General features: G+C 39.5%; 5 protein-coding genes and 1 long non-coding RNA gene across 8 annotated transcripts; 3 read left to right on the top strand and 3 right to left on the bottom strand.

Moving 5' to 3' along the window:
- Window positions 1-18762: 18762 nt before the first annotated feature.
- On the bottom strand, window positions 18763-25253 carry WDR92 (WD repeat domain 92). The gene is made up of 8 exons (XM_038132588.1): window positions 24994-25253; window positions 23916-24016; window positions 22771-22901; window positions 22190-22291; window positions 21338-21453; window positions 20862-20996; window positions 19968-20065; window positions 18763-19239 (listed from the first exon to the last, which is right to left on the bottom strand). Exons 1-8 carry the CDS (start codon window positions 25183-25185, stop codon window positions 19032-19034), a joined length of 1083 nt encoding a protein of 360 aa, XP_037988516.1. The 5' UTR covers window positions 25186-25253; the 3' UTR covers window positions 18763-19031.
- On the top strand, window positions 25235-30912 carry PNO1 (partner of NOB1 homolog). The gene is made up of 7 exons (XM_038132591.1): window positions 25235-25454; window positions 25537-25686; window positions 27298-27381; window positions 28940-29000; window positions 29489-29606; window positions 30101-30171; window positions 30625-30912. The coding sequence occupies exons 1-7, from the start codon at window positions 25281-25283 to the stop codon at window positions 30690-30692; spliced, it is 726 nt and encodes a 241-aa protein (XP_037988519.1). The 5' UTR covers window positions 25235-25280; the 3' UTR covers window positions 30693-30912.
- Window positions 30913-32343: 1431 nt separating this feature from the next.
- On the bottom strand, window positions 32344-71398 carry PPP3R1 (protein phosphatase 3 regulatory subunit B, alpha). 2 transcript variants are annotated; one of them, XM_038132597.1, is made up of 6 exons: window positions 71266-71398; window positions 47683-47722; window positions 38253-38429; window positions 36793-36852; window positions 35878-36062; window positions 32344-34491 (listed from the first exon to the last, which is right to left on the bottom strand). In XM_038132597.1, exons 1-6 carry the CDS (start codon window positions 71266-71268, stop codon window positions 34444-34446), a joined length of 513 nt encoding a protein of 170 aa, XP_037988525.1. In that variant the 5' UTR covers window positions 71269-71398; the 3' UTR covers window positions 32344-34443. The 2 variants fall into 2 exon arrangements, with proteins under 2 accessions (XP_037988525.1, XP_037988526.1); XM_038132598.1 differs by lacking the exon at window positions 71266-71398 and adding an exon at window positions 49891-49915.
- On the top strand, window positions 70989-73164 carry LOC119699312. The gene is made up of 3 exons (XR_005256391.1): window positions 70989-71124; window positions 72171-72271; window positions 72357-73164. It is a non-coding gene; the product is annotated as an uncharacterized LOC119699312 (long non-coding RNA).
- Window positions 73165-95564: 22400 nt separating this feature from the next.
- Window positions 95565-106714, bottom strand: CNRIP1 (cannabinoid receptor interacting protein 1). The gene is made up of 3 exons (XM_038132599.1): window positions 106312-106714; window positions 105487-105631; window positions 95565-100904 (listed from the first exon to the last, which is right to left on the bottom strand). Exons 1-3 carry the CDS (start codon window positions 106488-106490, stop codon window positions 100740-100742), a joined length of 489 nt encoding a protein of 162 aa, XP_037988527.1. The 5' UTR covers window positions 106491-106714; the 3' UTR covers window positions 95565-100739.
- On the top strand, window positions 105638-128550 carry PLEK (pleckstrin). 2 transcript variants are annotated; one of them, XM_038132585.1, is made up of 10 exons: window positions 105638-105876; window positions 114554-114665; window positions 115206-115361; window positions 120479-120660; window positions 121688-121779; window positions 122593-122777; window positions 124013-124117; window positions 125763-125846; window positions 126504-126573; window positions 127452-128550. In XM_038132585.1, exons 1-10 carry the CDS (start codon window positions 105863-105865, stop codon window positions 127589-127591), a joined length of 1140 nt encoding a protein of 379 aa, XP_037988513.1. In that variant the 5' UTR covers window positions 105638-105862; the 3' UTR covers window positions 127592-128550. The 2 variants fall into 2 exon arrangements, with proteins under 2 accessions (XP_037988513.1, XP_037988514.1); XM_038132586.1 differs by lacking the exon at window positions 105638-105876 and adding an exon at window positions 110908-110926.
- Window positions 128551-130246: the final 1696 nt, after the last annotated feature.

The raw sequence follows: 130246 nt of genomic DNA, 5'->3' as shown, positions 1-130246 counted from the left end.
AAGCCTTGTATGCAGGGGTCCAAGTTTTGTACATGGGGGTCAGGAGTTCTAAGATGGAGGGATTTGGGTGTGCCCTGTCCTCCTTCTTTCTCCTTCCTAACCTCCATGTCTTTGGTGATGTTGGCACTCACAGATTGGATTAGTGTAGAAAGTCACCATTCAATATAGATAATAGGCATTGGGGAAAAAGTATAAACACGTAACACGTAATGTATGATATAAAAGATGGCACCAGCCCCCTGGGAGGGCAGTGTGCCTTTGTCTGACCTGCTGAACGGGCCACAGCAGTTCAGGAAAAGAATCTTTTAGATAACCAACAATAAACAACCTTGAGACCGGACAACAGAGGACTACTGAGTCTTGCATTGAAGGCACGGGTTGGAGGAGAGACTTTTCCATCTTTTGGGGTCACCCCAATCTGGGGGTGAAACCCAACAACTGGCGTCCGCTGGGTGGGCTGGAAACGCGACATCTGTCAGCTGTGGCAAACCCAAAGAAGAAAGCTGAGCTGGATCCACACGATGCTGCCCACAGAAAGGCAAAGTACCAATACAATTATTTCTGATATTCACAATAACACTGTTTGTGTTTTGTTCTACCCTCCGGGCCACCTGCTTTATAATCTGCCATGTTAGGTTGATTAAAAGGGCTCAAAAAAATGTTTGTTGTTAACTTTTGGTCAAATAATACAGCATTAAAAACCCCTCAAAACTACAAAAGAAATTAGATTTTCCTGGTCATTAATACAGCCAAGTTTGGTTAGAAGGTGTCTGTCAACACATGTTCCCTACACTTACACAAACAGGGAGAGGGGTAATCCAATCCAACAATCACCTACAGATCTTTCCATCACTGCAGTGCTTAACCTACTATGGTGTTGATTTGACAGGCAGGCATGAACATAATGATAAATTCCAACTTCCCTCTCTCCCTTAATCAGTGTATCCAGCACCAGCAAGAATAAAGAAGAGAACTAACAAAAGCCTGTAGCAAGTATGTGTTACCAAAACTAATTTGAGCTGGTTTACAAGGATAAGCAGTCACACATTTAAAATTCTTTTCAGTATACCAAGTTAGACTTAAGGAATAAGACAGAAGAATAGGAACACAGAAGGAAAAGATAACAAATACAGTCTGAAATACATTTTGCTATCATTGCTGTCTCATGAACCAGAAAGAATTATGTTTATCCTCATATTTACTGAGTATTTACTCAATACTATTAGCAAGGAAAGGGAAAAATCTGCATCAGTGACTTGGCTTGAAAGGCAATTGTCTGCCAAGGAAGGCAGGAACCTCCCTTCAAATGGAAAAATATGACCCACTTCCCTCCAAATTATTAAAAATTGGAAATTAAGGGGATTTCAGGCAAAGATACGGGAAAGGAATAATAGATCTTTACTAGTATGTATATGGATAACAAGGCAAACAAAAACAACAATGGCAGAACACAAAAACACCAAACAGAACCACAAACCCAGTCGCAGCCTCTCTCGGCTGCAGGCACTTTCCCCTTCGGTGCAGTTCTGGTCACAGCCGGCAGGGGCACTGGTGGCTCCCAGGGGCGGATCCCTGCGCCTGCAGGGGGCGCTGCGGCGCGAGCTCAGCCGCGTCTCCCTCACGCGGTAACGGCGGGCGGGTGGGCAGGATGGCGAAGTGAGCTGCAGGAAGGACTGCAAAGGCAGCCACACCCAGGGGGCAAAACAAAACGTAACGGAAAGCCCCGCAGCTTTAGCAGGAGCTTCGGGGGGTCGGGTGGACACGGGGTGCTGGGTAAGAATGTAGCAAAAATGCCCGAGGCAGCGTCAGAAAAGAGGCTGGGCAGCAGCAGCCGGGCTTCTCTGCAGCAGCTGCCGTACGCAGCCGGGCAGACGCGCCCTCCGGGAAGGGGGAGAAGATCAGGTCCCGGGTTTTCCCCTGAGGCGCTCGAGTAGATGGTGACGGTCCATTCCAGTGGACCGAGTGTTAATTAACACTCAGTTCATCACCTGCTCTTACAAGCAAAGGCTCACCTGCAGTAGGAGAAGCAGTGGGAGGACAAAAGCTCTGTAATGGCAGCAAATTCTCCGGGCAGCGACCATAGACTGGCTGTCCCTCTGTCCCTCCTCCGATACCGAGAGAGAAAGAGCCAGGGCGAAGCCCAGCCCCTCACGCCCCAGCCAGAATCTCACCATATCTCTGCCCTTCCCAAGAAAAAGACCCTCAGGTAAGTGAGCAGCCAGCCGCACCCTTCCTCCACCTTGGCAATTTCTTTTGTCTCTCGTAAGTACTGCTTGTTACTGTCTCTTACAACAAATGGGACAAAATTCCATGAGAGGAAAAAAAAAAAGAAAGATAAGGAAAAATGTTAACCTCCAACAATCGAACTTCAATGGAACAAGGCTGCCCTTTAGCCTGTGTAAAGATCCCTTCACTGAAGTCTGCTGCTTCTGCCTGGGGAGAGGAAAGAAATTATTAAACTTGTGTTTTCTGTTCACTTCAACAGGAACTACCAAGTTCCTACTCCTGCTGTGTAGGGACCTCTGTCTTTTCATTACACTGTTGTTTCAGCATAACTGATCTCTACGCAGGACATACATGCCAACAATAAAGCAAAAGTCAACAGCCTAAAATAATTTTGGAATCCTTAACAAGAGCAAACTACATTAGAAAACATGTACACTAGAAACTCCACAAAACTGTTTCTGCCAAAATCAACACATGGGTTGTGTACTCACACCTGCACAATGACAAAGCCAAGGATAGCAGGGAACTCCATGACTCTCTAAACATAACCAAAAGCTATACTGCCCTCAGTAGTTATGTTTCAGTTATTAAAGAACAAACAAATTTTTCCTTAAAGTTCTTCAAGAGTTTCATTTTGTATTTTGAATAAGCAAAAACTTAAGTCAGCCCCTGAAGACAATGTTAATTAGACAGGTTTTCTGATTTGAATTTACCGACTTTCAACCAGATTTTATTTGGCACTGAGTTCTCACTTTAAAAATTAAGGATAGTAGAAATATTCAGATAAGAGAAGTAATGAAAAATTCTAGTTAGGTAAGTAATGCAAACAATGGGCAATTCTAAAGGAAGTAAGACAGAATTTTCATTATCAAGCAGTAAGACCTATGATGCACAACACATAACCTGTGGTTGTGTTACAATGGTAACACTTTAAAAGATCTTAAATTTTGAGAATGCAAAGAAAGGCGTAACCCATAAACATAAAATACAAAAGAAATTGACTACTTTGGTTAAGGACACTGAGGCAAAAAAAAAAAAAAAAAAAAAAAAGTGATACAAAAAAAAATATTATACAACTTCCTAACACCAACTTACCAGAAACGAGTTACTCTTTTAATAACCCTAAGCTGCCATGTAATTTTGGGGGGAAAAACCCATAAGAATATGCATTTGAGGAAGAAAAGGACTTTAGATTGCAAAAGTAAACAATTTTCATAAGAAACTTTATTCCATTTATTCCATTTAGGTCTGTTTAAAAAATGTTTATTAGTTTCCATAGGTGCAAAATTTCTGAATATTCCAAAACTTCTGAAAAATTCTGAATAAATTCTCATTTACTCAGAAAGATGCCTGCATTTTCTACTTAGAACACAAGGAACATCTTGTTCTCTTTGCAGTCAACATAGCAACATACTATAAATTAAAGTAGGTAATACAAACTGCAAAAAGGGAGGGAAATATCAGACATTATTAATGAACCACAAAAAAGACACAAATATGAAAAGGAGAAAGAGAAAATATGTTAACTTCTGCAGACTCTATAAAAACAACTACACAGTTAACACTCAAAAGCAGTTTGCTATGGTGTTAACATGGCTATTGATCTAAGACACAACCAAGTTAAATACCATATGAAGGTATTTTAAAAAAAAACAAACACAATACAGATAGATGGTTGTGGACAGTACTACTAGCAAAATTAGCTCTATTTATCTTCCAGGAGAAATAAGAGAACTACAGACCCCTTTTAAGAAAAGCACACCCAGGAAAAATAAAAACTGCAGTTAATTTTCAGGTGGCTTTTATGAATAATCTTTTAATACATCTAGAGGTGATTTAACACAAGCCTTTGAAATCAATTGCCAGCTGGCTTAAAAAGCAAAACCAAACTTCCCTTCCTGCTCACACCCCCCTCTGCCCCCAGCAAAGCCCCGACATACTGAAAGATACAAACTCCAATTAGGCCATAAGTGGGAGATTTTGCTGAAGATACATGGTGAATATAGTGGAAGCTACATGCATCTGTCAACATGGCAACAGGAAACCACTTAAGGAGAAATGAAAAATGCTCAGTGTTAGCATCATGCACGTGGTTTTCAACTGGAATTAAAACTGCAAGTTTGGGATAAAAATGGTGTATTTTAAATGTTTTGTAACATGTAAACAGAAGACAAAAAGCGATTTAGCATTCTGCTAAATATTGCAATTCACTCATCATGTTAATTCTCGTGTATTCCTTAAATACTAAAAATTCCTTAAATACTATTCCTTAATACTAAAAGGCGTTTTCATAAGGCCTTTCTTCATACTTAGCTGAGGTCCTTTATTTTTTTAGATTTTTCACCTAATAAAAATCAGATTAGGTAATTAGATTATTTCTTCTTTTCATAGATATTTACTGATTGCATAGAGGAAAAAAACAAACTAGAGAAAACAAAAACAAACCCAAAACCTTTTGGTCACGACACAAAACTGCTCTCAAATTCAAAATAAACACATGAACATTATCGATATGACAAACAATCTCTGTCAGCTCCTGAAAACTGCCACTGTCCTCCCTCTTGTGAGTTCTGACTCACAACCTGCAGTGAATGCGGTTGATGTGCAAGTGCAGCAAAGCGTAACTTCTACTCTAACACTGTAGTTCACTGCTGTGGCTGTAGGGCAACAGAACAACCAGCATTCTAAATTTAAAGCTACCAGAGATGAGGATTAAGTTCTTTGGTCACAAACCTCCTTAGGGCAGAGAAATCCATGTTTGCAAAGTTCTGAGTACGAAAGGCTCTAATCTGCGACAGATACGTATTATTGCCCATAATAAATAATTACTTGCCCACTAGTCATCACTGTGCCCACAGGCCTGCTTTGCTTTGTCCTTTCAAGCCTGCTTGGGGCAGCTGGAGAGCAAATCTAGTACAATTAGAGCACTCGTGCAATGCCAACCCACAATCCTGTTTGCAAGAAAGATTTCCATTGCAAAAGTAAAAAAGCCTACAATTAAATATCAGGTATACACCAGTAGGCTTATCTTGATCCCCTTCAAAATATCCCAACTCAAGCCACGGTAGTTGAGTGGGGCATAATTTGCACTACAGTACAACTGGTAAACAGCCTTCAAGAAATCCCTGCCTTCAAAGCCAGCCTCCGACCACCAAAAAATCCTGCACAGAGCCATCCTACAAAACACCTCACACCTATCAATCTTTTGCTGATGCCACTGAGTCACTTGAGCTTCAGAGGACTTGCAAAGTTTATTCTCATCTGTTTTAAAAGATTAAAATTTTAAGGGAGAGAATGGTATTATAGGCTCATTTGCACTAAGCCAATAGTGGATATCCCACGGGAAAACAGCTCGGATTAAACATCCTTCATTCACCACAGCCCCATCTATATCCACTGATGTAAACCTTCAACTCCATCTGCACAATTCATAAAACATTTTTACTCTCTGTAATCAACTGTTCCAAATTCCACATCTTGGATGACACAGTGGTTTCTTTTTCTGAACAAATCCAATATAACCTGCCTCTTGTTCAGCTCCAACCCATCAGTACAACCAGCATAAGTACAATAATAAAAACAGCTTTCTTCAGGTATGTGCAGAACGCTTCTTCGTGAGAGGTTTTTACAAAAGCTCCCACACTCAGATATGCTGCCACACTTCAGTTCAAGTTCACTCTAAAGTGATACTAAATTTGTGTCTCTACACTGGTCTTTAAAACATACGGTCTTCTTGGCACTGAACCTACCAGGAACTTCTTGTGCAGCAAAAGACTGTCTCCTTGGACAAATCAGTTTACACACAGTGGGGACAACAATCAATAATGAATAATTCTGTCCTACCAAATCAGTTTACACACAGTGGGGACAACAATCAATAATGAATAATTCTGTCCTACCAAATTTCCAGCAAACAGGAAATTACCTGCCTGCAGTTTGCACCTCCTGTATACTTGTAAACTATGGAGAGTTTACTACTTCTAAAACCTGCTGCCACTCTCCACTGATATCAGCACCATGAACACAAATATCCAGAATTAAAGCCAAGAGGTTTTTCCAATCCTTTTAAACTGCTGACCTAGTTTCCTTTAACCACTAGTTCCACAATACATGAAAAAGCACCTCCCTTTACTAGAATGCAATTTTCTTTATTTGCAATTTGTGTAGTGCCTCTCTGTACCATTTTGAACAGCAATTCAAATGTATTTTGGCTGATTTTTATTTTGCTGTGCTGTTATTTTTATTTGGCTGTTCACTATAAGAAACATGTTTACCCATTTTTTGGTTCAATATAATTTAGTAATTGTGGGATGTTCTTAGCATCAATTTTACTGATGCAGGAAAAAACCATCTACCTGGAGCTATGGTGGCCAGTCCATTCTGGTGTACTGTTTATTTATTTAGAGGAAAAGTAGACCACAGATGAAAAAAACATTGCTAAAAATCTTAAGCCACTTCAAAGAGAAAGGCACTTATCATAAACGTTTGTGTGACTTGTACACTGCTTTTATGACATGAAGCCTGAAAATTCTACAAACTACTTTCAAGTTTCTCACACTCTGAAGAGAGCCTTGGGTTGAGTGTTTTCTCATTTCTTTACCAATGGTCATACTGCCACAGGATTAGCAATATTCAGGTATTTTAGATTTGAAGTGATTCTTTTATACTTTGAAAACCAAGAAATGTGCCAGACACATTTCAGTGTTGATTCTAAAATCCAGTTGCTCCATTTTTGTCTCAAAAATGAGGCCTTTTAATCGGCATCATCTAAAGTTTAATTTGGTAGTGGAAGTCCATTCCACGATGCTGGCAGCAAGTAAGCTTGTGGTCAGAAAGCTGTGACAAAGTCTAAGAGAAGGGGACATTTTGACCTTTTGACCAGCAACATAGGAGCTACAGAAGTTTCATTACAAGGTACTCATAACTTTAAGTACCACCTGCCCTTCTGTTAGGCGCTGCTTAACTGTGCTCACGGCCTGTATATATATGCACGCTGTGCCTTCTCTTTGAAAAACTTTGCCAAGTTCTCAAGGCTCCTCAAGATGTACTATTTTCCCAGTTTTTAACAGGAATGTAACCATTCACTGCCTACAGAACATCCATCCTCAAAAAATGCAAAAAAAGCCTACAGCCCATATTCTTTTTCTCACGTACACGTAAGCAAGTCGTAAACATGTCATATATTAAACATTCAAGGCCAGGCCGGATGGAGCTCTAAGCAACCTCGCCTAGTGGAAAGCGTCCCTGCTTATAGCAGAGGGGTTGAAAAGACACGATCTTTAAAATCCCTTCCACCCCAAACCACGCTGATTCCATAAACCGCGTTTATAATGCTCACTAACAACGCCCGCAGTGCCCACAACGCATGAACAGCGGCGCTGCCTCCCGACAGCACGCCTCCCCGCTTCCCACGGCCTCAGGAAAGGCCTAAAGCCACAGGAAGTCGCTGGGGGACAGCCGAGGGGGTGGCCGCTCTTACCTGCGGCCGGGCGGCCGAGTACCGCGTGCGGCTCCTGGACACGGCGACAGCGGGGCGGGACCCGCGCTCGTCACCGACGGTGACGTCACGGAGCGGGATGCGGAAGCGGCGGTCTGGCGAGCCAGTCTTAAGGGGCAACGATTCCAATCTCCTAAATGCGCTTGGTCGGAAGGGAGCCAGGCGGTAGGGCCCGGAAACGACCAGAAGATTTGACTAGGAAATCATGCACTCGGCATAGGAGGTTAAGTTGGTGTAAATTAGTCCCTGACATGCACGAAAAGCGCACAGCATGGGGTTTTGCATAAAGGGGAAGGGGGACAGAGAAGAGAGGGAGAGAAGAATTAAAGGGGGAAGAGAGAGAAAGAGAGAGGGAGAGGGAAAGGGAAAGAGAAAGAAAAAGAAAGAGAAAGAGAAAGGGATCCTGCTGATGTTCAGGGCAGGGATACCTTTTTATGGATAGGTTTCCCTGCCCTGAAGACTCGTTTCTCTCTTCCAATGTACATTAGTTCTCATGCACAGTCTATTCTATCAAGGGTCTTGAGTGGCCTTGATCCCTCCTACAGCCCATGCCCATGTCTTGGCCTCATTCCTGTGCTTGCACTGTGGTTTGTTGTGCTTATCTCCAAGAACTTAAGCAAGGATGTTTGTCCAAGAAAAGTGGTGCCCTACCTCCTCATGGCTCCCTTCTCCAGTCACAACTTGTTCTTCTTCACAGTATGTTAATACCAACAGTCTATTGTTATTACCAAGAATTCTTGTCTGATGGGATTCCTGTCTGATGCATTGGCTCCACAGCCATCCAGTTATCACTGTTTGAGACACACATTGGGCCCTTATCTTCTGGGATTCTACAGTGGGGAGGGAGATGCTCTTTTAAAGCAGGAACATGCTTTCCAGCCGCTGGCTCCTCTGAGTGGAGAAGGTAAACAGTCAGCATGACATATCTCCAGCTGTTCCCAAGCTCTTGCAGTTGCTTCTTGGAAAAAGGGAGGCACAAACTGTGTGTAGAGATGGTCTCCTTAAGCCAGAGATTGCATGGAGTCATCCCAGGGGGTCGGCACTGGTTCCTGCCTTACACTGCACATCTTTACCTCACTCTCAAATGAGAGTTGGTTTCCAGTTGTGCTATTGGCTGTGTTTTCCACTGTATTTCTCCACAAGTCCAGACAAGGCTACCACAAAGATTGGAAAGACAGAGCACCTCTTCTACGAGAGAATTGGTTGTTCAGCCTGGAAAAGAAGTGGCTTAGGGGTGATCTATTTGCTGCCTCCAGTACCTGAAGGGAACCCACAAGAAGGATAGAGCAGGACTTTTTACAAGGGCATGTGATGACAGGACAAGAGGGAATGGATCCAAACTGAGCATAGTTTTAGATTAGGCATTAGGAAAAAATTCTTGACTGTGAGGGTGGTGAGGCACTGGAGCAGGTTGTCCAGAGAAGCGAATGTCCCATCCCTGGAGATGTTCAAGGCCAGGCTGGAGGAGCTCTAAGCAACCTGGTCTAGTGGAAGGTGTCCCTGCCCATGGCAAGGGATTGGAACTAGAGGATCCCTAAGGTCCCTTCCAACCCAAGGCATTCTAGAATTCTATAAGATTTTAGCAAATAAATCTAGGTTCAAAATGCAGTGGATTAATATTTCTTCACTGCAAGAGCTCACTCACTGGAAGATTGTACCAACACATCTGTGGCTCCCAAAGATAAGATCTGCATTTTACAGGTTTACATTCTGATAAATAGTAAAGAAGAAGTCAGTATCTGCATCAACAGTATTGGCATCACTTGCCAAAGACCTCTTTTTGCCTGTTCACAAGCTCATATGAAGCTTATTGTAACTTAGGTTTTGCAGCCTATCCCCTCCAAGATAAGATCACTGGAGTCCATCACAGTTGAAGAGGGCCTCCTCTCAGCTTTAGGTTACCAGGACCCTGCATGTGGCTGACTAAGTTGTGGCTGGTTGCCTGAAAGAAATGTGCTGAGCTGGCTTGCTCAGCAACAGAGTGTCTAGAGGAAGAGAAAAACAGGTCCTGTCTGGAGAAGGACAAGTTCAAGGCTGGGGAAAATAGAGTTATATCTCTAGGGGAAACAGGAATAGAACTTGGGGATCTTACCTAGCTTCAGTGCACTTCCGTGCACCTTCGGTGCTTTTAAAAATACCACAAAAGTGAGCTTCCTTTTAATAAGCTGGTTTACATCATCTAAGTGCTATACTATGTCAATTCTAATTCGATCAGTGTGTACTGCAAATGAGTCTTACTCCCTAGTCCCAGTTGGAAGCATATCTGAAGACCTTCAGATGACATTGTTACTAGTTTACATCTTGTCTCCTTTTCCTGCAGGAGATTTGAAGGTTTAACTTTTCAGTTTCAATCAAAAGTGGCTCCAAATGAATAAAAACTTGGGTTTTATAAGTCTTATAAAAGCAGCAAACACAGGGATTATTTAAGAGCCTTTCAGCCATATGTGGGACACATACAGGTGGTAGAATCACTGGGGTAGAGAATGGTATCCCTACTGTGTGCTAATATTTTGGTGTAATAATAAAAAATTTCACTGCCTTTTCCTAGACATTTCTTATTTTCAAAAAACACAGTCTTAATTATTTTCTTATGTTCATTTATACTAGTACAAGTACAAAATTATGCACTGTAAACAAAAAGGAATTTAGGAGAGTTTTCTTTAAAAAAATGTTCAGAAATGGAACAGTCTGAAGGGTAACAGAGAATTAGCAAGACCTGCACTCCTAAATAGAATAATACTTTGCAATTCTAGTATGCCAAATGTATACAAGGAGGGCAGAACACTTAACATATGTTTAGTTCATTCTTACCTCAGTATTCACATGTCACAGACCAGGAAATACAGAGAGAGGATTTGCTTGATAGACTAATTGATTTGCCAAATGTTAGGTAGAAATTGTTGCCAGAGCCTTATTTCCTAAAACAAATATTTTGTTTCAATTATAAGATTGAAGGAAAATGCAACACGTGCTGATCAATGTTCAGATTCAGCCAACACTGTTTGTAGAAGATCGTAACCATGTAGAGCATTAATGCAGTACAGATTGTGCTCTATATTCCCTGGTCATACATTCCCTGGTCATTCCCTGGCTGTGTCTCCTACAGGTTTACATTTGTTGTAGATTTGCTCCTACTGGCTCTGGACTTCTACAGATTTATACTTTTGTTCAGTTAACTGGAGTTCCTACACTGAGTGCCAAGTCTTGGAATTTCTCTAGGCAATTCAGTCAGGAGATTATTAGCTATAAAAGCATTCATTTTCTGCTTAAAATGGCTGCACTGCCTGTTTGGTTTGCAGGAGCAGTGAGTGAGGAATTAAGAATTCACATTTATCCCAGCCAAAATCTTATTGAGATACAGCTCATATAATTCAAATGGTTTATGCTGGTGCCATTCTGAAAATATATTTATTTCATATATGGATATCTATAGACAAGTCTACCCACAAAAAGCTGTACTGGTATCTGGTACTGAATAGAAACTATTTCATTTGAGAGGCCTGTGAATGATTATTGATTTTTCTCTATCATTCCCAAAACAAGAGCAAACAATCCTGAATATTTTTGCCAAAGTAGTCAAAGTGACAGGCATCTTTAAAATAATTACTGCATTATTATGATGCATCTCATCCACTGTACATACAACATAATGATTCCTGCAAAGTCAATGTTCTTTGTGGAGCTAAGTGGAGGCCAAATCCAGTAGTCTTGGCCTCACTGGAATCATTATACAGCCTGGGTCAAGCAAAGCACCACAGCCTGATGTACAGACCAGCCGTGGCAACTCCATCTCCCTGAAACAAAGCCACTGAAAAAGCTTTGGAAGATGTCATGCATAAGACAATGTAAATGAAAAAAATTAGCCTAGATTCTTCTGTTTAAATCTGGTGTGAATATAACAAAGATTACTAGAAGCTACTTGTAACAAAAAGGTTAATAAACCATTGGCAGGATAAAAATACAGACTCTAAAATCAGACTAAAAATCTGGCAAGCAGACCAGTTTGGGATATGTTTGCGTGTGTAGTACACATGTGTCTGAAGGGCACCTTGGGCCTTTTGGAATAGGCATTTTGTTATTGTGAGGCCCACTTCTTGGCAATCTAATGAATTTGCAACCTAATTTCTTTGCAGTGTAATCTAATGAATCTGCAATCCTATGTGTGGGCAGACAGCTAGTTACCAGAAGGTGTAGCAGGAATAAACTGAAGCACAAACATCCATCTGCTTGCCAGTATCGCCCGACGTGCACTTGTTCCTTGGTGGAAGAAGAGCGAGTACCCAATGTTTCCTCTGGTAAATCAGAAGACAAACATTCCTAAAAGGACAGTGACAGGCAGCTGCCTGGCTGAATGCCCTGTTTATGGGAAATTATGTCTCTACCCGAATTCTGCTGAGACCAGATGTATGCAGGGAGGGAGGGCAGGGATAGAGATTTTATAGTGATTTATTACAATGCATATGGTGAGACCAGAAAGAGAGACCAAGGTATCTATCTGGCTGTCAATTTGTTTTTTCTTACTTGCAAGATGGGGTGAGAAGGGACAGAGAGTCTTGAGGCTAACCCACATTTTCAAAAACTAAATATCCTATAGTAGTGACATTAGCACAGTGGAAAAGAAATGTAACCTCCAAAATTTTCCATGTTCTGTTACACATTGCTGAACTTAGGGGCAGTGTATGTGGCAGCCTGAGCCCAAGTGAACTTAGACTCACCTTTCAGTTAAAATGCTCTGGAAATGCCTTTTTTCTGCACTCAGATTAAATTAGAATGGCTTTAAACCTACTAAACACAGACTCTTTTCTCTTTTGAAAACATAGGATTTCTAATCAAAATACAGATGCAAAAGTACACAGAAATAAGGAAACTGAGATTGATGTATCTTTAGGGAGGAAAAATAATATAATTCAATAAGACTAGCTCTAATTACAGCTTTTTTAGCATAACAGATAGGGAGTATGAGATCTACACTGAGATAGTGATAGTTGATACAGATCAAAAGAGCTTGTGTTCATGCTAGCTAGATTAAATGACAGGATGTGATGAAGTACTGGGTTACTTTACGTACAAAACCTTATTTACTGAATATATATATATATATATATATACACACCTATTAGGTTAAATGCATTTAAATATGGAAACTAGAAATAGATTGAAAACAATCTCTCATGTGTAGAATATTTGTTCTGATACTATTCTAAAATTGCATTTCTTCCAATTAGTATGTAAATCTGTAATTTTTTTACAGCTATCTCTCTTTTACTAAGATTGGAAGTAAATTGTATTAGAAATTGAGGTTTATTTTTAAATGCATTAGAATTCCACCTGTCTCACTTGTTAGCTTCTGTGCCTAAACTCAATAGAATCATATATTTTATACTCTGTTTTAGCAGAAAGCCTAAGACGACTTAAGGAGTAAATTAAACTTAGGACCCAAATTGTAGTTGTCATTTTAAAGTGGTTTTTAATATTTATTTATCTGCACATGTCCCCTGATGAAGCAGGATAGAAATCTTTGGCCTAATCCAGTGTGGCTGCTGTTACATTCCTTATGCACTCTGCAACAGCAGGAAGTGAGAGAAAGGGAATGAAAATCTCAGGAAAGGAAAACACTGCTGGATATAAAGATGCCACAGGCCTGTGCCATCACAGTCTTCTGCAAGGCAGGAGTGACTGTCCCGCACATCCACTGAACAGGCCACAAAATCCTGCCTGGTTGAGCTGTGGTAGAAAGAAACAAAGAGGGTTTCTGTCGTCTCTGCAGGAAGACTGATGACCTAAAAATGAAAGGTTTAGCATGGGAGGTCACTGAACTGGTTTCATTAGCTGCATCTACCTGAATTTTGCCAGTGGTGGGTTTTACTGTAAGTAGACACTCGAAAAGCAGCTGGGACTTAGGGAGTTAACAAGGAATTTACTTGAAGGAAAGAGTAATTTCAGCTGCAAAGCTGTTAACAGTCAGCCTTAGGGAGCAACTGATACAATGTAATCTGGTGAACAGGCTGAGCTGTGAACAGGCTGATCCACTGTCACATGAAAAGGTCCCATCATGTCTCAATTGCTGTGCAGTTCTGTGGGCTTTTACTGCTCTTCTGCAACCCACACGTCCTCTGGCTTCAGAGAATGTTTTCAATGTTTCATAACCTTAAAATCACAAACAACCTAGGAGAGCTTGCTTATGCTTATTTATGCTGCTGATGGATTTTTCATAGTGATGAAAAATATTCAGCTTCACTGCCATGCTGAAGAACCATTCAATCACACCGTTTAGAAAGGAATCCTTAGGAAAGATCATCAAGTTAACCCAGCACTGCCAAGCCCACCACTAAAACCACGCCTCTAAGTGCCACATCTACATGGTCCTTTTAAATACCACTGGGGATGGTGACTTCACCATCTCCCTGGGCAGGCTTTTCCAAAGCTTGATTACAATGTCTTCACCACAGTGAACAAAGTTTTCCAAATATCCAGTCTGAACCTTCCCCGGCGCAAGTTGAGGCCATTTCCTTATCCTGTTGCTTGTTACCTAGAAGACACCAACCCTCATCTGGCTACAACCTCCTTTCAGAACAAAAGGTCTCCCTTGGGCCTTCTTTTTTCCAGAGCTGGGGCTAGACAACCCCAGCTCCTTCAGCTGCTCCTTGTAAGACTTGTGGTCTTCTACTCAGGACTGAGGCAAACAAGGCAAAAAGTACCTCAGCCTTTACTTTCATCCTTTGTCACTGTGTTTCCTCTGGCATCCAATTAAGGATGGAGATTCTCCTCAGCCCTCCATTTGTTGCTAATGTATTTAGGAAGGATTTTTTTTTGTGTGTGTGTGGCAGTTGACAGGTTAAGTTCTATCTGGGTTTTGGCCCTTCTAATTTTCTCCCTCCATAAAACTTTATGACATTTTTGTCCTCCTGAGTTTCCTGCCCCTTCTTCCACAGGTCATAAACTCTCTTTTTTTTCCCAAGTTCCAGCCAACACTCTCTCTTCAGCTGCACACTTCAGGAACTTTCTCAACTGTTTCCTCTCTGCTGTATTTCTAGAAGACATCTGGTAAGTTGAAGTCCCCTACAAGAACAAGGACTAGTAATTTTGAAATTCTCAGCTGCTTATAGAGTCTTTCATCTGCCTGTTCACCCTGGATAAATGATCTCTAACAGATTCCCACCAGGTTATCTGACTTGTTGGCCTGCCCCCCTGATTTTCACCTACAAAGGCTCAACCCTTCTGTCACCATCATTAAGCTCTAGAAAATCAAAACACTCCTTAACAGACATGGCTAACCCAGAAGGGAAGTCAGGGTGTGAAGCAGAGACTGTCAGCCTTGGGTGGTCTCTTGTACATTGACAAGACTGGAAAGAGCCATTGTTCTGGGAAGGGAACCCCAATCCATACATTTTGCACAGGCTATTTTTACTGCCAGGCATAACAGAAGAGGGAACTTACATGTGCCCTTACATGGTTTTGCACTTCAGCTCCCTCTGCAAATCCCCAGACATGGAGATGGTGGCAGATTTAACTAAGATTGTGGAGGCAGGGGAGTACAGGCAGGAGAGGGGGAGATCTCTTGGAAAGAGAGAAAAGTACTCTCTGAAGAGAAATCTGTCCCAGAGGTTGTAGTTGTACTAAGCTAAACAGCAGTGGGCTAAATTTTTGGCTCAGAGACTGACTGATAAAATGTAGGACCATACTGTGAAATTGAGCTAGTCTCCAAAGCAGGGCTGCCACACACATACTGCCTATTAGAAGCAGCTCCTGCTCATGCTAAAGTCCTGAATCACACCAGCAAAGTATTGGGCCAGTTGACCCAGATCAGCCATGTAAATGTAATACTGAAGAACACTATTGGGAGGAGATGCCCTACTGTGATCACCTTTCCTGCAGGAACCTGCAAAACTTTCGTGACAATTGCCTTATTGGTGGCTGAGGAGGAGACAGACCAAAATGTGGGGCAGCTACTCAGTGGCCTTGAGACCCTGGATACTCTTGCAGCCACCAGGAAACACTAATCCAGTGTCCTCTGTGGGTCAATGTTGTGCAACTCCCAAGGCAGGCTGTGCTGTGGAAAGCAGGTCCTCCCAAAAAGGCCAGAAGTAATGGAAACATTTCACAGCCAAGGCTAGAACTGGTCACCATCACCAAGTTGCCAAATAGCTCTGGCCTAAATCCACAGAAATCCCATCTGGTCTTTCCTCTGGGCTGAACCTGCACTGCCAGAGGCAGTCCCACAGCCGTGCTTGGCACTGCACTCCAAGTGATACAGATCTTGGCTCCTGAGTCAACAGCTGCCCTTGCTCAATGTACTGGGACTTGAGTTTGCTACTGCAAAATATTTTGCATGTATAAAGGCTTTAAATACATGCTAGACATACAGACTGTGGTCTGAACATTTTTGAGGAGTGGGCAATTCTGTTTAAAGTGAATGCTACTGAAAACTCAACAGTAACAGCATCACAAGCAAGAAAATGCAGGATTAATAACAGGGTAAAAAAAGAGTAAATCAGTGTATTTTCCTGGTGCTTTGTCAATACCAACTTTAGACAACTTCATTACAGAGTTGAATATGCAGGCCACAAGCCTCTTACTTACAGATCAGTCAGCTTAACCAAAAATCCCTCTCTGGTATCAAATCTATTTCAAAGGAATAATCTGGGGAAGATGAGCTGAACTGTATTGACGAGCTGTGTCTGCTGTCTCTGAAGCAATCACTGAAAATCACGTCTTTCTTTTTCTGTGCAATTCTCCATCTTCCTTCTTTGTACCAATTCCATGACGTCCCTAACAGAATCAGTGGTTGTGAACAGGTGAGAGCACAGCATTGTAGCTTCCCATACAGAGTTACAACTTGCCTTGCATTGCTTAAAATTTGGTCCAAGTCAAGCCTCAACTGTAAATTACCTTTTTTTTGGTGATGAAAACTATGTATTGTGTGCAAATACTGACTCCATGCACAGAAACCCTGGAGGCCTGTAATCTCCAAGGACCTGTAAAAATGGTGAAATTCAAAATAACTATACTGGTGTGAAACAGAAGACCCAAACCTGATCGATGGGGATTTGGGCAGCATCTCATTAAAAAAACGCAAAGCACAAACCCAAAAAACATTTAACATGTCCCTGTACATGGGCTGCAGTCATGCCTGTAAACAGATTTTTTTCTTCCATGAGCACACGGGGATGGTTTGCACAGGAAACAAGTGAGAGCTGCCAGGCGGATACACTTGTTAAATGTAGTCACTCCAAATTTGGGAACACATTCCATTTCCTGGCCTTGGGTGAGGCAGGGGGAGCTGTGTCAGAGAGCATTTGGTCTGGGCATGACATCTCAGATGCATTATGACTTTATTTAGAACACACTTCAGCTCTGCAGGCTGCAGAGGCAAGGTGCCACACTTCAGCAAGAAGGGGAAGAACTATAAATAGAGCAGGCTGGGCTGCCACAGGCAGCTTTTTCTGGTTTAGCCTCGAAGAAGCAGAAATCCAATCTGCTGAGGAGATAATGCATAGTATAGGCACAAACAACAGCTCTTCTCTCCAGCCAGTAATTGTCTTTCATTTTGTAGGTACACAGGTACAGCCACTTACCTTTAAGGAACAAGGACACACCACCTTTCATCTGTGCTTTCCTCCAGCTTTCAGTTTTTCGTAAGCTCCTTATATGCAAACTGTCATGTTTTCATGAAACAATATGTTCTCCTTTACTTACGAGGGGAACACATTCCTTCATTTACAAAACAAGGAATAAAATGAATCTCAAAATTAGGTGCACAGAGGTAACACACATTTCATATTTTTGAGGCCCATGGAGCCTTAAGAATTGTTGTTTAATAGTTCTTGATCTAAGTTGCATCCCACTAGGAGATCTCCCTGTAATAAAGAAGGGACATTTTTATTGCAGGACAAGTACATAAAAATAGCACCAAGAGCCCAGTCCTGTGCTCAGGAGATTTTTGTTTTCCCTTGCAGGTACCTACACTGAGAGCTTTTTCTTCCCTTACTCTGTGCTTGACTCAGTTACTGTTAAAGAGAGAAAACTTATTTCTATTTATTTCCACAGCCTTTCACACCTTTCAGTGAATGGAAGCCATCTTTGAACAGTGCATTTCAGACTCAAAGCACTTGAATTCTTTGAATTCCACACCCCCAAAGCTGCAGCAAAGAGTGCAGAGTAATGGTTCCCCCTATTCCCTCCTGCTGGAATGCACCCTAAGAAGGACAAAATTTAAAATAATTTCAGAATATGCTCTCAATATTACACCATGCACAAATGGAGATGGGATTACTTGGGTCAAAAAAATCAGATACTAAATATCATACTTGAAAACCAACCATCAAGTCTTAGGGAAGACAGGTGAATCTCATAAATATTTGTCTTCCATAAAATATTTAGCCTACATTACCTGTGTTTTCATCCCCTTGCTAAATCTGAAATACAAGAACCTAAGTTTGTGGAAGAGAGTATCAGCGACCTACTAAAATCAAGGACTTCCATTTGTTTATGGTCTACTGTAATGTTCCTCCTGCCCACCCTCTGCTACACAGGCATGAAGGATTTCTCCATTGCACAAAGTTTAGGGTTTAATAGCCTGTGAGATTTTTCTGTACATTACTTCTCTAAATCTCAGGACATCTGAATAATACACTTTGTTCATATTAAGAAAACACTACATATAATTTTATTTGTAGAATATCAAGTTGAAAACCGATATAAAAGCAACAGAACATATAAACTTAATAGGAAACCCAACTAAAATAATAAAATGGTGCATTTTGCTCTGGTTTCAGTATGATCTTCAATAAAAACCTTACTCCTTGAAACCTGAGTACTAGTTATCATTTCTCTATGGTAGTAAAGAATCCTAAGTCACTTTAATAAACATTCTAATTAATAAATCCAGTAACACAACAAGTTTCTGTAGTAGTTCCCACTGCATGAATGCACATGGATAACACTATATATAATAAAGCCAAACCATTTAACAAGTGTGAACAGATTTGCACAGTGAATAAACTGAACACAAACCCAAGTGAACTCTGAAATTACAGAGCTGTGTTAACACAAAGGCACATTTTATTTTCATTGTAAATTCACATTTCTAGGTTAAATATTGTGCTCAGGCAACTTCAAGTCATGACAGCACAATCAGCCAAACAACTCTGATTGCATGTATCTGAACTTTCAATAGAAAAATCTGGCTTCTATTTCTTTAATCCAGTTTTATTAAAGAAGAAATTAAACTAGAAATAGAAGGCCACCCCTCCCATATTTACAGACCGTGAACTATATTGTTTTCTCATCAGAAATTCTAGTTTTCTTGTCAAATTTTGTTAAGTTTTGTAACTATCAGCACCCTCACAGTTTGGTCAAAAGCCCCACAGACACAAAGTCCCTTTTTGTCAGGGCTCCAGTCCAGGCTAGAGATGGGCTGTGTTGACAGAGTCACATTCTGCAAGAGACTAAGAGACCCTGCCACCCCCATCTCAGATCCTTCCGAATCTTTCTTCAAGCGCTGGGCTGGGTACTCACTGCCAATGAGAAAATTAAACAAAAACACCTACTTAGAAATATATTAATACAAACACATTATCACCCTCTTTATTTCCTGCTCTACAGATAAGGCAAATAAATGTCTTACAGTAATGAATAATTATATCTAGTTATATCAACACTACATACTTTAGTAGACATTTCATGAAAGAAAAAAGGAGGTGGGAAATTTTGAATCCTGACACCCCTATCCTATAGCTCTTTATTTTTTAACTAGTTGGCTTTTACCACAGCCAGAAAAACTTCATCACAACTATGCTTCTGAAACTTAATGCACCAACTTCATTGCATTTAGGACTATTAAATTATTTTTCCATGTAACGTAAGAAAATGTAAACATAAGAATGATAAAGTCAAGACTTTCAATATTCTTCTCAGATGTAACTGCTACCATATTAGAATTTTAAGAAACCCATTTTTTTTCCATTTATCACCTTGTTAACCAAGGATATAATTAGGTCTTCATTACATGAAGACAACAAGGGCAAGATTCACCTGTGCTGTAACATTTTCTTAGGGATTAATTTAAGATTCCAGATCAAGTACTGACACTGAAATCACCCTTTCTACTGCATTTGTAAGCAGTAATTTTAACCAGATATTCTGAGGTTGGAAGCAGAACTCCACTCATCATTTTCAGAAAGATTCTTTCTTAAAACATTAAATGGTTGGTTTCTTACTCCTGGCTAGAGAAGTGATCACTTACTATTTCCAAAGATGAAGGCTCCCAGATCCTCCACTTGTCATAAATATATCTCTGTTCTGTGGCAGGTGCCGTACCTGCCAAATGGTAGATTTTTGTGCCTAATAAAAGGAAATCAGCATTGTACAGAAGTCATTTGGAGATGAACTTCACAGGAGAGGACACAGAATCTTAAAACAGAGATCACTTGTGTGAAAGGAGCCCAGCCTTCCCATAGTGGATGGTTAATTTCACTGTATGATATCTCTTAAAATCATTACTGGAAGGGAATATATTACAAACACTGTGCAAACAAAACACACAGTCAACAACTCAAACCTCAGCCAGGGCACTAAGATCATATAGCAACAGAAATCACTTCGGGAAAAACCCCAACACAACCTCTGACTTAATGTATATCTGTCTGCAAATGTCCACAAGGAAAAGCTTAAATGCGCTAAATAAACAACAAATTCTATTTTCACATTTCATTACAAAATTATTTACAAAAAATAAATTAAATTTATTGTTTTATTCTGTAAAAAAATTCTTTGATTCAGAATCAAGTACCTCCCACACCTTATCTGCTTTGAATGATAGTATGGAAAATACTAAGAGATACTAAGTTGAAACTCAGCCTTTTCCAAAAAAAGGAAGTCCTAAAGAACTTCACCACAGAAGTGCCTTCTCTTGAATTACCACCAGATTTTGTTCACTAAACAAAAAACAAAACAAAACAAAAACACAAAAAAACCCCAACCCAACATCAACCAAAAAAACCCCAAAAAACAAAACAAAACAAAAAAATTATGAAGTAACCTGGGCATTTCTTACCTATTTGTACTACACCTGTAGTAATTTGACAGCATGAATTTAGGAAGTTTGTCTCTTATTAAGAAATTCTCAGTCTCCCCATACCTTCTCAGAAACAGAAGCAAAACCTTTGGTTGGATGCTGAGTTCTCATATCAAAAACATGGAATTTTCCCTCAAGTGATGTGGCCACTAGCTTATTCATATTTATATCTTTTCTGTCAAACTCCACACTGCAAACCTGGATATAGAACAAGATAAATTCAGTCTTGTAATTTAGTTATTGTTAAAAAAATGGGTGTTTTGTGATTTGTAAATATGTATTAATCACTGGTTATTTCACAATAATATCATCATCAAACAGGAAATAAACATGTTCATCTAAAACATTAATCCACTGAAAAATACTCCATCCTGTCCTGATCAAGAATGTGAGGGGTACAAGTTGCTGAACCTAAAGAAAATTATTCCTTGGTACAATCTCAGCAGAAACATCTTCTGGGTAAGTTTCACACAGAGTCCTTTTAATTCTTCCATCCTACATAGAAGCTGGAATGAAAATTACTTTTGTGATTCCCTTACCCCATTCTTAATGTTGGTCTCCCATCGCAGTGACATGGTTTTTAAGTCAAACAATTTAATGTCCCCATTGTCATATCCGGCACATACAACACGTTCCTCTTGATTGTAAGCATTGCCTGGACACAGAGAGAGAATTTACCAGAAAACACAAAACCTCTTTAACCTGTAAATTTCAGAAGTTCCAGGCCTGCAGTTTCAACTTCCATTTACACAACAACAACAAAAACTTGTTGGGATATTAAGATGTGGTGAACCAGATGGTTTTCAAACCTGAGGGGTCTAGAAAAATCGTGTGCAGGACACAAGCAACTTTGCTCTCTCCAAAGAAAAATGCAGAGCTCACATCAAGCATTGATGTTTTCTTTATTTAGCTCTTGAAGCTTTAAGGGACTTCTCTTAAATTAACTCCTTAATGTTTAGTAGCTGCAACTACACTACAACAGTGGTGAGTTCCCTGTACATGGCAACATTTACACTCCTTCCAGACCACCAGCTAGATATACTGTTTTTACATTTCTAGGCACATAAATAAAGCTTGCACAGCTTATTGGTGAAACCGCAGAATCATCAAATCATTCAGGTGGGAAAAGACCTTCAAGATGATCAAGTCCAACTACAAATGGTGACCAAAAGTGATTAGAGAATGAGTCCAAAACCTACCTATCACAAACCCACAAAACTGCTTTATTTTGAAGAAAAAAACACACACATAAATTTAATAGTGTAGAAAGTAAAACCAGCTACTTATGCATCCATACAAAATAAAGTATGTCATAACATCCTGAAATACATTGACAATCATCAAAACACAATCATGTGAGAGGGAGGAATGGTCACAATCTGATCAATTACCAAATGCCACAGTCCAGCAGTCTCTTTTGCTCTCCCCCTGTACAGGTTCCATATTAGCCACAGGAGTGTCATTCTGCCTTGGGTCCCACACCTTCACAGTTCCTGGGAAAGAAAGACAATAAATTTTGTATTAGGAATACATAGTCATACTGTGTTTACCTTCCCAGGAAAGCCCTTTGCTTTTCACCCTAATCATTCAAAAGAGAGGAGCAACTCTTTCAATTCTAGCAAGCCTCACTGTGTTTTGTGGATATAAGAAAGAACCACAAAACCAAACAGAAAAGCATTTGTTGAGGACAGAGTGAAAGCATTTGTTGAGGACATATTTTCTCTAGCTGATATTTTGCATTTATCATCATTTGTGTTCCTTCTGTCTCATGCCCACTGACAACGGTACCATTTGCTTATTTGTGGCTTCTAGAAGAATTAGAGAAAATCGGTCCCAAGAAAGATTCAAAAGACAGTGTACAAAGAACTAGTTGCAACAGGTTGTAACTAGTTCAGATGGCAGACTGTGCCCTGCCATCAAGAGCTTGCAGGCACAGAGGAACTGGGAAGACTTGCAGAGTTCACTAACTCACCATCTCGACTGCCAGTCACAATTTCTGGTGCACCTTCCCCAATTCCTAAGCCACCTACACCATCTATACTGTTTATGATTTCCTTATGACCTTTCACAGAATACACTGGTATTTCAGGAGCTTCTAAATTCCTAGGCAAGAAAGAAAAAGAACAGAAAACACAGCATTTTTCCTTGACATTCAGGATTTGTATAAAAATGAAAGGAAACTTGAGCACAAATCATAACAGCTCGGATTAATGGTGAGAACAAATGAGTCTTTGTTCAATTCCTTCTTTGCTACTGCTTTGGACTGCTCCAAAAGATTTGGCTCTGGTCTGGACCTCCCTGTTTGTAAAAACAGTTGTGAAATTTACCACAGCAGCCACTCAGACCCAGTTTTACATGCTGGGCTCAAAAATGAATCACACTACAGATCAAGAGACTCCAAGTATCTTTATCTGTAGGTCTGTAAAATAACTTGATTCATTGATCCCCACCTAGCTCTGACTATTGCTCTCTAACTTCAGGTGACTATTGTATCCAGCCATGAGCTTCATGGTTCTTTCCCACTGATTCCCATTCTTTGAGAATCCTTCAGAATTTTATTTTACATTTCAACTAGAAACTCCATGTAATTCTTCCTATTCCAACAAGAACCAGTAGTTCCTTGACACAGGGCAATATAATAATGATAATAAAAAAAATCCCCTTTTAACACTACTACTTTATTTGATCATAAATTTACCTAGACATTAATTACACCAATAATTCAGGAAGCTAGAAGAAACATTTGAAATGTCAAGATTAAAAATATATATTTAGTCTAGACATGAAATTTAGGTTGAACACAACCTCTTGTTTGTACTCATGCATCCATTCAAAAGCCTCTTTTCAGAGGACAACCTCACAGAACTTTAACAGGTTTTTGTAGCTGCACACAAAAGATGGGAGTGAAGCAGCACTGAATTAAACACAGTACAGAATTCTGTGTTGTTTCTACAAAACAGGCATGGTCTAAATACAGAAGCCAGCAAAGTTTGCACTCGGTCCCAACCACAAGCAGCATGGAGAGCATCTCATGCAAAATCCACAAACAGAAACCTCTGTTCAGACAGACATGGACAACATCAAGTGAAAACACTTCCAGAGAATATCTGTGCTTACCATATGTTAAGGTTTCCATCGAAATCTCCTGTAGCTAAGTATCTTTGCTGCAAAGATGTAGCACCAAAAGTTCCACATTTTATAGGTTTGGGCTTTTCAATCTTTTAAAGAAAGGAAATGTCTGTGTTAGCACATGGAAAAGGCAAAAACACCCACAGCGCACACAGTTCTTGGGAGTGCACAGGGGCAAGGGTCAGCGAAACACACATGGGATATTTGGTGCAAAATACTATCAAAATGTTATCGAAGGCAAGCTGCACTTTGAGTTTAGTCCTTGTGCAGAGAAAAGCAGAGGCTCCAGGTTATTGGTCTGGAAGAAAACATTCTGCTTGCGGCCTAGTGAGGCCTTATGCACCTGAGGAACTGCTATGCCTCAGAAGAAGCGAACACTCAAAGTTCAATCTGAGAGAAAAAAACAACCAAACAAAAGAGCAAACAACCAACCAACCAGCCAAAAAAACCCAATCAAAAAACCCAACCAACCAACCTAAAACCTCCACAACAAAAAAACCCCCAAACAAACAAACACCCCCAAAAAAGCCAAACACAGCCAGAAACCCATAATACAACACATGAAAACAGCCTACAAAACACAGCAGTAAACCAAATCACAGAATCACAGCCTCAGATTAAAAAACACCTCTGGGGTGGTCGAGTCCAACCTATGACCGGCCACTACCTTGTCAACTAAACCATGGCACTGAGTGCCAAATCTAGTCTTTCCTTAAACATCTCCAGGCACGGTGATTCCATCACCTCCCTGAGCAGCCCATTTCAATGTCTAATCACCCCTTCTGTGAGGAAATTCAGGAAGAATTCAGGAGATTCAGGAAGAATCCTGATGTCGAATCGAAACCTCAGCAGCTTAAGTTCTGTCAGTAGTTGCCTAGGGAAAGAGACAGACTCCCACCCGGCTACAACCTTTCAGGGAGTTGTGGAGAGCGGTAAGGTTACTCCTAATCAAGAAACAACAGGGTATCGTTGAGTCAGCACATTTAACACGCAAATCAGCTCCCGTTTTTATCCCCGGGCTCTGGACAAGCGCCCCGGCAGCCGTTCCCGAGGGGACCGCGCTCACCTCCCGCAGCACCTCCAGACGGGCTCCGTGCAGCTCGTACAGCTGGATGACGCCGGTGCCGCGGGCGGCGCTGCCCAGGCACATCAGGCGGGCGCTGCGGGGCACCCACTTGCAATCGAACACGGTGTAGCTCAGCGCCTGCTGGACATGCGACACCACCTGCGGCCGCTCCGGACCCAGGACCGCCGACATCCCGCCCCGCTCCTTCCCCTGCCCCGGCGGTTGCGGCGGAAGCGCCCGCCGGCCCCTTCCGGCGGGAGTCGTACCACGTGTGCTCCACGCCCAACATGGAGACCGAGGAGGCCGTAAGCAGCGGCTTCACCAGCGTCGTGTCCCGACGGAGCCGGAGGAAGCGGCGGGCGGGCGGCGAGGAGCCGGCGGCGGGAGCTGCCATGGACACGGCGGAACCGCGGCCCAGCAAGCGGCCGGCGTTCCCGCCCGTGGCCGCCGAGGCGCTCGGGGTACACGGGGCGCTGGGGAAATGCCGCCCCCAGATTTCCGCCGTCCCCCGCCTCACGGCCTGCTGTGTCTCGTCCCCGGTAGGTTGGAAAAGGTGAGCTGAGGAAGATTCCTGTGCCGGCCAACAGGTACACGCCGCTTAAGGAGAACTGGATGAAGATATTCACGCCCATTGTGGAGCATCTGCAGCTTCAAATCAGGTTCAACTTGAAAACGAGAAATGTTGAGATCAAGGTAAGGGGAGCAACTTCTTGGGCCTTTCTCGGTAAGAGAAGGTTTTGTGCAGACCTCGTAGCACCTTCCAGTGTCTGAAGGGGCCTCCAAGGAAGCTGGAGAGGGGCTCTTTGTCAGGAACTGTAGTGACAGGACAAGGGGTTACATTTATAGATTGAAAGAAGGGAAGTTTAGTTTGGATGTTGGGAAGAATTTTTTTACTGTGAGAGTGGTGAGACAGTGGAACAGGTTGCCCAGGGCTACCCCAACCCTGACAGTGGATAAGGACAGCTTGGAAAGGCCTTGAGCATCTTGGTTTAGTGACAGGTGTCCCTGCCCGTGGCAGTGGGTTTGGGACTAGATGATCTTATGGTCCACTTCAACCCCTTACCATTCTGTGATTCTGCCTCCTGAAAAGCAGGGCCTCTCCTCATGGATGTTCTTGCACCACAGATTAAGGACTAGAGAAGTCGTAAATCCCATATAATGCTTGGATAAATGGAAACTGTGTGGTGTCACCTCACCGGGGATCACATCTAGCAGTTATTGCTTAGAACAAGTAATTACTGCAAGTAAAATCCAAAACTACAGTTCTATTCCAGAAGGAGCCAGCAGAAGCTGGGGGAGTGTTCAGTTTTTGTAGGAGAAAGTAATGTACATTAAAGAAGAATTTTCATCCATGTCTTAAATACAGTTTTGTAATTCAATGTTTTCCAGCTATTTGAGGTTACCAAATACTGACCTGACAGTAAACAGTATCTTATAAGGATGCACTGATTCTCTTAATGCCTTTATTTGTGGCAGACGATAAGGGCCCATAGTTTAATACCATGTGATTTTTCTTTAATAGATTGCAATAGAATGCCTTAGGGCACAGACACCAGTATAAACCTGTAGTTCTTGTAGATACTCATTCTTTATTCTTATTCCTCCTGAGGAATGTTCACACCAGGAGTTTTTAAGGGGATATCTCAAGTTTTGACATACAACTCACTGTATTAGCAACACTAACATATGAGGTCTTCCAATGTAGTAGTGAAAATACAACAGGAATTTTGCTTCCTAACCATGAAATTACAAAATTACAAGAAATTACATTATCACAAGTTTGATGGCAGGACTTGGAGGAAAGGTGACAGAATTACCCCTTATTTACTTCCTAGAAATAACCTCAGGAGAAAGGTAGGGAGGAGCAGGAACTCCTGCAGTTTCAGTCAATAACTGTGCAGGAGAAAACCCTGGGATTTTAACACCGCCTATTGATATGAAATGATGTCTGGTGAAAAACAAGGTAGTTTTGTTCTTAATCAAGCTGATTTTATTTTACCCATATCCATCATGAATATAAAACTTTGAAATTAATTTCATTCATCTGCTAAAGCATATTTAGAATATTGTCATTAGAATAACTCTCCTGAGATCACCATCCTTCTCTTTTTCCTGCTGTTTGCGTTGCAGTTTAGTTTGTGTTGGTTTTGGGTTTTCTCCACCTAAAGGGTTCTACTCAGTCAGTGGTGGTGCGGATTTACAGCTGCTTTTCTCTTCTCTCCCCTCCAAGCACAGGCTGGTCTTTTAAGTTCTGCTCCTAACTTGCCCGGTCTTAATTTGCAAACATAACTTCTTGTCTTGCAGACTTGTCAAGAGACAAAGGATCTCAGTGCTCTGACAAAAGCAGCTGATTTTGTGAAAGCCTTTATACTTGGATTTCAAGTAGAGGTGAGTCTCCCAACAACCAGATTGTGAGATTGCTCCAGTTTACTGATCTGTCCCTGGCCTCTCTGCAAATTACAGTAAGAAGTCAAGAGAGAAAAATCCAGGTGGTTTTCTAGAAATCAGTGTTTTCTAGAAATTATGACTGAAGTAGACATCCAGTTTCTTAAGATAATGCCAAAAAAAAGTAGCCTTCAAACAGCACATAAACAGAGAATATAGGTTGTGTGAGACAAGCATAAAGGAATAATCTCCCTCTGAGGTCCCCTGTAGAGACTGCTCATTTTTCTTAAGCCCAAGCCAATAATCTCCAGTCTGTGCAAAATTCACAGAATCACAGAATTAACTGTGATTAACTGTAATTAAAGGTCGGAAAAGACCTTTGAGATCATCAAATCCAACCTAAAACTTTATCAACTAAACCATGGCACTGAGTGCCACATCCAGTCATTTTTTAAACACCTCCAGGGATGGTTACTCTACCAGCTCCCTGGGAAGCCCATTCCAGTGCCCAATCACTCCTTTTGTGAAGAACTTATCCCTTATATCCACCCTAAACTTCCCCTGGTGTAGCTTAAGACTATGTTCTCTTGTCCTGTTACTGGTTGCCTGGGAGGCAAGACCAACCCCCACCTGGCTACGCCCTCCTTTCAGGCAGTTGTAGAGTGATCAGGTCTCTCCTGAGCCTTCTTTTCTCCAGGCTGAGCCCCTCCAGCTTCCTCAGCCACTTCTCATAGGTCTTTAGTTCCAGACCCTTCATCAGCCTTGCTGCCCTTCTCTGGGCACATTCGAGCATTAAAAGTCCTTCTTAAATCGGGGTGCCCAAAACAGTACTGGACATCATAATCAAGGTGTGGCCTAATCAGTACCAAGTACAGGTGAAGAATGACTTCCCTGGTCCTGCTGGCCACACTGTTCCTGATGCAGGCAGGATGCCATTTACTTTCTTGGCTGTGTGGGTACACTGCTGGCTTGTGTTCAGCCAGCTGTCAGCTGAACCCCCAGGTCTCTTTCTGTCTGGTTGCTGTCCAGCCATTCTGTCCCCAGCCTGTAGCTCTGGAGGAGATTGTTGTGGCCAGAGGGTAGGACCGGGCACATGCACTTACTAAACCTCGTATTAATGGATTTGGCCCATAAATCCAGCCTGTCCAGGTCCCTCTGCAGAGCCCTCCTAGCCTCCAGCAGATCACCACTTGCACTTGCAGCTTGGTGTCATCTGCAAATTTGCTAAAGGTGGACTCAATCCCCTCATCCAGATGATCAGTAGATACTAAATAGGACTGGGCCTGTTGGAGAAAACAAACCCACTTTTTTCAGTGTTGTAGGGGCTGTTCCTTGCTCTAGACCTGTACTGGATTCACCTGCACTGGGGAGGCAGGGCTGAATGCAGGGGCATCCAAACCTGTGTAGGGTTCTCTAGATGGAAATATTTGTATTGCTGTTGAAAAAAAAAGAGGATTTAACTTCAGTTGTTATTTGCTAGGTTGTGTGTATAAAGAGAACAGCAGCTTTCAGCTGTGTTACTGGAACAAAATTGCTGGTAACAGATCTTCTTCTCTTTTAGGATGCCCTTGCTCTCATCAGATTAGACGATCTTTTTCTAGAGTCATTTGAAGTTACAGACGGTGAGTATTTTCTGATGCAGCATTCAAGAAGTCATGTGTACATTCTGCTACTATGGATTTGTTTTTTCTTTCCCCCGCTCCACTTTTATCACTTGCCCTCACGGATCAGGAAAGTCAGAAACATATAATTTTATGTAGTACTGGGACTCCTTGGAGTCCCCTGCAGAGAGCAGGATCTAAACCTGATCTACTTCATTTCTACCAGTGTTAACTTGGTGCACTTTGACTCCATTTCCTCAATGCAAAGTGCAGTGCCTTCCTCTGCAGTTCTAAAGGAGACTTCTGTGTGCCAGAAACCCCATGTCAGCACTGGCTGCAGTGTGCACTACTAGTCAAAAAAAAAGCTGAAATCCTCATGGATGTGTATTGACCAGTGAAGTTGCTTTTGTAGTACTTGGCATGAGTTGTTTCCAGCAACTTGACCAAGGAAAGCATTAACAGGAATACACACCACTGCTGTTATCCTGGGCATGCTATTCTCATTTCAGTCAAACCATTGAAAGGAGATCATCTGTCAAGAGCAATAGGGAGAATAGCAGGGAAAGGTGGAAAAACCAAATTCACCATAGAAAATGTGACCAGGACACGCATCGTTCTTGCTGACACGTAAGTACAGACTGACTTCCTTCTAGGCAAAGCACAACCCCTCAACTAATCCATGTCCAAGTCAAAAACAAAGATAACTTAAATTTTATGAAATTTTTGTAGAGTAGTAGTAAGAAAAAATATTTAAGAGAATATTTTAATAAATACAAGTTATTTTACCTTTTGTTATGAGAATGATGGTGTCACCAGCGCATCTAGAATTCAGTCACTCTCCACAGCATAAAAAATTCCTCATAAAAATTGAACTCACCAACACAGCAATGTTTTCCTCCTGATGCTGCTACACTGTTGAATTTGCAAATAGTAAAATCTATTTTAAAAGGATTTAGAAGAGCACAAGTCTTATGTTGTAGGGTTTTTTTGTTTACAAGTGTAGAAAAGAAACTAGTACGCTGATACAAAATTCCACATTTATCTCTAACCTCCAATTCTCTGTTAACTGTGCAATCTCTTAAATTACTTTCTGTTAACTACTGCTACTTTTCTTTTTACAGAAAAATTCATATTTTGGGATCTTTTCAGAACATTAAGATGGCACAAATAGCAATTTGCAATCTAATTTTAGGTATGTCCTCTTATCTAATATTCACTACATAATAATCTTGCAGTTTGAGAAACTGTTTGTGGCTCTTACCCTCTTCCCTGTCCTGTCCACACCTACATTTGGAGCAAATAGCTTGCTGGCAGTTGGTTTGCTACTCTTAAGAGAAAAATCTGGGAGAGAAGCAGGGAATCCAGGACTTGCTTTCTGGCTCCAAAACCCTCACCACATTGCAGAAAGATGTTCTGCTTTTCGATTTAGCTGCAGCATTCCCTAAGGGGTCTAAAAAAGCCAAAGGGAGCAACCCACTCTGAAAGCAGAAGTTGAGCTCTGCACTTGCAGTAAGATAGTGACTGACCTTGCCCATCCTCCTCACCCTTTGGCTTAGTTCTCCACTTTTTACATAGATGAGAACACAACACATCCATTTTTGTGACGGATTACGTTTGCTGACTAGATTTGTGCCTTCTTTTGCAGGAAGTCCTCCATCCAAAGTTTATGGCAATATTAGGGCAGTGGCCAGCAGAGCAGCTGAGAGGTTCTGAGCTGCACCACCAAGGACTGGGGCTGGAAGTCCAGGTTCCTGGACACAGAAGAAGCCAAGAGCTACAGAAGCCATCAGTTTTCTGCTGGATTTGGAAGCCCAGAAGAAAACCACAACTGTTTGTGCAGTCTGATTGATTTTGGACATGTGGTCTGATTTGAACACACCTAATGTTTCTGTGTAGTCATTAAAAGGGGTTCTAAATTGTGTCTATATCAAAAGTCCATGATTTTACTTGAACAGCCTCAAACAAAAACCTGCTTCATTACAGATTTTCTGAGTATCAGACTGAAGGGGCTGCTTCTTCAGAAAGCCTTGGTGTTTAATGTTTTGAGCCTAAAGGAATTGGCAGAGTTAAGCATTTTTAAGCACATGTCATGGTTTAGTATCTTCCTGAAAGACAGAGGAGTCAACGGGAATGCAGAGTTCAATGGCAGGCTGTCCACTGAGTCTCTGCTGCTGCTGGAACAATGCATCACATGAAAAGAGCAAGATGAAGGGGTAAATAACACCTATGAACTGAATCCTGAATCTGCACACATATAATATCTTAATTCCTACAAATTATCTCTAAGGACAGCCTAGTGAAGCAAAGAGCCACCAGGTTAAGTACGTTCCAGTGTACCAGAGCACCAACAACTGTAAGGTCCTGTGTGTCTCCTTAAAATGTTACATAAGTAGCATAATGCAACAAAAGTAGGGAGAGAAATTAGAGTGACCACTCCCACTGTGATTTAAAAATGGACATTCTTCTCCTAAACCTGCCAGGCAACCTTCTGCAAAATGTCTTGCAAAAAAAATCAGTTCAGGTTTGGGAATGAAAAAAACTAAGATTATCAAACACACAAGCAAATTGAGTAAGTATTTAGGTCAATGTCCATGTTTCCAGAATAGTGCTTCACAGTATGGGATTATCACTACAACCAAATTGATTCAGGCCTTGAGTTGTGAATAGATTTAAGAATTGCTGGAGTTACCTCAGCACACAGAATTTAGCAGTGTGAGTGATACAGGGGACAGTGTGTGCATTCCAAGCAGCTCCAGGCACATGTACCTGCTCACTCTGTTTTCTGTTCCTTGGCTACTTATGTCATTTATTTCAATTAGCTTGAAAGATAAAAGAGAATGACACAAGAGCACCCAAAACTGACGTTTATCCTAAATTAGGTGCATACCTACATTGACCTGAAGCAGCAGAAGGGAGAGGGCAGCACAGAGAAGGTTCAAACACCTGCACCATAAAGAGCACAGCACCGAGCTGCTGTGAAGAGTATACATGTGCAAGGAGGGCTGGTGTCATCAATTCAAAGCTCAGACATTTTCTGAGACATTAACTGCCTTTTATTCTTCACCTACATTAATGTTTGGGGGGGTTGGTTTGTTTTTTAAAACCACTTTCCACGGGGATTTGAAACAAAATAGGTCATCCATTTTGAACGTTTAGCAAAGAACCAGATGTGCCATTAAACAACCTCAACATGTCTTACAACACTGAAATGAGCCCTCAACGTTTTCAGCAGACTGCACCCTGTGGAGAATACACAAGTAAATCTTGATAATCAAGGAGTGGAAAAAAAATATGAACAAGTTTTCTTCAGAGCAAGGTGCAGAGCTGCTTTAAGGTGAACAGGAAAGGTACTCAGCACCCCAGCTAAGGTTCAAATATTTTATTTTGTATTCATACAGTATGAAGGTTCTTATAGTTCCCACAATATATGATGTAGCATGCAGAGGAAAAACTAAACATTCAACATAAATCATTTTCCCCACACAAACTGAAAAAAAAACCCTCATCCCTCCCCTTCCAGTCCCCCCTAAGGAAATAACATTAGCACTAATTTCTATAATGCCAGCCAAGATACGCACAAGCAAGAAAAACTGAAAGCATTTGCTAAAATGTAACAAATACTTATGTACAAAAAATTCACAAAAGACTAATTCCCCCCCTGAAGCAGAGCACATGGCAGTTGACACTGGAACAGATACAACCACTGGCTGGGATTATAAACCACGTACTGATCCAGAAGAAGAAAAAAGTTACATGTAGTGGAAATTTTTATTTTGAACATTAACATTTACCAAAGTTTGGCAACATTATCTTTTTAATTATGCAAATTATGTAAACAAGAGGAACATTTCAAATCGATCTACATGCAAAACTTCATGTCATGCAAGGACACTAAGCACCTGGATTTCTCTCTCACAGACAGAGCCCATGATGTGCAGCACTCAGTTGAAGGAACAGCTATGGCAGACAGGTGCTTAATTGAAGAGGTTCAGACAACCTGCACTTTTCACTGCTCGTTATAAAACTTTTTTTTTAAATAGAAAAACTACTATACAGGAAAGTTGTACTGTCCTAAAAAATCTAGCAAATATTTTTCTTCCAGCCAATAGTACCACTGCAGAAAAGGGAAGGGATGATATAAAGTTGTAAAACATGGCTTGCTACTTTTATATCACACAAACAGATCAAGTTACCTTCCATTACAAATTATGATATGGACAAATCTAGAAAAGAAAAAAATTCTCCACGAAAAGGACTGGAGAACTGCAAGAGGTATAAATTTAGATAGTGTGAAGTTTTCCTCCTCTATGGCATAGGTTAACAAGATTCCCCCCCTGTATGAATCATATATACATATATATATAAAATATTACCAGTTATTTAGCTACCTGTAGTATTTTTTTAATGCAAGGGGGGAAACTATTCATGGGTGAAACAACAGAATTTAAGTGGCAAGAACATTTTATAATCTAAGTACTGTATAAAATAAGTAGATGGGAATTCTGCACAGTTATGTTGATCCTAATTTCATTAAGCTAAGCACAAGAGAAAATTGTATATGCATCTACCACCTTAAGCAGCTGTATCTAAATTGAACCCAGAACAGCAGAATTGTCTTGGCTTCAGGACAGCTGTAACTGCTCCCAATTCCTGGGTGACAATCTCAGAGCCATCAAAGCATTCCGCAGTCACTATACGCACACGAGGACTAGTTCTTGGCAGTAGCATTAAACTATATTCTCATATTAAGTAGAGCTGTACTAAGTTATTTAGCAAAGAAATAGTCCCCGGTAATATATTAACAGGTAAAAATAAACTTAGTCTCCCGTGTTACCAAAAAAAAAGTAATTAAGGTGATTTAATAACAAGCAATGCTTTGTCAGCCATTCAATATATAGAAACATCTGAACAGTCACAGGAAAACAGTTGACCTAAGACCAAGTTAAAACTTTACATTCTTCTACTATATATATAAAACTGTGTGAAATAAAAGTAAGGATGTATATCCACATATTGAACTGTTAATATTCTGCTTGGCACTTTGTACTCTAGTTTTGTTTCTGAGTCAAGTATATTAAATTAAAGCCCACATAGCGACTACATATAGAAAGCTACATATATATCTATATATAAATACACACACACACATATATATAGATAGATATTTCCTTGTTATAAAAGATGAAGAAAAATAAATTAAAAAGCCAACCCCTTCCCTTTCTCCGCCACATTGATATGCTCTTTCCATCTTTGCTGTCCTTCAGACTTTAAAGTGCTACACTGAGTTATTGAGAGAATAAAAGTTCAATAACACTTAGTTGGCTTCATGAGGCTCATGTTGGAAAATGTGGCTTCACAGAGAAAAATACTTCCATTTAAATACACAGAGAGCATTGCTGGACGTCTCGAGCAGATCTTCAGAGATGGAGAAGAAAGCAAAAGTGTTGGGTGGTGCCCTACAGAGTCACACATCTACGACCATCTTTTTGTGGATATCTAGGCCTCCTACAACCTGTGAGAAAAAATAAGGTTCAGAAAGATGAGAATTGAAAATTAGCAAAGTGCAAAGAACACATTCAATGGATGCACTGAGGTCAATCATAAAGGCAGTATTTCCCTGGCCTCTCCAAACTGATTTACATTTTACAAGTACTGTGAGAGATGAAATTATTTATGTGCAAACCACAGTAGTACAGTACAATTAGTACAATTTACACACTCAAGGGCCTGAAAACCAGTGCAAATAACACCATTCTGGCATTCTTCTCTATCTCATATAATGACCTTGTATGTTTGTGCATGTTAAATAAAATGGTGACTTCTAAAACACCCTGTAAAACTGTGAAGCTTCCCAGGAAAAGAAAAGTACTTTAGGAACAGCAGCAGGATTTCTGACAGAACAGACACCCAGGAAAGAATTACCAGTGTTCACAGGTGTATGATCCATGCAGAGCAGAAGGAAAAGGAAAGGTGCCATGTCAGAGGAACATTTTATAATGCAGGAACAAAATTCAAAGGCCAAATGGTACGTACCAAAGACAACAAATTAAAATGCATTTTTGTAGCTACATGGCACCAGATTCAGAAAGGGTAAAATGCAAGAAAAAGAGTAAGATGTTGTAGAACTGAAAAGTGTCTTGTCATGAGGTCAACAAAAACTAAAGAAATTAAAACTAAATAAGAGGAAATTCCCTCAGTAGCACAAGGAAAGAAGCCTGGACAGAAGCCCAAAGACAAAAGAAGAAGCAACATCACATTTGATGACAGCCCAGTCCAAGAAATAAACAAGTAATGCAGTAATCCAGGCATTTGCAGGCTGTAGCTCTGCTTTGCAGACAAAATGTTTTTTACATCATGTCACAAAAATAATTAAACTTAAAAAAAAAAAAACCCAAAATGCAAACAATAGAACTTTTTCACATTAGTAGTTTGCAGCATGGCAGATTTACACCACCCTCCCTCCCCCTCTTTTTTTTTAGAGCTCACATATTTTTTGAATACGAACAAGTTATGTTTGAACTGAAGTTGTAAATTCAAAGATTAGTGTAAAAAAAAGCAATGCCCAAAGCATGCTATCAAGTGTATCTTCCTTAATAACCATTTAAAATCAATGTGTAAACACTCATTATTGCAATTTTCATAGGATCAAGATTTAATGTGTCATTTACTTTTTTTGAGAAAAGAATTTAAAACTTGCTGTCAACTAATTAGACAAATATATCACATGGGCTGAAATCAACCCCTTCAAGTGTTAAATGCTACATTTAAGCATTCTGTTCAGTAAACCTCAAAGTTCATAAAAATGCACCTTTTAACTGTTTACTCTTTTTCCAGAGCAGCACTTGAGGTTTTTTTTTCTCTCTGTAAATGACTCAATTTTCCTTTAGAAGTTACTTACAGCACAAAATTCTTCAAAGGATATTCTTCCATCACCATCCTTATCTGCATTAATTATGGTTTTATCTACAATTTGCTGTAACTGAGTGTCTTTGAGATTGTTCCCAACCATCATCTTCAGCACCTGGAAGAGCTCTCCATTTGAAATATAGCCATCTTTGTCCATATCATAAATGCGAAAAGCAACTGTAAAAATTAAAAAAAAAAAAAATCAAATATAAATAAACCATCCATTTGGTAGCAACTGTGGTTGGAAAACAATATAAGCTCACTTTAGAAAACACATGAAATTGTTCTAGCACCAGCAGTAAAAGCATTCTGTGAACACCAAAAAAGAAAATCTTCCCCACCACAAGTAAAGCACCCAGCTAGCAAAAAAATTACAACCGCCCAGGAAACAGATGACTCAAAATCCCATCTGGTTACTCTGCTGCAAACAACTTGGCATCAAGACTGAATTTATTTTTAAACATTACAGTCTTAGTTATTGGAAGCTACATCCGTAACTGAACCTGTCTCTTTTCTACTCCTAAAGCCAAGGTCTGGAGATGCAATTCTGAAACAAGAATTTAATGCTTTCCTACTGTAATAGCAAATAATTGAGTATTATTTCTAGGCCCCGTAAGTTCACAGAACTATACAGCAAGCTGTTCTTAAACGAACTTGATTTTTAAAGCAGAAAGCAATTGAAATTCTTCAGAAAGCAACCAACTTCCTCCAACTTTCCCTGCAGAAAAGAGTGCTAAACAAATCTTCACAACAAATAAAGGACAAAATGTGCAAAAAGCTTACAATCTACTTTCATTATTTTTCACTCTTTACAACAATTTGAATTTGCCAATTTCTTAACCTTAACTTACAAATGTGTATTTTTGAGGATCAGAAAATTTTTGTTAAGGAAAATCAAAATACTTACACCTTAACTTCTGTTCTTTATCTCCTTTGACACTGAACTGGGACACTCCTTCTATAAATTCTAAACAATGCAAGGAAAACATGTATAAAAAAGCACATTTTTTAATAAAGAAGTCAACATTCAAAAATTTTAGAAATTGTAAAAGCAATCTCATCTTTAAAATATTGCCTACCTTGTGATATCTAAATGTCTGTGTACTTTGATATTTAATGTTCTTCAGTTGGAGGAACCCCAAATCCAATGCAGTACTCACTAAACAGACTATGTCACATCAGCATTTAAGTAATTTTGTTGCTGGACCTTCACAAGAACCTGACAGAAAACTAAGTACTAAAGTTACTCCAGTTGAGACTCTAAATGGAAAACTCCCCTCAGTACTGGTTTCTCAATGTAAAGAATTACATTGAAACTGAAAACTGCTTTTGAAGAAATACTAAAATAATATTTTTCTATAAAAGAAAATTGGTTTTGCCAACTTCCTGTTCCCTTCCAGGAGGAACAACTTTTGATAACTGTATCAATCACAGCTCAGTGTCACAGACAACATGCTGTGTTGATCATCAATTGCTCATGACTATCTATTTTTTACAAGGGAATTTTGAATAGTTCCATGCAACAATTACTACTTCTGATCAAAACTCAACATTCTGGTTATACTGTAGCTATCCCTATAGACATTTAATGGGTATTGCAGAGGTTACCAGCTCTTGTATATTAATATCTTATTTAAAATGTCAGTCTGTCAGTATAAATAAGATTTAAATACTTTCTCCAATTAAAAAAAAATGCAAGACTGATTAACCTTCTTTAGTCATAAGAAATACTAAGTTTAATCTTGAACAGAAGTTACAAACATTACAATTTCAGACACTGTTTTAAGATGAACTAGTGAGGAAGATTTTAATCACAGCCCTTTTAATCATGAATATTTACAACTAATCTAAAATTTTGAGATATTTACTAAATCAAATCTTCTGTGTTGTTTGGATTTTTTTTTTCTTCAAATGTCAATCTAAGATCTACCTAAAAATAACCCCATAAAAGAAGTATCAACAGAAAAACCTGGGCTCCTTCCTATTTTCTAAATACTCCAAAGGAAGGATTTCATTTGGACAAATACAACCTATGCAGAAACACACCACTTAGCCTACCACACTTTCCTCAGCATCAAAATTAAGAGTCTAAATTGGTGTACTTTAAGAGATATTTAACCAGTAGTCCTCAGTCAGCCTGACCTTAAAAGCTATTACTAAACAATTTGGTCTCTTAAACATTTCACTCAGAAGTGCCCTAATGCAGAGAAATTAGTTTTATTGGTATTTAGTTCCACTAGGATTTAGCACCTTATTTTAACGTATCTTCTTCACCTCGCCTCTCTCAGATGAAGAAAAACCTGAATTCTAAAGCTCTAGGAATTCTGAAGTACCACCACCTGTCACAGAACACTGTGCCTTCCTTACCTTTAAAATCCACTTCTCCATTGCCATCTGTGTCAAATATATCTATTACTCGTTGCACTAACGGGTTTTGTTGCAATTCAGGTAAAGACATGAACTCTTCCACGCTCAGAGAACCAGAGTTGTCCAAATCAAGCTTCTTAAATCTCTTTCCTAGTCTTTTTATCTCATCAGCATCAACTGAAATGAAAAACAACCCCATACTTATTCTCAGAAATGCTTCAGTAATAAACCCTTTGCAATTAAGCACAAGGCACATTTCATTGCTTTCCTACAAGATTTTATCCTACTTTATTTTAACTATTAAACACCTATAAAGATAACATGAAATTCTGAAAACAAACACAATTTTATTTTAAATAATACTTACCTTTTCTCCTCCCTGCACTTGCCATAATACAGTTATTAGCCTTGTGACTCACTGAATATCACATGCTGACACAACATTTTGAAGGATTGAGGATGCTTAGCTAGTTACTTCTTAGTCAGCTCTTACAAATACCAGATATGAAGAATTTGAGGAAGAGACCAAGTGTTCTCTGAAGGAGACAGCATTATGTTTATACTGGATTAACACAGTATGTCAGAAAGACAACTATACTCAACTTATTAGCAAAACTAGTGCTTCTTCAGTACACTGAACATGAGATCTCCTGGGATATGAGTCAAGCAGGTTAACAGTCCTACTGGTAACCAGTTATCTCTCACCTACTCAAAAGATCCCTCTGATTGACCTAAGATAATTTTTTGTCTCCATCTCAGACAGGAAACAGACACACCTGTAGCCACAACTTGCATACAGCTTTTTTATTGTCCCAGAAATTAAAGTAGATTCAGGTTCTGCAGCAGCACCTCTTCATCTAATCTGTTCTCATTTATAGAGAACCTCAATTAAAGCATATATCTAGTACCCTATTTTACACATCTGATTATGCCAAGAATAGACTAAAACATAAAAATAAATCCATAAAAACAATTAAAAGCAATCACGTACTTTGCTACTGCTGAAAAGCTTGAAAAATTTCTCCACAACAACCTGAAACACCCTGTCATCAACCTCATTTATGAGATCCAAGTCTGTTCACATATTGCTCGCCCTTTTTAGCTACAAAGGAGCAACTGAGGTTCTGAGGAATCCTAGAAGGGGCCCAGCACAGAGCAAATCAAACATACCTTGCAGAACCTAAGACTGCAAACTCACCCTACCAACCTCCTCCTTAACATGAGCAGTTCCCTCAATATTTCTTAGCTTCATTTAGTACTGTGGTTGCTCCAATAGTAACAGAAATTGTATCGTATCTTCTACAAGGCACATACATCCACCTGATCCATTTCACATCACATCACTACCTTAGGCTTTTGTAAAACTGCAGCATACAATCAAACAGCTCTGAGTCTTTCCAATAGAGAAGGTCAGCCAACCTGCAGAGCTTGATGTTTTGAAATTGTAGCCAACTTAAAGACCTGATCCTCTACTGTTACCAACAGTAACCAACTACCACTTCAGTTCCTTGATATCCTTGTCTAAAAACCAGTGAGGCACAAACAGAGTCCTCAGGACTGTACTATTTCAGAATGAGAGCCTGACAGAAGTCCAAAGGCACAAGATGATTTTCTGCCATTCTGCAGTCTCAGTTACTGCTTGAAACTGCAGAGGCAAAGGGCAAAAACCAGTCTGCAGTCCCAGAATAATCTTCTCTTTGCTGTGCCAGAAAGTGACAGACCTAATTCTGCCTGCCTCCAGGGCTACAAAAGTGAGACTAAACAGAATTTGCTTTCTTCAGTTTCTAGTAAGCAGTACCGTATTTCACATAATTAACTTCTCAACTGCATTGAAATATTCCTTTTACTCCAGTTTGTGCAGAAGCCTTGACCATAACTGGAGGTGTGCTCTGAACAGCACAACAGCACGGCAGTGGCAGCAGCACACTGCACACCTACCCAGGAACCCCTCCAGATGACACAGAAGGAGAGCACCATACAGTAACCTGGATGTAGAACATCATCATGGGACTAGAAGAATACAGTATTAAAAAGGAATGGCAAAGCAGAGCTCCACGGCCAATTTTATGAGTTCCATCAGCACAAAATGCTGGATCTCACCAATACACTGAAAAGTATTTGCCACTTTTGCTTCTGTGCACAGAAACTCTTTAACTTCTACTCATCCCCACTCCCAGTCTTGCCACTGGACAATTACTGGGCCCAGCCCATTTTAATGCAGACAACACCTCAGCAAGCTGCAAATGTGGAAACTTCATTTTAGTGCAAGCTCTACTTGCAACTCCCATAGAAAGAGTTCATACCCTCAAAAAGTCTCACTGCACAAGCATTTGCAAAAGCATAAAAATATTAAGGGTGACTTATCACACAACCTATGTAAGCACATTTCCCCATGTAAAATATGTACATGAATTGACATAATTTATACCTGTATTACTTCACTTTAAAACAACTAAACAGCAAACTGAAAATATTGTCTATGGTGTATATAATGCACTGTCAGCTTCTTACCAGATCAGTGGAATCACACTTCCAGTATTAATAGAAAGACTAATCTTTCGATTTAGGTCAGTTCTAAAGCCTCCCAAACAACCTGCAATACTTCATAGTTCTGCAACTTCACAAAATCACAATGGAGAAAAATGATAAGAAGCATTAACACGGCTGGATCTATTCTCCATTGCCACAAAAACTAACGAACTTAACGAACTGCAAGTTCTATAACATTTCTAAATAACATGTAAGAAACTCCTAAGTACCAAAACACAGCAGTGGCATTTTCACAAATTAGGATAGAGACACAAAGCTGCCTGAAGCAGGACTACAGACCTCTGATCATTAGGTAACACCATTTTCTCACAACCCTGAGGTCACATTAAAGTCTTATTTCGTTACTTCAGTTCCATTTCCTGGTTTGGGAGCTCAAGTCCATGCCATTTTTCCTCACAAATACAAGAGCAAAGACTGAAAGTGACACATAGAGTTCTGTCAATGTTCTGGTATGAAGTGGAGTTAATGACCACATATACAAGTCAGTCACACACAGCTACATAGCTTAAATTGGCACAGGCTGGCACAAAAGACCAGACAAGACCGTCTCTGCCATTGCAGAGACATGCTAAGAAAACAAACCATTGTCAGAAAGATATTTTATCTTGAGTTAATATATCTCTAGCAGAACTACCAATAAGAACTATAAAGAAGAACATTATCTTGCAGCATTCAGAAACTGATCCATTAGACACAGTACTAACAAGCAATGTTGCTCTGCCATCATCTGCTGGGCACAAAAAACACTGTTAGGTTAACTTGCCTCTCATCTGCAGTTAACAAGGTCCTTACATTCCAAAACTAGCAAATGTAAGAGAAGAAATTTTGTTTTGTTTTAAAGATGGTAGACAAGGAGGTCAAGATTATGGATGATAAAGGTAAGAATCAGATCACAGGAAGGGGAGGAGGTTGCAAAGGGATGCAAGAGTATTTCTCAACAATGTTCATGTTTTGCTGAACTGTAACAAAGCAACAGCTGCCGCAATAATGAAATTAAGGATATTGAAAAATGTTAATTACTCTTTCTCCACATATACACACGTCCCATTTCATAGCTCATACCAGTTCAACTTCAATGCACAGTCCAGGTACAAATATCTGGCAGCAGTTTCTACTAGAAATGGGATTAAAATTTCTCATTCCAAACCTAGAAACATCCAGGCAAAGGGTTTGCCTGCACTGGAGATCTGAGAGAGATTCTTTTCTTAACGGGAGTCAAAAGAAGTTAAAAAACAGTACTGAAAAAAATTCGTATCTCTGCCAAAATCTGACCAAATAGCAAACTCTTCCTAGGTTTTGTTTCTGGCAATTGATACAGCACGAATGACAGTACTTGAAGGGGGAAATAATGAAAAAGCAAAGTAAATGCAGGGCTAAGAAAATTTTCTTTAATGGTTCATCAGCATATAAACCTCTGTTCCTAATGAACATATCTGGATAAACATGAGATCACTGTGTTCATAACTGACTGTATGAGAACCTAATATCAGAATTTCATTATTTTTCCTTAAATATACTGCAGGCACCTCACCTACCATTAAATCCTTTCTACAAGCTGAATTTTAAAAAGCTTATACACTTGAAAAAAATTTGTATTTCAGTAACATCTCTGTCTTCATAGAACAGCTTTAAGAAATAAGAATACAAATATAAAATAAGGGATTAATACATCACAGTATAATATGCCTTCGATTGGCATACCTTCTGTCTATTCTTTCTTCAGTTCACAGTCTTCATTTCTGGTGACTCTCCCTGCCTATGCTGAATTTACCTAAAAACTATGCAGGTCTTCTGGAGCATAATGTTTGTTTATTGGTCCTCCTTTGGATTTTTTAAAGGAAAAAAGCATACTTTTAGGTATAACAGCAGATTTCAATAATACCTTATTCATTTTTTGTTGACATTATCTCCCAGAATGCACATACACAACAGTTCCCATCTAAGATGCAGACTCCTCTTTTTTACAATGCCTATATTTTCCTTGTCCTTATCAACAGACTTTCTTAAACTTCCACATAGCTCTCACTGAAGAGCAGAGAACCGAAATTAATTCTCAGTGTCTGAACAAAAAATATGACTTCCTGCCCACACAAATTCTCCTAAGTTCTGCTGGAAATGCAAGGCACAAGATAGTTCAGCTCAAGGGAAAGCTGAGCTGAAAGGACTGATGGTGGCAGTAGCAGACAGACTTTAAGACCAGGCCAGATAAAAACACTAGGAACTCCTAGGAAGTCCAAGTCCATAGTAGTGTAAAAAGGGCGATACCATCACTAAGGAAAATCAGGACTGAGCTTTGTTTACACTGTTTGAAGCAGAGTTTGCCTGTGACTCATCGCCACACTGCCATCAACCCTGAGCATTCAGATCCGAATTAGCCTTTTTTGTGCTATGCTCCCCAGCTGACAGGGGCTCTGTGCTTCCCACGCTTTTCAGCAGAACCAGACAGTATCCCGCTCACCTTGGCACTGATGCCTGAGCTCACAAACTTACAAACTGAATGGAAATAGTAACTGCTAAGTGCTTTTCTTTAAAATGCTTTATTGGCAGCCCTGCACAAACATCAAATTCTGCACTGTTTTAAAACACTTAAAATTATTTATGTTTATTTCATAATCCGTTTTGGATTTTGTTCCCCTTGTAATAAACATAAGGCAGGTGTTAAGTAGTTCTGGTACTAAAGATTTTTTTTGTTAAAGAACTATCAGTACTTTAACAAGACTCCTCTTCTATCCAAGTATTAAAATTCTTAGGGCCAACACCTGCTTAATCTCTTGAATTCATTTGCATACATCTAAAAATATGATGAATCAGGTTTAAATGCTTCCAAGAAACTACATGCAAATGCTTTGCCTCACTCCCATTTTAGTGCAGGAGTCTTATCTCTCAGTTGCTCACTTTCTAATATGCTGATCCACACTGCTGAGTTCCCCACTTCTGCCCCTCAACACAGCAGTAGAGGATGATTCATTAGATTTTAAAACAATTCTGTTTCAAATTGTTATGCATGTAACTGATGCTCAGATAAGACTGTAAAAACTATTCAAGTGGCAACTCAAAAAGCTTTATTAGAAGCCAATTTCAGTGTGCTTTATGTTGAAAAAACAGTATTTTCAGAAAAAAAAGAATTATTTTTTTTTACAGTTAACATAAAGGTACATAGCTAACTTTTTATTAATCTAAGAGCCAAAAGTAAAGAATGCCCTAAAACTACAGATTTCTGAAACCCACTACATTCAGTGATGCTTTAACAGGATAATTGCATATGCATTGAGAAGCATGGTACATGCATTGCTGCAGAGCACACAGTATACCCACAGGTATCTGCAAAGGGTACAGACCTTAGAAAAGCTGTACATCTCTCAGCAATTAGGTGCTGAGCACTTCTGAAATCTAAATGTTTACCCCTGTATTTAAAAGGTTGGCCCTTCAGATACTCTTAGAATACAGGCTCAAAGTTTTCACTAACAAAAGCCAGATCAGAGTGTGGACACAGACAGCCCTACTTCGACTAACTTTTCAAACATGAAATCACTATAGACAAGAATATTGCAAAGGTATTAGGAGAAATTTTGCAAATCAAACATGTTCTGAAATGAATTTTAAATGTTTCCCAGACTAACTTTCCCCCAGAAGAATGTATTGCAGAGATCTCAAAATAAAACAGACCTTCAGCAAAATTTGCACCTTTACCTACAGCCTCATCTGATTCACGAATATAACACTTCAGAGCAGCAACCATGTCAGCCATTTCAGTTTTGGAGATCAAATTTCAAAAAGATGATAACCTTAAGAACACATTCAACCACTCATCTTGTATATGCTTACACACAGCTGGCCTAATCCTTTTTATGACTTCAGATGTGTCAATTACAATTTCCTAAGTTAGCAAATAGACACTAGTCTTCTTATCCTAAAATCCACTCTACAAGAGTGTTTATATTAAAAATACTGTATATATATATATACACAGTATTTTTAAAATACTGTATATATACTATATAATTTTTAAAAATACTATAAACTATTCTTTATTCTACTACAAAATAGTAATCTCTACATCTTTTTGCAATAATAAAATTTTCTTATGGACAATTTGACAGATTCTGGCTGACATCAAATTTTGACCATGGAAAGCAGTGGTAGGTTTTCATTAATTTCTGGCACAGCACAGCTGAGAAACAAATCCAAACCACTTTAAGGAATCCAACAACACTAATTCACCCACTGAAAAGAACTAATGTTCTAAAATGAAAGGTTAAAAGAATATCTATCTAATGGTGTGCATCCTCTCTGTGTTATCCTGAATATGCTTAATGTAACTGCCTACTTTGGTGTCTCATAAGAATTTTGTGTTAAAGTAGCAACTGTACACCAAGCAGAGGTTATGACCCACTGCCTCCATGCAAATGCATTAATACATTATTACTAACTGGCAATCTCCAAAAGGTGAAAATTCAAAATCTGTAGGCTCTAGATTGCAAAGCAATGTGTGTGTTCTATTTGCCAACTGTTAGAGGTGTGGCAGTTATCTTCTGTTAATTGGGCAGTTTTCCTTATTTCTTCCACAAACCAATCCTCCCTCAAGGGAGACATCTGTTGTTAATGGGCTATTGAGTGTCACTGCATGACTGATAAAAATTACAGCATCCCATTGTGAGATGCTCGGACCAGAGGAGCCAAGCATTCCTAACTGGATATACTCTGAGATTTTGAGACACCATAACAGCCTTTCCACTGGATTCCCAGAGGAACAACTGCCTTTTCCACTGGATCTTCAGAAGAAGACTACACCCTTCTACAGGATCACTGCTTCAACAGAACCATACCTAGCACTCCAGGAGGACTGCTACCAACACCCTGACCAACAGGATGTCAGGTCATATTCTGATTCTGTCAGTGTTGGTTTGTACAACTGCATTGTTTATTTTTAATTTTCTTCCCTAATAAAGAACTGTTATTCCTGCTTCAATATCTTTGCCTGAGAGCCCTTAATTTCAAATTTGTAACAATTTGGAAGGAGGGGGTTTACAGTTCCCAATTCAGGGGAGGATCCTGCCTTCCTTAGCAACACCTGTATTTTCAAACCAAGACACCGTATCCGATGATCCTCAAAGACATTTGTCTGACCTTGCCTTGAAAACTTTAGACCTGTCAGTGACAACTTCTGGGAAGCACCAGGGACATTTAACACTTGAAGAACAATGTGAACATCTACTTGTAAGCTTGCTTCCAGACATGCAGCTGTGCACACCCGTGCCCCAAAGCCCTGGCTTTCAGGATCTTTAAGCACAGCATTATCATTGCAGTGGCTGGGCCCATCCAAGCAAAGGGACAGTGATAATTCCATTTTCCCAGTGTGTTGAGTTATACTGCCCAGGATACAGCCAACCTTCTGCTGAGAGAAAGGCCATCAGAGCCAACCTTTAATCATGGAAAACTTCACATTTAAACAACAACAGCCTCAATATATTGTTTAATCAGAATATTATGCAAAAATCCTCACTTTCTCTGCAATAAAAATGAGCAAAGAAGCTCAATAATAAACCTTTAGGCTGCCCATTGTTACCAATGAATACAGTTTGTCCTAGAATCAGAAGTTAAGGATGGCAACACACTGTTTCCACCTCTGACAATGACACAACTAGCTAAAAAAATAATTCTTCAGAAACCAGTTTGTCCATAACAAAACACTGACCAATAGAGCAGTAATGTAAGATTGAGATATATATATATGATTTGGGAAAACACTACTGAAGTCTTCACTAAGTACAAAACTCCAACCATGTATTTGCATTTAACATAATATACTGAGAGCATTACACAGCTACACACTGCTGTGGATGATATTCCCAAGTGTTTGCAAACTTATGACTTAAATTAGAATCCATGTAGATGTTACTGTTAGGCACAGAGGACTTGCAAATTACCAGCTAAAGTCTGATTTCTCTGAAAAAACATATTTAGACAAAGATTTCCCCACAACCATTTATTTTCTATTACAGTTTGAGCTACAAGAGCCACAGGCCAGCACAAGCACATGACAAGCTGTGAAAGGAATCTAGAAAACAGTCCTTCTCTTGAAGGGTTACCCTGTTAAAAACAAGATCCAATTCACCCAAGATAAGGAATTTTATCAAGTGGCTCAGAAGACACATACACATGTCTACACACACTTCAGGGCTGAAGAAAATCATTGAATAGAAAAAGCAACTAAGAATAAGTACACTTAGCACAACACCACAAGGACATTTCACAAGATAATTCTTTCTCTGGCCAGCTTTAAGTGAAAAATACTTTGTCATTTTTACAGGGTAGACTAACCCCATGAGATGGAGCAACGAATTTTATTCTCACATGGCCAAAAGCAAGTAACACCAAGTGTATTCTCACTTAACTGCTTGGCTGCAAACATACACAAGGGGAGAAAAACAGCTCATTTAGTCTCAACCTCTCACCTCCTCTGAGGGCACAAAGCCAGTTTAAGCAATATACTTCACTTGTAACACAGCACAGACTGCACCATGACTGATGCACACTCGTGAGGAACTGGTACCAGGACTGATGGAAAAACCCCACTCATTAAACTACACTTCACCCTACAGACATCATGTCTATAGTAAGTTTTTTTTTAATATTCTGATGGAAGGCTCAAAGAAAACCCTCAAACCTTTAAGTGATTTTTATTTTAAAGATAGACTGGTTTTTGATTTACAATCTACCATCAAAAGCTGTATTATTTCCAAAGGTAATTTTTGATATTTTGATTTTATTCTTTTAGTTAGTATATAAACTGCATAACATACATGGAAACTGTCCATATCAATCCCCAAACAAAACTGACTTCTGTAACAATACAGTGTAGCAATTTAAAAAAACTTACAGTGCGAGCACATTTCCAAAGGGTAGCTTGCCTCATTTCCCTGAAACACAACAAGAAAAAAAAACCAAAGTTGCAATTACTCCCAGATAAGCTTTAAGTAACTACTTAAATTTCAGCACTGTAAAAATCTCAGGCAATACAAGTAACATTGTTATTTAAAAATATATATTTCAGACCAAACAATCACAGACTGTGTTTTATTTGGATAGATCTATGTTACCAAAACATACAAAGAAATATAAAACCATTAAGATGTCTCCTTAAATGAGAATTCCCGTGAAAATGTCAGTTCACGTAATTATGACAAGAACTTCAATCCCGTATTCTAAACTCAGAAAAACAAACTCATTACTTATATATTGAGTAAAGGTTACTTTTCAAGTTAAAAATATTTAATTTCAAAACTTCACAAAACCTGCTTTACCATTTTACTTCATAAGTAGAAACAGACATGTCCTTATAAATTCCAATGACAAATCTTACTCAATTTGCGTAAGAAAACTGTTTTCTTCCCTGAACCACCTGCCCATTCCCCCAAAAAAGGATTCACACAGGAAGAATTATGCAAAATAAGAATTTTACATGACCAGAAACTCAGACATAACAGCTTCACATTTAAATATTTTTGTAATGTACTATGTTAATATGTTCCTGCTTTGTAACTGAATGGAAAGTCAAACTAAGACTTTAAATCTTTGCTACACAACAACACAGTAATAGCACAAAAAAACTAAAACTTTGAGGATACCAACAACTTAAATTTGCACTCATGGAAATCAGCATGAACTACTGCAATATGAATGCAAAAAATCACTTAAATTTAGTATTTTCCCCCAGATGCCCCACTTTGAGCCAGAGATCACAATACATATATGCCTAATGACTTTTCTGAATCCATTAGCAAAGGAGCAGCCAGATAACTGAAGAGATTCATAACCATATTCAAAACAAAAGTTTTTAAGGGAGTGTATTACACAAGAAAACAAAACATATTTCAGATGAGTCTAAGACATTCTATTCAGCACCAATTCTCTTATGGTCTGGGGCATAAGGAATTTCCAGCTGAGCGCTTGCAAAGAAAGGCTCATCAAAATGATACAAAATCAAACAGAAACAGAGAGATTACTTGACAGAAGAGGGAAAAAAAAGACTACATTTAGCCTAGAAGCTAAAATATGACTGCATTTCCTAACTAGAGCAGAAAGGAAAAGAACAAACATCTCATGAATCTAAACATGTCCAAGAAGAGATGAGTTGTTGTTGTTGAGGGGAGTTGCTTGCATTTTTTAATCTCAGGAACTTTTCACTTTGCTTATCATCCCCCACAATCCACAGGCTCTCTTGGTTCTTTAAAAAATGTTCATGCATTTGCCTTCTAAGTAAGGCTGTACCTTTTGCTGCCCTAATGTCTTCTCCAATGTCTACTTAGAGCAAGACAAAGCAGCAGAACAGAAATGTAGAGGAGGACCATCAGGCCATTAAAACCTCAAAAGCACATCAGGGATGTTCTTCAGACAAACTAACTGCACTGTGGCAGGGAATCCAGGAGAGCAGTGCCACATGGAAAATATTGCATGGAACCCAACCAAAGTCTCAGGATAAATAGCAAAGACCAAAACAGGTAGCAAAAGGCTAGTGTACACATATGAATATAAAAGGGTAGGGAATCTAAAATGGGAGAAAGCAGAATTTTGAAACAAGAAGAAACAGGAACCAGGGGATCCAGCTAGGCTGCTCAAGACACGAGGTCATGAAGAGGCAAGAAAAACACCAGACTGGGAGGCTGCAAATTAAAGGAGAAAGTTGAATTAAAACCAGTGCATTTAAGCACATGCACACAAATATACAATCTTAACTACTACTGTTCTGAGCATTTACATCCTTGTTCAGGTCTTGGAAGAAAATTAATTTCTGGTACAGCCTACCAAAATCAATCTGCCTAAAGACACATAAAATGCTTCTGAAAACTGACTAGGACAAAACAAAAAAAAATTGGGAGTAACTGTTTTCACTTCATGAACTGAGTAAGTATAATGTTTATAAGGAGCTTTATTATGCATTTAGATGCACATGCTAAGTCATAAGTAAGTTATCTAAATGGAGTAGCTTAAAAATATTTGGAGATCAGACAAATAAGTGAATGAACTTCAGCTTAGCTTTTCTTTGAAACAGTTATTGCTAAAAAAAAAAAGTGTTCAGAATACTTACCTATCCAGGACTGGATCTTGGATATCTAAAACGGTAGAAAAATATAGTAAATGACAATGTAAAAATTACAAGATTATTCAACATTTTCCATATAGTATTTAAGTGAAGTATTTTAAAAAGCAGTTACCTGCTATTGATACGTTGAATATTCATCTTCACAGGAGATCCAAAATTCTTGCAAGATTTAAAAGGACGTTGGCAGGGAGGGGGTTTTTGGTACAAATAAACATCTGAATCACTCATGCCACAATTCCTGTTTGCACTGCTGCAATGCAGACAAACAAATATGGTGCTCTATACGAAAACCTTGATCTTCAGAGATTAAGAGGAATTATTTGGCTTCAGAAGCAGGTATTTTTTATCATATTCCACAAGCAGCAGTACCAGAAGGTTGCTTACTTGTCCCCAAATACAATCAGAATGTGTATATGCTCTATGAGACAGGAGATAAACGCTGAAACACAAGCACTAAGTAGGCTGAATACTCTTCTTGCTTAAGAAGCAAGGACTGTTTAATAGACAGGCAGTAAGTAAAATGGAGGGTCTAGAGCTATCTCCACACTCACATGCCCAAAAAAAAGTAGGGAGTGAAGCACAGCTATGAGACATCATTAAGTATCAAATAAACCCTCTAAGAAAAGGGAAAGAAACTGGATACACATTTTCATCTGTACAGTCTTAATGCAAAGAATTACTGAATTTTAACACCACATGAGGAAGCATTCTTAAGAATGCTGGAAAATATTCTTTGTGATTGAGTGCACTAACAAAAAATTTGAGTTACTGAAAAAGGTCATTACAATTATACACCTTATTCATTAAAACAACACTGCATTTACACTTCAGTTTATAGTTTTAAATTATACTAATCTATAAAGACCAAAGCCAGTGTAAAACTCCAAAGATGTAATTTTATCTCTGATAGAAAAGTTCATTTATACAAATGCATCTGTAGAGTAGCAAGGTTCTGACACAGCATGACTGTCAATTTAAAAACCTCGTTATAATTATTAGTGTCGCCTGACAGATATATACTTAGCATACTTCACAAAAAGTCAGAATATCTGCTCATATATACTATATCAGCATGTTTAGAAACCAGTGACACACGGTTTGTTGAAGAAATGCATCTTTTACAGAGTCAACACTACACAAGAGATTTACTTGGCACCTACGCCCAGTGTAAAACATGCCTTCCCCAGCTGCATCTGGGTATCATTACCAGGCTGCTGCTCGCTCTCAAGCTGCACCAGAAAAAGAAGCTGAAATACTACAGATACTTTGAATACCCATCTCCTTTTAGAATAGTCTTGAAATTTTCTTAAATGCTGTTACAAGGCTGTAAGTTAATTCCTAGTTAAACAGGCACAAAATCATGACTTGTTGACAGAAATAATTACAGATAAGGGAAAAGTCCAAAATCTACTAACAGAAGGTTGACTCAATTCTGAACACTGCAGAAATGCCAATTTCCTAGAGAAAAGTCAAAACACATCACTAAAGGAGTTGACATGACACATAGTGTGTTCCTTTAAGAACAAAAATGAGCTTTGCAATTTTCTACTAAGTATTCTTTTTCCTTTCAGCAGCTGTGCCTTTTTACTAAGTAAGGATAACCTCTTAGTGGACTTCAGTCATTTTACCTTCTATAAATTATTAAAATAATAAAAGTCTTTCCTGATTTTTTTCCCTGGCTGTTATTTCAAATATTAATCACTCTTTGTCTTAATATCAGTTTTGTACATGCTGCTCCAAGATACAATAGTTGAGGCAATTATCTTGACAAGTTTCCTCTTAATGAAAGACATGAAGATCTGTGGATAGAAAATAAAAAAAGAAATTAGCAATTAGCAAAATTAGTAACAGAATTTCAATTCTTATCTGTGTTTGTTTATACAAAACAGCTTGTACACAGACATCACACTGCAAAGCAGTTCTTCAACATATATTAGCAGAACACTGTTTCTGGGTCAGATTACACATAACTTTTCTGCATGGTGTGCATCTTTTTGTAAATAGTTCAGAGAGCTAAATTACAGCATCAGCCCTCAATTAGTTTTCTGCTTTTATAAAAACAGAAAATGTGTTTAAATGTCAGCAGGCCACAATTTCATCTTAGGACTAATCTCAAATTTAGACCTCCAAAGGGGGTGGGGGGTATATGAGTCACTACAAATCAAAATTAATCCCTGGACAGTTTAAAACATTAGGTTCTTTCCACAGCCAGGCAGTTAATTCAACAAGGGGCAAGAGTAGTCTCCTGATCTGTTTACTGCAGGTACAGGAGTAATTTTCCAAACTTTGCTACCTTCTGTAGCAGCATACAAAAGCAATGTAAGATGTTCATCCTTTTAAATTGCCTTAAATATGCAAACCACCTTGTCACAGCACCAGCTGCTCCAGTTCTGCACTAGATGTTCCTGCATTTGTGTTCTTAATGCAAGGGCACCTCCTGGGGTGCTGGCAACACACTGCATGTTGTGCTTCTTGCATCTGCTCCTGTACTTTCTACACTTCTAATTACCACTGCTAGTAAAAGCAAGAAACTTCAGTGGGCAAGTGAAACAGTCCAAGCCATGTCAGCTGGGGACCAGAATGAGGCATTATCAAGAGCCAATTTCAATTCTGAAATTACACAAAAAGCTGTTTTCCATCGTCCCCTACCACAACTTAAAAGAATGGGAGTATTAAAAAGAAAGATGGAAGCAGCTAGCAGTTCACATTTTGGAAGAGTTCCACAAACACAGAAAATGCTTCTGTCTTTTCTCATTCTTCTCCATACCACCAAAATTAATATTCATGACAATTACCTGTTGCAGAGAATTCTTCCTCCTCCTTCGAGCTCATTTTCCATGTATTGTCACTTTCATAAAGTGAAGAACTGCTTGGTGAAAAGAAGTTTGATTTGGTTGGGTTTTTCTTTAATGATCATTGTTTAACAAATTACTAGGACTTGGGCTGTCAGAGGTTCGTATTCCTCATCAAAAAACAGCAGGCAAGTAGTCAAACTAAAAATGATGGTATGTGGTTTTAAGGCTCTAAAAACTTCTGCATGAACAGAACATGTCACATAGACACAATAACAGTGGTTTAAAATAAATTTCACACAAAGCCCAGGAAGCTTTAAGCCACATTAATATTTCAATTTCTGAAATAAGTGTTGCTCACAAAAATATGCAAGATCTCATCTGTTGTAATTTATACATTTTATAAGGAACTTATCAGAGAATTAAACACTAAAAGGAGTTTACAAGAGCGCAGATGAAAGACATACGCAAAATCTATGTAGACACCACAAAAAATATGGGTTAAAACAAGAAAAGTAAGAAAAATATTTCAGTGCAAAAAAAGCAGCAAGAAAAATACTTTAATCTACCCTGTTCAGAAAGAGTATGAATATATTTCTATTTGGCCTTTTTTGTTAAATTCTATGAGAGGAAGAAAAAAACCTCAAAAACCCTTGAACAAACTACTCAATACAGTAATGTTGTCAGTCCAAGAGGAATCTATGAATCAAGGAAAACAGTCACTGATTATCTTCTACTTAACAGGAATATCCAATTTATACACTGCAAAAGGAAACTTGTAAAGGACGTGTTATAGATCATTTGGCATTTGTGTTTTGACTTGGAGTAATTAAGTAACCTTTTAGGCTTTTTATTGCAGGCAGTGAACAAATCTGCCTAAAATTTGAATATCCAAACATAGTTACCTGAAAGCAAGACTTAACTGAAGAACTGGTAATAGTACAGACTAACTGCCAAAATTTAGAAAGTACCATTTAAAACAACTTGGTGACTCCTGCATTGCTTTATACAAACCAGCTACTAAGTACCTGCTTTGCTTGAAAGTATTCCAGGCAGAGAGAGTGGAACTCTCCTAAATACTTCCTCCTTGAATTAAGCAGTTCTTCAACACAAGACTTCTACTCAAAGAAAATACATCCACCTCTGAGATTCGTATATTCATATTAACGTTGAGTTAGATTTTGCAATGCAAAAATTAAGCGAAGCCAAGAAATTAGAAGACATTGAATAAGGCGGCTTGTGGAAGTTCAAGAAACTTATCAGCAGTGACAGTTCCACTACTGACCCCAAATTCTCAGCCTGTTTTCTAAGATCATGTCCTAAAGAAGGAATTAAAGAAATACATAAAAATTCATGTGAGGTGACACCCACCTCACATTCAGTAAGATCAAAAATTAAATATCTCCTAGCAGTTAGCTAGACTACAGTTGCCAATCTTGCATTATGTTTTGAGGTCACCAACAAGACCAGTCTATCCTGAAGCTAGGACAGGATGACAGCAGTAAAAGATCCAAGACTTCCAAGCTGAAGCCACCTCAAATTACAATTCATTGAGTCTTGAGGACTACACTACAATTTTCACCACCTCAGCTCTGCTTATGTTCCATTCATTGTTGTAACCAAAGCCCATGACATTCCATAGCTATTATAACCTTGGCTGTCCAAAAATCCAATATATTTTCTGGCACTACACTGTCAAATCTGGGCACCTTGCTACCCAGCAAGTGTGAGCCTTCAGTCATCCATATGTGCAACAGAAAGAATTAAAGAGGGTACAAATGAGCAACAAATTCTTACAGGTCATACTGAAAAGTCATAGATTAAAGCAAAGTAAATAAATATGGAAAGAAAAGACAGGAAAACAGAGAAGTAACAATAATGGTACCAGGTAACTAGCACAGACAAGAAGTGTGACAGTAAAAGACTTGGGCATTCCACTGGTATGTAAAAGTTGCACTTCTTCGAGTAAAACTTGCCATCTAATCAGTAACTCTTATTATGAGCACAACTCTAATAGCTAGAACTAGCAACATATATTGAACTCACAGAATGGCACAATGGTCTATATGCAAAAGAATGAACAGTATTCTTATGGAAGAGTATCCACCACTTTTTCTTTAATTCTTTAGTCATCCAGCAACAAGATGCATATTGCAACAATATATTATAGTTATTTTCTCCTGGACCCCTGAAGATATAGCCACAAAGCCAAGCCATGAAATTTATGAACTGACATTAAATGCTGGTATTTAGATTATCACATCACACAGCGCATGCAGGACAACAAGAGCAATCAGTGTCTCTATCAGTCCCAGTCAGCCTGGGTTCTTGCAAGGCAGGCCCTGCTTGACCAATCTCATCTCCTTCTACAGCAAGGTGTCCCACTGAGCAGATGAAGGCAAGGTTATGGATGTCATTTACCTGCACTTTAGGAAAGCCTTTGACACTTGTCTCCCACAGCATTCTCTTGGAGGAATTGTCTGCACGTGGCTCAGGTGGGCCAGGAGTTCACTGGGTAAAAGAACTCCCTGGATGGCCAAGCCAAGAGTGGTGGTGAATGGCATTGCATTCAGCTGGAGGCCTGTCACCAGCTCCCCAGGGCTCAGTTTTGGGGCAGGTCATATTTATTACCTTTGTTGATGATCTGGACAAGAGAATCAAGGGTACTCTCAGTCATTTTGCAGACGACACTATGGGAGTTGTGTTCTGCTGGAGGGTAGAAGGCCCTGCAAGAGGGATCTGGACAGGCTGGATCAATGGGCCAAGGCCAATGGTATGAGTTCAATAAGGTAAGGTCCTGTGCTGGGGTCACAAGCCCAGACAGCACCACAGGCTGGGGGAAAAGTAGCTGGCAAGTGTCCCAGCAGAAAATGACATGGTGGTGTTGACTGACAGCAGCTGAACACAAGCCAGTGTGTGCCTAGGTGGCCAAAAAGGCCAATAGCATCCTGGCTGGATCAGGAACACTGTGGCCAGCAGAACCAGGAACCTCATTCTTCCCCTGTAGTTGGCACTGGTGACACCTCAAAACCTATATCCAGTTCTGGGTCCCTTGCTTCAAAAAGGACATTGAGGTTCTGGAGCAAGTCCAGAGAAGGTTTGGAACCTAGGTCCCATGAGGAGCAGCTGAGGGAGCTGGGGATGTTTAGTAGGGGAAAAAGGAGGTTCAGAGGGGACTTTATCTCACTATTCATTTGGGATTAAAAAGAAATCTTACAATTACATTTAGTTCACACATTGCTGTCCAACCAATTTAAGGTTTCCTTTAAATAGGTAGAGGCATTTTCCATTTACTGGCAGGCACAATTTCAAAGAGGCCACAAATATCTAGCATAATACATCCACAACTCCCTAGGATCTCTGTTCCAATTCCACCCAGTAGTTCAAAACCAGTGACACAAGCCAGTCAACATGTTCTTCCATTCCACCTTCATGTTTGGAAATAACTTCCATTTAGAGACAAACCATTTTCTCCTCTACATCTGCCAATCATCATCCCTTGAAATTTTATAGTAACTTTTTCTGGACACATTCAGATACATTTTTTGTAAAGGTTACCAGAAATCTGATAAACAACTGAACTTGTATCAGTGCTCAGCTTTTATGTATGATCTTAAAGGTGAAACCATAAAGGTACAAAAGACAGGTCTTGCTGTGGTTAACAGGTCTTACTGTTGTTGTCAGCTGTGGTTAATATTCTAACTCAATACCTCACCTGAATACTAATCAACAGCAAACACCAATGAAGGCTGTAAGCATTTTATAAAGAGAAAAGAGAGCACATCAGGGAAACAAAAAATCATAAACAAAACCACTAAACCAAACACAGCTTCTTTTAAATTACCTTGGAAAGAAGACAGCAAGTTTTAAATGTTACCCCCAAAGCAGCCTAAACTTTTAATCTTGCCTCTAAATAAAATACTCTGTGACCTTCAGTGCTGAAGGAACTCAAAAAAAGATTAATACCTAATTCTTCAACATATTTAAATTGCAGACATCAGAGATAATGAACCAAGGCAAAGGGGATTGGTGGATTTGGGATTACAGTAGAGATCAAGTCAGGTTAAAGCTGTTACAGCATTCTGGCATCACTTCTTTCACGTATGCCAAGTGTTATAATTCCCTTTGCCACAACAACAAAAAAAAAAAAAAAAGGAAGTCTTATTTAAAAAACCAACCAACCAAACAAAAACAAAACACCACCAACTTATTTTAAGTAAGTAATGATTCCTTAGAAGACTCTCCCCTCTTGCATGTATGTCAGGTTCTTCCACATCCCCTTTCTGGATATAGGAGGCAAGAAAGATTGTCCAAGTCTTAGGAAAAGCCCACAGTTTACTCCCTAGTCACCATCTAATCCCATCATGTCTCTGCTCAAGCTTCATCAGTCATTTTAAGGGAAGCCACTTGTCCCCTGGCTGGCAGTTGGCCAGTAACTTCTGCTATGCTTTATTTAAATCCTTCACTGTCCACAGGTCTCCTCCAATGTGAGATATTAATGGCTTAAGGCCATCACAGACAAGTAACTATTCTAGGATATCACAGGGAAGCCCTCAACCAATGAAGCACAAAGAAAACCAACATTAGTGCTGGCTCCTGTTGCCAAAGCATCTACTGGACAGAAAAAGTAAAGGAATTAAGAGTATAATTTTTAAGAGGATTAAGCCTTTAATACACCATTTGGCTTTTTAAAGGGAAACATAACAATAAAAAGTGCATCCACTCAAATAGGATAAAATAAATTTTTAAAATTTTCATGTTTTGAATTTCAAGTGTCCAGGACTGAAAAGCAGTCTATGAAGTCTGTACACTTACAGCAGGGATAATATTACATATATTCATATACATCAATCCTATAGCATTCCCTATCTGAACTCCATTATACTTGCTCAGCTTCCAGAAAAAAATCTAGACTTGCATGATCTTGAAGGTATCATTAAGTAGTTGGTTTAATTACAGATCTCTACATGCAGACACAAACAATAATTACTCACCTGCAGCATCTCCCAGAAAAAAAAGTCACCCAAGACAGAATGAGACAAAGACCCAGCAGAAACAACAAAGAGCAGTTTGCTAAATTGCTTAATAAGAAAGAATGACCAAAGATAAAAGCAGTTTTACTGCAAAGTCCTTTTCCTGAATTTGGAGGACAAAAGAAGCCACGAGGTCAGAGCGTACACTAATAATATAATTTACTAGGTATGTAGGTATTCCCCCAAATCATCTCACACAATGCTGATGCAGACATAATAAAAACCTAAAGGATAACTAGATTACTATAAACTTAATTCAATTGTCTCATCTGTAATATGTGAGACAATTCACATTTTCTGTTCCATTTTATGATCTCCCTAATAGAGCTTGCAGTATGTCAGATAGATAATAAAAAGTGCCGGAAACAAACATAGTGAGTTTTTAAAACTAGGTAATGCAGAGAATTGACTGTGCCACATTTAGAAAACTAACAAATTAATCTTGTTATTTGAAGGAGAAAAGCAAAACCTCATATGTATGAGAAACCACAGAAAACAGTAACAGCTCTCATTGTAAAAACCTGTAAAAACATTGCAGTCTGTAAACAGAACTCGAGAGAAAAACAGTGACAGGAACAAAAGTGTTAACTTTATGAGCTAAGGCACATTTCACAATTTCATTTTTGGCAGTTCCCAGCTACTACTCTTTAGCAGCAACAACCCAATCTGCTTATCCAATCACTTCAAAGCTCACATTTCTTAAGCTTGCATCACTTTGAAAAATTCTCAGAACACTGCAATTTTAAGTACATAAATGAATAATGAACTCTTGAAAAGCCATGGAAAGGAGTTTCCCAGAAGGATTCTGAAGCAACACAACCTTTAGTAGGTGAACAATAAAATTCTGCCACCACTAAATGAAGTCCTGATGCAATTAAGAGTTCACAATGGGAAGGCTTTGGGATTAAAAATTCGCTCCTCCACTGCTTCTGAAGGAGTCACAGAAAAATTTACAAAAAAATAATTTATTTGTTCCACTTAGGTTAATATACTGGTTTCACCTATGAAACTTCTTTCTATGTTTACAACACAAGTGAAGTTTATTCAATTCCCTTAGCTAAAGAGCAGACCACGGCAACTGGTCCTTTTCAGCTTTAAACACAATGGCAGTAAAGTTTCTCAGTCAATCCACCCCATGACCCCATGAGCTATTACATGGACTAACCCCATGCTAGTCAAAATGAAACCAAGACCATACCATCCAGAACATTTGTGATCCAAGTACAAAACTAGGAAGAAAATGCAAATGACTGCAAAAGAATAGACACATCATATACTTCAGAAGCATACAGTGCAAAAGCTTCTCGAAAGAGTATGAGAGAAAACATTAAACAGGACTGAAGACTTTATCAAGTGACTGAGGTGTCCTGGGATTTTCAAAGTTAAGAGCCAACATCTTAACAAAGAAATTACATTAACTTACATTTAACAAGATATTAAAGAGAAACAAAAAACCAAAGCATATCACACTGATTTTGTTTTTTGGGACAGTGATGGATATAAACTGGATATAAGACACAATTACCAATTTAATCACTTCATTAGTAGGAAGGACTGTTTTACCCTTTGTTGGTGAGTATGAACACAGAAAATCCAAGCAACTGCAAACAGTAAATTGTGTCAGGTTCATGTGAAAGAACAACTTCAGATTAGGAAAAGTAAACTAACACAGAGAACAAAAGAACAAACTTAATTCAAAACTTTAGGCCAAAACATGCAAGCATCACCAAGAACCTGGAGGAACTAGAAAGTCCCACAATTTTCACCAGAAATTAAGATTATACTCAAGCTGTTACTTAGAATATCATACTCTGTCAAATGAAGAAAAGACAAAACTACCCAGAGGAGTCAAACCACTCATTTTTTGAAGGTAAAATACTTAGTAGGTAATTAAAGCTCTTTCAGCTTTTCTCCTGCTCCACAACAATTTGAAGATAAAATAAATTTTTCCCAGAAAACAGACAATGCTCCAAACTTCCACTTCAATACAAAGCAATAATGACCTCATCACTGGCTGACCTACATATAAATAGGCACACAACAATTACTTTACAAGAAGATATTAATTTGACCTAAAGCCATAATGAAATATAATTTGCTATCTATAGTCTCATGAGGCTGCTTTTAATTAGGCCAATTTAATTCTCAGCATTTCCAGCGACTATAAAATGAAAAAAACAAACTAGGGAGCTTCAGCAAGCAGCTCTACAGACTAAGCCCCATAAAAACTCTACCAAGTTAAATGTTATTTCAATATCCCTCCAAAATTAACAGTAAAAAAATTATATTCTCTGTAATACTTCCAAGTCAAGCACTCTTGTTGCTGGATTGATGAGTAGTGTGAAATATAGGCTTTCTTTTCTCTGCGTCGTTTTTCAACCACGTCTAGTAGATTGTGGAAATCACAGTCACTTAAGGTATAGGACTTGCTTACAAATTTAAACTTCTTTTTGAGTAATCTCCAAAAACCCAAAGGCTATCAGTATCAATAGAATCAAAAGTCACCTCTTAAAAATATGAGCTGTGATACTCCAAATACAAGAAAAGAGTAAATTAAAGGATGGCTCAGCCTTCTGAAGTTTCTGAACTTCTGCATTGGCTTGTATGAAGAAGACATTTAACTCCAAAAGCCTGAACTCTACAGGCAGGAAAAAACCCAATAACCATTAGATCAGTTTCTTACTACTACACTGCAGCAACACAGTGAGCATTAAGAAGGAGTAAGAACACTTCTCTTTGCAGAGTTTTTTTCCAAAAAGCAGAAAAGTAGCTACAGCAGTCACAGAACCCCAAGCAAAGAAAAAAAAATCTCCTTCCTAATTTCTGCAAGAAATGGCTACAGATCCTTGTGCCTGATTAGGCTGAGACAAACATGAAAGATAAGAATTTAGCTAGAAATGAAATGTCACATGTTGTACTCTGACAGCAAGTGATGAACATACAAATTACTATATTTGTTAATATATAATTCTGTAACTAGTTATATATATCCATTAATGTCACATAATTAATGTATTTCTTCGTCATGTAGTTAGCAAAAGTCCCTTGCCATAAACTGTTAATTAACTAGAGCAAGGAAAGCATGGAAGATCACTATCAGTTAGAAAATAAGTTTAGGTGGCTTCTTTTTTTAGGGGAGTTTAGACAGTATATTCACTGCAAGTGGTATTTATAGACGGCAAAGAAAATACCAAAGACATATTAACAGATTATACTGCATCATATAACAGTATTATGATACTCAAAGACTCTACTGCAGTCCAACATAATTCCCATTCACAGAAACAGTGAGGTTAGAAACAGTCAAAAACAACATGATCTGCACATCTCTCTCTACCAATTGATTTTCCTAAGTTTTTAAATTTCAACAGTGTACTCAGTCATGTGTTAACTGCAAAGGGAAAGGCTTCATGAACAGTTGCACAGGTATTACAAATTAATCTGAAAAGGCCTGTAGCAAAAAAAACAAGATGATGCAGCTCTACTGCATACAACAGTTTAGTGCCAGTTTTAACAAATGCCCTTGAGCAGGAAAGTGTAAGTACCAATTCAGAAAGTATCAGTAATTCACAAGGCTCTACCACAAGGAGTTAGAACAGAGTCAGGAAAGTCACACAGAGTCGGGAAAAGTCAGCAACCAGCACTGCACAGAAACAGGCTGCACAAGTAGATGCCATCACCAGCCTTTCTTCCCATGTAAGAAACTTATAAACAGTTCAATATCACTTAGGAAAACAAAAAGGGAAATCTAGGTTTGAAAGGAGATAAATGTCTTACAGCCCAAAAGCTGCCCAACAAGAGAGAAAAAGGAAACAGGATGATTAAAAAAAAAGATCACAAAACAGGCAAAATGTCATTCAGGCTCCATCACAAAAGAGGCTGAAGAACATTGTGAAAAATTGTGAAAATGACACATACCTCAAAACAGAAAAGACAGTTCAAAAATGGGATTTGATTTCACAAACTGATATGAACAAAAAACAATCAAGGAGGCAAAGATGCAGAACTGAGTAAGATGTGCAAATCAAAGGAAGAAGCAGGTTGTGCTGAAGGGGAATTGTTGCATAGAAACAGAACCTGAAATATAAAGATTGATTGTATTCTCAACCTGATAGCACTAATCTAGTTTTGTCTTTTGCTTTTTTACTAAAGGAAAATAACTTCATCAGAACTTGCAGCGGTCAGCTAATAAATGGAAACATTTTAACAAGTTCTGGTTTAGTTTATGCTATACAAGGATTCACAAAGAATAAAAATGAATCATATGGTTTGAAAACAGGCCCTACCAACACTATGATCCAAAACAGAGGGATCAAATCCACTGTAATTATCAAGAAATTTACAAAACATTAAACAGGTCTTTTTGGCATTAAGTATTCACTTTAGAATGGAAGCTAGTAATTTTCAGCACTCAAGCATTTCCCACAAATTAGAAATTGGTGTTCTGAAGCAGCATTACAAATTTCCAAAGTCTTCCAATTATCACAGATTTCCCAATAAAATGAAAGCAAAATGCAACATAATAAAACAAAAAAAACCCCAAACAAACAAAAAGCAACAAACCAACAACACAAGTGCTTTCAAGTAAGGTTTTTTCCTGCTATGGAATATTTGAAACCTTCAAACAAGTTTTCTTTTTATGACATGTATCATAGAGAAAGTACTGACTATTTTTAGTCATAACACTGAGGTGATGTCCATTCAGGAGTTTGTTATATTAAGTAATACTCAAATGCTATTTAGAAGAATATTTTAGGTTAAGTTCTTCAGGAAAGGAACTGGCTTATTTCTTACAGACAGGAATGCAAATATTGAGTATCTCTTTTGCTACAAGCTAGTTATAGGGTACTCAAAGGATTAAATTAGAAGTCCAAACCAATTTCAGTAGCTTATAAACATTCATGTCAAAAGTTTGAAGAATTATCAAAAATCTCATTACCAGAATAGTTCTAAGATATCTAAACTAAAGATTCACAGCACTTGCTAAAGATTAAGCAACCTTGACAGAACTCAAAGCTTATTAATTGGTGTAATTGACAATACAACCGTAAACAGCTGTCCTGAAGAGCCATACATTTTAAGTAGTAAATGTACATAAAGTTGTAAATGTACAAAAAAGCAAGCATTAAGAGTACACACAACGCAGCACTAGAAAAATTACTGGTATTTATAGGGTCTACAGGTTCCAAAAGAAGCTCAGTAGATGTACCTCTGCAGAGACCCAGGGACTTCCAGTAATAATTACCAGTTGCTCACAATCAAGAATGCAGTCCACAACACCATGCAAAGACTGACACAATTGTGCATGTAATCACCACCTGTCCACAGAACCACAGGCCACCATTTTTCTGCTATTCACCATCTTATCTCTTCATCTGCCATACTTTCAAAAATTTGCAGTTTGCAACTATTGAAGGCAGCATATAATGCATATACATTTGCATACTAGTCTGTAATACAAACTGCCAATCAGAGAACACTTGTAATTTTAAACAATGTGTTTCAGCAGCTCTTTGTGAAACACTGGGTAACAAGGTTTGACTTGACACAACATTTACAGCACTGCACAGACGCTACACAATATCACCCAGAAAACAGGATGGGTTTTACTGGTAGTTTTGTCTTTCTCTAAAATAAATTTTTCCAGAATCTTTAGCTGTTCTGCCCCCTGCTATAGAGCAGTGAACTATTACTACCTCTTTACATAAAAATGCCTGCATCTTCTCATTCTGCTCCATTTTAGACCCCTTTACTCACATGACTTGTTTTCTCACCACAAAAGGGCATCTGGCCACCTTTTAACTCACCACCCAATTTTTTCAAGGCCTCTCAAAAGAGAATTTTTCAGAACTAGCCTTTAGCAAAACTCAGCTACATCAACACTAGAGCTGCACTATAATATTCAAGATTCAAACTTACTAACCTTTCATATTTTACAAATTATGTTTTATCTGATTTTTCAATGTATTTGAATAAAATTTGTTTGTCTGAAAACAAAACAAAAAAAAAACAAACAAACAACTGAACAACAAAAAGAACCAAAAAAAACCCAAAAAAACCCCACCACACCTAACACCATTGGTACCTACTGCAAATGCCTTAGTCTTATTAATAAAATAAACAGTGTTTTGAGTAAAATATTTCAGGAAAACTAACACTGCTTTTATAAGAAACACTGGAAAAATTTAGTAAGTGGCAAACAGGTATTTTACTTGATACCGCTGAGAAGAAAAGTTATTAGAGTGCCAAGATAGTCTACTTGGGTCAAATATAAAAATCAAGTCTATGTATTCATCTGACATTTTTATTACTGCTGCTTGGAAGTTCACCTATTTATCATAGATGTTTTCCTAGATTTGTTAGCAGATCTACATGCAATCAAGCTTTAATCTAAAAAAAAAAAATAAAAATCTGTGAAGTGTCACTTTAGCATTATCAACACAACTGACTGACGACTGCTCAAATACCACAGTACTAAGCCTGTTAGCAGCGGCTCAATACTAAATTAAACTACCCAAGGGAACATTTTATATACACAAGACTGAAAAGCTGTTCAGTCATCATGCCTACAAAGTACATGAATTCTCCTTTACAAGCTCAGGCCGGAAGCATAGCCATGGAGTTTATTGAAAAAGAAACCCAACAACAAACCTGACAACTCCTTTTGAAGTCCTCTCTGCTAGCCATAGTGTCATTCAGCAGAGGGAATTCAAGTCACTTTTTTCAACTTCAGTGATGCTATTCAGAAACTACACAGTCAGCAGTGAAACAAGTTGGTTTTGTCCTTTATCACTTATTACAAAAAAAACCCCTAAAACATCTGATAAATGCACACAGAGGAGATACTCACAGGGTAACAACAGAGAAGAGGTAGAAAAAGAGTCCTGTAGTTTCCAGCTGATGAAAGTAAGGGGTAAAAAAAACTCCATATTTGTCACAAATACATCAAAGGAAGAAAAAGTTCCACAGCATTTCAAGATGATACTAGGATTGTATTCTAGTGAGAATCACAGTTGAATCCACTTCTCCAGTAGCCTGGTTTCTTCCCTGGGCTTCCTATCTGTTGTCCCATTCCTTCGTCTCCTGCCCCTCGCAAATTCTGACCCAATTGCTTCCATAAATGTCTTACTACATTTTTTTAATTCCTACCTTACCTAAAATAGGAACTATTGTAACTTTAAGCTGACTCAAGCTTCAGTTCTGTTTTAAGTTTGCTTAAAAACGTTCATCAACACAGACTTTGCAAATATTCACTGACACAACCTGTTTACAGCTTGAAAGCCAAGATTTTAATTGGCAGTTCCTAAAAAATGCTGCCTTTAATCCAACACATTTAATGGGTTTCCAAGACTTTTTTAATGCAGTTAAGGATTATTTATATCACTAGATTTCTTCCTTAATTGTGGAAGGGAATATCAACAGCAGGGCCAAATGACTGTCAAGTTACAAGCGAGTCAGATATAGTCTCCAGCCTGTTTTGTATCAACACAGTTGTGCCCAAACAGTTAAAGTGCTTGTAGCAACATATAAAACACTGTCTATATGGAAAAAGCCTAATAAAGTATAGCTATCAAATTAAAAATTTCAAGCTACACAAAATGTCAAAATTAAGAAGAAATGACACTCCAGAAATTATTTCACTTGAAAGATGGGGGTTTTATTCTGAGACACACCTGAAATTTAAAAAAACTCTAGCTCTCCACAGACTTCTGCCCCTCCAATTATATATGTAAGACCTGAATAGAAAGACACGACATAATTTAAGCTTAGCCCTCATTAAAATAATCTCAGTATTACTAAATACATTATTTCATCCAGTGACCAAAAAAAAATCTAGCTACATCATTGTATTGCATGCACAAATTATATGCATAAATTCTACACCAAGTAGAATATATTGCTTGTAGTCCTGGACTTTCCCAGAATACCTGAACTGGCATATCAAAAGATCTTTCTATTACAGATTAAAAGATGTTGGTGCATGTCCCAAACTTTCCCACTTCATTCAGCACATTAAGGCAATCTCTGTAGCTGATCTTTCTGACACTGTTGGTATCAAGATTACTTGAGGCCACTGACAACTAAGAAACAGAGTAGCTTTTGCAAGATATTAATGACCTATCTCCAGCTCTAATCTCTAAAAGCAGCTGCTTTAAGTGGCTAAAATGCTGTTACAAAGATGCTGGAAGAAGGCAGCCAATAACTACTGAACACCATCACACACCCTAAGCCGAAGGGACAAGGCACAGCACATTTTCTAGTGGCTGCATTTTAACTCCAAATCCCAAGACTCCTAAATTTGTAACAGTTTATTTGATTTAGACATATTTATTATCAAAGCTACAAACACACATTGCCAGTACCACATACTAATTTCTAAACAATAACAAGAACCTAGGCTAAGTTTATTACCCTACTATAACCCCGACTTGTTCCATTTGCAGAACAAGGGCAATATTTACCAGCTTCACAAGTGCTGTCATATATGCACATATGTAACAAGAATTTTATCATCTCTTTATTACAAAAGTTTCATACCTTTTCGGTGTTTTTTGGTGACCAGCTCCTGGGAGCACACCCTTTTTCTCTCACCAGGTAACCCCCTAACTCCAGTTCCCTTCCTACTTCAGGGTGTGTTCTCTTAACAAGCCAACCCACTCTTTTATAGCTCCTATTGTTCTTATTAGTTACAGCTGTGGCCTGTTGAAGTTAGGCCTTCCCCTCATTTTTGATTATTGGCCCAGCTGCAACTCCTTAGGGGTAAGATTACTTTCTATACCATCTCTATTCTATCCCCCCACACACAAGAGTACAGCAAGTTAAATTCTTATAGACTTTGGGAAAGAAAGAACATATTTAAGTAATTTATATAATCAGGTCAGCCAATAAAATTCCAACTGTTTCAAGAGTTCCAACTTTTCTGTATTTTAATTAACATAGGCCTGCGAGTCAAACAAGATGCTTATTTTCTAATGGTATGCTGCTCAGAGATTCCACCTTTAAGAACAAGCACTTTTTACTTCTCTTTTTATGCCGACATATTCCTGTCATCATTCCTTCCCCACCACCTCAATTTTTACTCCCCCATCCTCACATTGCAGAAGACTTGGATCAGGACAAGGACATCACACACTAGCACCTTCTCTGTTTCTGCTGATTCTGGCAAAGAAATAGCTAGTAGGAAGATAGAAACAGCCAGTCTCCTTTACCCCCATGGTCCTTCTGTGAGGAACACACAGGAATAAACAAGGTCAGGAAAACAGAAAAGCATAAAGCCCAGAAGAACACAACAATGGAAAACTGGAAAATGAGTCACTATATGAACTGGTGGCCAATGAGCAAAGAACTGTTCTAATTTTTTACTAATTTTTCTCCCAATTACAACTTGACAAATTATATCACACAGAGAAGGGAAAACAGGCTTGGCAAGGAAGAGGAGGGGCAAGGAAATCGAGAGCAAATTGCTTTCAAGAAGTCACATATTAGCTCAAATTACAAAAAATGTTTTTCCATGAAAATAATTTTTCATCATCATTTCATATAGTTAAATGAAAGTCTTTAGGATCATGGAATCAGATTGGAAAAGACCTCTGAGATCACCGAGTCCAACCTACAGAACTTTACACTCATCTACCATTCAGATTTAAAAAGTTTTAAGAGAGGATACAGTTTTCTGTAGTGAAACACAGATAAATACCGGCAGCAAAAATGGGGAGGGAAAGCAAAACAATTCTTCAAACTAGAAGAATAAAAATCATGGCAATGTGAAAAACCTTATGCAAGAATAATTTATGAATTACAGTAGAAGAACACTATTAAGCACACCTACAATTAAAAAAAGCTATTTCTTCTGTAACACTGCTAGGTAAGCACCCAGATTAAGGGGCTGGAGTATCTCTCTTAGAAGGAAAGGCTGAGGGAGCCAGGACCTAATCAGTACGGATCAGTATCTGAAGGGAGGGTTCCAGAAGGATGGACCAGACTCTGTGTGATAGTGCCAACCGATAGGACAAGAGCAATAGATGGAAACTGATGCACAGAAGTTCCACCTGAAAACGAGAAAGAATTTTTTTACCGTGTAGTGACACTGCACTGGAACAGATCACCCAGAGATATTCCACAACCATTTGGGCACAATCCTGGAGTCTCCCTCCCTGGAGATATTCCAGAACCATCTGGGCACAATCCTGTGCAATGTGCTCCAGGATGACCCTGCTTGAGCAGGGAGGTTGAACCAGGTGACCCATTGTGGCCCCTTCCAACCTGACCCATTCTGTGAGGAGGTAGAAGCAGACAAAGAGAAATTATTTGGCACAAAAATGTGCATTTCTGCCTTATCTTGTTTCCTCAGAAATACCAGAATTACTGAATTCTCTGGCATTGATAGACAGAAGACAGTCCCATCTATTTTAAGATATGAACAAGCCCCACAATATGAACAAGAACACAATTTAAGTGTTATTAATCCACTCCCTTAAAATTTTCCTTTCACTTGCTAAGCCAGATGCCTTAGGTGATGAATATACTGAAGCTTTTGAGCTTCAGTATGCCCACCACAAACTATTTTCCCTTCAACTACTCAACTGCCATTCTCCCTATTGTTAAATTAATAGTTAAACCATATAAAAACAGAATTCTACTTCTACCACAGGAATGGTGAAAAAAAATAATTACTTTTTAAAAAGTCTTTTTCCCACTCCACCAACAGGCTCTATCTTCCTATTTAGGAATAATTAGGGTTTTTTTTTCAGCTAATAACCAAAGCATGTAACACCCTCCCTGCTAAATAATAAAGAATCGTTTAAGATGGTCTTCTGGGGTTGTTTTTTGGTTTTATTGCAAAAAAATAAAAAAACCCAAAAAAAAACAAAATAAAAAACCAACTGTTCAGGAGGTTCTACTCCAGTAATTTAGAACCAGTGTTAGATCAGTTCCGGCAGTAGAAAATGCACCAGAGGCACTAGTGTTCAAGTGAAGTGAGTCAAAGCAACTGAATAAGAGACTAGTTAAGATGGATGAACAAGAGACTAGTTAAGATGGATGCACATATAACATATGTGCATCCACCCAGTTTTGGGTGATTCCTGTAGAATTCTGGGGCTTCTGTACAACACCTATGAAGCTCAAGATCTGGATATGAACCAGAAGACAGACCATCCCAAGAACACAGAATTTATCTAAAACTAAGATCATTTAATACCTTTATCTGTGCTGTTTACTTTTTCCTAGAAAACACTACTCATAGGAAAAACTTGCTTAGTCAACTCTGACAAAAATAGCTTATCAACATTACTTCCAGCATTATGTAATGGACTCGTCATCATATGCTCTGACAGATTATTTTAGAACCAGCTATACCTAAACATCCAGAAGAACATTCTTTGATTCACTAGATGTTTTTGTTTTATCTTAAACTACCTACTACAAACACAACAATACATTCACCTCTTTTTTCACCATTACTGTCAGCTCTCTCATTCTGCAAGAATATAAAAGAAATGTTGTTCTAGACTGTGAAAAAGGAATTTCTCTAATACCAAAAGGGTTGAAATAAGATGTACTCCATTAAAACTGAACACTTTCAATGAAAATATCCCCTGATTCATGACAAAAAGAAAAAAAAGAATAGCAACTTAAATTAAATGCTGGGTGTGGTTTTTTGTTAATGTATAGTTTTATATTGATTTTCAGACTAAAAGGCACCTAAGATCAGGTGGTACCAGAACCAGTATAGTAATACAGCTACAGTAGTGCTCTGCTTACTTGAGAAAACAAGCACCCTACTGGCAGAGATAACATTCATAATATAACACCTTTTTTCCCCAGTATATGCATTTCCACATTGCAATGCATCATACACAAATACTATTCAGGAAGCAATGAGTAATGATCAACATGATTACACCATCGAAAGATCACAGGAAAGCTTTAATTGCAACAGAATAGATGAAAAAATAATCAAAGGTAATAACACATGAAAGTTAAGTTCATTAAAGGTCACTGACACATACATGGGCATCACAGTTCAATAATATTTTTTTCCTTTTATATATCTTAGTCTATCACATCTGGCAGGTCTTTGAGAACAAAATTTTCGCAGAAGATCCAAATACTGGCAGCATGAGCACAACTGTTGTGTGGAAAATGATCACTGTTCATGATGATCTATACATTCAAAGTAATTACCAGTACGGCAACCATGACATAAGTGATAATTTTTTAAGCCTCAAATTCACTAATACCTTGTTCTCAAAATATGAACTTTTCTCTTCCCCCCCAGTCTTGATGTGCTCCCAACCAAAACCAAAGCTTTATACACTTCAAATCAGTTCTTCAAATGCATATCTATTAAAGTGTACACACAAAACCAGCCTGAGCATGGCACATTAGTTTCTGCCCCAACTTTATTTTTTAAAAGAAAGACTGTAATGCCCGCTTAAAAACAAAAGGAAACCCATTTTTGACTTCCAGGCCCTGTGAGGCCTAACGTGCAATTTGATAACCAGCTGGCCTCGCTCTGAAAGGGTTAAAAACAAAAAAAAAAACCCCAAAACTACTTGTATTTCTCCAGCGGTAAAACCAAAATATTGCCAGGTCTTCCTGCAGCCAGGGTACTGGATAATTTAGGCTAAAATAAATGTTTTTTAATAAACAGGGCGTTGATTTCTTGGCAGCGGTGAAAAGCAGGAGACACCCCTAGTGTCGACGTAAAATACTACACGACTCCATACTGTATCTCCAGGTTAATTTTACAGCAGAAAAGAGGAAATTTAAACCCGTCATGATTGAAAAAACAGAGCGACTCTAGCACACACACACACACCTGGACACATCGCACTCCCGCAGCCTCAGACCTCGAGTACCCATCGTATGTGAAGTGTCAGCTTTCCGCCCCAGCCCAGCTACAGTGCACATTATCCCGTCCATCGGGCTACGCGCATTACAGCTTTCCGGTCCGCATACGAACAGCACAGAGCTACTGCTGCTGCACCGGGGGCGGGGGGAGAACCCCGCGGAGCCGCGAAACAACCCCCGCAAGCAGGGCCGCCGAAATCACCGGAGTTTCGTTTGTTCGTTTGGAAACGGCTCTGGGAGCCGACAGTGCCTCCGTGGAACAGACGAGGCGCAGCACGAGCGACAAGAATCCCCAGACCGCGAGAAGGGTCGGGGGGGGAGAGGGGGGGTGTGAGGTGAGAGGGTGCTGGGTAAGGGAAGGGCCGAGCCCGACTAGCGCTGCCAAGCCGGTGGAGGGAGAAGGCGGAGAGCTAGCGGGGTTCCGTGGGCGGCGGAGGAGAACGGGGGATGCGCCCGCCGCCGAGGAGAGCCGGGAAGGAAGACCAAAGAGGCGCTCGCCCGCGGGAGGACGTGGACTACCCGGGGGCGGGAGGAGCCGGGTCAGAGGCAGGGCAACGCCGAGGCGGAGCGGTGGTAGGGCCGCGGGGGTAGGGGACCCGGCCCGGTCTGGAATATTCCAGCGGGGCGGAAGCGGGAAGGGGGGGAAGAGCTAGGGAGTGAAAGCGAGGGAGGGTCCTCACCATGGCGGCGGGTAGGCGTCAGGCGTCTCCCCCGCAGATGAATCCGCCGACCCCGGCCTCGCTGTGCGTTATCTGGCGTCGTCGACGCCGCCGTTGCCACTCCCAGTCCGCTGCCGATCCCGCTCCCGTCACTGCGGCAAAGGCTCCGCTGACCCCCGCACGGAGCGAGCGAGGGAGGGAGGGGGCGCGAGCGGCGCTGGCGCGGAGCGGAGGAGGTGGGGCTCTCACATCCGGGTACTCCTCTGCGCCGGGGGGCGGGGCGAGATCGTGACATCATCGGCGGGGTGGAGAGCTGGGTGCGCAAAATGGCGGTCGGGTGACTGTGGGGTTGTCAGCGGTGGAAGTGATTTTTGAGATCATTGAGTCAGCCCAGCGTTGCTACTGTAACTCTTACCTCGAAACCTCTAAACCACTAAACTACATTACCCAGCACCAAGTCCAGGCGCCTCTTAAACACTTCTAGGGTTGGTGCCTCCACCGCCTCTGTCGGCAGGCCATTACAATGTCCAGCCACCAGACCACTGAAAAAAATCTTTTTTCTTACTGTCTAATCCCAATGTCCCCTGCCGCAGTTTGAGGCTATTTTCTCACGTTCCCTTACTGCAGGCAGGGTAGAAGAGGCCGGGCTCCGGTTACTCGGGAGAGCAATGAGGTCCCCCCTGAGCCTCCTCCAGGCTAATCTACCCCAGGTCCCTCACCTGCTCCTCATAAGCATGTGGGGAAAAGGCAATTTTTGGGGCTGCCTGAAGGTCCCTTTTAGTAGGCCTTTTGTGTTAAATGTTAACTACAAAACAGAGCTGTTTATTTTCTTTTTGCTGCTAAGCCAGGACTGATCACGGTGATGGCATCCACTTTTTTTTTTTTCCCTTGTATGATTTGACAGATGAATGTGTGATCATTTTCAGTGCTGGGCCTGGTTAAATGTGACTGTGGGACCACATTGAATGGCTTGAAATGTCTTGAAAAGGACTCCAAAGGTGCAGATTTCCTGACCTGTGCAGCAGATGTAAGTACAAAAATACCTAAATAAATTCAAGGTTTATTGCTGCTGCAGCTACTGGTGCTAATAATTGTTATCTTTGCTCCTTCAGGCCTCTGCCCAGGGAAAGGTTCCCTCAGGAAAACTGCCAGAGCTGCTGGTTGTCCTTGTTCTCCCAAACACCCTCTGCTTAGGCTGGTCTCCTTCAGCTATAACTTATATATATATATATATATATATATATAATTATTATATACATAATTATTATATATATTCATATATATGTATATATATATGTGTGTGTGTGTGTATGTATGTATTTTTTATAAGCTTTCCTGCTTGAGCTTCCTCATGTGACTTCTGTGTTCTGCAAAAGGGAAAAAAAAATCCATGGGAGGAAGCTCTGGGCAAGGAGGCATTTGGAAGAATGCCTTTGAGAGGTGGCTGCTCTCCCTGTGTTCTGGCTGTTATTTTCCTCAGGGTTTTGATGTTGTATTGCAAGAGGCTATCCAGGCTTGAAGCTGTTTGGTAAAGAATCAGAGAGTATTTAGTCTTGGAAGGCGCCTCTAGAGATCATCTAGTCCATATTTAACAGATTTTTAGAGTATGGTACAGTTTCAGTACTGTTAACAGTTAATTATACAAAACTAAAGGAATTGTGCAGTGATCAGATAATCCTTAAAAGTGTATGCATGTATCTTTGTTTCATACGAGCTTTGTACCCTGCATAGTCTACAAAATAAAATTACTGAGCCGAGTGCAAACTCAGTGCAACTGCTTGCATAAGTAAGTCTGACCCTCAGGGAGTGATCTGTATATATTGTGAAGTTTTAAGTAGGCCAGATGACACCTTTAAAAACCTCTGTAAAGGGTAAAATAAAATAGTTAATAAAGAGGGTGTGGTTCCTCATTTCCTTTGATGTTTTTGCCTTTCTGTCCTTTCTCTGCTAAATGGGTTTATTTTGGAGCACCATGACACAGCACATAACACTGTAACAAATGAGGTGGTGATGAGAAAATAATAATGATGTATAGTTGTGTTGATATTGCCAAAGAGAAGACTCGGTACCATGTTGATGTTTTTCAGGCATTTGTTTCTTGGCTCTCAGTAGCTAGACACTTTGCCAGGGAAATGCAAATTCTGTCAAGTTCAAGGTGAATGATGAGTTAATTCATAGGAGAAGGGAAGACTAAATTGTTGCTTTAAAACCAGGTTAATTTTTTAGGACCACAGCTGAGAGCATGAGCTTTCTAAATGGTCTAAAATGGTAATATCCTCTCCCTTCAGCTCCTTCTGGAAGAGGAACTGCCTCATCACTGTTGCCCTATTAGTAGGTGTCTGAGCTGATCTAAGATTAGCAAAGGTTACCTTTAGCGTACATGGAGAAACCTGGAATCTTGAAATTAAATGCACAAATGCTAAGAGGAATGGGAATCTCCCATAGGGAAGTCTGCTCAGGGATCTACATAAATGAAGGGTGACTGTGGAGTTCAATAACAGATCAAAAGTTATTCTGTTCTAGAAGACTGAAGCAAATCAGAACAATAAATGTGCAGTTCTTAGAATCTGTTCATGACTGATGAATGATCTGTTCCCAAACTGATACGCAGCAAGGGAGAAGCTTCAGCAGGAGAACCAAGAGTGGGTCAGGGAGATTGCACAGAAAAGTCTGACAGAAGTAACTAAGTGATGAGTGGTGGTGATGAGTAAAACTGAATGGTGGTGATTTGCACCAGAAGAAAACAAAACAAGCACTAAAACATAAGTGTAAGATTTGAGTTAATAACAAATCAGCAAAACAGGCTGGTAAGAACCTGGGCCTGGCCACAGTGGGAGGTTATACATCAGAAAATGGTCTGGTCCAGGGAAGGGATTTTCTGCCTGTTTTTATTAACAGATATGGATGGTTAGGATGTCTGTTCTCTTAAGGGGAAAAAACCCTAATTGATAGAATGTCTAGGGATAAAATATTCCCTAGATTTCACTAAAAGCTAGCATTAAAACTGACTGGCCTCTAGCGAAAAAATAATAATTTGAGATCTCCAAGAGGAAAAGGAATTCTGATGTAAAATAGTCTTGTTCCTTGCATCTCTGTCATTGCAGCTGTATCTAGCAGATGTAAATCTGGAGTAAAATAATCAACTAAATTAAATTGAAGGAAGCTAGAATTTTTATTAAATAATGTAATGAGACTAAAATAAACAGAAATGAGGAACATACCTTATTTGTTACCTTTTTGAGTTCCAAGTAGACAGAGCCAAGAACTTAGGAAAATACAGTTTTAATCTCGTGATGCAGTTACGTCACTGCTAATAGTTTTGAACCTCTAGATGCAGTACAAAAAAGAACTAGTGCACTTTTAATTCCCTTATTTTGTTTGAATGTGTCCAAGTTGCTTTTCTTTTGTATCTAACTTCTAAAAGAAGTTAAAAATGAAAGATGGTGTGTTACCTAGTGTGTAGGTAAGAGTCTGTAAAAAACCATGACTTGCATTTGATGCTTTGCATTATGTTACCTGTATTTCTGACTAATATTTTTGAAAATATTGATATATGATATCTTTTTTAGAGTAAGAGTCAGACATTGCTTTGTCATTTTTTGCTGGAAGTAAAGCTCAGCTGCAGCATAATTACAACCATTCAAACTAGGATCATACCATCATGGAATCATTTGGATTGGAAGGGACCTTTAGGGGCCACTTAGTCCAGCCAAGGGGCCACCTATGTCCACCATAAGCAGGGACATCTTTGACTGTATCCAGTTGTTTAGGGCCTGGTCCAATCTGACCTTGAATATTTCTAGGGGTGGGCAATCCACCACCTCTCTGGGCCACCTACTCCAGGGTTTTACCACCCTCACTGTAAAAAACATCTGTCTCCATGTAGATGGAAACTGATAAGGCTACAGATAGGTAAATATGTAAACTCTGTATCTGTTTGGGATCTTCAGTGTTGTTAACCATTGTGATGTGGCTTGCACAGTGCTTGACCTAATGCCTGGAAAACAATTTCCATGCTGCTGCTTATGTGTCTGGGCTCTAGCTCATTTCATAGCATGTTTCTTTGAAAATGCTGTTTGTGATAGTCTGTCTCAAGGTTTTGAGGATTTTTTAATATAGCATGTGTCTTTGATGTCTTGAGCATATTCTTCTTTGTCTTGCCTTGCACCACACTATATAAACATTCCTGACTCGCAAACCTTGCTGGATGCAATTTGTCAGCATTCCCCTCTCTGTTAACAGGGTTAGGGCTGCCACCTAATTAAATAATCTTCTGTCCTGACCCTTAACAGGCTGTAAGCAGCTTTCCCAGCAAGGCAGGTAAACTCTTGGGACTGAGTGCAATAAAGCTTGAAATAGAGTATTTTTAAACATGTTTGTGTGTTCAGATATAGTAGTGTTTTATAAAAATCAATAAACTCTTATTATTCTGTAGTTGTGTAAAAGGAAGAAAGGAAAGCAACTTATGAACTGGCTTTGAGAGAAAGTGCATTCAGTTACAGTGGGTAAGGGAGGGTGCACTTCATCAGCAAAAGAGGATGCCTTTTCAAATAGAAATTAAAACTGTCCTTCCTCAGCATGTTTGAATTGCCCTATTAGTGCAGGTCCTGAACTCTTAATATCTGTAAAACCAATGCATATTGATTCATCATTTCAATTGTAATAAACCAATAATAAGCACATCTAAAGACACAAAACTGACTAGAACTGACAAATGGTTGGAAGGATAATATGCCTCTCATCGTATTTCTCTTACTCCTACATCTGTCTTTTCAGGTGAACGAAGTCGAAGGGAACCTGCCCTTATTTTCTAACCTATTTGTGAAAGCATGTATAAAGTCCCAAGATTTGGGAGGAAAGGGAGATGATACTTTTCAGATCCGGTAAGGCACGGCTGAAAAAACTGATCTAATAAAAGACCAGAAGAATGCTGTGGCACAGAAGCTTGTGAAGCTGTAGGTCATGGGGAGAGTTTTAGTTACCCATTGGTTTATTTTGTGTCACTGTGGAATCCTGGATTTCAAATTGCTAGAAGGGGTGCAGATATATGGTTGTCTCTTGCATATGTGCATTTACTGAAACAGTGCTTGTTAATGCTTCTGATCTGTGGATCTTGCTGCCCTAGGTGCTGTGAATTAAATGATCTGATAGTGGGATTATTTCTTTTCAGCTCTTGTTTGTCATTAACAGCCCCCAAGGACTTGAAACCACAAACTGATAACCATTACAATAAACTTTTTGGTTTTTTCTTAACTGCATTATGAAGAGTGGCTTTCTGATTTCCTAAACTTACTGCCAGTTCTGGCTAGGATGAACTGGGAATAAAAATGGTTTTTTTTGTCTTTGTGCCTATAATAATCACATTGCCAGATAATTCTCTGCAGAACAATAAGGAAACAATTTGCAAGAAAGATTGAGACTAAGAGATTGTATTTTTCTGGAGACTCTGCTCTTAGTGTAATACTTTCATGCAGTGCTCTTGTTTGCCTAACAGTTTTTAAGAATTCCTGATAGCATCCAGCTGTAGCTGGGGTTGGTATAATTGGCTGCTTTTTTCCTGAAGACATTTGCTTTGGGGAGCTGTTATGGGCTGGCTGCTCAAAGACCTTGCAACAAATGGAAGCAAGTGCTGGAGTAGTGTTTGATTTTTTATTTTTTTTCACTTATGTGCTTGTTTACAACCTTTGCAAAGTCTTATTTATTTTGCTTAATTCTGCTAGAGATATATGTGAATCAGTCTGACTTGTGAAGTTCTTACCTTCCTGCAGTAACTGACTAATGCTGTAGAGACTGGCCTGCACAGATTGTTAGAGAGCCATTAATGTATGTAACTCCAATATTGCAGAAACAATCTCTTGAATTACTGTTTTATCACTGGTCGTGTATTGGCTGACTGGTTCAGGTTTGGGCCAGTGCAAATTTTGAAGGTGATGACTCAGGCCATAAACTAGACCAATGATTTAATGGCAAAACAACAATCTGAACTGAAACTATGCCAAAAGGTCCTTTTTCATTGTCTTTCTTGTAGCAAAGAGAAAAGTAGGGAACTGCTTTGTTGCTGATCCTCTAACAGTTTGAGTTGGGGACAAATTTTGAATACCTGTTGGTAACCTGGCACTTTTAAAACTAATCAGCATGCATATTTGCCTGTGGAGTACCTTTTAGCATATCAGTGTATGTTGTAGGGAGTTAATTAGTGCAAGGTTCTGTTTCTATTATCCTCTTTTTGTTGTCATGGAGGACAAAAACAATGGCATTAACAAATGCTGTCTGTGGTGTGATATGTATAATATGTTACATCTAGCTTAGTTGTGCATTTATTCTACAGCTTGTACTGCTATAATCTTTTTGCTCATGTAGTCTGTTTTCATTTGCAGTGCTGTCAGCAGTATGAAGAATTAAGTAGCATGTTAGAGCTTTCAAGGAAAACATGATCACATATATTAATGTAAATGTTCAGAGTCCTTTACCTGAGGCAATGAGACCACAGTAAGAGAGTCACTTGTGTATGGAATTCTCTGCTCAGGGCTGCTGTTCCATGCGGAGACTCTTGGGAATGCAGATTGAGGACTGTGTTGTGTGTCATTGAGGGAGTATAACCCCCTATGCCAATAAGATATGTTTGCCACAGAATGGGATTTTTTTCTTTCCCAGGGAATTCAGAAGGTGATATTCTTTTCTCAAGGTGCAAAGCACCTAGCCTATCAACTGTGCATGTCTGTCAGTGTTTGGGGCAACATTAGATACCACCTTTTTCTTTTAATGGTAGTATTCAAGTATTTTGCACCTGCAGTACAGCACTAGAAAATCCCCTCAGCTCTTTAGTGGTATGTGGAAATTTCAGTAGAAAGTGAAATTGCACTCAAGCTGCTGGATGGGGATTCTGTGTTTTGTTCACATAAAGCAGGTTCAAGTCCTGAATCCCAAGCATTTAGACTTCTTAGGTTTTATGCTTGCTTTTTGCGCTTGTAACATGGTATAGTTACCCAAGGAATCATAAATAGGTTTAGCTTTCTGGCATCCTCTTTCTCCTTAGAGGTAAGTAATAGACTGCGGGTAACAGACTGCAACATTTTTGCAGTGTGTGTGTGTCACGAAAGCTACTGGGAGCTCTTGCTTTGCACTGAAGTTCAAGAATCTATTACAGGAATTAAAAATTGGCGGGACTTGCTGTTAATCTCTGTTAATCTGCAGATTTTGAGTGATTTAAGTCTTTGGGCCTTCATCTCACAGAGGAATGTCTAATTAAAAGGGGCACTTGCCAGGGATGGTGTGCAGCTTGTTACCCTGGAACAGTGTTCAGTCATGGTGCTGCTGCCTCCTACTTATTTGGCAAAGTACCATCAAGTTTCTGGTGTGGAATTGATTTATAAATTCAGTAGATTTAATATCAGCTTCTGATCCATCCTGCTGTTTCTGAACTCTCCCACAAGAAAGAAATAGAAATTTTCCTTTCCTGAAAGGACCTGCAATGTTTCCGGAGGAGATTTCAAAAGTCAGAGTAAAGACATTTTCTCTTATTTTCCTATCAAAATTCCCCCGATTCTGTCTCCCTGCAGACAAAATGTATGCATAATGACAGTGAGGTTCCTAAGTAAATACCATGAATTTTTGGGTGTCTTAGTCATACAGTGCTATTTTGATTTCCTCTGTCAATAGGGAAGAATACTGCTCTCTGAAAATTGTGCATTTTATTTTGCAGGCTGAAAACAATTTCAGATTCTGTACTGTAAAGTACCACCACTGGAATTTTGCTGAAGCCCAAACAATTTTCCACTGGATGATAATACCCTTAAATCTAGTGTCCCTAGTGTCCCTAGCAGCATGTATTATACAAGAAGAGATACTCCAGGCTGTCCTCAATATGAAATCTAGTTTCAAAAAAACCACCTCTGTAAGCCTTGTCTGTGGCAGGAACAATAAAACCAGTAATGATTCTAATGCTTTTCAGCTGGTGGGGAATGTAAAGGAACATTTTGGATGTTTCATGACCTTGGATCATGTGTTTATGCATAAATAACTTAAAAGAGGCTTACGAGAACAATGTCAGAAAAAAAAAAGTGCAGATTTAGTTATCAGGATAGTACTAATGAGATGAGACTGTGTTGAAAAAAAAATTGTATTATCTTTTAAAGAATTTCAGGTTTGTCTTTTCCCATTCAGTTGAAGTTGTCATATGACTCCTTCTGCAGATTTAGGAACAGCTGGTAAATTTGCAGAGGAGAGTTAATGCCCAGGAAAGTAAGGTATGCACTTGGACCTCACAATGCCATGAGACCTTTGTCTCATGAGATTTACTGCATGTAAATCTCAGTATTGGATACTTGTTCAATGTTGTAATAAGCATGTTATTAGGGTCTATGGGTTAGAACTGAAAATATTTACTGAAGTGAAAATATTTACTGAAGTTCTGCTTGGACCCCTGGGATGCAGTGTTCCCAGGGTAAGCACAGCCTGTGGATGAGGCACTACTGCTGTTCTGACAAACTTCAGTAGAATTGCAGTCAGTGTATTTTTCCTGTTATAGCTCACACTAATTTTGGACTAGAAGAAACAGCACTGTAGTGGCTTTTTGGTCAACATAATTTGCAGTTTTCTCGCTGACTTGTGCTCACAGGAGTATTTTGCTACCTCCCCAGAGCTAAAAGTGTAGGATGTGTCTGGGAAATGTTTATGCTATGTCCTTCTTGCAAATAGAAACCATTCTGAGCAACACCGTCATGGCACTGTGAGGCAACATGCTACTTTCTGATTCTGACATCTGTAGCAAAGAATAAACACAGGTTATCAATACTCTCTTGTGCTGCTGGATATGACCTCTCCAGCTCTAGCAGTAGTTAAACCAAGACCTCAGGAGCAGGCAGCTGAAAGCTTTCATTCTCTGTGTCTGCATCCTGTAATCATACTCTGGGATGGAAGGGACTAATTAATGCCTGAATACCAGGGAATACATACCCAGTCTTTTGCTGATCAAATGCAGCAGCAGTTAGCACTGGATTTAGCCTAAGGTCAGGGAAGAGAGAAGGGATGATGTTAGGGTGAAGGAGTAATCTGTAATCCTCTTGGTGGGGAAACCCAATCTGCCTCTCCTGACCAGGTCAGTCTATATGGGTGGCACACCAGATATGCCCACATCTGGTACTGTGAGAGAATTTCTCTGGTGTGTATGAAGGATTCCACTTTTTCTGACACATGTAAATGAAGATCTGCATTTAATGTTGAACAACCTGCAGCCCTTCTTGTGTGGGCTGTTAGCTTTAAGCACTGCTGTTCTGAGTGCAATAAATAGAGCATGCTTTAGATTAATTCTACAGAGAAATAAATTTCAGTGTAACCTGGTTTTCAACACTCAAAAACCTTTGGGTATACCCTAAAGCTGTTGCAAACTCTGGGAGGTAAGAGCCTTTGAAATGGCTGTGTGGAGTAAGCAGTGTTTTAAAAACAAAACAAAAACATCCATCATTGAGGAAGTCAGGACTCCCCTTTTAAGAGTATATCTTGTTTTTACTGTGTTCAATTATGTATCTAGTTTGCATAATCATTAAGAACTAGCCTCTCAGTATAAATCCTTTGGCTTATTGGTATTTCAGTAACAGACAGCACACATTTTACTCCTCAAATGGTTAATTTGTTAGTGATGATGGTTGTTTATCTTATTCTGAACATGTGGGTGTTCATCCTGACTGAATGCATATATGTGTAGATGTATGTTGTAGGATATGATGAAAGCTTAAAGTACTCAGTTCTCGGCATCATAGTAGCCAGTTTAAGTATTTTCTCAAGATCTACATTCATGAGTAGCCAGCTTTGAGGCTTCTCCTGTGTATCTATTGACAGTTTTGGGATATTTCTATTTTGAGAGAGTTTGGATTGGGGTGACTCTGCAGATAACTTCCAGTTAAGATATAAAAACAGTTTCCCAGGAATTTCACTAGGAATGAGTCTAGTTTCACTGAGCAGTGAGGCTGAGCTGGAAGCATGCTGTATCCCTGAGGACACCAGTGAAAAGCTGTCACTGTGGGCAGCCCCTCTTGCTCAGTCCCTCAGAGCTAATGTGTAGGCTCCACAGCAACCTTAATTGTCCCCAGGTGGTGTGTTGTCGTAATTCGACACGAAAAGACGACACGGACACTGCTGCTCTCCAGGTGAACAAAAAGAGGGACCTTTATTTTCTGATTCCAACATTTATAGTTTTCCAAAAGTGACAGTGGATTGGAGGGTGACAGTGCCACCTCTCCAATGACACTGGACAGACCAAGAGTCCATCAATTCTCTCCTCCTCCATGAAAGAATGCAAAACATAAGTTGTTTACAGGACTGTGTGTGAGAAAGTTCGTTACAAGAATGCAAACATCAGAAGGCTTAGCAAAGTCTTAGAAAATCAGGGTGACAGTGTGTGGTCTTGTTCATGAATCACACCTTGATCAAATGTGTCCTCAACTGTAGTAAAGTGCTCTGGCCTGCTGCTGTTGTGATGAAGACCAGAGAACAGGTCCAGACATTTTTATCTTCTGCCCTGTTATTTCTTTCCTGGTTTATGGGATCACTAAGCACTTGAGTATTAAGTTTCTTGTGGAACTTGGGATGCAAAATCTTGGTCATGACCACAGTGATTTTTTGCTACAACTATGAACAAATCCATTAGTTAAGCATCAGTGAGGTTGGTGAGTGGTAATCCTGATGTCTAAGACAAGTGTTCTAGTGCATATGCTCTTCTGGATGTCATTTTGGGAACACCTCCACTAATATTCAGTTTACACCAGTGAGCTGAAATAGAGGATTTTTAACAACAGATTTGTAATTTATTTTCTATGTGACCTTACAAAGTAGGTATCTCAGATGGATGTGTAGACTTGAGGCCCTCTTTTGAAATCTCCTTTTTGAAATGCAAGTGGTGGAGGATTCAGAAATTCTCATACATATGTGTAGTGTATTTATATGTGCATTGTTATTTACATAGTATAATCCATATTTAACTTACTGAAAAGTACATAATATTAAAATATAGTAAATTCAACCTTGCTTGATATGTCCAGCCAAAATACTTTTTTGTAGAGGAAAAATGGAAAGAACAAAAGGATTCTTAATGACTTATAAAAGTTTCAAAATGCAATGTCTTCAGTGTTAGTCAAACTTCTGTATCTGCATAGAAGAGATACACAGACAGCTCACTAATGACACTAATGAAATTTCAGGTATTAAAAGCAAGACAAATCTTAAAAGCTGCTCCTTCTTTGCCTTTTTTTACTTTTTTTTTTTTTTTGTGCTACAGCCTAAATTGAAAGTGGTTCCAGTAAAGGTATTCAACTAAACTCTTTACTGTCTTTACTGTTTCATGTTTAAATGAAAACAGGATCCTTAAGGCTGTGTGTCATAGAAGTTGGAAACAACTCAAAATATTAAAGGTATCGATAAAACAACCCCCACTTTGAAATTGCTCTGCTGCATAATAGTCAATTTATCTGGCTCTTAGCACAACCAACAGCTCTAGTGTCTGTATTTGGAGATGTCTGGTTCCTTGCTATGGATTATCTTGTAAATGAATGTTTTGTGAATTAATGGTAACACTTCTTTTTAATTATATAAGGTTTAATGATAAAGTTTGACTTAATTATCTAGTTACTGCCTTTTGCAATAACACACTGCTTCCTGCAGCTAAACACTCAATTGAAACAAAAATACCTTATATAAATACGTAACTATTTATCACCTAAAACTCTCTTGATGCTAAAGCTGTAAACCTTGGTGTTTGAGAAGATATTTTAAAATTTGGGCAGTTTCTGAGGTGATAATCAGATTCTAAGCTGAGTTTCTTCCCTCAAATACCTGCATTGTCTTCAGTAATACATTTGCATGCAAACTGGAGGAAGGCATTGGGCCTATTCTTAGAGCAAGTCAAAATTATATTCTGCTTCTTCATGATCAGCTGTACATCTTCCCTTTATATCTTGTGTGTCAACAAGTGCAGGGCACTGAAGAAGCTCTTTGCCTTGGAGGAACTTACAGCCTACATGTAAAGGATAACTAAATGCTATTCTATGAGTTTATTAGGGTTGGGAACTCACTGTTCCTTACCAGAAGGTTGTAGTGTGTGGGTAGATAGCAAGTGCATTGGCTCCTGCCATGCTGCAGGAAAAAGGAATGTACCACTGGTTTTGCCCTCCTTACTCGGAGTTTCCCACATATGATCTGCTTGTATGAACCTGTACCTGTCTGCTTCCTAATTCCGTTCTTAAAATATTATCCCTCTTAGCTTGAACAGTTCATGTAGCTGAAGTTTTTCTAAAGTTAAGTTATCAAGCAGTTGGACTGGGGAGAGAATACACATGCAGTTATGTTGGCAGACTGGAAAATGAGTAAAAATTTCTGTAAAAGAAAAGAGCTGTATTAGGTGACTGGGACTAGAAGCCTCTTTAGTTGCCTACTGTCACCAAAACCCCATCTCTAACCACCGGTCAGTCATTGATGCCCATTGGGTGAATAAAGCTTGATTTCATTATCACACTTGGGACCAGGGTTGGATCTGGGTCAGGCTGAGAGAGGAGTGTAGTGCGTGTGGATAGGAAAGAGCTGGCAACAGATGGTATCATAGTGGGAAGAAACAGACAGCTCACCAGCTGACAATGTTTCTTCTGCGTTTTGTCAATTATTTGTTTTTCTTCAGGGAAGAACTCAGTGTTTGGTTAAGTTTTGTTGTTATTTTTTATGGTTATTGATCCTAGGAAATCATCTTGTCTACTCTGAACTTAGTATTCCTTTAATTTAAGGCCATTTTATATCCTAAGTAATATGATTAGTGCTCACATTTTAGGACTGTATTTTCTTAATCAAAAAACCCCTTCAAGTTACACATAAATATTTTGGCAAAGGGTTCTCCAAAACCATGAGCAGAATATTCATCTTTGTGGCAGATGGTTCTACAGTAATTGCTGATTCATAGCCTTTTGAAAAAGGAAGTAAGCTACTCATGATTTTGTGGACTAAGCATTTTGACTAAATGAACTTGTTTATATCAGCATATGGCTTTTGCAGTAAGCTTAGGGTTAGAAAATACTGCTTATATTTTACAAGTAGGATTGACTTAATTTAGTGATTGCATGGATGAAAAGGACTCATACACTAGTTTTTCATTCAGTAAGTATTTTTAAGGTTTTGTTAAACAAGAAGATAATTTTATTATTCATTGCTGTTTTTCTTAAGCAAAACCCTAAAATGTTTAAAACCAAGCATTTGCTTATTTTGTAGAGCATTTACCGTGTAGTTATCAAAGAGATGAGTTTCTCATAGACTAAATTTTTTTTTTAATTCCTGCTATAGATTTAAATTATCATTAGCTTGTGGATGAATATTAGTGATTCCTAAGCTTTGAAATTTTAACTTGTTTTTATATCTATTTAATTTTAAAAATTTGAGTAGCTGCCTGTGAGAAGGACGACTGCTTTCTTGAAGGAATAATTTAACTAATTATGTATAAACATTTCTTCCATGCTTATCACCATAGTAACTGAGGCTTCAAGTTAGTGTGCTTTGCTGAGTAGGGTTGCAAATGCTGTAGTGAGCCAAGGCCTGAACTTCTGTATGAAAATAGAGTTTCACATTTCGTTGAGGCACAGCTAATCCCTGCTACACCTTTTTGACCTTGTGCCATTATTTATATTCCCAGGGCTGCAAGCATGGCAGAAACCTGGGAGTTAATGTGTCTGAAAATTAACCTTCCTGAAAATTAGTGTGCACCAAATCATCTTTCTGATCTGCTCAAGCATGTGATTGTATGGCCGCTAGTGAGGCACTGGGGAGACTCAGGAACATGTGATTGTGATAAGTATGGAGAGACAGCTGCAAATTAAGCTGATTACAAAGCTGCTCTGGAAGCCACTTGTTTAGGGCCTGACTATGCTGTATCTAAAATTGTTGAGTTGGGAGTTAAGCCAGTTTAAGTGAGGAAATGATCTAACCGTTATTAATTTGAAGTGCGTTCTGTGACTTTGGAAGTATATCCCCAAGCCAAGTATCTACTTGGTGCTGTTTTGAAAATGGAACATGCTGTCAGGATTGACTTTTGATGTCTCTTCCGCATGCTGACCTCTGACAGCTGGTCACAGAATTTCATCAGAATGTTCACTTCATAGATTCTGTTGCAATTAACTTAATTGCATCTCTTTATTTTCATCTTCTTTTTATATGTACCTTGACAATTGCTGTCAGAGAAACCTCATCTTTTTACTTCAGCTTTCATTTTAACAGCAGCAAGGGTAGTACTAGCTATTTCTGTAGCCTGTTTGTAAGTAAATCTCAGATGTATTCATGCTTCTGATGTTCCCTCCATCTTATAAAACATGGCAATCTGTTTTATAACTACAAAGCTTCAGAAACTCAGACTTTAAAACTCAGAAAGACTTCAAAACATTTTTCCTAAAAACTTGATGAAGGATGAAGGCTTTTAATTTTTATTTGTTACATTAACCAGGCCATCATTTTGAGCCTTAAAAATTACACTGCCATTGTATTTTTCCAGTGCACTTTAGATCATCACCATCCAAGGTCCTGATCCCACTTGTTTAACAATGCATGTTTCAAACAATACTACTGATTTATTACTCTTCATTTACTGTTACCTGATTTGGAGACAATCAGATACTGGGGCATCAGCATTAATTCTGCAGTATTTGCAAACAGAGAAATGATTTGCAGGTGTAGCACAGTACAGGAGTTGAGCACACTTGCAAACTGCAGTGTGAAGTGTGATATTGTATAGCCATTTATAGCCTGAGTTTTTAAGAGCTGTAACTCTGCTTTTGGCTTGGCTAACTTCCATCGCTGTTGTAGATTACATTTACAATCAAGTTGTTGCCAAACTTCCACTCAATGTTGAGGTCATGTTTACTACTGCGCAGCTGCATAGTGAAGAGTTGCAGTAAAAACAAAATAAACTTAAGACTATTTGAGGAGCAGCTCTCTATGGGACTGGACAGCAAGTGAATGTTGGGCAAAAGCTCAAATTGACTGCAGACCAAAGCCAAATATTTTTGGCAGCATTTAAATTTTACTGTTCCATTATAGCTGATGTGTTCTTGAGTGCAGCTCTAATAAAAACAACTTGTGCATGTTCTGAGTACTGTTTAAAAAGAACATAGATGTAAGAAAACTGGAGTCTGCTGCTCTCCATATGTGGTATTGGAATGGTGCGAATTTTTCATCTATTAGCCAGACTGAGGAGCCTCCTAAAAACGCCATGCACATTAAATTTCTGGCACTGCTCATGAAAAGAATGCTGTTGGAATTCTTGAGGACCTGGCTAAAGGCTAAATGTGGTCCTCCCAGATGAGACTTAAAGTATACTACAAATGAACTGCAATGGAGCTTTCATTATGGCTTAGCTGTTCAGGATAAGACTCTCACACCTATATCCCCCTTTTTTGTTTTAAAATTGTGTAGATAGATGCATTTTTGCTGGTGTGAATGCCAGTAACTCTTTGAGCTTAAAAAGCCCCCAACCCAAAAACCATGGGCAGGGAAGGGCTGTTACTGCCACTGACATTTTGACAAGCCTTTTTTAGCTATCTCTATGTAATGAGGTATATGCAGTGATGATCAGCTGCATTTGACAAGCAAAATTCTCCAAAATACTATGTTTTCTGTGTGAAAACAGACCACAGAGCAGAGGAGAAAGATTTTTGTATTATTCTTACATGAGGAAAGAGATTGGTTTATATCTTTTCTTAAACACCAAAAATCCATGGAGAACCAACACCTTATTGTCCCACTTGTATAAAGGCTTCAGCTGGAATTCTCAACTTTTTAAAGACTAGTCAATCAAATACAGAATATTAGTGTGCAGGAAACCAAATTTCTTTATTTCTGGTATTTTAAACTTTTTTTTTCTTTTCTCAAAAGTTGATTTTGAAGCTGGTATTTGGGGATATGATCATAGTAGCTTTGTGAGTTATTGCAAATACACATGCAAAAGTTCACAGAACACTATTAGAATTGGAGATGTAATTGAGTTTTGGCCTGACTCAGTATGGCTTGTGTGCTCTCAAATCTCAGTGAACCTGGGTGGGGTCCGAAACCTTTTTCTCATAGCTGGAGTCAGTTCTTTTTTCTACTGTCAAATTTTGCTGATCTCTTTTTGTTTTAGTATTATTTCTCTTTATAGTCATGATGAAAACTAATTGAAATAATTCTTATTCTTATTGTGATGGATTTACTCTGGCTGAACGCCAGATGCCCACCAAAACTCTATTTACAGCCCTCCTCAGCTGGATAGAGGAGAGAAAAATATAACCAGAGGCTTCTGGGTTGCAATAAGGACAGAAGGAGATCACTCACCAATTACTGCTGTAGGGACAAAGACTCGGCTTGGGGAAACCAATTTAATTTATTAGCAATTGAATCAGAGTAGGATGATGAGAAATAAAAAATGTTAAAACACTTTCCCACATACACTCCCTTTTCTAGGCTTAGCTTTTCTCACAAACTCCCAAGATGCAGGCAGTTTTGCAGTCTACTGCTCTTATTTGCTGTACTCTAAGTATTGAAAGTCTGAATATTTTTGTGTCCATTCCTATTTCACAGATAAAACTACTCAGAAATGGAAGTGCATCACATAGACTGTGATAAATCTCTTTTACCAGACAGGCCAAATACCTTAAGGAAAGCCATTTTGGATTGTAAAACTTTTTAAATTATTTCATGAATTCAGTAAAGCTGAATAATATCCAGGGATTATATAAGTATTTCATTTTCCATGGAAGTGAGCTTCCAAAACAATGTGTTTATTTTGCTTCTGAGGTGGAGGTGCTGTAGTTGCCCAAGTTCAGGTTTCACCTTCAAACAGAAATCTAACTGAAGCAGAAGAGTCCTCATAACCATTCTGTTTTTCTGTGCTTGCATCTTGTATTTGATTTGCCATGTACTCATGTCCTCTGTAGACTGTGGTTCAACTCTCCAGTCAAAATCCTGGTATGCCTCCTATGCAAGAGTAGCACAAAAAGGAACCATACTGGGAGAAAAGACCTGGGACCCATTAATGTTCAGGTTTAAGTAGATATGTAGTTTAGGAAGGATTGTACCCTACAGTTTATTTTCACTAATTTGGAATAAGAAAGGGTTGAGGCAAATAAAATCTTAGAGAGCCAAATGATTATTTTAACCCTTCATCTTGTTAGAAAGTAATACTTTGAAGGGAAAAAAAAATCACACTTGATGTATATCACTTATGTCTATGAGCCATAGTAACTTTACAGGTATGATAGAGGTAAGTAGTTTATATAATTTACTTAGTCATATACAGTCTTAGTTATGAAATAATACTTACAGAGCTCTTTAAATCAAAACAAGTTTTTGCAGAAAAAAATTTTGTCACAAAATTTCTGCTTTCTAGATCAACCAAATTAAGCATCCCAAAATTCCAGTTGACTCTTTGTGTGTATATACATTTCATTTTCATTAGATCTCCTTGAAAATGAAGAATTTTTTTGGTTAAGGTTGTAGTTGGAATGTGTTTTTCCAGTCTTTATTTGAAAAGTAATTTTTGAAGAGTATCAGGTAATGCTTTAGTATCAGGTAATGCTTTAAATAGCAAGAGACAATTTTCCTTTTTCAGAATGCTCCAATTTTTTTCTGTTTCTTACAGCTTCTAATGTTCTTTTTTCTTTCAAGTCAAGTAAAGCAGGTAGATGCTTAGCAACTCTGAAATTCAAACTATATATCTGGGTATCTAGTTTTGGTTAAAACATTGTGGATCAGTTTATAATAATGGAATTTAAGTGAAACCAAGTAATTCTTGTTTCCCAGACAAGTCTAATTAGCTACCTTATACTCTGTCCTTCACCTTTTTATCTTAGAGTAGACTCTAGCATTTTGTGTTTCTCAGTTGCAGTTTCAAGTTGTAAGAAAATTACTGTTTTCAGAATCTTTAAAAACTTCATAATTTCTTTTCAAAGGCACGAATAAATAAAAACCCCCCAAACAATCAAAACCCCTGCTTAAGGAAATAGAACAGAAGTCATAGAATAAATGTAATTATTGCCATTAAGTGACTACAAGTCCTACTTTGAAACTTAATGTCAAGTTCACTTTAAGTCTTTGTAGTCCCAGTAGGTCAAGTGAGTGGTGATACAGAGTGTCCCTCAGTAAAGATTTTTACTGGACCTAAGGAGATTTTTCAAGATCATGTTGGCTACCTTTCAAAATGTATCACTGAGGGTGCTTTTTAATCTGTTTTCTATGTCCAAGCTTTATCTGTATTCACCCAGACCTTTGAAAAGACTCTTCAGACATTTCATTGTACACAGCTGTCCCTTTTCCCTCTGGGACTTATTAATGTTAAACAAACAAGATTCTGGTTGCCTTGCAGACTCTTTTCAAACTATGCTATCTGGCCAGTATTGGGTTCTCTGGGGGGGTTTTTGGTTTGTTTTTTTTTTTTTTTTTTGGTTGTTGTTGTTGTTGATGTTGTTTTTGTTTGTTTGGTTTGGTTTGGTTTTTAGATTTACATTTACCATATAGCGTGATAATTTTGCAGGGTTAATTACTGGTGAATAGGAACAGTTTTGTTCTGAAAAATTACCTTGAGCATAGAGTGTGACCTGATGTTGTCTGTAGATTGCAGATATTTTAGATAAGGCTTTTATTAATGAAAATTTAACATTACAAAGTTATTAGTCAGAGCTGGCTTTTCTGACTTGACATTTAGCCTTCTGTGGAGCTGACCACTGCTTGCAGCTGAATCTGTTTTTGCTAGTTGTTGATTATGTGTAAGCCAAAACACAGCCTGCATGGTTATATCATAGTTAGCTTTGAAATAGTAGCAAGTATTTGAAGACAAGGAAGATTTGCAATATTGCTTTTCACTTATGACTTTAATAGTAGGAGGGAGTTCTGAGCAGCATGGAAGGCCTTTGGAGCAGAAGTTATATTTTGTCTAATCCTTTCTACCTCATTTTGCTCCACAGGGCTTTGATCTGGGATTAGATCTGTGTGTATAGATCTGTGTATATATAGCAATTGCTTATTCAGGGCAGAATGGTTTCTTGAAGTTCCTGCAAACCTGGAAACGGGGTGGGTAGGGTGTTTCTAGTTCTCTGAGTGTGCAAACCAATAATACACTCTTCAACACGGAAAATGATGCCCAGGATTATTAATTATCATATATGTTTCCCCATATATTTTGAAGTTTGATACTACAAGAGGCCTCAAGGACTCCTTGTCCCATTTGTGTACATGTGTTATTCCCACTGTCAATGATAGGAGTTAGCTATACACATCTGGAGGAGGATTTACCCATTTGACTAAACTTAGCAGGGAATATGAAATTCTCTCCTCTCTAAAACTGGATAGTTTAAGCATCACTCTTACCTCTGCATTTTGTGATTTTTTTTTGCTTAGGAAACTGATGTGGAAGTAGCAGCTGGGAAATGTGATGATAGCACATTGATGGAAATTGCAGCTCAGAGCTGTTTTTGTGGAAAAAGTAGCCATTAAGGTTGACCCTGGTAAAAGCTGACTATCACTTACTGGCTTCATAAATAGTTGACCAAAGAGAGGATGCCTTCTTTTTGTGTTATATAAGATATACTTTCAAATATTCAAATATTATTTTCAGTCATTAAGCCAGATGTTAAGTTCTCTGTATTATTGTGTTTTATTGTTTCTCTTATACTACTATCTGGGTAGCTCATACCTTTAGTCACATAAGTGACATTTATATACATCAGATACATCTGGGCATGAATGGTGTTGGACTTGATGTGCTCAGGTTTTTCCATTATGTAAGTAATTGCATTAGGGGATAATAATAGTGTGACATGAACAAGGGTGCAAGAAGGGTTTAGCTTTTGTTGTTGTTGTTGTTTTTTCAATTTTTGAATCTTCTTTGGTAATCCTGTGTGGAAGCTGTCAGGCGTGGGGCACTCCAGCATGTTTAGAGCTCCTACACATTTCTAAATTGAGAGCTGCGACAGAGTGTCATCTTAGCAAGAGAAAAGCTCCCTCCTGTGGAAGACATAAACCTCTGCTGTGACAAGGAGCAACCATAAGGGCATTACACCGTGATTTTAAATTAGCAAGAAAAAGGGTTACAAGCACTGTGTGACTTTGCAAATACTGGAATGCAAAACCTTACTCCCTGTTATTTTTTTCTGAAAGTAATTTTTTCATATTTTTATGACTTATAACTGAGATACAGTTTTAGAAATAACTGTTTGCTGTAAGTAATACTGGATCATTTAAATACTATAATGTGGCCACAATGGACTCTGTAGTGTTAAAGGGATCTAAAGCAGCTGATGTTTTTTTCAGATTTTGCTTTCTGTAGCACTTTGCTGAAAAACCATACTGTTTTGGACATTTCTGTCAATTTGAGTTTTAGAGCTTACTTTTGAAAAAATTCGTTTTCTTTTTCCTTTTTTTAAAAAGTTTGATAATCTGTATATGTCGAAGATCTGTATTAAAATGATTTTGAATCTTGCTCTGATTGGTGGTCCTTGGTAGAATGTTCTGCTGAGCTCAAAACCCTGTGTGACTTGAAAAATAAAACTTCATAGAAAGCATAAAGATGAAATTGTGGTGGAGGGGCTGGAAGTAGAACTTGATATAAAATTTCTGCTAGAAACAGTATTTTTACCTTTGAGCTGAATATAATTCATGCTTGTGATCTGAAGGTAGACGTCTCTAGCTCATTAGCACATTAACAAAACCCTGAGGCATTGACTTCCATAAATGCTCATATTATTCCCCTGAGAATGAAGCACTTTTGGGGAGGGGGAGATGGATCTTTAGTATTCTAGTAGAGTTTTAATTTTACTAATTCCAATTTATTGCCAGCTAGAGCGGACTGAGACAGCACTGAGTGCTCTGACCCACTGCAAGAAACTGTTGTGTTGTGATTGGGTATTCGGATCCTGTCCATTGGCCTAATAGTAAATTGTCATCTTGTTCAGAGAGAGCTGGGTTCTAGCTTGTGGCACACGGTAGGTTAACTTTTGTTTCAAAAGCATGAGATTAGCCATGTTATGTAATGGTGAAGTGAGATTTGGTTCTGTCTTTAGAAATGTTATGGTGTACTTGCTTATTTTGATAGAGTTTGGAGTCATCTTTGAAGTAGGGAATGGTTGCTGTGTTAAGGTAGTATTATCTTTATTTATGAGAACTGTTAAGATGTTATAGTTTGGGTGAGCAGTCCTAATGATTGTGCTTGCAAAGAAATGTAAGCTCCCGAATTTGTGGCAAGCAGAAATTCTCATGAGGCTGCATGTAACAAAGGCTCAAGTCAGAATCATGAGAGATGTTGGCTGAAGTGCCTTATCAGTGAGGTTCAGTGGTGTGTGAGCTTCCTTGGACCTCTCTGATCTCCTTCTGGACCACAGAGCACTCGCTGGCTGCTGCTCTTCAGGTGCCAGTTTGGATTAAAGAAAATCAGCAAAAGCAAAGAGGAGTTCCTTTCACATAGAAGTACTTGCAGTGGGTTCTGCAAGGCTGGAGTGTTGTATGGGAGGGGAAGTGGTCTGTGCAGCTCAAATGGGGATGGAGAGGCTTTCACATGTGGCTTACAGCTCACTAATGGCTCCTAGGATTGAAAGTTCCTTCCTGGTACATATGAGTCACTGTGCCTGGAGGGACTAACATGTTTGGATGAGGCATTTGGGGACAAGGTTCAGTGGTGCACTTGGCAGAGCTAACAATTGGACTCAATGATCTTAAACGTCTTTTACAACCTAACTAATTCTACAGTTCTATATTTGCTGTTAGTGGCTCCATCTACCGATTGGCTGGAGTATTTCTGATTGCTGCTTTTTGCCCTACGGCAATTTTTGTCTGGTTTCTTAAGAAATTGAAGCTTGTGTCGACCACACTTTGTCTTGCTCTTCTCCTTCCTCTGCATCCCTCCACCCCCAATATTAGACATTTTTAATGAAAATCCACTACTGAGTTGCTTTATTTTATGAAATTACAAATCTGAACACTACATTGGATGAAATTAGTTTCCCTAATGATCGAGGGGTTGCATCATGAGTTGAACTGTAATGTTATACCATCAGGGAATCCACAGGAGATGGACAGGAAATTAGTCTCTATAAGTCCTATGATTCACCATGACACACTAAGAGAACAAAAGTAGAATATAAATTTTACTGTTTTTAGCATTCACATGGCAGTGATTTCTGCAAAGCAACGTGAACTGGAAGAAATAGCTTTAAATCTCTGGCTCCTCAGCAGTTAATTTTCTTTTACTGGGGCTGTGGGAATTGAAATAATGATAAAAATACAGAGGAGAAAACATACCAGAGCTGGACATTTATTCTTGACTGGAACGACTACTAATTTGTACCTGCTCACTTTAAATAAAGTCTTGTTTGAAAATGTAGACTATGGTTGAAACAATTTCAGAGATGGTCTGGTGTTTTTGAAGTAATTTAAAGCACTGGTTTGTATCACCTATTGCCGGTTGCATTAAAGCCTTGTCCTCCTTCTGGGAATTCTGCATTAAAGGGGCTAAACAACAGGTAACTCAGAGCTGGTCTGAGCCTACTTTTTTCCACTGCATCCCAGAGACCATTTTCTCATTTAATTTTTCATTTCTATGAGATTTTAATAAAAGCCCAGGTGGCGAGAAGGAGATGGGCTAAAACTGCTAAAACTTCCACCCCTTTTTCTCCTCAATTGATTCCACCTTTTTTTCTCCTCCATTGAAATTCTTTGTTAAATAGTATAAAACTAGCTTGAATGTTGTTCAGCAACATGAGCAGCATGCTTGGCTTGGCTGAAGTGTGCCAACATCTACTTGGAGTACTTTCTCTAATGTTTTGAGGAGTGCTGTTCCACAGGGTACTCAGTTGGTATGCCCTCTGTGTTGGAGGTGTAAGGGCTTCCTTGCTCATTCCATACTATGGAATATAGTGCTGCTTCTCCCACCCTCTTGGATTATTACATTAAAAGTTCCTGAATGACTGAGGGCCTTATATTTTGGAAATTGCCAGTTACTCCAGAGCCTTCAAGGAAAATGAGTGATAGATTGAACAGCAAATGCTGAGAGAAGAGAAAGGCTTTTCTGTCTCTCCATTATGGATGAAAGATGAGAGAGAAGGGATGTTGATAAGCAATGACAGGAAGTGAAACCTGAGAAGCTTGAGATGAGTATGAAATCTGTGGAAAGTTACTGTCACTGAGCTTAGTGAGCCAGAAGCTTAAAGCTGCTTACCAATAAAAACCACGGAGAGTTCAGTAGGAGATTTTTGAGGTTAGGAACAGTCTTTCTGGCTGAACTGAGAAGAAGTATTAAAGGTGACTGAGATGGAGAGTACCAAAAGAGATTTTTTGGTAGTTCTCTGCTAGTGTTATATTTTCATATGGAGACTCCTAGTGACTGTTTTCCCCACTGCCTGTGGGTCAAAAGCACACTCTGAGATTCTCCTGTCTCTTTCTTGTAGCATGACTCCAAGCCCATGCCCCTCCAATATTTTCCCTTTAGATATCTGGACTCTGGCTAAGCTGGTGTCTCTGATTAAGGCATGGTTCCTCAGGGATTTGTAGAATGGAGTATAAGAAAAAAATTGTGTACTTAGCTGTTCTAGTCATGGTTCTCCAAGAATAAAGGCTATAGGCAGACTGCAAGGTGGCAAATAATCTTCCTTTCATGTGCTGTTGGATCGTCTCTCAGTTCTGGAGCTAAGTATATGGCAGCATTCCTTCTTCACTTACTTATTTGTGTTTGAGGGCTGCTGCTGGATTTGCAGGGCTGAAGCAGAAAGAAATCAAAATTGATAGCTATTTTTATTAAAAGAAAAAAACCTCAACCCTTCAAGAAAATTTTCAGCTCTGTAAGTTAATTGTACAAGTGATTCTGTATCTGGTTCCAGGTGCAAAATGTTAATTCTTGCTGCCTGGAGAAAAATAAATGTATTTTCTAAGATAGGGTAAATGATCTGTAGAAGAAATCTTTTCACTTTATTTATAAGAAACAACCTCCCTGGAAGTGTTTCCTCAACTTCTTTAAGTTATACTTAATCTGTATTAAAATGGTTAGGTCTAAATTCTTACAGTTCTGTTTTAAACAAGGGAAGTTCATTCACATTTTAGCATATTAGGGCAAATTTGTCTCTCATGTTTACTCCATATGTTTTGGTCAAACTTTGTACTAGTAGTGTATTTGGGACTTTTATTTTCTTAACCATCTACCTCCTACCCCTTTAAGGTTAGTAAAGCTCAGTGTAAACATTGTGAATTTAATTCATGGTGTGACCAGCACATTTATGTCTGGCTAGTACCTTGTCCTGATACACAAAATGCTGCCAGACTTGAACAGAGTAGATGCACAATGCTTTTTAGTTTGTTTGTTTTAATGCTTTTTAAATCTTTGGAGGGTAGTCATATAGTTTCCATACAGAACAGGGATGACTGTAGTTGTATTTTCATACCCTGGTGTTTCCTACATTTGCTCAGCTTACCTGTAGCATAGTATTTAGCCAGAGATGTCTCAGAAGCCAGGAGTGAAAATTATACAATTAATTAAAAAACCACAATTCCAACACCCAACAAATTTAAAAAGGCACCAACTCAGACTATATATTCTATGCACAGAATTGGCCACAGCTTGTTCTCTCCAGTAAGTCTGAAATGTGGAAGTGCCTGAGCTCAATCTGTTGGCATAGCAACTTAGTGAGCAGGAGAATTCCATCCATCACAGTCAGAAAAGAGTGTACATTGTGATATTTCACTACTGCCACTTGTTTGCAGACCCTCTGGGGTTCACCTTAAGCTCATAAAGATTCAGTTCAAACTTCTGAGTTTGGTCCCTGTAGCACATATATTGTAGTTTCATGTGGATATTACTGACAGTGTTGTCACAATCACTCCTGTAACAGCAGGCTCCCAACCTTGTCTTTACTGTGCTGAGAATGAGCAGAAGGTCCAGTTAACCACCAGCACAGTTCTTGCTTTCATCACCATGCACTAATAGTTTTTAATTTCTTCTCCCAGGATTGTTCAAAGGCTGCAGATCCTAGATGGGATACCAGGCTGTCCCTCACTATTGGAATAAAGGAAGTAGGAGTGCCTGTTCTCTGGGGGAGGTAAACAAAGGTGTTACAGAGAGCATGCAAAGCACTTTTACATGGATTGCAGCATCAAGACTCAAGTTTGTCTGAGTGAGGACAAACAGAATATCAGGGCCTTAAACCTCGTCAATGCAGACGTGCTGCCATTAATTGTTTCTTAAAATTTAATATTTTTTAGCATAAAAATTGATGGAGAGGCTGTCTGTCATTGCTTTTAAGCCATGTCTCCAGTGGAGATCTGTTCGTCTATGTGCTCATAGTGAAATTCACTGTGGGTCAAAAGGTAACAAACTCCAATGACTGCAGTGGGATAACTCACAAAACCTTACAGTAGTCACAGAGAAACAATGCAGTGAGAACTGGTTTGTCTCTTCCTAGGTTGATGCCACCTTGTCTTCCTAATGCTGAAAGCCAAGGCTCATAGGGATTTGAAGCCTTAAATCCTGGTATCAGGGAGAGGGGAAAAAGGAAGCAGTCCAAGAAATGCTGGTGATAGCTGCCAAGCATGCAGCAGGGAAGGCCTGTGGGCAGGAGTAGGTGTCTCTCCTGGCCAAAGGTCTGGATCAGCTACTCTAAAGGGGACTTTGCAAGTCATTGCTTGTGAGCTTTGTAGAGTTAAGGGAAAACATGAATGTTGAAAGACTCATTATACTGCTGCTTTGTACTTCAGGGTTAACATAGTTATTAAGGCAATGCTCACTGCTTTGAAAATCATTGCATTTGTTTCAGATCTCAGAAAGAGGTTAGCATTTACAAAATGCCACATTCTTATTTAATCAAAGCTTCACATGAGGCTTTAGAAGAATGGAACACACAGCACATACATAAAAATTTTACATAGCAAGTGAGGGCAGTGCTCTTAACCAAGTGAAAAAGAACCTCTCCTGGCATGCAAAAGCCTTGTATTACAAAATTTACACCTTTATTGTACAGAAGTTCTGTTCACATCTTTTATACAAAGAATTATATAAATGAGGTCCTCTGATTCTTTGCTAGTCTGGAATCAGTAAGGGTTACTGCACTTGCAAACCACCGGACAGAGCTTCAGCTGAAGCCAGTAAAACCTCTTTACCATGTGAATGTAGAGCATTGAGACTTGAGGTGTATTATTTCTGTTTCATATACAGTCAGATGGTAGGAGATACCAAAGTCTGTAGTAGCTGCAGTAAACACAAAGCCTTGTGCAAAATCTAGTGATCTAATACAAAGCCCTACGCTGGATGACAACTGTAATAGTCATGACTAATAACTTGGTTTTGAATCCTGTTACTCAGCAGTATCAAAGAGCTATCTGCTACCTCTAAATATAGATGGAAAAGTGACACAAAGATTTGGAATGTTTGTTTCATTTTTCTTATGAAAATGACAGCTGGATACTTCATGACAAAAATCTTGAAGTCTCATATTTATAAAACCTCCAGCGATGAGTGCTTTCTGGTTTCAGCTGGATTGACACATTGACATCATTTTCTGACATATATGTTTGATCCTAGTGTACTGTGTCCTGAAATATAGTACTGAGTTCTGTATAAAAATGGAAATATTAATTAGAAAAAGCTGTGTAAGGAACAAACTTGTCTGGAGATTTAAATGCTGCTGAATAATGCATCAAACTGTCACAGCAACAGTTTTGTAGTGACTCAAATTCTATGAATATTCAACAGGGTTTTCCTGGATGAAAGAAATTCAAAACATTACTTTCATGAAACAGCTGAAGTCTTGGGTCTCCTTTACTAGGAGCAAATGGTTATTTTGTTAGCAAAGCACTTGATGAGCAAGAGGAAGTTGATGGGACTATTTTGCTTTACATGTGTGGAGTATCAGAGCTGGTGGTATGGATACTCAACTAACATCACATGAATAATCTTCTATTTAAGATTGCAATTTATTTAAGAATGCAAATCACATTTCTGTATGCTTAAACCTTACCCAGGGGAGAAGGATATAAGAGCTGATAAATGCCATTTACACTTTCCCCAGAGAAGCGATTAACCAATTCTCATCCTTTCTTTCCATGCTGCTGTCTATGAAAGGGGTGCTGCAATCATGGGCAGCAATGTTCAGTCTTAGGATATGGGACCTGTACAACAGTTGCTCTTGCTGTTCTCGCCTTTCTTTTAAAAGTAACTTGCTCCATCTGCAGCCTTTTTCTTGAGCATCTTCTCAACTGAATTGCTACAGGACCTGCTAGGTTGTAAGTGAAAAAATGCCCTATTTGGCATTAATGTGGGCATGAGAATTTGCCTTAGGAAGGGTATACTTCCAGCTGGCTGAGAATAACAATCCTCCTGTGCCAGGATTGGCTGGATTTATTCATTGCAGCATTTTTTAAATGCTGGAGAGCTAGGACACTGTGGGTCTTACATGTTTTTTACTAGGACAGAAGTCTACGAATTTATGTGTCACATGTATTGTGTGCCAGTGTACATATGTGTTCATATGTAGAAACAAAATAAACCAAAGTATGCAAATTATTGGAGAATAAAATCACTTTTCTAGCAATGTAGAAACAGAACTGATTCACAGCTGGAAGTCTAGAATCATTAAAGCATGTTATCTGGAAATTTCTGCTAAAATGCTGGCAGCAGTACTTCTGCCTGAAATGCAGATTTCAGTTTGGTCAGTTTTTTCATTTTGAAGAATTCTTGCTAGGAAAAGTCTAAGAAAGAAGTTAATGGAGAAGATTATGTCTAGATTTTCATTTCAGTAAAATTGCCCATATAATGTTGCCTTAGAATGGAGTTGCAGCTGGCTAGCTCACTGTTCTACAGCTGGATTATATCAGTGCCACTGTCAGTTCTTCTGGCTGTAGAAATCTAGTAAAGCTAGAAAACTAGTAAAGCCTTTTGATTAATAATTCACTGGAAGAAAATATTTCTTTGCTAATTCAATTCTGTTCTAAATCTTTACTTTTCACATTATATTACTGGAACTAACTGCATATTAATAAGCTCTTCTGAGTGTTATCACATTAACCATCTGCATTTTAGCACACTGGATCTGTGTTTCCTAGAAACAGTAGCTTTGGGTGAAGAACAGAAGGTACTTTGGACTGCATTCTCAGAAAGCACTGGCTACATACCCTCTACCGTCTGATTCTCTAAAACCACTGCCTCTTTAAATACAGTGTTTTCAGCTCATTTAGATGGCCATAGTAGAGAAAAAATTGTTTAGGTCCTTTATTACAAAGATCAAAAGTCATGTTTACCATTTACATATACAATTTACAAATTATTCACAAAGGGAATAACAGATATGCAGGAACTGACAGCTTACTTCAACCCAAGCTGGGGACAGGACAAGTGTAGTTGTTTCCTTGCTTCCCTGTCTTTACAGAAATAAAAGATATGTCTGTTTTGTGTTGTCTGTTTGTGTTAAACACTGATCTAGTGTTTATGAAGCACCTTTAACTATAACTATGCAAATGCTTGCATGCTTATCTTTATTAGAAAGACTGCAGTGCATGTATAAACATGCACTGGGATCTGCACCTTCACACTACTGAGTGCTTGTTGGTCAGAAATCTTGTCAATGAATACAGTGGTCATGCTTGAAAATGTTGATTTGTAAGATTTAACTGATCTCATCAATATGCCATTAAAATAAAAATGGAGTTTAATATCAGAACTCTTACACTAGGAAATAAATTAAGTATGACTGCTGTATATCTCAAGGATACTATATGATCTTAAGACAGGTCTTAGCCACATTGTTAGATGTCTTGGATAACACAACTGATTTATTGCTCTTCCTTCATCATGTTTTATATCATTTCCTAATGCTATTTCAAAGACTGGAAAACTTAACCAAAAAAAATCCTTTTTAGGAGATTTGGTAAATTAGCAAACTTCACAGAATATCTTACAGCACTTAATAAAAGGGAGAATGAGTTCCCAAATCCCTTGGTATGAAAGCAGAATACCAACAGTGCATTAGCTGCCATTTAGCTAAACCTACAAGTAACCATATTTTTAATTTTTGGTGTCCACTGTGAAGACAGTACAACAAAATGCTTGAAGGAACACACCGATTTTGGAGCAAATACAAATGGAAATACAGAAATCACCAATGTGATGCTAATCCGAATTCTAAGCAATGAAGCAAAACACTTCACAAAAGTTGTTACATCTAGTCAGAATAATCCAAACACTTACAACAGTATTATGATATGACTTCCTACCAAGATATCAGATAATCCTTTACCATTAACCTTTCAGTATTTTCAGAGTGACAGATAAAGAATGTTGCAGATGCCACGGTAAACTTAAAATACAGTAATAAGCAAATATTTTAGTGGCACCACCTGTTTATACAATGTAGTTGCTGGAACCTTATGGACCAAGCAGTGTTACAGTATGCCTTAGTTAAGGCTTCTTGCTGGCTTAAAAAGGTAGATTTTTCTTTAGGGAGATTGTCCAGCAGTATTGGTTTCCCATCTCTTCAATGGAAGGTCTCTTTATTGATCCACATGAGACTGCGTGTTTCATTTGGTTTGCATTCGTACTCAATACTGCCAAAGCTGTTTCCCCATTGGCAATGATCCCGTTTGTGGTAGTTGTAGAATTTGACTTGCCAGACTGTCTCAAAAACGCCAATGTCATTAAACTGTGAGGAAGAGGGAATACCAGTGTTAGTGAGCTGATTATTTTGTTGGTTTCTCTCTCATCCTGAGAAATAACACTTGTGAAGCTGCAGAACATAAAACACCTGGTATAAGGATCATTGTTCCTCAGATCAATAAATTGAAGACTTGTAAAACCTGCTCTAGTAATCAGAAAGTCTTTTATGTTTAGCCATACATAATACATGAAGGATCAGATCCTGGATGTACTGTCCTCTTGCACTCACGTCTGGGATAGGCGAGGGCAAGTTGCCACATGGATAAATGTTACTAACAACAAGAATCAAAGCCATAATCTTTCTTAAGATGACACAGCTTGTATATACTGTAGATCATGTACCAGTGATCTGCAGTGATACAGACCATCGCTTTACCTTTATGCCATACCTAGAGACTGCAGTTGGGATTGGGAAGTTTCTTCTTTTCCTCAGTCTGAAACTTTTAATGTATCTGCATTTTGAAGTCTTGTATTGTAGTGTATTGACTGAGATGTGCTGCTCTTGCACACCAGTTACTACTTTCCTGGGATTTTATTCCACATTTTAAATGTGACTTGAGCAAGAGAATTTCTGTATGCATGTCTGTAACTGCTACTTAGACTGTGATAGTGCAGCTGAGTAATAGGAGCTAATAAAGAGATAATCAGCCTGTTTAGCAGATAAGTGTCTAATACAGTGAAATAGTGAGACATTGACTTTAACTTTTCTATGCATGCAGCTTTGAAGTGAATGAGACTGTGGCTAGAATAAAAGTTCTATGGCTATAATAAAAAAGTTCTGTAAAATCAAGTTGGTTGTTTTTTTTTTTCTTTAAGCCACTCCTCGACACCTGTACAACATCAGAAAAACCTCAGTGAGGCTTTCAAGCATAAATTATAATTTCAGTTTTAATGGTAATGGAAAATTTGAGTTCCTATGCCTTGAGACATTGCAGAGAATCTCAAGAGTGGGTGTGAAGCCTGTATGTATTGCCATTAGTCCTAAGCCAGTATGGCTTATTGATTGTGTTACATTGTTAGAAGATACTAGATGTGAATTTAGTGCTACTGAATGGCATCATTCTTCAGTATTTTTCCCTTTCAGTATTTCCATCACTCACTTTAATGACAGCTTCTTCACTTGACTGTTTTCCATTCCTATCATGTGCCTGGGAACTGATGTTTGATCATCTGCCTGCTATAATCACATTTGCAAAGTCAGTATGAAAGCCCTTTTACAGAGAAATTGTTACTGATTTACAAGCAGAGTCTTCTGTATCCAGATTTTTCAGAAGGACACATCAGTCGTTGTTTTGAAATTGAAGATGTGGCTTGTAAGGTGCTGCTGTGTAACAGCCATTACTTTAAACCTTCCCTCTGCCCACTGGTAAGTTAAATCTAGGCTTGACAATAGCAGAAGCTGCTGTGTGCTATAAGTGGAGGGCTTTTATTCGGCTCCAGTTACAAGTGTTACCTTTACGGAGTAACTGAAACATTTCTGCCACTTCCTTTGACTAAGAAAGAGTCAGATGTACAGGCTATTTTATCTCTCCCAGCAACTAAAACCTTAATTAAGGACTTTTTTTTTTAATCAATCATCTTTGATAGTAGTCCTGTTGCACTCATAATGCAAGACAGTAAAGGTTAAGCACATTGGATATTACTGTGCACAGTCCACAAAACTTGTCAGAGAGGAGAATCAGCCATGCTCAGTGTGGAAACTAAGGAAGAAAAGGCTTTTCTAGTAACATTTGTAGAAGGTGATATGACACAATAGCATCATTTCATTTCATTAATGTATGAAAGATCTGAATCTCAAAAAGATAGATGAAGAAAGCAAATTTCATTTTCTTTCAATGACCCAGTTTGCTGAGCTACCCTGAGTAGTTTGACTGCTCTGGATTTCCAGGAGAAGGAAAAAATTAATTGCAGAGCTTTTCTACTTCATGTGCCTCCCTCAGCCTGGTACTTAGCACATGCAGAAGCTCTGTGGCATAATGAACATTCTGCATCCTCAGAGCTCCCCTGAATTCCCATGGCTCCTACAGTTGAATCCTGGCTACTCCACTGAGCTTATATATGGGCATCCCCAGGGAGGAGGAATAGCCCTGCTCCTTGCAGGTCAGGCTTCAGGTTAAGTGTATTTCCCTGTCTGCTCTTCTCTATCATCTGGTGCTGTAGGAGTAAATAGTTATTTAATCACTCCCTCTACATTTGCATGCTGAGATGATTTTATACTTATTACTGTGAATACAGTTCTAGCTTCTTTATTCAATCTTAGATAGTCTGATCAAGAATAAAATGAGGCCCAAAGGCAGGCTTCTAACTTAGTTTACACCATCTGCCAGACAGTTTAGCAGTTTCTGGATAGTGTGCATGATTGACCAATCAGGTAACAGAAACATATAATCAGATTCTGGAATTTAGAAACAGGATTGCTGTTTAACATGTTCAAACTCTGGCTGTCATGGGTCAGATGTCTACTAGCCAGTAAAGCAGCAACACAAAGAATTATTTGTTTAAAGTTTCAAAGCAGATAGGAAAGAAGTTCTTATGGATCTTAATGGACCTTAAGTCATTCAGACACTAGACTGGCAGTATCAGACTTGTTTTTGACTGCAGGACTGATCTCACAATCTATTTCTAATGTGAATTCAGTTTTTATGCCTAAAATAGTGTCCATATCGCCATAAGATGCATCAGGATTCTGTCTGTTTTAGAAAAGGAAGTGGAGGCAGAAGTTCCTCATAGTTGAAGAAAATAGGAAAATTTAAAGCTGTCTGCAATAAGCTTAGTTTTGAAGATTTAGGAAGTAGGTATCCAAAGCAGTTTTCAGACTAGGGTATCTAAGGCTTGTTCCCTAAATCTATTACAGCTCTGTTTAGCTAAGCAGCTAAAAGATGAGTTAAACATATAAATTCCTGTTGAGTTGCCTATATTTAATACTTAAAAGTATCATTTGTGGGTATCTAAGTCTGTACTGATGAACCTATCTATCAAGATCAGTTCCTAAAAGGAATTAAGGACTTGCTTAATGCTTGAAAATCCTATGAGCTTCATGGTTAATATCCCAGGATCTGATCTGTAAAAGCAGTTCTTTGGGCAAATATTGTGGCTACTCATTCCAGTGCTGCAACAAACAATGTCAGAGCTTGTAACTGAAAGTCAGACCCTCCTTACATTTTATCCGTGATTTGAATTGGTTTTCTCCAAAGGAAAAGTTAAACTTCTAGATTTTCAGAGTTCACATCAGTGCTGCACTTAAGGGTAAAGGTGACCAGCAAAACAGGGATGCCTTAGTCAAAGCAGATGGTTTTTTGGGAATGCTGTCCTTTATCCTCCTGGTACAAGGTGAAATATAACTACAATGATCAACAGTGGCATCCAGCAGCTATGTTCAGCTTGTTGTGAAATAATACTGTGTTTGGTTTTCCTGGGTGTTAAAAGGAGGTGGCTATATATGAAAGTGATTATCATAATACTCCATATTAGTCTTAATAACCTAAGATTATTAAATAGTAATGTGATGTGGGTCTCCAAAATTAAGTTAGGCACATAGTAATTATTAGAAACACCAAATGGAGATGTTCCAGTTCTTATTCAGAAGGGGATTACTATGCTGAACTATGATTCCAGAAAAAAAAATACTGAAGAGCAATATGATATCTTGTGTGCACTAAGCAAATGTCATAAAATTCTGAAATCTGGTGGGCTTGTTTAAGCTGGAACAGACTCTTAAGAGAGCTTCAGATGAAGATGGCTTACTGCCTTGATTCCTTTTTTTGATAGAGAAGACATGGAATAAACAGCAGGAATCCCTCACAGCTATAATCAGGAGAAGAAAAAAAAACTGCCAAAATTGAGCATACCACCCAAAGAGTTCTGTGGAAATCTGCCCACTGCTCTACATGCCTTCTGTCAGCTCTGCTGCCTTGTGGGCTGGAGCTTTTGCCATCTCACTTTGGGGCCATGGAGCCTCTCTTTAGGACTGGGATGAGGAGCCACTTAAATAAGAATTTAGGTTTGTGGTTGCAGGTAATGGAAACATATGGGAAAAGAGAGAAGACAGCCTTGAGTGTTCTTCTGCATGCTTCTAGCCTCTGGCAAGTCCTCAGGCATGCTGAAGGTGACAGATGGAAGGAGAGAGCAGTCACCCCTTGTGCTTGGGGCATGCTCTGTGCCAAAATAAAATGGTGCTGCCAGGCAAAAGAGGGTCCCTGTATGCCAAGGGATTGAATCTCTAGCCAAGAACCTCAGTGGGAGCTGCCTGATATGTATAGTATGTCCTACAGAAGGGATGGGATGTTCAGCTCAGAATTCTTTCTGCTGCAGCACCCCAAAGGGTTTTGCAGGTCTCTAGAAAACCTTGTACTTCCTTCTGGCCCCTTGTTGTTTTCTTGGGAGAGAAGGCAGCAGGATTTGTATTTTCCAGCTATGTTCTGGCCAGCAACCTTAGTGACACAAAGCAAAGAGGAAGGCAGCAGCTGCGACCAGACTTTGCCCTGGAATATTTCACCACACTCTCTCTGGGAGTCAACCCCCTGCTGCCCTCCCTCATCCTCTCATGCCAGTCTTGGAGAACCACATACCTGCATGTTGACTTGGATGGGCTGTCTCTCCCCACTTTTGGTATGGGGCACTCCTTCAGTGTCGTAGATCCCTGTGTAGGAGGCCACTTGTGCATCCCGTGATTTTTCTTCCAGTGGGATATTAACACCGCCGATGCCCATGGTCCTACAAAACGACAGGATCCAGCCTTTCACAGCCCTGAATTCCCCCTTCTTTGGCAGTTTAAAGCCAGCAGATGGGTTTGCAGCCTGGTAGCCTCTGTGCTGGGGAAAGGCTTCAGAGATTTTAGCAGACCTGCATGTGCTGCTGACTCATTGGGGCTCCTGAAATATGCCAGGGCTCTGCAGTCACACAGGGAAGGAGTAGAAAGGAGAGGCAGGCGGGATCTGATTTTGAATGGATAGGGAGAGGTAAGTCGAATCTCTTCGGCGGGGCTGCCCCTCCACCCAGAGCTGGTTCCCCATCTGGTCCCTGTCTCTGCTTTGCCTCGCCGCAGCGAGGCTTGGGCATTGTGTAGGAGGGGCTTCTTCCTCCAGCGAAAGCCGCGGGGGAGGAGGAAGAAAAGGAGCTGGGCTTGAAAAATTTCCGGGAGAAGGTGGGGAGGGAAAGGGAAGGCAGCGATTCCCAAACGTGGCCTTCCCCCAGGCCAGCCAGGCGGAACACAGGGAACAGCTGGCGAGGGACCCAGAAACGGGGCCACCGAAGTAAAAGGGCGGGGAGGGAGAAACCACGGAAAGCCCGCGCTGACAGCCTGCCAGGAAAAAACATTAAACGTCTAAAAATAAAGCAGCGGGGCGGGAGAGGAGGGCCGGGGGAGCTGCCCTGAGGAGGACGGCCGCACTTACGTGGCCTGGACGGTGCCGGGTCGGAGGGACACCTCGATCTTGTACTTGGCCCCGGTCAGCAGCTTGATGGTGCGGTTCTGACCGAAGCGCTGCCCGTCCACCTTGAAATACACGGCCCCGTCGTTGGGCTGGATTTTGAGGGAGACGCTGATTTTCACGAGGCCGGGGATGTCGCCCATCTCTTGCGGCCGGAGGGGCCTGCGGGCTCTGCGCGTGTCTCGCCCCCTCCGAGGAAAGGCGGCTGGCTGGGAGCGAGGGAGAGGAAAAGGAGGAGGGAGAAGGAAGAGGAGGGACTGCCGGATCCCAGCCAGCCCAGCCCTTCCCAAAAGCAGGGATGAGATACTTGATTATTTTCCCTCCCATTAATAACGGCGTAGCATCTGGGCGGTTGATGTCTTTCCCCCCTCTTCTTCCCCCCCGCCTCCACTTCATCACCCCGCCCCATATCCCGGTTTGGGGGACATTTGCGACTGCTCAGATTGCTGCCGGTTTCCAGGGAGTTAATCCGGCCCCGATTACTGCAGCCTTAATCCCGCAGTTCGTCCCGGAGGAAACGAGACCGGCCCGGGCCGGGCTCCGCCGTTCAGCACCACGGGCGCGGACAGCAGCAAGGGCAGGGAGCGCCCCGCGGGCTCCTCCGTGTGATCCCGGCTGAGAGGAGCCCCCCCGAACCACTCCCCGACCCCTCACCTGGGGGGAGCCCCCCCAAATCACCCTCCAATCTCCCACCCGGGAAAGGCCTCCCGAGGGTTGATCGAGTCCTCTGGGGTGGGCTGAAACATCTATGTGGCAGCACGGAGGAGCCAGAGCTGCCTGAGACAGAGGGGAGGGCAGCAAAGACATAGTTTTCTGGTTCTTCTCTCTCCCGGTGCAGCAAAAGGTATTGTTGAGTCACCGTGCCTGGACTGAGGGTCACTGTCTTGCTCCCTGAGGTCAACAGTCAACATCAGCAGGCCAAGGTTTCTCTTGGGATTATTTTAATCACTTCATTGCAATCCTCTTATTTAAATAGAAAAAAAAAACCCTACACTGTAACTGCACTATAAGATCAGAATGTCTTGTCTTGAAGTCTAATACTACTCTTTACATATGGCTGGTGCTCTTTGTTCAAGAACAAAGATCTTTGAAATGGAACAATTTACCATAATTCAGCTCTCAGCCTGTCTCATTCCCATCTCTAAAGAGATTACATTTAACCCAGGCAGGTTTGTGCCTATTTTTCATTGTTTTTCATTTGTTCTTGTTTGCTGTTAAAACTGTAGCAGCGTTTTGCCTGACACAAGCTTTGGGCCACAAATATATTTTTTGCTTGGACATTATTGCAGAGTTAATGGTTTTGTTAGGAGAATTTCATAGGTCCATGCTGCACTGGACCTAACCTGTTTTTTTTTTTTTCTCTAAGGCTGGTATGTACATGTAGTGCTGTAATGTAAACAAAGCCAAATTGTAGATACAGCATTGCCCAGCTGCATTTTCTTATGCATGCAAGTTATTCAGTGATTTAATTTTATTAGGAACTTTAGGCAAAATAATACATTCTGCTGAAAACCTCTGGGAAAAAAAACCCAAAACCCCCAAAATCCTACTGAATATCCCTTGCTTAGGGTCCAGCTAAACACAGGCTTCACAATGTATTCAGCCAATCAGGTTTCCACAAATATAGGAGCAGGATATCATGCCTGCCTCTCAGAACTGTGCATCTCTGCAAAAATACAAAACAAACAAACAAAAATAAACAAACAACACTCACTCCTGGTGCATTTCTCCTTATCTCTTTTCATCACTGCCAGAGAAATCTCATTTTGCATTACATTCTGCAGAAATTGCTTCATTTTGTAGCTTGTTGGAAATTTTGCTGGCAGTAAATGCCCTTTCTGTAAGTTTAAATGTAATTCCATATGAAATCACAGAGGCCTAGCCTGTGGAGAATCTGGTACTGTCACTTAAAGTGGTGTGTGAAGAATAATGGCCAGGGATCAGATTTACTTGCTTCATGGGCCAGACATAACATGTTGTAGTAAATTGTGTGTAGCTGAAGACATTGATTGCAATTAGCTTTCTAAGTACATGAGAGGTCAGATCTATAAAGAGGGGTTTTTTTCTTCATTATTTCTGCCTGAATGATTATCTTTCTATGGACACAGCTCAGACTAGGAATTTATCCCTGACCAGTATTGGGCAAACATGAGGGATAACTAAAAAAGCATCATATTATGGAATGTGTATGCATAGTAACTCTCTTACCATATGCAAGTGTAACATGGTGAGAGTAGAACATTTATGAAGAATAAATTCTTTTCTTATTAATTTAGGCAATGACCTTCTTTTGATTGATCGAATAATTTCACTTGTGTTAATACATTTACTTATCTGATCCCACCAGATGCCCTTTATCAGTATAGATCAAGAGAAGGGGTTGCCTTTGCTAAGTCCTTCTGGGAGATTAGTTTTGTTGCTGCCCACCTTAATGGCCCTGACCAGCATCACCTGAGGCTGCCCATGGTTTAGTTTTAGTTCCCATGCCCTTCCTGAATTATGCTCAGGATGGCTGTTCTCCAGCTCTGCCACAGACATCTCCAGCCATGGATACCCTTGACCTTGCCCTGGATGTGGAGTTCCTGGCTTGATCTCAGCCCAAGGATGGAGGTGCTTGATGCTGTGGGATGGGCCCTGGCTAGAGAAACCAGGCCCTTCCAGTCCCCATGGGGATTTTCTATGGGTCCCAGATCTCAGGCTGCTACTTTACTTGATGTTAATTGCTTGATATTCTGTAGGGAGCAAAATATCTGAAGGAAGAAGCGTTGGTGTGGTTTTTCCAGGAGCACAGAGTAAACATGCTGACATTTACAAGATTCAAAGCTAAATAAATCATCATAGACTTAGGACAAAGTCCTATTTCTCCTAAGCTAGAGCAGCAATATGCTTCTGGGAACAAAAAGATAAAGTTGTGTCAATTCCTCCATTCTCTACATTTGAGGGGTGAGGCTACAATATTTAATGTCTTTCTAAATTGAAAAACTGTTTTTCTATTTTTTTGTTTGTTTGTTTTGAGGGGGGGTTGTTTGGGTTTTTTCTGTGTGTCTGTGTTTTGTTTTGGTTTTTTTTTCAGTCCTTCAAATCTATTTTTCATTCCCCTGGCAGCTGAGGCTTCCCAGTCTATTGTGTGGAGTCAGCAAGGTACATTAAGCTAATTCCTTTCCCTTGGGTAGAAAGATTGGAGCAATCACCTGGGCCCTAACAAGTGCCTCAGTGCTTTTGAAGGGAATGGTGAGTGAGTTGTACCCAGCAGTTCTATACCTCTTTTTCTTCCTAAGACTATGAAGTCTCACACATCCTGCAAGATGTGTGAGCTACATACAAGCTGCATCCTCCAAGATCTCTTTCTTGTGCATAGACCTTCCCTGCTGCACTAGCATAACCTGCATGTATCACTGATGGGGAGCTACTGTAGGGGAGAGGCAAGGGTGGATGTGTTCAATGAAAGCTAGTAGATAAGATGCAGATGAACCATGCATAGGTATGCTTTAAGCAGGTCAGAAATATCTAGAAAACATTCTGGAGAGATGTGTTTGGTCTCTTGATTGCACCTACTCAATATAATCTCTCCAGGCATGATATGTCAGCTGCATAAGCTTTCAAGTATTAACATTTATGCAGACCTTCTCACTAATGCATTAATCCTGCTGCAAAGCTCAACATTCATTAAATATGTAAAATGTACCTTGAGGCAGAACAAGATGGTTCATTTAAGATGGCCAAACCACAGCATTTAGATTCTAAGGTGACATGTGATACCTGTATTAACCTTTTTATGCTTGCTGCTCTTTGATTAATTTCTTAACACACTGCTAAATTTGGAAATGTTATGGTTTGGGGTTTCTTTTCAAGAAGGGCATGCAAAGCCACAATCTCTCATGCTCTAAAAATAGCCATATGTGTGATTCAGTACGTAGGGAATTCTGCTAAGGCTTGCACCTGCCAGGTCTCAATTTAAAACTTTGATTCTTTCGAGCCCTCTGCCTCTGCAGAATTAGAAGTGGTTTTTTACTGAAAAATCAGCTGGATAGTCTTTATCTTGTTTGGAGATCACTTGAGTGTATCATCTTTCCCATATAGACAATAATTTTGAACATATAACATTTGTTGTAATTTCCCCTACAAATGCAACTTGATTTCCTGTAGTGACATACACTTCTGGATAGGTCATGTGTTTTACTGCAGATTAGGTGGGTTTGTGGCATTTACAGTGCAGCAAACATGTTAGAACCATCTCTGCAAGGGCTTGTGGAGCAATGTAGTGGGTGTAACTAAGAGTTCTGCCTTCCTTGCAGCTGCTGTATGGTTCCAATTTTTGGTATAAACATATCTTAGTCCCTCTTGCTTAGATAAATGTGGGGTTTTTTTTGTTTGTTTTTTCCAGTGCTTGCAAGAACTTGTATTCTGAAGTAGCAGAAATAAAGAATTTTCTGAAGAAATACAGCAGTAAGTTCTCCTGTACAAGAAGGGTAAACTGAGCTAACATTCAGCTCTGCTGCAGATCATGATATTGTGACAAATTCTGCTCATCTGACATCATGCACCTTTACCTACTTGAGACAGAAATGGAGGGGACATAGTAAGTTATAGCAGATTTCCACATTGCAGGTTATCTTCTCTTTCTGACAAAGCTCTTCCTCCCCTTTGTGGAGAGGTAGAAGAAATGCAGCTCTTCCTTTCTCTTATGCCTGGTGCTGCTTTTTAGGAATGGCCAGACAAAGAAGACCCACATCCACAGTCCACACTCCCTTGCACCTGCCACAGCTACTGTGTGTTTAAGGACCATTTTGCCTCACATGAATGATTCAGCTACATCAGCATGTTTCTGTCTGGGGGAAAATGAAGTGCTGATTTCCCTGCAGTGGTATGTGGTAAATGAAACAAAACCTCAGGGTTAAAGAACAGGATTGTACCAGACTTGTAAAGTGGAACAGCAAAAGGACCAGCTGAGCTTTGAAGATGAAATAGAAACAATATAGAGAAGTGTTATAAAAGTGGTTGCCTTCAGCTAACATTTGATGGAAGTTATTTTGTGTTTTGACACTGAGTAGCATAAGTAGTAATGGTAAATTCTGGAGCCTTTGGCTAGGTGCCACTGTGTTTAGATTTACATTTCATACCTCCAAAGGCTTTTCATCCAGATAAGTGAGAAAAAAGGAGTTTTTGTGAAATTGTGGAGTCACCATCCTTTTCTGTTCTCATTAAACCACTTTTCAGTACAGGGATATATAGATATTCTATTGAGGAGTACCTATCCCTGGTCATCTCATATCACCAATTTATTGTGCAGGGTCCTGTCATCCTGATTCAGTACAAGCACTGAGTCCACAGGAGCAGGTGAGCAGAAAAACCTGCACAAAGGATGCCTGCCCAGAGAAGCAAATACTGGCAGGTTCTTTTGTCTTTGTTCCCCATAAAGCCTTCCAGCTCGGGATGGGGCTTCCTTTCCTCAGACCCGAGGTAGGGGAAGCAAAGTAGAGACAGAAGGAAGAGCTGTGATCCTGTTCTCGGTCTTTAATCATAGCTCCAAGCTCTGAAGCATTATGTCCTCAAGGCAGATAATTTGGCTTCCAAATTACACTTCGAGAGTTACTGTTGTCTGTGACTAGTATTTTTGGTTTATCTAATTGGAGAAAAGGAAAAAAAAGTATCTTTTCCTGAAGATAGAACCACAGAAATGAAAGGGAAGAGAAGGAAACCATTCACCTTCTTAAAGCAAAAAGAATTAGTGACCAAAAAAGACATTATATAGGAGGATTCTACAAGCTCCTCAGTCCATCAAACATCCTTTTAAGACTTAAGGGGGATGAAGAGCACCTTCACAGAAATATAACTCAGAAATCCCATTAGATCATCTCTGCTCTGGGAATCCAGAGCATCTTCAGTTCATTCCAAGTCCTAGACCTGGTAGGCAAATTTTCTACTATAAGTGTTAGACAAGGTTTTTGATCACTTTTTAGTGTTAAATTTTTACTTTTAGTTCCAAGGACGATTAAGTTTTATTAGGTCTGTTTGAGTTTCTGTCTCTAATAATTTTAAAATCTATTTGTTGAATTCTCAACTAGAGAATACATGGAGTCTTTCATTTGCAAACTGATGAATGATAGGCTTCATCAGCAACTAGTGCCTCTAATAGCAATAAGATCCTTACAACAGTATGACTTACATGAGCAAAGGAACAATGTACTGGGACTGCAGGTTTTAGAAACCCCAAAAAACATAGTTATAGATTAAATCATCACAAAAAGGTATGCTTTGGACAGAATGCACCATGACAAAACCAGAATGTTTCAGGTTAAAGTGTTGTCCTAGGGTGGCGCTGTGATGTTTGTATCCCCAGTCGTCTGTTCTGTTTATGCTGGATATTATCTTCTGTGCCTTCAAGACTGGCTCTGAAGAGCGAATGTTTTGTTTTGGTTTGTTATCAGCCTGCTTCCCCATAGCTGGCAGGACACAGAGACGGGGCAGTACATAGTGCAGCTTTTGCTTTTTGCTTTGCTCTTGCTTCTGCTTTGTTCCTGCTTTGCTCTTGCTTTTTGCTTCTGCTCATTAGTTAGTTTAGCTAAACAGTCTGAATTTTTTCCCTGGACTGTTTTTCCTTTCCCTTTTTTTGGAACCACTCAAGCCTGCTCTGGACTGGGACCTGGGAAACTTGTGGCATAAAGCAGCCATCCCCAGCACCAGAGGGACCGATAACAGAGTGACCACTCCCAGGAGAGACTTTCTGAATTTGTCATCTTTTTCAGAGTGGTGAAAGAGTGTTGTCATCTGGTATTGTTCATTTTGTGTGCTGGGGGAGTGCTGTGCCTGTTAAATAAGCAGGTTCTTTCCATTTCTCTGTGAGGAATCCTTCCCGAACCGTTGGGGGGAAGGGCTGTGTGGGTTTGCTTTCTGGAGGGGCCCCCTTTGGAGGTTTTCTCCCAGATTTGCCCTAAACCAGGACAAGTGTTTAACCTGAAACAGGTGGTACAGACAGGTGCTCTGCCTGCAGAGAGACTGGATGAGTCATTTGAGCAGCAACTCATTGATAAAGACCTGGAAAAGGAAAATCTCCATTCAGACATTGAGGAAAAACACCCAGCAGCTGGGATACTAAAGCATTGATACAGATAACCAAGGAAAGAGTGGAGTCTCATTTGTCAGAATACCACTAAACAGGCATCAGTGAGGAATGTCTAGGAAAGGTCTCTGAGGGCTCTGCTAACCCTCTGGTCCTCTATCACAGACCTTGTCAGACTTCTGAGTAAGACTTCCTTCAGAGACAGAGAGTCATGGAGAACAGGAATTTCTGTCTGTGAAAAAAGTCCCTGTTTAGGGATCTTTAGCTTGGCAGAGGTGACAGATGGAGTCATCCTGGGCTCAATCAACACTTATCTGAATGAGCTTAGCTGCAAAAGTGACCTGGAATCTTGTGCTTGGAAGAACACAAGAGGCTGCTTCAAGACACCATGAAGCAGCCTTTTAATGCTTCCCATATACCCCCACTTTCTTCTATATGGGGAAGAGGGATTGTGACTCTGGTATTTATAAAAAACTATGGGTTTGCCTTGTCTTTTCCCAAATAAAGCCAAACAAGCTCTGCAGCAAGTAAAAGATGATTGTAGAAAGCATCTTGTGGTCAGTGCTTTATGTAATGCACAGGTCTAATCCATTTGTGCCTATTTGACAGCTGACATCTTTGGGTGACCTCAGTACCAAAATCCAACTCCTGATCAGGTCTGATAAACAAATTTCTTACGTCAGCAGAGGGCGCATCCTCGTTAACCAAGTGAGGGTCCTCCACCTTCCTGCCAGACTCCACATGCTTGCCCTCAGGGAGCCAGGTTTGGAAGGCAGGGTGAAGTGAAAGCACTGATGCATTGGAAACCTGTCTCTGAAATCATTTGGCACACGCCAGCCAGCAGCAGCACCATGCCCTGTGTGTTTTGGTAGAGCTTATGTATTTGCAGAGCAGGCCCAGTTTCTTGTGACTGAGCACTGAAGTGCTTATTTAACTTCCCAGGACTCTGTCATGAAGGCTGGCTGTATTTGAGATGATGGAGTGTTTCATCAGGCTGTTGTCTGTGCTGTCAGAGACAGACTATAAATACACATGTACTTCTGCATTTCTCTATCTCTCACTCTGTAAGAGGAAATGGGCTTGCGATTAGCATTGGGAGGAACTTGTGAAATGACACAGCTGTACTGTAAAAACACCATCCCACAGACTTTGCTGCCAAAGGAACTCGACAGCCAGCACTGACAGAGCCGAGAGCAGGATTGCCCAAGCCATGGAGCGAGAGCCAATGCGCATAAGGGAGGGATACTTGGTTAAGAAGGTAAGTGGAATAGTTTTGGATTGAGTGGAAGAGAAAACAAACTCTGAACAGGTTGGGAAGATGTAGGGAAACATACTGTGGAATCTTGGCAAAGAGGCAACAGGAAATAGCCACAGCCTACTCAGTTGCACTTAATTGGGTTAAACATCAAGGAAGAATAAAGAGGTCACATCACCTTGGCCTCAAGACATTGTGTGGGCCACAGGCACATCCAGTGTTTGGGACGGTGGTTGCTGCTCCACAGCAACCTCTGCTTCGGAGACTTTTGTAGTACAGCCCATGGGATAAAGCCTTTACTTTTATTTAAATCCACAGTGGCTTCCACTGGCAGAGCAACTACAAGGGAAATAAATGGTGGTCAGAAAAATAACAACAATATTTAACTGCATTGTAGGATGGGTGAGATTGTGGCATGTTCCCCTTGAAACATGAACTGTAGTTATTTTAGCATCAGTCAGGCACTCTCTGGTAGCTCATATCTTCCTTGGTTATCACATGGAGAATGCTTCATTGAACATAATTTGTGGTTTATTGATGCAGGGCAGCATGTTTAATACCTGGAAGCCAGTGTGGGTTGTGCTTTTAGAAGATGGAATTGAATTCTACAAGCGGAAGGCTGATAACAGTCCCAAAGGGATGATCCCACTAAAAGGAAGCTCTATTCACAGCCCATGCCAAGATTTTGGCAAAAGAATGGTACGTACTTTTTTTATAAAAAGAATCTACAGTATAACTATACTTCTGGAAGCACTGAAAAGGCAAAAGGGTGATGGCTGCAAATTCCTGGCACTCATCCTAGTGGAGATTCTCACTTGCCTTGGAGGTCACAAGCAGGCTTGGAATTGTGCACTTCAGGACACTTCAAGAGGAATAATTCAGAAAGCACTTGGGGGTTGGTTGGTTGGTTTTTATTAAACTTCTGAGTCTCTCAGAGAGCAGAACTAAATTTTATTGGTGTGAAGACATTTTGCAGCTGAATGACATCAACTCCTGTATTAAATATAAATCTAAGTGCCACAGAAAAATGGTAGTGGAAAAATATTTTGTGAGCAGGAAAAGCATTTGTTTTTTGTCAAGGAACAACAACTGGCTTGCTCAGACAGGAAGGAGATAAATGCTGTGACACACACATTTTGTTACAGGGTTCCTGAAAAATAGTTGGTAAAACAGGATTCCTCATATGAGCAAAGAATCATGTAATTAGTAATTTATTATTTTGTCAACTCAGTTTCACCAAATAGGCATGACATCCCCATGAATTCCTCTGTCACAGAGATCCCCCAGAATCTGGAACAGTATTCCACCACAGTTTAAAGAAATTAACCACATGGATACCTGACTAAAGATAGAAGTCTCTGTGAGAGTATTAGAAAAATAGAAAGTGTGAGACATGGCTGAGACAGTGAGCTTTACTTTTTCATATGAGTAAAGTGAGGATACTTCAACCTGTCCTCAGGTTTGGTAGTAAGTGGAATGAGGACCCTTGTGTCAGATTTGGACCTGCTGGCTTTGCTTTTTCCTTCTTTTCTTTCTTCTGCTTGCTTTCTTTTTTTTTTTTTTTTTTTTTTTTTTTTTGGGGGGGGGGGAAGAATGTAGTGGGGGTTTTTTTGGTTGGTTTGGTATTTTTGGTTTTTTTTTGCAGAACCCATATTTATATTAAAAAAAACCACCCTGATTCATACTAAGTCTTTTTAGACTTACATCTGTCAAGAAAAAGGGCCTGTTAACTCCCAAGCTGTCTTTGAGACAGTATAGAAAAAGGATGGGGCAGAGAATAAAGATTGCCATTAATCCTGTGCTGATTATCTTATTAACAAGCCTCAGCACAACATTCCTTACTCTATACATGAGGTATGAAGCGTACTATGCAAGAGTATCAAAGACCTAGATTATAATGGTAGAAATTAAGTTTTTCTCACAAAACATTCTTCTCCAAACAGTTTTGTGTTGGGTTTTGGCTTTTTCCTTTAACTCTCAGAAAGGCACTGCCATCAACATTGTTTCACAGTAGTTGCTTGAAAATTTCAGTAACATATTTACAATAAAGGAAAAATAATTCACCAGCATATGTGCATTCAACAAAGCAGGCACAGAAGTCTGAAGTACCTGATGTCTGCTGAAGGCAGAGTGCAAGAGATCCTCACCTGCCCAAAGGCATCCTTTGGGAGTGCACCAGTCTCCAGAAGATGCATTGTATCTTTATGGAAGGGTAACAGTCTCTGAAGATCAATTCCTTTGGCTGCACTGGGTTTTCTGTTATGCTTCATTTTACATTGGGTGTTTACATAATGAGCTTTACATTATGTTTCATTTTAGTTCCTGGAGTCTTTTCTGAGGGATAATTAAGACAAAGAGAGATTCAGGGGTTAAGGCACCCAAAATAGCTTTTTATAAATGAGATTTGCTGCAGGGTTTGCTGAAGTCAGTGGAAACAATCCAAATTACTTCAGCAGGCATTGGAGCAGATCCTTCATATTGAGGTGGTGAGATTGTTCTGCAAACCAGTAGCCCTGGAGATGGATTTTCTCTTAAAATTTCAAATAGTCAAAAATTGAACATGTTCATATGAGCAAAGCTATCACCAGGATTGGTCTTACAAATACTGCCCAATATGATTATACCTAAGTTCCTACATGTATTCCTTGAAAACATAATAATAAAGATACATGTAGTATCTTAATTTTTACATCTTACATTTTACAGCTTTACTGTACTGCTGAATTCAATGTTTCTGCATTCTGTTCTGGCTTCTCACTAGTTACATGTCAAAACATACAGTTATTCCTCTTATGGGAATTACTCTGGTACTTAAGTTTATATGGCTAGAAATGAAAGTATATTTTTAGGACAGGAATTTTGTGCAGTGAATAGTGGGATAATTCTCATTGGGTCAATTTTAAGTATAGTCTCATCTGTCTGGGCCCAGTTTGGAGCAGGGACTTTTGGGCCACAAACAAACTTCCATATTTCTCTGGTTAAATTTTTGAATTAGCTTGTGAATCTGCACCAGGACTTCATTTGAAAGCTCAGAGCACATCACCAACATGCTTTGTTTACTACATCAATTGCAAATTGCAGGTCTGAGGGGAAAAGAAGCAATCTTGGATTTGTTAAGCACAAATAAAGGCTGTTCAGAAGGGGCTGCAACTGCATATTTTGAGATTATATTTCAAAATACATTCACCACTGTCTGCTGTCCTTGATTTGATGTTTGATCATTGTTTAATGTAACATAAATTCTGATATTCTTCAGCTTTTTCCATTTCCCCCATGGTTTTCTTGTGGACAGCATTATCCTGTTTGGTTGCTCATACTTAAATTCATCTCTCCCAATTTAAATATGTAAAATTTTGGTATTTAGTTTAGTCTAATGGTCTAATTTTCTCAAAAACACAACCAGATATACATCATCAGAGGGAGGCTTGGTCATATCTAGGGTTGGAGACTCAACCTCTTTCCCAATTTCAGAGGAAGCCTGGAATTCTATCTAACTTACTGGCCTAACTTTGTAAATGCTAAAAAGAAATAGCTTTGCCAGTCTTTTCTGTGTGGTGGAAATGAAAACTCTTCCTAGCATTTCACTCTAGGCTGCTTCTCAGCTCTTTGAGAAGGCTATTTTTTTCCTTTGGTAATAAATCTTGTCAATGCTTTGGTATTTCATTCTATTAATCTAGGGTGTTAGCTTGACTGTTGAGTATTGGGATTTGGATAGATCTGTCTGTTTGCTTTTGTCTTACACTGTGCATTCATTTTCAGTGTGTAAGTCTTTCCTGCATAACAGAAAAGGTGAGTATTGCTGGAAATATGAACAGTATCAGATAAGAAAAGGCTAATTTTCTATCTGAGAAGGACTTTGAGGACTTGTTGCTTTATAAGTTTGAAATGTATATTCCATGAAATTCAGTTGGACTTCTGCACAATTTCAGGGTGTCAGATTTTTTCCTGTTGGCCATAGTTTGGAAAACGCTTGTGAGGGATGTTCAGAAATGTGTCATTTACAAACATGGGCTTCAGCAGACTCATCCAGTATGATGATTTCACTGATGTAAATTTGCTGCTCTTTGACAGTAGCCTTTGCTTTCCTTGCCCTAATCAGGTCATGCTGTTGGCTTGTGGCTTAACATGGCATTTTTAGACACCTGCTGAGTCAGAACCTGTGATATTTATTGTAACACAACTACAGAAAAAATTAGTGTCACTCATGGGGAGCTATATATTAGAGGAAGTGGAAACCTGAATAATTAGATCCAGATTTTCCATCCAGAAGATCACTGGATGGAAATGAGTTCAAACAGTGTGAATTTTGTTGGATGGCTTTGGTGTTTTGGTGTTTTGGGGTTTTTTTTGTGTTTTGTTTTGGTTTGAGGTTTGTTTCAGGTTATTGTTATTTTTTCTGTTTACAACTACCTCTAGATGATCTATTCTCATTTTTTTTTTTGGGGGGGGGGGGGGGGAAATACAGTCTTTCCATTGCTGCTAGTGTGTTTAGATAGGTGATCCTAATGTGTAGCCAAGGGCTGAATGTATCATCACCCTACTAAGCCATTAAAGGTTTACTAGGCTGCATATATACTCAGGTACTCTCTAGTGTATGACCTTTTTTCCCCCTTGTGAGTCAGTAGCTGAATATGATGTGGGGTATTTTTCCTTCTCCAGACTGCTCACGTGTCTCTAAACGTTAAAAAAATTGACATCCATTGTAAGCCTGCAGGGGCTGAGTGCTTCTGATGCCTTAGGATTTTAACTTCTATATTTTTCAAATCCTGTCCTGCTTTAGTATATAACACTAAAACTCTGTATAGAGCGTTAGCTACTGTCTTCACATTTTGGTCAGACAAAATGATTCCTCTAAGCCTGAAGCTCAAGGACACCTCACTGTTACAGGCCCTGAAAGTATAAGCAAAAGTGAGTTGGGGAGGGAAGCAAACTGAGGGTACATGACTTCATTACCTGAAGCTGTAATTGGAATATTAACCCCTGATTGTAAATGGACCATACTTATATCTGTCTGAAAAACTCGTGACAGTTGTCCATCTTGGGTGTAGCCCTTCGGAGGCTTCTGACTGCCCAAGGTGTACCTATTGAAGGCCTTTAATAAATACCCACTTTTATTCTCTTAATCTTGTCTAGGCTCTGTTCCAGGTAGCCACTCCAAGAAATCACTTCAGCCTTTCAGCTGTGTTGAACTTCCCAGCAAAAGTTAGAATCAGCAGCTGTATTGGTGCTACATACTGTCACTATTGAGTCAGAAGCAACACAAATAAATGAGTGCCACACTCCATGCAGTCAAGTAATTTTATTAAGAAACCCATTCCTTTTATACTCTAGTTCGCTACAAGTGGACTTGATTGGTCCTTTAATTAAAACACCGTCACTATCGGCTAATTAAGAAACCACCCTTTTGGTAAACACGTCTCCATAACACATTCCACATGTTCACAACACCAGGTGCAGCAAGTTGAGATAAGAATTGTTTATAATTCTTCTCTCTGAACTTCTCAGTCTTTCCCAGAACAGTGCCTGGGAAAGTTGTCTGTTTATTTTTGTGACCAGAGAGCTGCCTCCACAGTACACCTTGGATGTGCTGATGATGTCAGGATCAGTGATGGTGAAGTAACAAAAGGATTCAGTTGTGTGCAGTGCTTGTTCATGGCTTTCTTCAGAGTTTCTATCATTTTACTGTGTCTCTAAGGCACTTTCCATAGTCCTTAGGCATAGGTAGGCTCTATGTTGTGGTAGTACTAGCTTAATTGTGCCCAACTGGCTATGCCAAAGCAACTTTAAAAAAACCCTCCTGTAATTTATTATTCCAGTTTGTCTTCAAGCTCACTGTGGCCAAGCAGCAGGACCACTTTTTTCAAGCTGCTTACCTGGAGGAGAGAGATGCCTGGGTGCGGGATATCAAAAAAACAATTCATCACATAGATGGAGGCCAAAGGTTTGCCAGAAAATCCACAAGGAAGTCCATCAGATTGCCTGAAACAATCAATCTGAGGTTTGTTCTCATGGCTCTGCTCCCCCATTTACTTCTATCTGCAGTCAGTGTGTCAGACATGTAACCTTGGTCAGGAAGAACAATGAGCCTGTCTGTCCATGGATTCTCTCACAGCCCTTTCTGCATGACTAAAAATTTCAGTTTGTACAGTGTGTCAGAAATGAGCTGGCAATCAGAACTGGGAAGATCTTTTTGAATATACTATCATTTACCAAAACATGCTTGTTTACCTAGGATTTTTTGCTGATAAAGAGATTTCTGGTCATAATGGAGTGCAAGAGGATGTGCCAGCCAAAGTGTGACTCTTCCAGGAGAAGCATGTTATACAATAAATAATTTATTACAAAAAATGTTTCAGATCTTTTGTTTGCTCTCCAAAGAAATGCTGTTGTTAGCCTAGTTTTTGGATGATGAGGGGACTGTGGTACCTGCCAAAGAACATGAAACTGGCAAAGGGAGAAGAAGAGATAAAGGGAAACAATCTGTTAGTACTTTTCAAAATCAAGGATGATTTGTTTTCTGCCTCTGAGCTGTAAATACCAAGATAAAAATGACCCTGAAGTGTTCTTATAAGACAGTAAAACTGCACAGGGCCAAGATTATCTGAGAGCATGCAGGCTTTGGGACAGGGACAGGTTTTCTGCTCAGCCCAGGACCTTTGGGTGAATACAGAGCACAGCAGTGAACCCTCCTGCTAGGGCTGTGGGGCCCTGTGAAGGTGCATCAGTAGTGGGTTTTCCTCTTTTCATGCTATCATCATCACAAGTAGTTGCATTCTCAAAACAGGGAGATGTGGTGAGCCCTTTGTGCACTCTGCCCTCTGCTCCCACAGCTGTGAGGTAATGTAGTGAGACCTCCAGGCTTTGCAACTTGAATTTTTCAGGAGATGCAGGAGATGAAACTAAGCCATGTTACAGCTCTGCAGAGAGCTGATCATGAAGCCCCCATGAATGACAATGACATTGTTGTACAAACCGGCAAAACCTTTTTATTTGCTAACAGTTTCTGTGGTTCTTTTTATGCACAGTGCTTTGTACCTCTCAATGAAAGATCCTGAAAAGGGAATAAAGGAGTTGAAGCTGGAAAAAGATAAAAGAGTGTTTAATCACTGCTTTACAGGTAAGGAGCTCCTGTCCCTCGATTCTATACAATAAAGAGAGCACAGAGTTGGAAAACTAAAGAAAGAGGTGAAACATCTCTAAGCTCTGTAGAGCACAGAGAAATTTTATAATTTCTTGACTAACCCAGGAGATGCTCAAAGGATGTATCTTGGAAAAGTGTTCAGTTATGGCCATGGTAAACAAAGGAGAAGGATGGTATTTTACTAGTGTCAGAAAGATTGAAGTAATCTTTTGAGTAGATTGTAGTGTGAAACACCTAAATACAGAAGAATTATTCCATTCCATATTTTTCATCACCAAATGATGTCCCATTGTAATTCCTGTTTCTCTCAAAGTCGAATCTGTTTGTGCTCAGAAACAGACAGATGTAGCAGTTGAGGACATTGCTTAGGAGTGGACATGGCAGTGTTGGGTTAATGGTTGGACTGATGATCTTGGAGGTATTTTCCAACCTTAGTGATTTCCAACAGCATTACATTAGTAGCATAACAGCCTGGATCCAGGCTTGGCCATCCTCCATACATACCCAGTCTCTGTCTTTGAGGCTTCCCAGCTCACCCCTGCATCCCCTCCCAGCTCTCTTCTCCATCAGGAATGGTGTTTGAGAGCTGTCCTGTGCCCTGTCATCAGCTGGAAAGGCTGTACCTCACTGGAAGGCCAGGAACCTTCCTAGATTAGCTCCCCATATTGTTGCTAAGAACGTTTTGCAGGAGATTGATGAATACAGGGAGTAGGCTTGTTTCCTGTGTACTTTTAGGCTTCTTCATGTCTCTCTTGGTTTGTGGCTGATATTTTGTTCCTTTGTAACCAGGCACCTGTGTGATTGACTGGCTGGTGTCCAGCAGCTCCATCCGAAATCGCAAGGAAGGTCTCCTGCTTGCCTCTTCCCTCTTGAGTGAAGGCTACCTACAGCCTGCTGGGGACACGTCCAAGGCAGCTGCCGAAGGACTGTCAGACACCCCCTTCCTGGATCTCAGTGATGCCTACTATTACTTTGTGAGAATTGTATTCTGTTTTTTTATTGTCTCGCTTACTGATGCTCATGCTTCTTGTTGGGCTTCTTAAATCCTGGAGGAAAGATTATACAGAAATGGAGAAATCTGTCTTAATTGTCTTTTTTTCTGTGATGCTCAGAATGAGCCTGTTCACTTTAATAGTTATAACCAGGACAGATTTTTTTTTTTTTTCTGGCACCTTCTAAGTGTGAACTGAGTGCTGAGACTAAGTGTGGGAAATGAATTTGTAGAGAATTCTCAAAGCGTGCTAGAAGGATCTCATAGTATGCATTTTTAAGCTGGGTTCTTTTTAACTTAGACTTTGTTCCTGGTAATTGTACTGGTGACCAGAATTTAACCATCTGTTTCCCTGTTGATTCAGTGGAAGAGAAGAGAGTAAATCATTATCACAGGGCTTCACAGAGTGGCAGAAGCTACAAACCCATTTTTGTGCAGAGCTATCAAATCTGACTCAGTGTGAGTGTGCACACACACAGTTTGCCCGTCAGCAAAGAAGTAAAAGTTTTTTAATATCCCCCAGAAACCTGTCCTGGGTGTCATACCCAGCCTTCTCCATTAATTACTTCATAATCTGTGGCCTGATTTGAAGAACTTGAAATATCACAGACAAATACTATTTGAAAGATATTTGGCTTATGGACTTATGCTAACAAAAAAGTATGCCTTCTATAAAGTGAAAACAAGTAAATTGGTATTACAATTCTGTTTATATTTACCACATGGGATCACTTCGCTTCAGTGAAATGACTCTCCAACTACTCATTTGTTTTCCTAAATATGTTTGTGCGAGGGACACTTTACCTGTTAGCAGAGACACTCCTGGTAAAGGCAGCCTTGTGGCCTCCTGGGGTGCTTCTTGTAGCAGCCCACATGTGACCTGCTTGCTGTTGGATTATTTTTAAATTGATTCAATACCAGTGTGGTGTGAGTAGGCCACAGAAAGTCAATGTCTTGACTTGGTATCATAGAAGTGTAGTCCCACCTCACACTGAAATGTGTCTGTGGTGATTTGGAGAGCTCCTCAACTTCACTGGGAGGCTCTTCCAGTAAAAGGTTAGATTATTTAACAATAACCATAACAACAACAATAATAATATCTTCTTTGGGGTGGCAAAAAACAGCATGGAGGGAAGCCAAAAGATGCCAGATTGGTACATGTACATAAGCATGCAGCAGCTGTGTAACTTCTGTAACATTTCTCTTGTGGTCTTGCAGCCAGACAGTGGATTTTTCTGTGAGGGATATTCCAGTGATGATGATGTGGTCCTAAAAGAAGAATTCAGAGGCACAATTGTCAAACAAGGATGTTTGCTGAAACAGGTCAGTGTTGCACATGTTCCGTCCTGTCACTAGGATGATGTTCCATGGGTGCAAGATTACTCTTTCACTCTTAAAAGCTTTAGGTAGGAGAGAAACTACCCTATGACATCTCCACACTTGGCAGGTTTCTTCTCTGTCTCTCTTGCCTTTGCACAAGGAACACTTGCTGCAGCACGGGAGCAGGACTCTGGACAAATATTGCAAGGTTAATTGTTCTTACCACGAAATAAAACAGTTTTAATTAGGAAAGAGTCCTAACACAGTATATGTGACGAGTCATTGGTACAATGCAAAATTGAACTCAGGTAAAAAAGCTGCCACTCCTGTGTCCCTCTGGACACAAAACTGGATTCAGTTGCCAGTTTTCATGGACTTTTTCAGCATGCTTTAGCAAAGGAGTTGTTTCAGTCACTAATATTTGATGTGTAAAACAAAAGATGACTGGATACCTTCATTTCCAGCAAAACTTTAAGCAATAGAGTGAATGTCATGTTTCCAAGGCCATTGCAAGCAGATATGAATGAACTGAAGGCAAAATCAGGATTCTTTAATGAATAAAATGGGTCAGGTGGGAAGGACCTGCAACAATCCTCTGGTCCAACCGCCTGACTTCTTCAGGGCTGACCAAGGATTAAAGCACATTGTTAAAGGTTTTGTTGTCCAAAAGCTTCTTACACATTGACAGACATGGTGAATTGATCACCTCTCCAGGTAGCCTGTTGCAGTGTTTGACCACCCTCTCTCTAAAGAAATGTTTCCTAATATTGAGTCTGAACCTGCACTATTAAAATAGTCTTTGAGGGCCTAAGAACTTTTTGATGGTGCTAACAAGTATTTCTCTTGTTTAATAGTTTACTCAATGGAAGAAATTAGACCCACGCCTTGCTGCTCTTTTACTCTGTCACATTCTTACTAACCTAGTTAGTAAGAGCTTCCATGCAAACAGGCGCTAATTGAGAAACTCGTATTTTGAAATGCCAGAGGAAGTGATTCATGACAATCTTCCACCAGTGTTAGTTTGCACTTGGTCACCCTCAGTGAGTTGTGGGTCATTGCTTGGGAGGGTCACTGCTTCTGCTGAAAATGCTTCCACACGCATCCTTTTCAGTCATGAAAACAGGCCATGAGGCACCTATGTCCATATTTCTGCTGGAGCTTCTCAGCCATGAGCCCTCCAAGGTGTTTAAGCCAGATAAGCATTATTTTTTTGTTGTTATCTTTGCAGGGACAGAAAGACTTTCAGCTCATCCTTGCCAATAATTCAACGTACCTTCCTGCAAGGCATTTTGCAGCCATGTTTTCTAGCAAGCAGTTAAACTCAGTTCTTACAGAACTCATGTGAATGTCATAATTACCAGACTGTGTGATATATTTAGAGGAATCTCCCATGTTGAAGGTCCTCTGTTTTGATTAAAAAAAAAAAAAAAAAAAGAGAGAGAGAGAGAGAAAGCAGTTTTATAGCCTAGTTCTTGTGCAAAAGATTGGAATGTAGAAAAGGCAGATTCAAGTCCTACTCCAGTGAGTATTTCCTGTCCAAAACATTCAGGTTTTTTCCCTTTTGTATTTGCCTGTCCTCTCATGCATGGGTAAGATTTGCATGCAGGCAAAGCAGCTCTGTGACATTCCTGGTTTTGAATTTTCCTAGGGACATCGGAGGAAGAACTGGAAAGTGAGAAAGTTCGTTTTAAGAGATGATCCTGCATATCTTCACTATTATGATCCTGCTGGAGTAAGAGAGATTCGGTTTATTTCCCTGTTTGTTTTGAATCCAGTGCCTTGTAGAAGTACCTGAATGGAGTATTTGCATGAGAATGTGACAGGGAAGATCAGGCAGGACAGTGGAACTATTCTTCCATGGCCTAGCCATGCTCTGGAAAAGCAGAGTGAAAGATAGTTTCTGGGGCTGTCAAGTCAGGGTGGCAAGTGCCACCCAGACCTGGGAATAAGTAACACTGATCTGTATTTCACCTCTTATTTGTGATTAATTAGAATTATTGTGTACTCTTACTTGATCAAAACAAATTAGGTCCTAAGTGCAAATGAACTAAATGCAGTAATTTTGCAGTTTATATTTGAGTTTTTTGCCATGCTAGGCTCAGACATGGCATCCTATTTCTTGTGTATTTCTAATGGGCCCATTCCCATACTAAATACTCTGAAGATCCTGAATTCTAAATCACAAGAGATTCCCTATTTATTTGTAAGCTTTCTCCTACCACACCCCCAACCCTTCATGTCAACACCGACTGAAGATCCCCTGTTCTCTCAGGTGAGACATACTAAGTAATCAAATGTTTTTGTCTCCATTCTGGAAATGTAGCCATATGTTAACATGCTACTGGTTTCAGAAGTGTTGCATTTCATTTTGATTTCATGTCCTCCCCAGGGAGAAGAACCACTGGGAGCAATTCACTTGAGAGGCTGCGTGGTGACAGCAGTGGAAGATATGCCAGACAGTAAGGAACCATATTATATGAGCTCTCTAATAAGTTTTTGGTACAAACCCCTCCTTCCAATCTGCCTAAAATCACAAGTGTTTTTTATTACAAAGCAATCCATGTACAATGATTCAGTAATTCTAATAACTGATCTCTCTCTTTCTGATGGAACTACTGGGGAAGGGCACTGTGGTAAAAGTAGCAATAGGGAATCTATTGCTATTGTCAGTACTTTGGGGAAGGCTGGTCAAAAGCATGGCACAAACCCTGTGCCCTGTGTTAGGAGAACTGGCCTTTAGGCAAAGTAAGCTGAGTTTGATCTCTTTAGTTAATGAATTTGGGATGGAAGCTTCATGTTAGAAATGGTTATGCCAACAAATTGATACTGTCCACCTTCTCTTCCTTCCCAAGCTAGAAGTTGTGGGAACAGAAACGATGTTGCTGCAAGGACCAAGAAACATTAATTTCATGCATTCTCCTCTCCACGTGAGAGGCTGGCTATCATATCCAGCAAGAAAGTTTGTTGGAATCTCAGAAAAGAAACGAATATGGCATAAACTCAAAGAAACGAATATGGCATAAACTCAAACATCTTATTTTTGTAGCTGGCAAGGCATGAGATAGTTTGGGGAATATGATCTGTCTCCAGGATTGCAGATCCTTCCATGATTTGAGACCAACAAACCAGTGACTCCTGAAGGTGAAATGTGCAGAATTTATGAGTGGTTTTGCTGAGAGAGAGAGAGAGACTCATCTCTTGGACCCAATGTTTGTAACGGCCTGATCACTCAGCTGTAAAAAGAAAGGAAATCCCCTTACATTGTGTAAAGGAGGAAATATTGAAAGTACAAGACTTCTTTTCTCTCATAGCTGACTTTCTTATTTTTTCCCTGTAGCCAAGAAGTATGATGCTGACAACATCCTCTTTGAAATCATCACAGCAAATGAAATCCACTATTACTTGCAAGCAGCCTCATCCACAGAGCGTACAGAATGGATCAAAGCAATCCAGTCAGTTTCTAGGACTGGTAAATGAAGATGATCTTCCAACACAACAGACAAATTAAATTAGTTATTCAAAGCAGAATTTAGCATTTCACCAAGAGAAAGCAGTATCATCCCAAGGGCTTGTGTGTTGGAGTTGAGGACTGGGTAGAAGTTTCAATTTTATAGTGGGCACTAACAAACTAACATTTTTACAATTGTGTTATGGTAATATTTTACTAAATTATAAAGTAGAACATGCCATATTAGTGTGTTGCTTAGAGTAATCAGTCTACCTTGACAAGGTTGTACCTGTTGCCACAGCTGAGAGTGGGAATCTCACTACTAACAGGGAACACAGTCATGTCACTGACAGAGAGTACCTCAATTAATCACCCTCTTCAGCCTATGATGTGTTTCAGGATTTTCAGTCTTCTCCAGACAATTTTTACACTTTCTTCTTTACCAGATCTTGTTGCTGTTTGTTTACTTATACAAATAATGCCATAGATAAAAGGAAAATAAGTCAACTCATTTGGAAACCTGATCCACTCCTTTCCAATCTGTCATCATTAAGGGAGGGAAGAATGCAGACAACTATGGAAACACCATAAGGAACTAAGAATAACTCCATGACAGCAGTAGGAGAAAAAGTCTCTTCCCACAGTACTTCAAACAAAAAGCAATCTCACTGCAAACTCCGTATCACCCAGTTTTAAACCTTGCCAAATTTCTCCACAAGAATCTGCCCTGGGACCATTGTTTCTCTTTATTTAGGTCTACAAAGCAGATGCTGAGTTGTTAGGTACTGCACTCTATTTGAATTAAGAATCTTGCAGGAGAAGGGAAAGGATGCATGGGTTGGTTACTTGAACTATTGATTGAAGTGGTTTCGATTAGGTTTTCCTTTTTTAACCTCCAGCAACATACTCAGTCCTTGATTCTGTGCCTTAGCAATATAAGAGAAACCTTGTGCTTGTAACTGAAATAAATATTTTTATTTGATAATGAGTTCACCTGATTAATCCTTTCCTTTTTTTCTGACTGTATATCAAACAAACTTCTAAGTCTTAAACTCTAAGGAGAAGTTGAAAATCAAGTTAATGTCAGACTGCACATGTAGGCTGTTCCTGGTACAGACTGATGTTTGAGTGAAGGAGACTTCAAAATCTTTAAAACTCTGTTCATAGATCTAATAAGATACCTTATACTTAAGAATTCTTATTGGGATCGCTTCCATCTAAAAATAAATGCAGAGCTAAAGCTTCTTTCCAGTTGTGCTTAATTATACCTGTAGCTGAGCTAATGAGCCTGAAGCCCTGTTGCCTTGCATTTCTTATCCCAAAGAAAACACAGCCTTGCAGGAGCAGCAGGCTGAGACACTGCATCATCATGTCCACTTCAGTTGGCCAGCAGAAATCAGCCTCTGGCAGGCATTTCCTGTCTCTGATGCAAGCTATCAGGATGGTTGAAGTCTCATGTGTCATTCTGAGGAAGGAAGACTCATGGTAAAAAGACCCACTTTTTACTCAGCCTGCTTTCTTGATAATTGCTGCTTGTTGCTGCTTATTTTTGCTTTCAGAGCTCACTAACCCAAAAATACCCAAGTGTTACCACATTTCTGCTCATGGAGAAAAGCAAGGCACCGCTTTTCCCAGAATTTTCTGGGATTCACATTCTCTGAACATCAGAGAAAGAGAAACACAGTTCTTATCACTTGCTGTGCCTGTGTTGTGCCAAAGTAGAATGGAATGTGGAGATTGTTTACCCAAAGTGAGGATGTTTTCTTCCCTTGGCCAATCAAGGCCAAGAGTGTATCTGTGTCCAGACTGGCCTCACACAGTCAACGAGAGTCATTGAAGAGTGAGAGATGAGTGAAGTCTGTGCAGTTGTGAGCTTGTGAGTGCATGGCAGATTCAATTTTAGATTTATAGAATAAAGTACTTCATCAGCCTTCTGAAGATGGAGTCAGATGCCTCATCATTTTTCTCTCCCATCCTCCGGGGTCGCCCATGATTTTTACAATACCCAAGGGCACAGGAAAAGAGAAAAAACCACCCCACACAACCAAATAACAAAAACTTGTCCAGGTTACCAAAGGAGGGACGTGACTGCCAAAATTTAATACAACTAAAATGTTTTACCAGTCCATGACCCTATCATTTTAACTTGTGCCCAGTCCAAGGTATGGCTGTCCACCTATAAATGGTGTTTTCTCAGGCAGAATATGATAGTCAGTGTATTTATGGGAGAGCTCTTATGTGTACCATCCTATACTGATGGGGTCTGTAATCTCATAGCTAGTGCTTCAGAAGACACATTTCAAGGGTTTGTAGGTGCCTCTACTTCTTGGCAGCAGTGACAAGATCTTGTCCAAGGGAATTCAGAATTAAAAAGCAACTACATGTCTATCAGAGATTATAAGGCCGCCCAGTAATTTAGAAAGCATGGAAGAGGCACAGATCCTGAATACTGGCACAAAGAAGAGAGAGACAGCTTTGTGCAAGGAACTACTAAACAAAAGGGAGGAAACAGAAGAGCAGACCTACGTGTGTCATGCTTCCTCTAACTTTCACCCTCTAACTATTTAAATCACACTTCTACCACACCCTCAGCAATTACTACATCAACATTGGTTTCTTTTTTACTTATAAGAAAGGCCTAGTCTAAAGGACAGCAAAATAAACAAACCATTGTAGATAAGGAT

The sequence above is a fragment of the Motacilla alba genome, chromosome 3, assembly GCF_015832195.1.
Source record: "Motacilla alba alba isolate MOTALB_02 chromosome 3, Motacilla_alba_V1.0_pri, whole genome shotgun sequence".
Lineage (NCBI taxonomy): Eukaryota > Metazoa > Chordata > Aves > Passeriformes > Motacillidae > Motacilla > Motacilla alba.
This window is presented reverse-complemented; position numbering and strand designations above follow the sequence as displayed.

Bases quoted from the DNA above. Each gene is read 5' to 3' on its own strand.
- WDR92 (XM_038132588.1), bottom strand. From the start codon at position 25,185: ATGTCGGCGGTCCTGGGTCCGGAGCGGCCGCAGGTGGTGTCGCATGTC. The intron at 24,017-24,993 runs GTGAGCGCGGTC...TTTCTTTAAAAG, and splicing joins GTCTGGAGGTGCTGCGGGAG to ATTGAAAAGCCCAAACCTAT. The intron at 20,997-21,337 runs GTAAGGGAATCA...TTCTATATCCAG, and splicing joins AGACCAACATTAAGAATGGG to GTTTGCAGTGTGGAGTTTGA.
- PNO1 (XM_038132591.1), top strand. From the start codon at position 25,281: ATGGAGACCGAGGAGGCCGTAAGCAGCGGCTTCACCAGCGTCGTGTCC. The intron at 25,455-25,536 runs GTACACGGGGCG...CGTCCCCGGTAG, and splicing joins TGGCCGCCGAGGCGCTCGGG to GTTGGAAAAGGTGAGCTGAG. The intron at 29,607-30,100 runs GTAAGTACAGAC...TTCTTTTTACAG, and splicing joins CGCATCGTTCTTGCTGACAC to AAAAATTCATATTTTGGGAT.
- PPP3R1 (XM_038132597.1), bottom strand. The intron at 38,430-47,682 runs GTAAGTTTTTTT...TTTTCATTTCAG, and splicing joins TTTGGAAATGTGCTCGCACT to TTGATGCTGATGAGATAAAA. The intron at 36,063-36,792 runs GTAAGTATTTTG...TAATTTTTACAG, and splicing joins TAAAGAACAGAAGTTAAGGT to TTGCTTTTCGCATTTATGAT.
- PLEK (XM_038132585.1), top strand. The intron at 120,661-121,687 runs GTTTGTTCTCAT...TTTTATGCACAG, and splicing joins CCTGAAACAATCAATCTGAG to TGCTTTGTACCTCTCAATGA. The intron at 121,780-122,592 runs GTAAGGAGCTCC...CTTTGTAACCAG, and splicing joins GTTTAATCACTGCTTTACAG to GCACCTGTGTGATTGACTGG.
- CNRIP1 (XM_038132599.1), bottom strand. From the start codon at position 106,490: ATGGGCGACATCCCCGGCCTCGTGAAAATCAGCGTCTCCCTCAAAATC. The intron at 105,632-106,311 runs GTAAGTGCGGCC...GTCGTTTTGTAG, and splicing joins CCCGGCACCGTCCAGGCCAC to GACCATGGGCATCGGCGGTG. The intron at 100,905-105,486 runs GTATGTGGTTCT...TCTTCCTCACAG, and splicing joins CCATCCAAGTCAACATGCAG to TTTAATGACATTGGCGTTTT.